We start from the raw sequence: 144,179 nt of genomic DNA on the forward strand, positions 1-144,179 counted from the left end.
TCCAGCTTGACCTGACCAGCATCTCCAGATGGGACTGACATGACTGTTCCCTAGTAACCGTGGCCTGCTTTTTCCTGCACCATTTCCCATAAGGCCATAGATAATCACTATCACTGAAGTGATGTGAGATATCAGCAATGTGTCTGATGTGCTTTATGCTATCATGAGATAAACCAGGTACATTCCAGCTTTGATGAATTTAGTTTTGTCCTGACTACTCTCTAAGCTCCTCCCTCTGACCCAAGTTGCAAGGCCCATGCCTTTTGTGGCTGCCTTTTACCAGGCTTCTGACGGAGCCCGCAGTCACTTGTCGAACAACACCTGAATGGAGGAATGAGGATGAAGAAAAAGAAAGGCAAAGAGACAGAGTTGGGGGAGCTCCCAGCATCCGAGCTTCTTTATTGACTTTACTGTTCTCTTTTATAGTACTTAAGAATAGAAAACATCTTACATAAGGCACATCTGGAAAGTCCCCAGGCCTTGAGACAGTCCCATGTTTTTTTTTCCCTAGTTTCGTGTCCTTGTGCTATTCTTATCACTTCCTCCTATGCCTAACTTCTTCAGAGCTGGGCAGCAAGTTCTATAATATTTCACTTAACCCTTTCATAGGAAATCCAAGTTGTCCACCTTAATATTTATAGAGCTGTTGGCTCTCCACAGGCTTCCATGCAAAGGTCTCCAGTAAAAATGACATTCTGTATAATCCTGAATCTCTGGGCCTTTTTCTTTCATTTTATAGCAGCTTTTGCTTATAAACTTCTCTTCTTTACACCCATTTTCCCCAGCATAACTAGTGACTATTTATTGCACCAAAGTTTATAGAACACATACAGGAAGAGCCAGGTGGATCTGAGATACCATCTTGTCCAACATGCCCCGCAACAGCTCAACAGCTAGGTTCAGAAGGGCCTTGACTCTTGACCACAAGGAGGTTGATGTCTACACATCATCAGGTCCCTTCGCCTTTTGTTTGAATTGGGTTTTGTCCCCACTCCCAGATCACCTTCCTTTCTTCCAACACAGCATTTGAAGTTTCATTGGGATTTTCTTGATCCCTCTTGGCACGTTGGCCCCCAAAAGTAAGGGCACCTTGCTTTGTGCTCGACTTCTGCAGTCATCATCAGCACAGCCATCACTGTTATTGTCACCACTGCTACTACCACCATGGACTCCATCACTACGATCGGTGGAAGTCACTGTCTGATGGCCATAAGGGAGAGTGGACAATGGAAGGACAGGGCTAGAGAATGCGAGAGATAGGCTTTCCTATTGCTAAGACCTCAGATCATGGGGATGTTCTGTAGGGTAGCCACTTATTTCCTCTCTCATATTTAGTGGTTTGAACACTGGCTTCCTCTCATTTTCAACTTTTCGGTTTTTCTGACCATCTCCATTGTTTATTCCTATACTTGCCTCTGTGTAGTTCCCCATGTTTGCTTTAGCCCAAAATAAACTATTTCCTCTCATTTCCTACACTTACCATTCTCTTCTTGTCAGTTGTTTTAGGCTCTGGTTCCTGCCTTCTCTTTGACCCACTTGCTGTTTGCTTTAATGCCTCCTTTGCAGTGTTCAGCCATGAAAAAAAATGAAGTCGTTAACCCTCGGTTCATGCCCTTCACCTCACCCTCTTTCCCCTCTAATAAAACGCCTCTTTTTGTCCATGTCTGTGTGTCGCACACCCTCCCTGACCTGGGTGCTGCTGCGAAGAAGAAGTCACTCATTTGAGTCTGACTTCAAATGCTCACAGGCCTGGTCCAGGTGCTCCAGTATGCTCTCCAGCTCCTGAGCCTGCTCCCGAAGTGCATCCCCCAGCACTGACTTTTCCCCCTCCTGCTGGTGTGCAGAGCTTTGCACAAGGTTGTACAAGTCTAACCCCAAGAAGACAGCTCCCGTGGCTGTACAAAATATCTTGGTTTCTCTGCTTATTGCCATAGCAGTGTGTCCAAAGGTTGACTGTACTACCCCTGTACCACCTTGGACCATGATATTCTCCATCTTTATGGCCACTTTGACCTTTTTTATTAACTCAAGGTCACTGTTGGCCAGCTTGATAGCACTGATATTCTTTCCAATGCCTTTCAGGAATTGGTTCCAGTTTTCAGTTGGGGAAAACACTTTGGGTGGGAAGCGACCCACAGACTCTGTAAACCTTGTCAGTTTTTCCACAATGGCTGACATCAAATCTCTGGCTTCCTCTTGATCTGGTGATGTGTGTGAATGTTCCACCGGGATAGAGGACAAATCAACTACATTGTTTCTGGCTGGTGTCTTGTCACCTGGTCCGGGGGGTGCTGGATGGCCCCTTGCTGTGAAGGACACTAGAACTAGGTCAAGGAGGGTCAAGATATCAGAGGCTGTGCCACTGGGGATGCCCAGCACAGTAGTGAGAATGTACTTCCAGTGCACCTTGTTAGCTTGGCCTGCAAGGGCACGGAGCTTTCTTATGTCCTCCAAGAGCTCAGTTTTCAGTTGAGGAAACAAGTCCAGAAACCTCTCTCCAGCCTGCCGGCCTTCTTGCTGCCTCTCTTCGTCCACCTTGTCCATGTCATCTGTAAGCCCCTTCAGAGCTTCACGGAGCGCGTCAGCTTCATCCCTGTAACAGCAAAGTTCACACGATTAAGAAACGGAATTCCTTTATGTGTAAAATGGGTTCCAGACTTGCATGTTTGCCCAATCACAGAGCTTTTAACTATTAATCCCATAAAAAATGATTGTACATACGAGTGTACAGAATTTTCCCTTCAATGCTGAACATGTTTTGGACATCTCAAGTGCTCTGTGGTCCCTATTCAATAAGAGGGCAATGAGTAAAAGTCATCAGAAGATGCTCTTTAGTGGGAAGCATTTGAGAAAGATGCTTCCTCACTCAAGTCCATGCCGGGACTACCAAGATATTTGCAGAGTGGGTGTTCTGAAGGTGGAAAAAGAGAAGTGGGACTCGTGAGACCTAAATTCATGGCACATTAGTGTAGAGTGAAGGATTAGTCTTATCCAAAATGTGTTCTGTTTGGCCTCAGCTACCGGAAATTGACCTTTTACTAGGATATGACCTGTAAGCCTCTGAACAGTCCTCCCTTCTAGGAATGTCTTTGTTTGCCTGCAGATTTTGGCTATAGTAGCACACGAGTTCAGCATCTCTAATCCAAAAATCCTAAATTTGAACTGTACCAAAGTGATTTGTTTGATCTCGGATAAGATGTCACAAGTGGAAAGTTCCACACCTGACCTCATGAGATGGGTCACAGTGAAAAAACCATGCTAAAAATATTGTATAGTGTTACCTTTACAGAATGTGTATAAGTTATAAAGAAACATACATGAATTTACTGTTTGAACTTGGATATCATCCCCATGATGTTACACTATGTATCTACAAATATCTGAAAATCAGAAAAAAATTCAGAACTCAAAAAGATTTGTGGTCCCAAGTATTGCCCATGAAGGATACTCAACATTAACAAAGTGGTGTGTGATGGGGCTTTAGGAGAATTTTGCACATCCAGATTAATGGGACAGAAAAGGCACTGACCTCTGGTGTGGGAGGGAGACCCCAGATCACCAGTGAAGGTAGTATGTGATCCAGCCCCCAAAGAACTTCCAGGTCACAGGCTTGAGTTAAAAAGAACTCTTTCCTTGACCATAATGTACTTAAGCTCTTCTGAACATTTTCTCAACTGGGCATCAACCTTGGCCTTCCAGGTCTGTCTTGTATCTTGTGGACCTGAATTACCCATTCTTAGAACAAATCCTTCCAAGTTGGGATAGTGAGAACCTCCACAATGATACCTGAGCAGGTGTCCACCACCAACCTCTGATGTATTCATCCCTGACGTGCTTCAGGAAGAGTCTCATTAAGTCACCATCACAAATTCCCCTAATCCTCATGTTCTTGTTAATAATTTGCTCTCTACTGCCCCATACTCTGCTTGTTGGCTGTTACGCTCCAGCTGTCCTTACTGTGTCCAGAATTGTTCCCCGTCCCCCTTTCCAGCTTAGCAGTGCTGAATGATGTCTTCCTCACTGCTCTGACATGTATCAGAATAAGAATCTTTCAAAGGGTGATCCCCCTGCTTGACAATTCCTGGTGTGAATGGCCACACATAACTAATGCAATGCACTGTGTCCTGAGAGGAATGGATGCTTTATTTTGCAACCCTTCTAAACTCACTTCTATGCATTTCTTCCTTTGACAGATTTGAAGCTGTGTTTTTTCCCTGGAATAAAACATAACTGTGTAATGAGCATCTTCAGTAAGCTCAGAGTCCCCATAGTAAACTAGAAAATGTGGATTTGGTTTTGGGAATTCCTGGGGTTTGCAATTAGTGTCAAAAGTAAAGGTAGAATGTGGGTGTTGGGGTGTATACATGCAATCCTAGCACTCTCTGAGGCTGAGACAGGAGAATCACAAGTTCAAGTCCAGCCTGGGAACTTAGTGACTTAGTGAGACCCTGCCTTAAAATAAAATATTAAAACGGTTTAATGTAGCTCAGTGCAAAAGCCCTAGGTTCAATCTCTAGTACTACAGGTAGTAAGAACAAACAAACAAACAAACAAACATATACACAAAAAACAAGATAGTCTTTGATCTGCATCTCAGTCTTTGCTTGGTTTGATACTGGGCACTTAAAATGTAAGTAATAAATCTTCAGAGCCAGAAAGAAGCTAAAAAGTTGTTATCTGCTCTCTTCCAATGCTCAATGCTCTTTGTCCTTTCAGGTGGAAGGTCAGTGCTGCCCCAGTTGCAGGGAAGCAGGAGACCTGGCTGTTAGACTCGGCTCCACCCTGACTCCCCTCCCCTCACCTCGCTGTCTCCTGACCCACACCACACGGCACCCAACTTTCAGGGTCTTACTCCTATGTCAGCCCTCTAAGGACACCATAGTTGGAGACAGCGTCACCTGTGTGCAGCCAAGGCCACGTGCAAAGTCTCACGAGACACTGAGACCCAGCTATCAGAAATCACTAAGCCTGTGAAGACCTTAATTTGAATAAGACATGACGGGACATATTTTCTTCTGCAGTAAGGACTTTTGAGGTCCTCAGACTCTCTCACATTACACAAAATAGGCAGCCTGCTCTCCCGACACTGGAAGTTGTCACTAAGGTATACTGCCTGCCTATGGATCACAGGCTACTCTATGTTGGCAAGGGTCCCCCTGGGCAGCTGAGAACTGTCCAGAGCCCAGTAGGGTATGGACCAAACAAGTAAACCCTCAGTGACCGTCAGGGATGGATGATGAAAAGAGGGAGGAAATGGTTTCTCCTACTGACATGTCCTCTGTCGAGCCCATGACCTTCCTATGCTTTGCACCTTTAGCCCTTCCTTTGCTTCATTCTGCTCCCAGCCTTCTGGCCTCAACTCTCCTGTTCCCATGGGACACATGATGATCCAAGTCTCCAAGGCACAAGCCTGGAGTCCTGGGGCTAGCAGGGACAGCCAGGGTGTCACCCAGCTCTGTGCAACCTCACTCTGGTCTCTCTGCCTCCTAGGCAACAAAGAGCCTGTTGTGTTTGTACAGTTTCTCAGATGGGGAGAAAAATGGCCCAAGGAAGAATTCCTGGAACATAAGTTGGTCTTGTCTAGATTTTTCTGACTTGTTCAAAAGCAAGTCCTTCTGGCTCCCTTCTCCAAAGAGGAGACCCTAGTCCCTGTTCTCTTACCACCTGGTCTTTTAAAAATTAACTTCCCAGACCGGGGATTTAGCTCAGTGGTTCCGCCGCTTGCTTCGCAAGCTCAAGGTCTTGAGTTCGATCCCTGGTACCAAAAAAAAAAAAAAATTAACTTCTCCTGAGTACCTAATGTGTGTCAGTTGTATGCTGAGCATTTTATTTGCATTATCTTATTTTTCTCACAATTAAACTGAAGGAAGAAACTAAGGCAAAAAGTGGTAAAGTAACTGCAAAGTTCACATAATGAGCAGATGGCAGAAGTGACCCTTCTTCATGGGGTCACCATGTCCCTTTGACCTAAGGCCATTCACTGCCAGGGAATGACATGGATAAAACATCCCACAGGGATTGTTGGGAAAAAGCACCCTCAAGGTCAACCACAGAAAATTGCCTGGAGGAGGATTTTCTGTACTGAGAAAGGCAGCCGAGCCCTGGGTGGCATCGTTGGGATGTCCTAAGGTTGTAACCTGGGCAATCCTGCCTCTGCCAAGACCGTCTCCCAGGCTTCATCTTCAGTTACCAGTAGCTGCAGATCTTCTCTGCTCATTATGTCCTGGAGACACTCAACAACAGCCTCAATGAAGCTGTTTTCTAGTTGGGAGAAAAAGAGGAAAAAGTTAGAATACAGTGATAATGGCTGGAGTACGCCGTGATTAAACGTTCACCTTCCTGAGCAGCTGTCGCATGGAAACTTTTGATAGAATCTCCAGTGTTATGGACTGAATTGTGTCTGTCACATGCATAAGTTAGAGGCCTAACCCCAGTCACTGTGCTTGGAAATAGGGCCAATAAGGAAGACAGATAAGCAAAGCCACTTGAGGGCTTTTGTTCAAGCCACCAACCTGTGATGTTCAGTAGCAGCACCAGATAACGAATTCACCAAGAATTGCCTTGGGGGTTTTTGTTATTATTTTGTGGTGGTGGGAATAAAAGCTAGGGCTCTATACGTACCTGGGTAGTGCTCTACCCTTGAGCCACATTCTCAGCCCTTTTTATTTTATTTTGAGACAGGGTCTTGCTACACTGCCCAGATTGGCCTTGCTTCCTGAGTGGCTGACATTACAGGTGTGCATCATTGTGGCCAGAAGTACTACTGTGCTTTCCTGAGAAACTGTTGAAAACCAGTTGATTTTTTTTTGTAAACTGCACAGAGCTTTCAGACAGTGACAGTGCCAATGATGGCTTCCATCTCCCAAGAACTTATTGTGAGTCAAGTACTGTGTACCAGCATCTTCAAAATGTGACTTTCCTCCCATCAGTGGGTTCTGAAATTAGTTTAGGTCAAGAGTGGCACTGTAAAAAAGAAATATAACTGACAATATCAGAGTGTGTTGGACATAGAATGGTTGTGCATTGTTTTGTGAATTATTTTAAGTTCATACCCAGGGTGATCAATATATATTGTGAATTTTAAAATTTTTAAAACTTTTTACAATACAAGACATATTGCCATTAGCCCCTCTCAGAAGACTCCCTCTCACTTCAAACACACTTCCCATTGTTCTTGACACTTTCTGAAGCATTTCTGGAAATCCTCCTTTGTCAGTGTCTAAATGGAATGTGATTAAAATATGGTTAATGCTGCTGCTGAGTGCCATCCAATGGAAAGGCAGGCTTGTAAAATCATTACCATGTGTCCTCTTCTACCTTATTCACCAGATCTGGGGCCACGCCACTCCTGCTTCTTCTCAAAGTCAAAATGATGGTGAAAGTTAAATGGTTTGAATCCATTTAGGACATCAAGGAAGACAGGACAGCACAATTGAATCCATTCGTGTAAGATGACTTCCAGAATAGCTTCAAAAAGTGGCAAGAATGATGGGTGATAGGAGAAATGTGTTTGAAGCAAGGGGGAGTATTATGAAGAGGATTAATTGTAATGTGTTTTTCACCGTAATAAATTTCTTGCAAATTTTAAAATTCACTGTACTTTTATCACATTTCCTATATTTCATATGTATCTAATAATTATCTATAAATTATATGACATAGATTGCCTAGAAATTCCAAAATTTAATCTTTTAAAATATTAAAAATATTTTTCAATTTCTATTTTTAATGGACACAAATAATTTCATATATTTATGGGGTACAGTGTGGTATTTCAAGGAAACTGGCACCTCATCACCTTAAGCAGTGCTCATTTCCTTTGGGTTGAGAAAACTCAAAATCCTCTCTAATAGTTACTTTTAAATATACAGTAAATATAATTTTCAATCTTTCATAGAGGGAACACAGAACAAACATGGAATATTACAAGTCAATGCTAGTAGTCAAATCCATTTCTGATTTGACAGCGAAACAAATAGGTATTCAAATTAAATGAGACAAATAGAGACAAGGCTGTAAACAGCCTCAGGCCAGTAAAGAGGCCAGGGTTACTGCCCTGTTGATTACCATGGAAGTGTGAAGTTTACATGGACCTGGAGTCTATGGAATTGCAGATAAAGGATTGGGGACCAGAACAAATTTATGTGTGTACTTGAACACGATATAAAATGTATTTCCATAGGAAGAAAAGGGGCAAAGGGGAAGGGGAAGTGAGAAGGGTAGGGGAAAGGAAAGAAGGGAATGGAATTAATATGAGAAAATGAAAAAAATGGAAACAAAATCTTTGTAAATAGGGAGGGATGGAGGGGTTGAAGGGAGGGCAGGGGAAGGGGGAAAAAATAAGAACCAAGAGAGACTATGTAAAGGTGCAAATTTCCAATGATGAATGTCATTATATTGTATACCTAAAATGTACCAATAAAATTAATTTTTTAAAAATGTATTTCCTACTCTGTAAAAACAAGAGAACCATTATTCTCTTTTCAAAGAAGAGAGACTCATACAGGAAAAATGTCTCCTCAAAGTCATCAAGCAGAAAGCTCAGGAACTGAATCCAAGGCTAACTTGTCAACATTTCTTGGACACTACAGTTAATTCCCATGTTTAAAAAGTGCCTATCTCGATGTGGTGTCACCGGCCTGTAGGCCCAGCTCTAGGGGAATGAGGCAGGAGGATTGCTTGAGCCTAGGAGTTTGAGATCAGCCTGGGCAACATCAGCTTGACTCCAACTTAGAATTTCTCCCATCAAACCCCAAACTAAAAGTGACTTCTGCATGGTATGCTATAATACACCTGAGGTTTCTTAAATTGAAAAATAATGGTTTAAACTCCATTTTACTGACAGCATCTGTCATGGAAGTCGACCTGCCTGATAATTACAGAGGTTCTAAGACTGGCAGTGGAGAGGATCCTCCTTGGCAGGTGGTGAGGGGGCAGCTGGACCCTCTGCACTGATCCCTTTCATTGCTATGAGTGGCAGAGGCCGGCTGCCCAGGGCCACCACTGACTCCAGTTACTACACAAAGAAAAATTTATCACAAGAAATACAACCCCAGCCCTGTTTCTAAATCCCAGGCCTGCTGGGAGCTCCTGGCTTCCAGTCTTCCTAGCTCCATTATTCTTCACCCCAACCTTACTCTCCAGGGCTGGTGAAGAATTGAGTAATGGACTTGGTTCCGAGGCACCTGAGCATGGGTGAAGGAAACAGGACTGAAAAGGGTGTTGATTTGGGGGAGGGTTGTTTTCATTACAGTTTCTGATATTTCTTTTCCTTGTGTCAGTCACACCTGGGAGGCAGGTGCCCGCCACTGGCAGCCAGACCAAGGCCCCAGACACAGCTTTAGAAGTGTGGGGAGGAGGGGGGTCTTACAGGGTACAAGGAAGACGGAGACCCACACTCTAGATGACCTGCTGGGTGATGGGCGCTGGCCTAGCCATGTGTGCTCCTTACAACTGATCCTCACAAAACCTTGGGAGACATTGTTCTCATGTGATAGGTGAAGTAAGGGCTCCAGGTCACATATATGGCAAATGTCACACTGGGTTCCAATGCAGTAGGACTGGGTCACTTTTGCTGCTGAGTCACTCAGAGAAGTTGGGACCCCACAGGGCAGGAGCTGAGGGGACACTTCGTGGGAAGTGTTGCAGGGTCAGTGACTAGCAAGGGACAGGTGACAGGCAAGAGGAGTCTCCAGGCTCTGTCACATCCCCTCCTTGCCCTTCTGCCTCTTGTCCCCTTTTCCTCTCCCTCTCTCCCCTCCCCTCCTGTCCTCTTCCCTCAGGGCTGTCTTCACTAAATGCAGCGCAGGGAGGATGTGGGCACCTGGACTCTGCCCCCAGGAAAAGGTCCCGAAGGGAGGAGCCACAGACCTCCGAGAGTGGAGATCCATGGGTTCTCCTTTGGTCTCCCCTCTCCATCCTTGTCTCCTTCACAAGCTACCTTGGCTTCAGAGGAGCCACCTCAGCGCCAGTTCATGAGCAGGAACCAGCCAGAGAAGTAGAGCAAATACCTGTGAATGGTGCGCAGGCCATGGTGATGGCAATGTTGTCTCTGAGAGGTTTTCCTTAGAGCTTGCCAGGGTGTCCTGGCTGGAGGAGAGAAGGAAAGAGATTATGGAGTAGACTAGGGACAGCTGGGGCAACAGTGATCAGCAGCTAGAGGTCAGGTCTTCTATGTATCTCTCTGGGATGCAGACTTACCAGTGGACGTCACTGAGCAAGTTCTCCGTCCACCAGGCTCTGTGGTTGTTATTTAGAGAAAGGCCATCATCCAGCTGCCTCTGCCCTCACCTCACCAAGGCACAGTCCTCAGGTCCTGTGAGGGAACAGGGAGGAGATTTTGGGATGAGGACACAGCCATATAGAAATGATAGAATTCATACACAGAGGAGGAGATGGCAAGGAATGTTCTGGTGAGTGACTGGGGCTGGAAACGTTTGAGTTCATAGTGATAAAGGCTAGTGTTTCTTGAGGGTCTGTCTTGTGCACCCTCCTTACACACCTCATTCATGGCCCCATGGAGCCAGCATCTTTGTGGCTCCCATTTTAAAGCAGAGGGAAGCACCCTGAAGGTCAGGGAACACATGTGCATTTTCACAGGAGTTCTGGGGCCAGGACTTGACCTCAAATCTTTCTCATGCAAATCCCATGTTTCTGAAGACTATGCTCTCTACTCTTTTAAGTACTCAAAAGTCCTTGCTTGTGTATATGTTTTTTGTCAGTGACCCTCTCCTTCCAAAACCAGGCCTGGTACCCTCTGTCCAAGTCCCTGTATTGGTAAATTTTCATGTGTCCTCTCCCACGATCACCAAAGCCTGCACCATTTTGTTTCTGCAGATTGTTCATCCTATTAGAGTCTGGAGACTTGCCAGAACCTGGCTTGCTTTCCTGTCTCCCCCTAACTGTTGGACCTAAGGTTGTTTCCATTCATCTATATAGATAATAATGCACAAACATTCTCCTTGGATAGAACCTTGACTGCATTTGAAATTATTTCCTTCAGAAATGTGTAGAAATAGCATGAGAGGGTCAGATGTTATTAAATTTAAACCTGGGCCATATATGATACTTTCAGTCTTGTCAGCTACCAGAAGTCTTTTCTTTGAAAAACAAGCCTGCATTTAAATGGAATTTCTTCAATTTCTTGTCACTATCTTGCCTTTGGAGAGGAGGTAGGAAAACTAATGTGGATGTTGGTGGGTCATGATTTAGGAAGACATAAAGGCATTTATTAATTATTTCTGCTACTACTCAAAAACATTACTAAAGATCCTTCCACATGTGATCATAGCTAATAATAATAGTGACTGAGTTGGTGGGTCTCACTCCACACCAGTAATTGCTCAGTCTTTATAAATGATGACACACTATTCTTCCAGTGAACGTTCAAGGGTCCACCAGTCATGTCTTTGTTTACAGGTGAGTAAATGGAAAGACAGGTGTGAAGCAGCTTGTTCCCAATCAGAAATCTAGTAGTGATGAAGGCTGGGTCCCACTCAGGAATCCACACAGTGCTTCTCCTCACTCTACTATCTGTGAAAAGTGGAATGAGCTCAACAGTAGATCCAAGACTTTAGTGGATGTTTGGGAGACAGAAGTGGATGAAGAGGTGATAACTGAATAAAGCACAGTTCAGTGAGCTGCTATGTAGAGAAATTCAGAGCAGGCTCATGGCCAAGAAGAATGGTCTGGAAGGCAAATCATGAGAGAGGGAGAGATGAAAAGGAAGTCAGTAGAAACCATCAGGTCCTTCTTCACACAGAGTTTATAGCAGCCTGTGTTCTACCCCAGAAGGACAAAAAAATCAGGGAGTGCGGACTGAACTGAATGTCCCCAGCAAAATGTACCTTGGTGTTCAGACATTTATGGAGTCACCATTCAATCCTCCTACAAGGATGCCTAGTCCCCTCTTGAAAATGAATGGGCAGTCTGGAGTCAGATGAATGAAGAAGACATCAACGTAGAAACATGGCCAAAAGAAGCAAATAAAACATGTGTATTGGTTACTTTCCTCATTGCTGAGACAAAATATGCAGCACCCAAATTTAAAAGAGGAAAGGTTAATTTTAGTAGAGGTTTCAGTCCATAGTCTGCTGCCTCCAAGGCAGGGTGGCATGGCAGAGAGGCATCACAGAGAAGAAAAAGTGCATGGCAAGCCAGCAAGATACAGCAAAGCAGCAAGCAGCAGCAGCAGCCTGCCTCTCCGTTTTATCCCTTCCAAGCTACCTGCTTTTGCAGTGGTACCTACCCAAACCCAAGGTGGGTCTTTCCATTACCCACATTTAGACCAAAGCTAAACAAATCAATGGACTAATTTAATAATAACACACCCTTAATCTCCAGATCACACTCTTAATCCCAGCATCACACACCATAGATCCAGCCACCTCCGGAAAGCCCCACCTATGACCACATGAGGCTTTGGGAGGACATCTAGATACAAGCCATAGCAGCATCATTCCAGAAGGAAAACATTTTGAAACCAAAAAATGACTTTTTTAAAAACCTGAACTCATGTCTTTAGAGAAGTTTAAAGATAATTTTATTCATTAAATGAATACAAGAGGCACTGAAATGGAAACATTATGGAACAAAAAGGTCTTCAGAATTAAAAAGTGATTGACAAAGTAAACAACGCTAGAAAGAGATGGGGAAACAAAAGGAAAATCTCTAGAGAATAGTACAAAAATGAAAAATCTGGAGCTGAATGCGGAATCATGTATTTATCATACAAGTGTATCATAGAACATTATTGGGAAAAAACTGCACAGAAAAAAAAGCAAGAAAAATTGTGTGATGGACATGTTTCTGTGTGTCTGTGTACATGCTTGTGTGTGTGTGTGTGTGTGTGTGTGTGTTGTGTGTGCACTGGAAGGGTTGGATAACTGAGAGAAAAAGAGTGTCCAGGAAAAAGGAAAACCAACCCAGAGAGAAGAGAATATATAGGTCACGGTGTGCGTGTTCCAGGCCCAAAACTCAGCCACTCCAGAGCAGAACAAGGGAAAATCAGTAGGGAAAGGAGACTTAATGTAACACCTCACGTGATTCATATTTCAGAAGAAATAGAGCAAAGACAGAAAGTGAAGAGTGCCTGGTGGAGCACAAGCGGAAGGGGTGAGTGAGGGAGTCAGGCAGAATCCCCAGGAAAACTAAGGCTCTGCAAGAAAGCATGTGCAGGCATACCACACAGGCAGCTTTCCGGGAGGCCATATTTACGTGATCCTAACAGGGGAAATACCTGTGTTTGATTATTAACTTCGGGACAAAACAGACCATTGAAATCCTAGAAACAAACATACTCGTTATGATGGTCAGTGAAAAGTGAAAGATCAATGGAAGGGGTCAAGAGGTGAGGCACTGAAGGATGGAGAGGAGGATTAAATCGTCTTTTCACAAAGAGAGGAATCAAGGAACTCTGACTATTGTTGAGGAGGGCATAGGAAGTAAAAGTGTAAGAAAGTAATGATTTAGAGTCATTAGTAGATGCTGAGAAAATATAAAATAAGTCAAATCTTTATCCCACTACAGAGTAAATAAACGATATTTAGATTTCAAAATAGAAAAAACAATGGAAAAACTAATATTGATTCTCCATCTACATTTTCTAGGTACAGTCCAATGGTTTTGGAGGGACTCACTTTCAGTTCGCACCACAATCCTGTTAGAAAAGCACGATTATCAACTCTGTTTCTCAGATGAAGATACTGACGCTCAGAAAGTCATTTACCCAAAGTTAAGAATTTAAATCAATCATTTCCAGACACACACTCTCACACCACTCCATCTCCTAGAATACGAATACTATTCACAACCCCCCTCCCGGAAAAGATGTCTGACAGGGAGGGTGATTTCATGTGTGATGAGGAGGACTGTGACCTGGAATACGCTGAAGACAGTAACTCTGAGAGAAATGTGGATTTGGAAAATCAGTACTATCATCCCAAAGGACTAAAAGAAGATGACCCGAAAGCAGCTTTAAGCAGCTTTCAAAAGGTTTTGGAACATGAAGGTGAAAAAGGAGAATGGGGATTTAAAGCACTAAAACAAATGATTAAAGTTAATTTCAAGTTGACAAACGTTCCAGAAATGATGAATAGCTATAAACAACTTTTGACCTATATTTGGAGTGCAGTCACGAGAAATTATTCTAAAAAACCCATTAATTCTATTCTTGATTATATCGCCTGTTCTAAACAGATGGGTTTACTGCAGGAATTCTATGAAGCCACACTGGAAGCATTGAAAGATGTGAAGCATGATAGGCTGTGGTTTAAGACAAACACAATGCTTGGAAAATTATATTTAGAATGAGAGGAATGACCTGAAGATGACCTGAAAAAAGGTACACAGTTATTAGAAATATATGCCTTGGAAATTCAAATATACACAGCACAGAAAAAGAACAAAAAGGCTGAAAGCACTCTATGGACAGTCGTTTGACATCAAGTCCGCCATCCCGCACCCGCTGATCACGGGGTCATCAGAGACTATGGTGGGAAGATGCACTGGAGAGAAGGTGAATTTGAAAAGGCACACACGGGGTTTTTTTGAAGCCTTGAAGACTTATGATGAATCAGGAAGTCCAAGGCAAACTACTTGCTTAAAATACTTGGTCTTAGCAAACATGCTAATGAAATCGGGGATAACTCCATTTGACTCACAGGAGGCTAAGCCATACAAAAATGATCCAGAAATTCCAACAATGACAGATCAGCAAGTGCCTATCAGAATAATGACATCACCAAATTCGAAACGAGTCTGAAAACAAATCACAGCAACACCGTGCATGGTCCTTTCATAAGAGAACACACTGAAGAGCTTTTACACATCAGAACACAAGTGCTCATAAGTTAATTAAGCCTTCCACAAGAGTACATATTCCTTTGATTTCTAAGGAGTTAAGCATGGATGAGCTGATGTGGAAAGCTTGCTGGTGCAGTGCATATTGGATAACACGATCCACGGCCGAACTGATCAAGTCAGCCAGCTCCTCGCACTGGATCCTCGGAGGCGAGGCGATGCATGGTATTCTGCACTAGATAAGTGGACCAACCAGCTGACAGCTCTCAACCAGGCTGTCGTCAGCAAACTGGCCTGATGGAGAGCAAGCTCGGACAGACCTGCTTACGTGCAGAGACGTAACCCTTAAAGAACTGGGGATTGCAAGACGACTGTCCGTTGATGTGTCCTGAAAATGATTGGAGTTATGGAAGAAGTGCTTTTTTGATCAACTGGTTTGTGTTTTGCTGCTGCATTTATCCCAAGAAAAACAGCTTTAATCTCCAGAAGAAAACCAAAACACCACGGGATTTATGCTGTATCAACATCTTGCTGCAAACATACAACATCATAGTAATTTGTCATGGGCAACATGAGAGAAGATTTTGTCATGATTTTAAATATACTGACATGCTACTGTTGGTTAAACTTAAACGTGTTTTACCTCCAGAAATCCTCTCACAAATAGCCTGCGATAACTGGAAATGCATACCCTTTTGAACACTTCTTTTTCTCATGTATAAATAAAAATGTTTGCTGCATTTTGCAAAATGTCAATTCTCCAGAAATGCGTCCATATATTTCTGTACCTGCAGTGTAGTAAAAGTTTAGATGAAACCCCATACACCCCAGAAATTGTAAAAAAAAACACAAAAGAATATCACAGATATTGTATCTGCCTTAGTAACACACACACGCACTCACACACTGACTTACTTTCTGAAGAAAAAGGTAAAAAAATGAAAGTAACAGCTTTTCCTTCGGTCAAGTGTGAGCAAAGCCCTTCCTACTAACTGATTTTCCCCAAGTATAAGTACTTGATACTTTGATATTTCTTTTTGATTTTAAGAAAACAGGTGTCATTTTTTAGTAGTCAGTGACTGGAATCACAGTAAAGCTCTACTTTTTGGTGCCAGCACTTGGAAGATGATAGAAGGAGTTTGAACAACTGTGGGGAAAGAATTAGGATGACTCCTGATGTGACAAATGTCAGTTTATGAGAAACTTTACTGGTTGCTAAATCCCAGCTCTCTAAGAATAAAGCAGGGATGCTCACTGTTACGGCATCATCTATATGTCTTCTCAAAGCCTCGTGGGCTCTAGGTGGGGCTGTTAAGAGGTGCTGGATCTGGGGTGTGTGCTATTGGGAGTAAGGGGGAGTGGTACTTGATTAGTTCACTGATTGGTTTATCATAGTTCTGGGTGTGGATAATGCAAAGGTCCACTCTGAGTGTTAGTGCCACCAACCAAAATACTTGTAGCCTGGATGGGAAATAAGGAAAATGAGGCTCGATGCTTCGCTGTGTTCTGCCTGCCCTTCCATGGACAGTTTCTCCTCTGTGATGTCCTCTGCCATCCTGCCCTGCCTTAGGAGGGCCAGCTGACCACAGAGTGAAACTCAAACTGTGAGCTGAAATGCATCTTTCCTCCTTTAACTTCTGGGTGTCAGGTGTTTTGTCTCAGCAATGAGAAAAGTAACTAAGAGAATGAGATATACTGGTAAAATGGAAAAATCAGAATGAGATCTCACATTGAAAAGATCTATTTTCTAGAAGCTCTTTGTCCCTTGCAGACAGACATAGGGACATAGTCTCCACTCAAAGAAACCAGGACTCCTCAGCCCGTGATATCTACTGCTCTGGAAAAGCAAGTTTGCTTTCCATGATGTGTGGAGCAGTGCTCAAAGAGGAAGCTGTGAGTCCTAAAACCTTCAGTAGTAAGAGAGTAATTGAGAAGGATCAGTGTGATCATGTTTAATAGGGCTACGTGGAGTCTCTGAGACATGAGTTCAGCATAATATTCAAAAGAGAATGATTGAAATAACATATATAGAAGAGCTAAAAGTAGTTGTAGTTGTAATGTGAAGAAGAGTTAGTACAGTATCCAAGGTCAACCGGCACTCAGTTTTAATAAGAAGTGAGTCTATGGGTGTTTTCTCTTCTAATTATTCATATATCTGTCTGTGAGTGTTGAGAAAGAGCAAGGGAAGCCCTAGGCATAAAGCTGGGCTGGACGCTCAGCCAGGCTGTGTTACTCTACCATTGGACATTAATACTCTCAGGGAATATCAAGTTCGGACACCATTGCCCTGAGACCATGATACAATGACACAGAGCAAGAGCACTTCGCAATTGCACCTATGCACAGACAAACCCACGTCTCGGGGCCAGCCACACAGTACCAAGCTCCCTCAGCTGTGGTGTAAATGTGCCTCTAAATAGCTTAGGTTAGAATCTTAATCCCCAAATCCCTATGCTGCCGGAATTTGGAGGGGGCCTTTGGGAGGTAATTAGAATTAGATGAGGCCATAAGAGTGAGGTCCTCATGGTTGGACACACGCATTCATAAGAGAGAGATCTCAACTGAATCTTGCTTGCTCTGTCTCACTGCGTGACACCCCACACATTACGACAAAGCAAATATCTCTTCAGCAGATGCTGAAGCGACACCAACACCATCCCCTCCCTTAGACTTCCCACTTTCCAAAACCGTGAACTAAATAAACCTCTATTCTCTATAAATGAACCGGTGTCAGGTAGTTTCCTACTGCCAAAGAAACAGAATGAGACACTGTGTTGGCTATACAGAAAGGCTGCTGTTACCTTTGACCCAGTATAGTTTATCCACATTGCGGCCCTCGAGGTAGCAATGGTTCCTACAATGTCCCTTTCTGTTCCCGGCAACAGCAGCTCTCGCCATTCCTGGGCAGATCCATCTCCAAGTGCTCATATTTGTTCTCTGTTCTTACTTCAACAGCAGAGTGGCTCCCCTGGCCCAATGTTTGTCCATCCAGTGCAAAAATCACTGGTTCCCTGCTCTTCTTCCATACTGCCTCTTGTAGCAGACATGAGACAAATAGGTGTCTTGTTCCTGAGGCATCCTGCAGCTCATAGTCGTCACAGAGGCTAAACCTAAGCAAGCTTCAAGGTTTACTTAGTCTTTGTTGACATAAGAAACACTCAATGGGGGAATGACAGAGTTGGAAAATATGTTGTCTGCTTCCCACTTTTCCTACAGATAGCACCTGTGCTGTGCGGATTAAGATGAAAATGGTGGCCCAGGTTACTTGTAAAGGACAGGAAGACCACTTTTGTTGAATACAACGACTCTTCCTTTGGGTACACAGATATCCAATGGCTGACTGGACAGCACTGCCAATGGACATGTTCACCTGGGAAACATTTTGTCCTGAACCACAATCCAGAGTGAATTTTACCTCGACTTGCTTAGTCTGACTTCTTCTACTTTTAGGCTGAGGATTCCTAGCAGCTGTTCTACCAGGAAACATCAGACCATGAAGTACAGCAAAAGTGGCTGTACCTGAGATCTCCGTATTCCCAGAAAGAACAGGGAAGTTCATTTCCTTCACTAGCCTGTCTTTTCCATCATTATTTCTGTCCTCTGTGACTCTCTGCCCTCATGTCATTCAGAAGTTGATTTGCAAACAAGCTCCCATTTACCCATTCATTACTTGGCCCTGAATAAAACCTTTCCACCTCCCCAACGTTGCTCTCTCCGGCATTGGTTCTCCCACGGGATGAGCTTCCAGATGAGGGTTCAGTAAAAGTGGCTGTGTGACCCTGTTCTAACCCACAAGACTCGAGGGCAAGGCTCTGAGCAGCTTCTGGGGAAACTTAGATGGAGACAGGACAGTTTTATGACAGGACAGCTGGCTGCTCTTTCCTCTCTTCTTGCTTCAAATGTGGACTGACTCGGGATAACACGGGGTTTGGAGGTCATGAGACCTGGGGAACATGAGCCAAATCAGAGAACCAGAAAGATGGGAAGACAGAAAGAGCAGGATCTTGAGGGACTCCACATATTTGGAAATAGCTTACATCCTGCTTCTCATCTTTCCTTGTCACTTTTGGCCTTGCTCGGATCCTCATCTGAGGCTTAGTTATTTGCTTATGAAGGAAATGCTCGCTGCTGCCTGCCTGCTACACAGGGAGTCCTTATGGGATGAGTTTGCCTGCAGCTTAATTCCCAGAAAGGTGGTTGGTGGGGAGAGAAAGGAGATACTGGGAGGAAACCCAGGTGGCACCTGCCCAGCCCTTATTCTGGACACCTGCACAGAGCACATAAGGACTCTTTCTTTCCCTTTCACCTGTGGCCTGAGCTCTCCCCAGGAAGCAGAGAAAAGATGCTGAGCAGAGATTCTCTCCCTGTCCATGGCTGCAGGGCAACCTCCTTGGCCAGGGACAGAGGGAGTTAAGACAGCAGGCCACTTCTGAAGAAGCTTTACAGACCTGCCAGGGTCAGGTTCAAGTTGCTGAATCTAGAACCAAAACCTTCCTTTCTGCTCCAGCTCCTCCTGACTCACCTCTTCTTTCACACCATGCACCTTGATGCCAGGCACCTTCCATGACCATGATCTCCATTCCCAGGCCCCAGGGCTTTGCTGGGGCTGTGCCCTCACCTGGGATGTGTTCCCCACTCTCCCCTCCATGTTAAGCCCGGCTCACAGACCACCGTCCTCTCTGCTGGCTGCCCGAAGGCCTCCCTGGCTTCCTTAGAAGGTGGTGAACTCCTTGGTACTTGTATCCGTGTCATCTTCTGTGGGCAGCTGTCTCCCCAAGAGACTACACCCACCCAGCAGGGGCTCTGTTGTCATCTCTGCAACAGCCTCTATAAGTCTCAAAGAACCAATGTATGTACCCTCTGCCCTAATGCCACAGGCTGGCCCAAACGTGGGGTGTGAGAGGTATTCCCTGGACACAGGATCCTCCAGCCACTGAGCACGTCACGCAGGTTCACTTTTCCTAGCAGCTGAGTAAGTCTATTAATGTTTCTTCTTTGCCTCCATGGTCAGTTCCTTCTGGCAGAGAACTGATAAGACTATGGCTCACATTGCATGCAAATTACCTGGCTACTTTCAAGTAAACTTGACAGTGCTAGAAGACTTCTGAGAATTTCCACTTATTTATTTATAGCTCTTTCCTTAAGTGTAAATACATTTATATGAGGACAAAGAAAAAGTGAAAAGCTTAGGACCCAGCTACAGTGTGAAGAGAGGCAGGACCTGAGTGTGAACTTCTAAAGCCCCTTCCCCAGGTGACACCCAGGTCCAGATGTCAGGCTCAGCTCCTCGCCTTACTCTCCTGCTTCCTAATGCTGCCAGGGACTCTTGCGGGGAAGGGGTAGGGGTCCTTTGCTTAATACCCAGAAAGGCGAGCTAATACAAACAGATTCAGCTTAAAACTAGTGGTTTGCATAACCACAAAATAAGCAGCAGCATCCTTCACTGGCCATCTGTAAGCTCACAGTCCCTTCTCGGTTATGCAGTTATTGAAGATTCTAGAGTTTCTGAAGATGATCATCATTTTCCATCTAACTGCGAAATGTGCCCTGGGTGTGACCCAGCAACTCAGCCCAGGTCTTACCCTAGCACTAGAGCAAAGTGTGCAAAGGTGTGAGGATTGTGTACAGAATGGCTTTACTTTTAACGTCAAAAAGGGGGAAATAACTAACTCTCTAAGCAGAGAGGGTATATAGCAGAGTTCATTAACAGAAGGGAGTCTGATATAAGCCTTAAGTGGATGGGAAAGAGGAGAAGCACCTCATAAGAAAAGACCTTTGGAGTCCTAAAGATACAGCCTGAAGCAAAAGAGAAATGAGGGAGTCCCCAACTTACCAAGGATTCTTCTCCTGGCTGCGTTTGAACACAATCCAGCTCTCCTGAGCTGTGTGGATCCAGTCACCAGCTGTGGACTAAACAATGTGCAGAGGCGTCCTCCGGGCAGATAGAGGCCGGCACCTGATAGAGAAACTGAAATTCACAGCTTCTGAGCAGCTCATCTTCACTCACCCCAAGCACTCTGCCTGCTGGGCACCACCCTCACCCCACCCTGCTTGTTTACTTAGTGAGAGGATCCAGCTGAGCCCCGGGTTCCAGGTCCTTCTAGGCCCAGCCTACCTCAGCTGGTATTATTTGTGGTCTTCCAAAAGAAAGGCCCTCTACAGGTTGCTCCATGTGTCTCTTGGCATGGAACTGAGCCCCCTCCCACCAGCAGCATCAGCACAGGCTTCATTTTTGTTGTACTGCTGTTGTGGGATGTCATGTCCACACAGCTTCTAGATATGGGCTTCCATGGGTTCTTCTGCCAGGAGCACTTGCCTCACCACCTGGAGCTGACCTGCATGGCTTCCCCTGAGACCCCCTCTGACATCCCCCCAGCAAAGTTCATTGTCTGCTGATCTCCTCCCATGGTACCTTCAGGCAAGGGTCAATGCCCTGGCTTTGCCATGGCTTCATGGCTAAAATTATTTAGCTGAAATGTTGTGGGACTTCTGTATTCCTTTAGGCTCTGTGTCAGCCTGGACCAATCTCCATGGAGCCTTATGGACACCTGTCACCCTAGCATTTGAGGGAGGGACAGCAGGTGAAGCCACAGGAACCACTCACCACACTTTAGAAAAGCAACTGCTTGTTCTTCCCCTGATTCAGTCACTAATGGGACATGTACAGGCTCCAAGGAAGAGTCAGTGTGTTCAGCAGAAACAGCCCTAAACTCCCTGAAATGTAACTTAGGAAGCTCTTATCATCATAGTCCACATGGCAGAGGTGTTATCTGTAGCAAAGCTGTAGAGACTAATACTGTACACCACCCAGCTGCACAACCTTCAGTATTAGTGATTTTTAAGTCAAGTAAGGCAACTTGAAGTTACATTTATATAGCTATTTCATCAGTAACAATTTGACATTCCTGGCCACTCTTCCTTGCTTGAGCTTAAGTTTTGTGATTTTTTGGTAACTTCTCTTACCTCTAATCCATCCATATTCTACCAGTATGACTCTAGCTTGAAAGCCTCACAAAACCAAGGTAAAATGGAGAACCTGTTACATATCCTTGGGACATACAATTCTGTTACCACGTGGATCCCCAGGTCACAGTGCACAATGCATCAGAACTTCAGAGACTGTTTGAACCCAGTCCTATGATGGATCATCCAGATTCAACATGAGGGGAAAGTAGGGGTCTCTCCCCTCTAGGGATGGGAACAGACAGCATCTCATCAAGAGTTCTTAAAGACTTGGCATTTAAGAAAGCTCAGCAAGTAATATCACAAGAAGTAATTTCCAGGATGCTTGTAGCTTCAGAGTTGGAGACTTTCCAAAAATCTTTGCTCCAGAAACAATTTTCACTCACAGGGAGGGCCATTGTAATGCAATGGGAAAGCAGCCCTGCACTGCTTCAGAATGGCTCCTGGGAACAACACCATCAGCTGTGGAAGGCAGAGGGGTCAGCAGTATAGGAAGCCACATTCCCTCTACTTGGTCCTGGAGTGGTGAGCTTGGCTCACACACACTGCACACTCTGACTTTAATGCTTTGGAACAGGAACCCACTCATTGTTTCCTGTTTCTTGGGAGTAACATGGGAAGAGGGAAGTATCTTCAAGCTGAGATGTTTGGGGTTTTTTGTTTTTTTGATACCGGGATCGAACTTGGGACCTTGTGCTTGCGAGGCAGGCGCCTGAACCACTGAGCTAAATCCCCGGCCCTAAGCTGAGATGTGATATGGGGCCTTCAGAAGTCATTGGAATGCCCAGCAAAACAAACCTCATAGGGTTGCCAAGCTCAGGGGAGGTTGGAGGGAATTGCATTCAATGTCAACAGAAGCTGCTAATCTCACAGGAAGGGGAAGAGGCAATCACAGGTCCTAGCTACTGGTAACCCACTTGCCTTATCCCAAGGACAATACTATTTGTCTTTCCACAGATGGGAAATTCAGCCCGAAGTAACAAGTGGAAACTTCAGGAAGATTTAGGCCTAAATATACTGATGAAAAGACGAATTCATAATCTTAGTATTTCTCTGTTGAAATCTCGACAAAAAGATATGCAGTTTCGTGGGTATATGAAGTGTAAGAGTATTTGGCATATTTTTCATAGTACAAAGTAAGTTCCAACTTAAAATATGTATTTGATAATTTATACACAAGAGTTTAAATTGAAATGCTCTGTGCTAAGTACTAAGGATATTGCACATAAGCTCTAGCCAGAAAGAGAAAGCTGTCTTCATTTTGGTAGATCCCAAAAGAGGAAGGTTGTGGAATGGCACTAGGGGTTGTACAAGGGACTGTGAGATCCAGCTCTGTAAATGCATTAGAGGGCACTACCAGCCTCTCCTCACCCCACCCCCAGCAGATGGAAAAAGGAGAATCTTGTCTGAGTCAGAGGCATTCAATATATAGACAGTTGCAATTTTTATATTGTCCTGGTGGGTATTTTCCATTCCTAATATATGGTGAACTTTCTTTGTCTCTTCTGAAAACTTTTGTCTTGAAATATTTTTTGTTGGATGTGAGTATAGATATTCTTCTCTCCTTTGGAATCCTTTCTCAGCATATCATTTTTCATCCTGTCCCTTTCAATCTGTGTATGCCTTTGCTGGTGAAGTGTATTTCTTTCAGGCAGCCAATAGTAGGGTCTTATTTTCAAATGCAATGAGGTAATGCATTTTAATTAGAGAATTGAGACCATTTAACTTCTGGGTTAGTACTGAAAACTTATCCCAATTCCTGTTCCTTTGATTTTTTCAATGTATGCTTTTTATTTCATTTTGTTTTGCTTATCTGGTCAAGAAAGAATTATTTTACCATGCTTTTGTGGTTGTATTTATCTTCTGTGTATAGGATTCTTTTAAATATCCTCTGCAATTCTTGTATAGTGATCATGGATTTTTTTCGTTACGCCAATCTTGAAAGGTTTTGATTTCTCATTTGGTTCTAAAGATAACTTTTCTGGAAATAGGTTTCTAAGTTGCTAGCTATATTCTTTTAGTGCATAAAATGCATCCCACCATGTTCTCTTTGGATTCAGGATATTGCTTCAAAATTTGCAGCCATTCTGAAGGGAGTAATTCTATAATTGTGTTGGCATTTGTCTTGCAGTTTTCAGCAGTCTTTCCTTGTTCTCTACTCATGTCATTTTGACTATAATATGATAGAGGGAAGCTCTTTCCTGGTTATGCCTGTTTGTGTTCTAAATGCCTCAGTTTTCTCTACATGTGGGAAATATTTCACCAGGTTCACTGAATAGATTTTTGATGTGTTATATGCATAACTCAGTGTTCTTCTGTATGCCAAAAACTCATACATTTGTCTTAAACTGTGCCCCAAATTCTTTGATGTTTTATTTATAATTTCTTATTTTTTCTTTCATTACTATCTGAAAGTGACAACTTTGTCTCCAAGCTGTTAGATTCTGCCTTCCTTACTAGCCTACTGACTGGGAAAACTTTCCCTATGAATTTTTGATTTGGCTTGTTGACTTTTTCATTTCCCAGATGTCTATTTGGTTCTCCTTCAAATCTCTGTCCATTTATTGTTTTGCTCTTTCATATCCACCATTGTCTTTCTTAATGTTTCAGATGTTTGTGTTTGCTTTTAAGTCACTCATCAGTTCCTAAGTCAATCTTTTGAATTCTCTTTTCCAGTGCTACATCCATTTCATTATCTTTATTTTCAGTTCATGGGGAGTTATGGATCTCTGGAGGAATCATGTTGCCCTGTACTTTCTTATGTTTCTGTGACAATTTGTGTTGATTGTGTGAATGTTATGTGCCTAAAGAGTCAACCATTGAATTTGAGAACACTTCTTGGTGGTTCATGGAGGCATGACCTTGCATGTTATGTCTGCCTCCTCACTGTTTTCTCTCTGAATTTTTCCCTGCCCTGCAAGACACATACACAGCAAGCATCTTCACTGAGATGTCACTGTAAGTTTCCCCTAGACTCATGCAAGGGCTTGTAGAATACCATTTGTTTCACATTGCCCAGTCCATGCCTTTGTCACTGTGCCGGATTCACCATTAGAAATACAGAGTTGGTTAAGCACTTTCTTCCAAATACAGGAAATACCTTGAAGAAATTCTCCTATGTAAATGTTTTCAAAAAACACAAAGTGAAAAAACAAAAAAGACTCCAAACAGTCAGTAGATTGAAACAATGCACATGGCCATACACTGCTCCTGTTGAATGTTGACAGCCAATGGCCCAATTAGTCTACTTCTATACATATCTTAAGAAAATAATCCCAAATATAGGCAGGATTTTTTTTTTTTTACCTGAGAAGAATGGTTAGTATACCATTATTTGCTTAAAAAATTAGAAACAACCTAAGATCCACTAGATAGGGCAGAACAGCAAGGGGGCCTGGACTGCCCAGAGCAGATCCAAGTACAGGACCTTGGCAGGCCTCCAAGCCCACAAGGGATGCAGGATCTTGCAGAAGCAAAGAGGTACAGGCTTTGGAAGCCATGGTATGGGAGCACAGGAAATTTACTAAGACAGGAACTTGTGTACAGGGTAAAAGGCATTGATTTTCAATGAGAAGAGTCATTTACCATGATTGTATATACATTAGCAAATATTTTCTAAAGTAAAGGACTAAAATATAATCATCCAAAACATGAGTTTGGATCACAAAGAGTTTGGTTCAATTTCTGGCCCAAGCACCTCTGTGACCAAGTGGCCATGCTACCTGATGTTTCTGATGGTTTCTTGTGCTTTACGATGGGAGCCACACAGGCAAGCAGCGGAATGTTCGTGATCACCTAATGAGGTGTATGTAAGCATCCTTCCATCACAGACCCGCAGTAAACACTAGCCATCAGCATTCATGAACACAAATGTTCCCAGCCCCATGAAATCAGTAGAACATTCCTTCCCACTGCCCTGTGCAGGGATTCTATTGTTTCCACTGACACAGTCCTCATAGCATTCCTCTCCCTGTGCCTCACAGAACAGGAGGGCTCTGCCTTGGCTGGATTGGTGGAAGAGGAAGCTTCAGCTGGATGACTCCTTTCATTAAATAACAGCCTTAGAGGCTGAGAGACAGAGAACACTCTGGGTGAAGCCTCTTTGAGCCTTTGGTGCTGCCAAGAGGGAACCACGTAAGATCAGAACCCTGGTGATGCTCACTGTTACCCTAGCTGCTGCCTTTCAGTCGCAGTTTGTCTCTTCTTTCACTCCTGTTGGCATGGCCAGGGGGTTACAAGCAAAAATCGCTCAGAGTCCACAGTACTGGAGCCAAGCCTTCTCCAGGAATGGTGCTTTCTCTTTTCTGAGCAGGTCCTGCCAGAAGCCTGAGGTGGCACTGCCCAAAAACCAAGGAGTTGTGAGCAGAGAAGGGGAACTCCAAGGAGGACAAATGGGATCTCCTGACCTCGGGCCTGGGCTTCTGCTTTTTCTCATTATGGCCATGGTCTCACACCTTTCCCTGGTACTCTTTTCTTCTCTTCATTCCCACCTTAACTCCTGCCCAGGTCCTCAGATGAGGACAGAACAGACTCCAAGAAGTGAAAGTCAAGAAAGAAAGACAGAGGGAGGGAAAGGAAGGACTGGGATCAGAGGTGGCAGTGACCTAGAGGATCATCTTGTCTGCAACTTGTCCCCTGCTCATGGACCTCAGTCTGACCTCTGCCGCCTCCAGTCTAGGTGACCTGGAGCCCCGAGATCACTTCACCTATCACATAGAACATGTCTCCCATTGTGTAGAAAGGAGCAGGTGTAACATGTGGCTGTGGCCAGGCCAGAGCCTGGCACACAGTCGGTCCTCCCTGAGTGTGGGTCTCTTCCCTACCTGGGCCCTCTTAGTTCCAAGTGGACTCTTCCCCCTCCCTAAGCTGAGGCTGTGAACGGGCACCAGCCCTGCACTCCCAGTGCCGTGCACCTGCTCACCGTGTATGGCTGACACAGGCAGGGACTGACCCCAGTTATCTCAAGGAAAAAAAATGTCTGACTGGCAAACAAAAATGAAACCGCCCTCCCAGCAATATCAGTGTTGTAAGTAGGAACCATCACTGCAGGGATTTCCAGCGACATCCATTCCCCTTAACCCTTACTCAGTGTTAGTTTTCCCTCTGTCTTGTTTTCTCCCCTTCACTCAGTTATCTTGGACCAAGTCCTTTCCTCAATTCTTCACCGTTCTCAGTTGTGTTCTCAGGAGTTGTGATGAAGAACAAAAGGGTTAGGATAGAGCTTCCCACGGGCCTGGGGTCCTTGAGCCTCTGGCTGGTGCATTCCTGGGGATAAACTTATTGTTGTCTATCAAAGGGACTGGCCTGAGGGCAGAGGTGACACTGGGATCCAGGTCCCTAAGACATGGAGAGACCACAGGCATGTTAGCTGAGGTTCCCGCTGCACCATCCTCAGCAGCATGAAGAATTCCCTCCACTGCCAGGCCTAGACCCTCCATCATTAGCAGGAGGAATCCTCTGTGCAAAATAGATTTACTCAATAGTCTGTGGCTGTAAAAACATTTGAGGACTTCCCAGGTACATTATACAGAAGAATATTTTAAATTCCCCAAATTTTTATTATGTTTTTCTTTTTTTCATTTTATTTTGTATGAGTTGTTTTCTTGTGTGTGTGTTGTTGCTACTGTTTTTGTCTTATGTTAGGGTCTTCTATTGTGGCTCAGTCTGGTCTAAGGCTACTGAGATCCACTGATCCTCTCACCTTACCTCCCACTCGCTGGGAATACAGGCATGAGCACTTACATTTATTGTGGAGAGCGGTGTTAGCCATAGAGACTCCATTTTAACCTTACCCTCCATTATAAAGAGCAAGGAGACTATGTTATGAGGAACCGTGTTCTTGCCAAGTCAGATGTTTATTATGATGAACGTTCTGTAACCCCGAGAAACAAAGAAGCCCATGAGGGTGGGGAATTTCCAAAGAACTAGAGAACAGGGAAGCAGGTGTCTCTGGATAAGGGTCATGATTAATGACCAAACTCACCAAGTGTATAAAAGAAAGGTGAAAAATAAACTTGGGTGCTCGGTCTCTGGGAGCCCTCCCGACTCTATCTCTTTGTCTTTATTTTTCTTCATCCTCACTCCCCCATTCAGGTACTGTTCGACAGGTGATGGCGGGCTCCGTCATGGGTGGCGCCCGAACAGGTACATGAATACGGGGGAATCAAGTGAAGGACACCGCGGATCGTGAGCTCGGATAAGTAAATTAAGGGCGGTGAATACACTCGGGAGTAACAAGATGGGAATTGGTAATAGCCGGCTGCTTTTTGTACATATGCTTAAAAATATGCTTCTGTCTCGTGGAGCAAAGGTAGGGCATCAACAATTATGTAATTTTTTAGAATCTGTAGAAAAAGTTTGTCCTTGGTTCCCTGAAGAAAGCACAGTAGATTTAGAAGTATGGAATAAGGTGGGAAAGCGACTTCAGGACTATTACGATGGTCGTGGACCCACTAAAGTCCCTATCGATGCTTTTAGTTTATGGGCTTTAATTAGAGATAGTTTGGATCCTCGGCATGAGAGAGAGAGAGGGTTGAAGGACCCTCCTCAAGTCCTTCCTCAGAGGAGCCTGACAAGGCTGGTGTTCCTGAGCTTGTCCCTCCGTCTCCTATAGAAAGTGAAACTGAGCCATCTGCTCCGCCAGTGTATGCTGACGCAGAGCCTGCATTAAGGAAGGGTCTTCTTCCAGATGAGGGTCCCTTAGATCCGGGAGATGCTGATGATTTGGAAGAAGAGGCTGCTAGATATAACAATGAGGACTGGCCCTCCCTCCCTATCGTAGCCGTGGCCAGGAAAACCGGAAAATCCAGCCAACCAGCAAATGAGGACGTGACCGAAAAGATTACTAGGTTAGAAAAGACATTGGAGTTTCTTTGCCAGCAGTGGCAGACAGGCTTAAAGGTGGAAGAGGAGGGCCAGAAGGCTCAGGGCGAGGGAGGAATAGTTCCTAGTATAATTGCTGGTCTTGATCCCCCACCGGTTGCAGCTCCAAGATTAATAATAAAGAAAACTGACCCTCTTATAGCCATGATCAAACATCCCCCAGGACCCAGACCTTTGTCTGTCAATTCTCGGTCTCTGTTGCCACTGCAAACTGCCCTGCAACATGCAGTTGACAGAGGGGAAGATACCCAGGGCTAATAATAATTATAGGTTTATGGTAAAAAATTTAAAAAGGGGGGGACAACTTCAAAATGCTCTTTTTATATTTACAGGTATAAAAGCACTTTTGTTCCTTCTGATTCTAATCTCAAGAGATCTCTGTTAATTGACTATTCCAAAGGTTTTGTCCAGTCATACAATTATAAATCTAATAATCATAAAGAGGATATTATAATTCAATTTGGCCAAATATATTTGAGTGCACTCTAATTTTATAAATTGTCTTTTATGTTTGTCTGTTGTCTGTACAGTTGAGCTCAATTTTTTTTCCTTTTTCTTCTTTTTCTCTTTTCCTTTTCACCTTTCAAAGAAAAAAAAAAAAGATATTCACCTATTGTTAAATTGGCTTACAGATAAATGTTATTAAATTAAAGGCATGCCCTCCTTCCCAGGTTGCTAATTGGTCAAAGTTTCACTGAGATTTATTTTATAAAACTAGTGTGTATTGTTACCTACATACAATAATCATATTACATTAAACAGTTGTAAAATAAAAAGATATATATATATATATTCATATTATTTGTTCGTCAAAGTAAATAGAGACTATGGGGACTCCCTTTGATGAATAAAGAAGTGGCCACCCAGAAAATAATTATTCTGGTCTTAATTCACTAAAGGGACCCCCTAGTAAATTTCATAATCTTGTGGGAGACAGACTACAATAAACATTGTCTCAATATGTTATTATAAATTGGTTATATTGGTTATCCTTAAAGTTTAAATTCTAAATATGTTACTGATGGGTCTTCCAATGGTATTACAGCATATGTTATTCAGGAAAGCCACAGATTGTTCATACAGCCCCCGCCTCCGCTCAGATTGTTGAGCTTTGTGCCGTCGCTACGGTGTTTGAACTTTTGGCCCATTATTCTTTCAATTTGTATACAGATAGTCATTATATTGTTAAAGCTTTACAGGTGCTTGAAACAGTTGCTTATATTGATGCTGCCAATAATCAAATACAGGAGCTCTTTGCTCAAATACAATGGTGCATACACGCCCGGACCTGTCCTTGTTATGTGGGTCACATTAGGGCTCATTCTGGACTTCCCGGACCCCTGGCGAAGGGAAATGATCTTGCAGATCAGGCTACATGGCTGGTAGCTTTCAGTCAATTAGAATTAGCTCAGCAGCCTCACTCTCTACATCATCAAAATAGCCAAAGCTTAAGAAAACAATTCCATATAACTCGAGAAGCTGCTCGACAAGTAGTTAAGCAATGTTCTGCCTGTCCTACACACCATTCTGTCCCTCATTATGGGGTAAATCCCCGTGGCCTTAAACCTAATCAGCTATGGCAAATGGATATTACCCATATTGCTGAATTTGGAAAACAAATACATACATGTAAGTATTGATACCTTTTCAGGATTTATTGTGGCCACTGCACAAACTGGAGAAGCTACAAAACATGCAATAGCCCATTGCTTAAAATGCTCTGCCACAATTGGAGTCCCTACCATTCTTAAAACTGACAATGGCACAGGATATACTAGTAAAGCTTTTCAAATCTTTTGCAGACAGATGGGTATCACCCATAAAACAGGTATTCCTTATAACCCACAAGGCCAAGGGATTGTGGAAAGAGCCCATGGTGCTCTAAAAAAATCAATTGCACAAAATAAAAAAGGGGGAGTTATACCCTTTATCCCCACAAAATTATTTACATCATGCTCTCTTCACCTTGAACTTTCTGATTGTGGATGCTCATGGAATGACTGCAGCAGAACGGCTGTGGCATCCTAAAACTAAATCATCATATGCTCAAGTGAGGTGGAAAGATCCCCTCACGGGTGTATGGAATGGCCCCGACCCGGTATTAATATGGGGACGAGGGCATGTTTGTGTTTTTCCACAGGACGCTGAAGGTGCCAGGTGGCCGCCTGAAAGATTGGTCCATTTCGCGGGGAATTCTCCTGCCCCTCAGGATGATTCTGACAACTGTCCTGCTGATGAATCTAATGATGATGCTTAATGGGGAAGTTTATTGGACTTATGTACCTGATCCACCTGTGGCAGCCCCTGACAAGAACGAGGTTCGATCGTTCAACTATACGGGATCACTGGAGTCCATCTACATCTACCTGTGAGTATGGAGACCACTGCAATGCTCCAATAAGACTATTCCATGAAAGAGACGTGTGGCGGATGCCCCTGTGAGATATAATATTACTGGACTTGATACTTATGTTTTGGACTGGTCTAAATCTCAGGATTATGCCTCTACCCAGATGTATAATTCTCTCTTTCCTAGTCCCCCATAGTTAAGTGCAATGGCACTCTCTATAGGGTTATGGTGGAGTGACAAAGGATATGCTCAAACATATATTTGGAAATTGGCTGCAGCCTTAGATGAGGCTAAGGCCCAATCTGAAAATTCTTATCATCCCAAAAGAAATGTCATTGCATGTGTAATGCGCTCTTATATATTGCTTGTAGAAAATATTAGTCTTCAGATAGGTAATGATTATTATGATGTAATTTGCTTTAATTGTCAAATAAGTAATTGTGTCACCCGGACAGAAAATCAGGTGATGGTTTTGCAAATGTGTCCTTAGATTTAGTACAGCTTCATAAGGATATTATAGATCTCCAAAATGCAGAACCCCTAAAATTTGATGCAGCCCAGGCTGCACAGGATTTTATTGAACAAATTAGAAAAGTTCTGCCATCTACATCTGCATTTACACGGTAACTCATTTCTATAGTAATCATTGGAGGAGGGCTACTTCTTAGATGCATGATCTTTCCAGTGCTACTACAGATGTTTATGCATTCTTTGATGAGGATGGCTGGAAGTATTCATGATCCACAATTACATGCTACACCACCTAAGCCTAAGGTGTTATCCCCTGCAGAGGCTGGTAGTCAATGACGGGTAAGAGGAGTACAGAAAATCACCAACCTAAGACAGAGCGAGAATACCGTGACATTCTTGACTCGATGACGGGTAAGGGATTTCTTTATATTCCTCGCCTAAGACAGGCACAGTCTATCTGCGTGATCAAGGGACCTTGATCATAATATATAAAACAGGGGGAGATGTGGAGAGCAGTGTTAGCCATAGAGACTCCATTTTAATCTTACCCTCCATTATAAAGAGCAAGGAGACTATGTTATGAGGAACCGCGTTCTTGCCAAGTCAGATGTTTATTATGATGAACGTTCTGTAACCCCGAGAAACAAAGAAGCCCATGAGGGTGGGGAATTTCCAAAGAACTAGAGAACAGGGAAGCAGGTGTCTCTGGATAAGGGTCATGATTAATGACCAAACTCACCAAATGTATAAAAGAAAGGTGAAAAGTAAACTTGGGTGCTCGGTCTCTGGGAGCCCTCCCGACTCTATCTCTTTGTCTTTATTTTTCTTCATCCTCACTCCCCCATTCAGGTACTGTTCGACAGGTGATGGTGGGCTCCGTCATCATAATATCTCAGAGGCATTTGCCTAAGATGTAACAGCCCCCAATGGAATGATGAGGATGGACTGTAGTGTTCAACCTCACTCACAGAAACTTCTGAGCCAGTCAGAGAAACCCCACAGCATTCCACTTAAATGAGCTATTGCCATGTTGTAAATCAAAGATGTGGGCATTGAGTCTCCTCTTAAGGTACCACAGAAGCAGACCAGAGGGCAGTGGACTCTGCTGGTGGTCATGCTGAGGGATCTCAGAGGAAGCCATGTGTGAGATTTCCAGGTGGTGAAGCAGGTGATCATGCCAGAAGAACCTTCATAAGCTACTGTCTAGAAGTGGTGTAGATATGACATCCTAACAAGAGCAGAACAAGCATACAAGCTGATGCTGATGGGGGACATGGGTGAGGCAGGTGTGCTGGGACAGGGGGGCCCAAGAGAGAGGGTGTTCACCTCCATGCCCTAGTGATGAATGGAGTACTGTGTGGAGGGTCCCACACTCCATGTGGCAGGGATTTCTTCTTGAAGACCACAGGTGATCCCCCAGCTGAGGTGGGCTAGCCAAAGTAGGACCTGGAATGAGAGATAGGAGGTGGCTCTGTTCAGTGGGTAAACAAGGAGGGTGCGGTGAGGTTAGCACTTAGCCAGCTGTGTTTGGGGTGTGTGATCATGAGCTGTTCATAATTAATGACATTCTGTTTTTCTTTTTGGGGTATCAGAATATATCCAGCCTCTGGAGGACACCTCTGGTCATTACTTGGCCTACACTTGTGACTGGGTTGACAGAGCTCAAGACAGTTGGGTCGAGTCCAAACACAGCCAGGGAAAATTTCTTGGTAAGTTGGGAACTTCCCATCCCTAACCCTCACAGGCTGTCTGTCAGTGCAGGATTATTGTCTCTACTTGAAAGATGAGCTCTGAGAAGCTGGGGCACCATTCCTCGGTCAACTGGCATGGAGGTGGATTTGTACCCAAGGCTATGTCTGCTCCACTCCTCTGTGCCCTTAACAGAAGTGGCTGGGAACCACTCAGAGGGACTCACAAAGCTTTTCCAGGCAGTTGCCAAGTTGCTTTCTACAAGCCAGGAGATGCTGAGAGAAGGTAGATGTTTGTGTGGCCACCATTTTGAAAAATTTGAACAAACCAACAGAAGTGTAGGAAGGCTAGGGTCCCAGAAGTCACCTGTCTTTGTGACCTATTCACTCTGAGGCTGGCTCTAGGATGCTGCTGCTGAGGGCCCATGGGCAAGTTTTTCTCTTGAGTGCAAGGAGCCAGGGATTGCCTTCCCCACCCTGTGTCTGAGCATCTACTCTGTCAGGCCCTGTGGAGAAACTGAGGCCCTAAGAGGGGACTGATTTATCTAAGGTTCCAGGATGCAACTGGGAAGATATTTGGCAGGTCAGTGTATCCCGGCCTTCACTTGTGCATCAGCTCAGCCCGTGGGGAAAGGAAGAAGAGGCAGATGCTGTCCTGCTTATGAGGATGAAATGGTGTCCATACTCGGAGCCTCAGAGGGGGAAATTACAGAATGGTGCCCAAGGACGGACTCAGTGTTGTGATTGTACAGTCCTAGGCCACACTGTGAGTTCTTCAGGTGAACCTCTGTGTTTATGGAAGCTGAGACAATCCTAGCAACTCTTCTCTTTTAAAATCCTATGATTTGGTTCAATCCCAGAGTCAGAGGACCACTTCTGGCTGCCACTCTGCCCGCCAAGAACTGTGTGACTCTGGGCAATTTATTTTCCCTCCCTAGGCCTCTGTTCTCTCACCTGATAGATGGAGAAAGGATTTCCAGCCTTTCTGACCCCCCAGCAGGCTGCTCCCCACCCCTAGGGTGAAGGTGTATGAGGAGAGGGGACAGCAGACATTGTGACCACAGAGGCTACAGGGAAAGCAGGGAACAGGAAGCCTCTGCTGGCTTTTTATGTCAGATGACGATCTATGGACTGGAGCATGGATTGAGCTGCCAGATGCCAGAATTACTATTTTGGTAAAAGTTGTGTTGAATTTCATTTTAAATGGTGCCAAGAAGGTTTAAAAAATCCTTGCATATGGCAACACACTGTCACGCACAGACACACACACACACACACACACACACACACACACTTGCTGTTCAGGCTCAGCTCCATGGAGATAGTGATTTCAGCCTCTGTCTTTAGACCTCCAAGAGCATTTTAGTTTATGCTGCTTCTCTCTCTGTCCCAATCCATTTAAGCATGGCACAAGATCTCTTCTATTTTTGGACTCTGCTTTCTATTGCCTTATGGTTGGACAGGTAGTTATTGCCCTCCATTTTGGTAGTAAAAGCAAAGCCAATCTGCATACCATGTTCACACCCTTACAAACATTTTCCCTTGCACATTTGAATTTCTGTTGTTTGTTACAGAAAGACCTGGGCAGAGTAAAGGGCTGCACCTGAGCCATATTTCATATTTCGGCAGAAAAAGATCCATGGAACCTTCCATAACCCCATGGAGGGGAAGGTGGGGAAGACATTCCAGGAAAGCCCTGGGGTCTTGGAATGTAGATCATGGGCATGAACAGGGACTTGATTCAAGGTGAACGGGATGAAGGGGAGGTGAGTGGGCTAGAGAAGCTACAGCAGGGAGTAGGGCCTGGGTTCTGGATTCAGGGGCTTGAACTTGACCTGCTTAGGCCATTAATGGCTCCTTAAGAGGAGATTATCTTAACACCTTCTTTCCTGGGTAAGCTTGGTGTCTGCAGCCACTGGCAGGGAGAATCACTGCTCAGCATCTATTCTCCGCTCCCTGGGGAGAGCTGAGGCCACAACTGATTGGGAAGAGATTATATCCTCTGTGCAGGTGTTCAAGGGAAAGGCTGGGCAGGTGCCACCTAGGCTTCCTGCTAACATCTCCCTTCTCTTCCCACCAATCTCCTTTCGGGGGTCGAGCAGCCAGTAGGCTCATCCTAGGAAGACTCACTGTGTACCAGTCAGGCAGAAGGGAGCACTTCCTACATGAGCAAATGGCTGAGACAAGGGTCAGAGGGAGATGAAGAGAGACAAGGAAGGAGGAGACCCAAAGGGCAGACTACTTAAAAATGTGTGGAGTTCGTCAAGACCCTGGTCTTTCTGCCTCCCCACCCTTCTGGTCTGATTTGGCTCATGATCCTCATGTCTCATTATGTCAAAGCATTGTGTATCATTTTAAGCAGGAGGAGGGCAGAAGGGGCAGCCTGCTCTCCTGTCTTCTTCCTCACTTTTCTTTTTTTTTCTTCCTGAAATTCTTTTATTGGTACATTTTAGGTATACAATACTTGTACATTTGTCATTGGGTGCTTGTACCTGTATATGATGTATCTTGGTTCTTATTTTTTCCCCATTCCCTGATCCTCCCTTCACCCCCTCTGCCCTTCCCTATTTACATACTTCGTTTTCATTTTTTTTTCTTTCTCATAATTTTTCCTTTCCCTTCTTCCCTTTCCCTATCTCCTCCCATTACCCCTACCCCTTTGGACCTTTTCCTATTTCAAAGTATCAGTTATTAGTTATTAATCCTTTTAATCCTTATTTACACTCTCAGTTTCTCACACTAGAGAAACTATTTGGTATTTACACATGTGTGTCCTATTTATTTCACTTGAGAGTATGGCCTCAATATGCATCAATTTAGCTATAAATGACTCTAGTTTCTCATTCTTTATGGCTGAGTAGTATTCCATTTTATAAAAAAACCTCACATCTTCTTTATCCAGTTTCCACTTGATGGGCACTTGGGCTGTTTCCAAGCGTTAGCTATTACAAACTGTGCTTCTATAAACATGGATACATATATATATATATATATATATATCTGTGGTATGATTCTTTTAATTCTTTTGGGAAAATATCCAGCAGGGGAATAGCTGGGTCAAATGGGACCTCCAGCCCTAGTTCTTTGAGATATCTCCATACTGATTTCCATAGTGGTTGCACCAGTCTGCACTCTCAGCAAAAATGGAGAAGGTTCCTTTCTCCCCACACCCCTGCCAGCATTTGTTATTGGTTGATTTCTTGAGAGTAGCCATTCTTTCTGGGGTGAGGTGGAATCTCAGTGTTGTTTTCATCTGCATTTCTCTAATGACCAGTGATGTTGAACATTTTTTCATGTTTATTTGCTGCTTTTACTTCTTTGTCTGAGAAATGTCTGTTCATTCCAGATGCCCATTTTTGAATTGGGTCTTTGAATTTGGGGGGTCTGATTTTTTTCAGTTCTTTATATATTCTAGATAGTAGCCCTTTGTCTGAGTTACAGCTGCTAAAAATTTTTTCCCACATTGTAGGTCGTCTGTTAGCTCTGTTGGTGGTTTCTCTTTCAGTGAAGCTTTTTAATAAGATGAAATCCCAATTGACTCTTTCTGCTAGTTCCCGTGCTATTGAGGTTTTGTTCATAAAGTCTTTTCCTATGCCAATATCTTCAAGAGTTCTACCTAAATTATCTTCCAGCAAGTTTAGTGTTTCTGTCTTAATATTTAGATCTTTAATCCACTTTGATCTTAGTTTAGTGCATAGTGATAGATATGGGTCTAGTTTTAATCTCTGACAGGTTGAAATCCAGTTTTTCCAACACCATTTATTAAATAGGTTATCTTTCCTCCAATGAGGGTGGTTGGCTCCTCTGTCAAAGATGAGGTGGCTGAGTATGTCTGAAGTTGTTTCTGCATCTTCTAATCTATTCCACTGATCCTTGGGTCTGTTTCTTTTGCCAGTACCATGGTGTTTTTATCACAGTAGCTTTGTAGTATAGATTCAGGTTGGGTATTGTGATACTCCCAGCCATGTCTCTGTTGCCCAGAATTGTTTTTGCTATTCTAGGTCTCTTCTGGTTCCAAATAAATGTTTGGATTGTTTTCTCTAGTTCTGTGAAGTATATTGTTGGAATTTCAATCAGCATTGCATTAAATATATATAGCAGTTTAGGAAGTATGGCCATTTTCACTATATTGATTCTTCCTACCCAGGAACAATGGATGTCTTTCCATTTTCTTATATCCTCCTCGATCTCCTGTTTCAGGGTGCTGTAGTTTTCAATGTGGAGGTCTTTTGCTTCCTTTGTTAGATTGACTCCTAGATATTTCATTTTTGGGGGTGCTATTGTAAAAGGAATTGTTTCTCAAATTTCTCTCTCAGTGAGTCTGCTATTTGTGTATAAGAAGGCTATTGTTTTTTGAGTGTTGACCTTATATCCAGCTACTCTACTGAATCTGTCAATTAAGTCTAGAAGTGTTTTGGTAGAGTTTTTTGGGTCTTCTATGTAAAGTATCATATCAACAGCAAATAATGACAGTTTAACTTCTTCCTTTCCTATCTTTATTCCTTTTATTTCTTTCTCTTTTCTAATTGCTGTGGCTAATGTTTCCAGAACTATATTGAACAGGAGTGGTGATAGTGGGCATGCTTGTCTTGTTCCTGAGTTTAGCTTGAAAGTTTTCAGTTTTTGATCATTTAGTATGATGTTGGCTGTTGGTTTTTCATAGATAGCCTTAATCAGGTTGAGATAAAGACCTTCTGTTCCAATTTTCTGTAGCATTTTTATCATGAATGGATGTTGGATTTTGTCGAATGCCTTTTCTGCATCTATTGAGATGATCATATGGTTTTCATCCTTGACTCTGTTAATATAGTGTATTACATTTATTGATTTGCAAATGTTGAACCATCCTTGCATCCCTGCGATAAATCCGACTTGGTCAGGGTGTATGATCTTCTTGATGACCCTCTGTATTCTGTTTGTCACTATCTTGGTGAGGATTTTTGCATCTATGTTTATTAGGGAGATTGGTCTGTAGTTCTCTTTTAGGGTTGGGTCTTTCCCTGGTTTTGGAATCAAAGTAACACTTGCTTCCAGGAATGAGTTTGGAAGCCTTGCTTCCCTTTCAATTTCCTTGATGAGTTTAAAGAGTAATGGCATTAGTTCTTCTTTAAATGTCTTGTACAATTCAGCAGTGAAGCCATCAGGACCTGGGCTTTTCTTTGTTGGTAAATATTTTATTATATTTTCAATTTCACTCATTGTAATTGGGGTGTTTAGAATTTCTATATCTTCTTCATTTAACTTTGGCAATTCATATGTATCTAGGAATCTGTCCATTTCTTCTGTGTTTTCCATTTTATTAGAGTACAGGTTCTCGAAGTATACATTTATTTACATTTATCATTGGGTACTTGTAACTGTACACGATGTATCTTGGTTCTTATTTTTTCCCCATTACCTATGCACCTTTCACCCCCTCCACCCTTCCCTATTTACAAAGACTTTGTTTCCATTTTCTCCTTACATTCCCCATTTTTCTTCAGAAGCTGCTCCAAGTTTTGGCTTTGTGTGTTGTTGGTTTCACCAGAATCACACAGTCCCTGTGTTACTGCACCCACATCTGGAAGCTCATCCCATGGCAGAACCAGTGTCTGAGAGAGGAATGTTAGGGAGGAAGAAAGATTTTATTCAGTGGCCAATTAATGGAGAAGAGGGAGCTTTGATGGTAAATCAACTTCTGAATGGCATGAGAGGCAGAGAGTCACAGATAGATAAAGACCAGAAATAATGAGGAAAAAACATGGGTAAATATTCTCTTTCTGAACATATATAGAGACGCTTTAGGAACTCATGTGCACGCACTTTTTCTTATTTTGTATTCTGATGTTTCTAGGTGGCTGCTAGATGTCCTCAGCCTGAAGAAGAAATCAGGCTAAGAAAGCCTTGTGTAATTAACCCTGGATTTTAATTCAGGACAAAATGTTTCCCAAATGATCAACTTGTCTATATGTAGTCCTGAGTTGAATCTAAGCCAAAGGATAAATCAGTAAAAGAAACAGACTCAGTATCAGGGCAGAGATGTCAAGCAGTTTTGTCTTGTTTCAGTAAACCACTGAATATCTGTAGGCTTAGAGAAAAAGCCAGTACTTACAATACAAGAAGTCTGCAAGTCCCTCACAAGTAACCTGGGCAACCACTGTTTTCTTAACCCATGCAGTAGAGGTGTTATCTGCAGGGAAGCCAGTGGGAAGCTGACACTGCATCCCCCACCTCTGTGACTCAATCAAGTTACTGGTTTTTCTATCAACAAAGAACAACCAAAGCTTCGGGTTTGTTTAGGTTTATCCTTGATAACAAATGTTAGCTGCAAGTCAACCCAGGTGCCAGGTATGTACCTGTATGTCTCCTGCCCACTACAAGAGGCAGTGAAGGAGGATGGAGTGGAATGTCGCCTTTTATGTCTGGTATCTGGGTCCATAGGACCCACTGTGCAGTTGAGATAAGGACGGAGGGCAAATGTCAGCACCTGGAGGTGGATCTGCACAGGAATGGCCAGAGCTGCTGTTGCCTAGAGGAGAAAGGGCCAGTGGGGAGCCATCGCCATCTTGAGGTCAGAATGAAGATAAAGCTACACTTGGTCAAAGGTAACAATCATGCTGTGTAGCCAACACTATCTCAGAATGTTTCTTTGGCTGCTAGAAATTTATGAGGAACACAGGTTAATTTATGGAGAACAGAGGTTTATTTAGTTCATGGCTATGGAAGCTGTGGAGTCTAAGTGCATGGCATCAGTGTGGCTTCAGCTACTTGCTTTATCAAAAGCTGTCCAGGGGCATCACATGCTGAGATGGAGCAACCAGGAGTCAGTTGTGGTCTCTCCTCTTGTGAATCCATGAGTCCAACCAAGAGGACCCCACTCTCATGGCCTCATCTAATTCTAATTAGCTCCCAAAGGCCCCCTCCAAATACCAGCAACATCGGGATTTGGGGACTAAGATTCTAAGGCAAGCTATTTAGAGGTACATTCACACCACAGCTGAGGGGCCTTGGTACTTTGTGAGTGGCCCAGAGACCTGGGTCTGTCTGTGCTTAGATAAAATTGGGAAGTGGCCTTGCCCTGTGCCATTTTCTCGGGGTCTCAGGGCAACCTTGCCTGAGTCGATATTCTCTGAGATTATTGCTATCCAATCATAGAGTGACAGCCTGGCTTAGAGTCCAGGCCAGCTTGCCCATGTCTAGGGCTGCTGTTGTTCTTTCTCAACACTCACAGACAGATGCATAAATCATCAGAAGAGAAAATGCCTATAGATCACCTTCTTATTAAAATCCAGTACCTACTGACATTCTCTACTGTACAAACTATTCTTATTATCACTACCGTTTTTAACCTTTTTGGATCTCTTGTCTGTATTCATTTGTTCAACTCTTCTCTTTTTAGTGTCATATTGATCTTGTGGCTCAAACACTCATCGTGGCCTGATTAAATATAATCAGACTGAGCCTTATCAATTACTACCATTCTACTGAAGTAGTTAGGGCTGATTCACAGCTGCCTATTTGAACACTGCTGCACACACCCTGGACAACAAACTTGCTCTCTGGAACAGCAGGTATCACAGGCCCAGGAATCTCAGTTCCTTCCAATGGAGAATATGCCCAGAGATCACTATGTGAGGAACAATTAACTTCTAGAAAACAGATCTGCCCGTAGGGAGAATTTACTCTGATCTTACAGTTTAGCAGCAGGCTATGTCCCCAGCCCTGCTTTAGTCTTACAGAGCTCAGATTCATCAACCAGTTTAGCAGGTTTCTCCTAAACTGACATTTGTCACATCAGGACTCAGGCTCCATTCTTCCTAGCATTTGTTCAAACTCCTTTTGTTATCCTTAATGTGTATCAAAAAGAATGCTTTATTGTGGTTCAAGTCATTCACTCCTAAAAAGTAGCATCTAATTTCTTAGAATGAGAAAAAAATGGAAGTAGAATGTGCATGTCATTAAGGAAAATCAATTACTACGGAGGACTCTGCTCATACCTGTCTCAAGGAAAAGCAGCTTCTTTTTACATTGGCCTTTTCTTTAGAAAATAAGTAGTGCATGCAGGTGTGTGTGTGGCTTTGCCTCAGCAACCATTCTTGGCCATGGGCCTGCTCTCCTCTTCTCTACACGGCAGCTCCTGCGCTCTACATGACTCAGTTATCCCTTCTCCATCCAGTTCTGTCTTCCAAACATTCGCTGAAGTCTTGGATCTGCCATTGGCCTCCTTCCACATCTCACTGGCACCAGGGTGAGGAGAGCTACTGTGGGTTCCTGAGTGGGACCCAGTCTTCATCACTACTAGATTTCTGACCCAGAATGAGTCCTTAAACATCTGTCTTTCATTTCACTCATCTGTAAAGAAAGACATGAATGCTGGACCCTTGAAAGTTCATTGGAAAAATACTGTGTTATTATTCCTAAAGTCTGAGAGCACATACTGAGGGGGAGTGAGACTCACCAAGGTCAGTCACTGTTTCACATCTATAGGGGCATGGACCAGCATTGTTTGAATCTATGTCGGAGTAATGGATAAACGCCTTTATGTATTCACAAATAAGAACTGCACATAATTTACATTTGTTTTCCTCAGACTCTCCCAAGGTAAGAGAATCACAAGAACTTAAGGAAACCCTCTTTATATAAAAACTTTAATTTTTTAAAAAGAAGTGCCTAACAACTGGCCAGACTGAAAGAAAGACAGTGTTATATACTGCACATATATAAATGTTGATATCTTCTGACACAGATGTTCTACCTCCAGAAATACCTTAGGGAAATAATCTCAAATGCAGGCTAGGTCTTACACTAGGGCATATTCATGCGCTGTCATCTACATAAATGAATAGAAAGAACCTAAGTTTCAGTAGTTAGGGGAGGACAGCAGAAGACACTAGGCAGCCCAAGCAGGGCCAGGGTCTGGCAGGACTCCAGTTCCTCCTGGGTTGAATGATCCACAGAAGCAAAGAGGAGCTTGCTTTAGTAATCATGAGAAGGGACACAAGAACATTTATGAAGAGAGGGACTTGGATAGAGTCAAAGTGCAAGGGTCATTGACAATCAACACATATATGAGTAAGTATTCTGTGAACTTAGGAGAGTAGAGCAGAGTCAGCAGAAACATGAGATTTGGATGAAAAAGATTTGGGTTCAAGCCTGGTCCCAGCACTCCTGAGGGTGGGCATTTTACCTGATGTTCAGGGTGGCTCCTTCTGCTTGGAAATGTCAGGCACAAGGCACACTCACACCATGGAGTATATGATCACGCAGAGAGGGGTGTGTAAGGAACCTGTAAGGAACCACAGACACTCAACACTAGACACTGTTGTTAGTGAACACAAATGTTGCCAGACCCTTCCTGCCCACCTGCTCCTCTGTGTATGGATTTAATGGTTCCTACGTGGCTGAGTCTTCATCCCATTGTCTCCCCTCTGGACACTTACAGCGCACAAACCCTCTGCCTTGGCTGAGGTGAAGGCAGATGAAGCTGGAACAGGATGACTGCATTTCTTCAAATAGCCTTCACAGGGCCCACTGGACAAGAACACACTTGGTGAAGTCCATTTGGGTCATTCTGCACTGAGAGGGCAGCGTGGAAGACCTGGCCCCTGGCTTCTGATTGTTATTGCCCTCGCTGTCCCTGTTCTACTCCATAATTTGTTTCCTTCTTTCTTCCAGCCTGGACACCCTGTAAGCCATAGGAAAAACCTCTCGGAGACAACATTGTCATCACCATGGCCAGCGCAGGTTCCACAGGTATTTACTCTTCTTTGGTTATTTCTTACACATGAAATAGAACTGAGGTGGCTCTTTTGAGGCCAAGGAAGCTTGCAGATGAGTCAGGGATGGGCAGGGGGCCCAGGAATCTCCCTGTGGAGTCTGTGGACCATCCCTTTTGGACCCTCTCCTTAAGGGCAGAGTCTAGGCCCTCCCATCCTCCCTGCCCTACCTGTTAGTCAAGGCTTCTGTTGGGGTGAAGCTGCTCCAAAGAGTAGAGGACAGGTAGGGAGAGAAGGGGGAGAAAGGTGCACAAGAGGCAGTGATATAAGAAAGGGAGGTGACAGGGAACTGGGATAGCCTCTTGCCTGTCACTTGGGCTCTGGTCCTGACTGACCCTGGGGCGCTACCAATAGAGAGACCACTTCCTCCAATTCCTTCCCTGTGGGGACTCAATAGTCCTGAGTGACTCAGAAGGAAGACGGACCCAGTATGCTACTGAGCCGGACCCCTGTGTGAACTTTGCCGACTCCTTCTCTGTGACATGGAGCTCCTCACTGCACCTGTCAAGTGAGAACAATATCTCCCATGGCTTTCTGAAGATCATCTGTACCTTTCCATGTGGGTGAGACCTGACCAGTGCCTTCACCTCCTGGGTCTTCTGTGGGTGTAGTTCTTTCCCCTCACTGGAAATCTGTTAGTTCCAGGTGAATCTTCTGCCTCCTCATCCTCAACTCACCCTGAAGCTGTGTGAGGACACCTGGGCTGCACTGCCAGTGATGGCACCTGCTTCCCGGGTGTGACTTCCTCAGGCAGGGAAGAACTCCTACTATCTCAAGGGAAAGAAAAATTGGAAACTGAAACAAAAACAAAACAACACCCCCAATCAACACTTCCTTCCTTCAGTCTATTCCTGAATTCTTCATCAGCCCTGGAGAGCAAATTGTGCTGTCAGTAGTCAGGGTGAAGAATAAAGGAGCGAGGGAGGGTTGGAAGCCAGGGGCTCCCCACAGGCCTGGCATCTTGAGGCAGAGCTGTGGTTCTTTCATTGCTTGACATAAACTTGCCTTTGTTTAGTAAATGTGCCAGCCTGGGTCCTGGGTGCCCTGAGCCACCAGGCCTCTGAGACTTATAGAGATCAAAGGGATCAGCGCAGAGAGTCCAGCTGCCCCTTCACCAGCCACCTGGAAGTTCGTCTTAGAGTCTCTGTGATTAGCAGGAGTCCTCTTCCATCACAACTTCCTTCAACAGTGTGGACTTTAAAGCCCTCATGTATATTGTAACATAAAATACAGAAATCACTTGTAGTTTTGAGGTTTAAGGAGATTTTAAAATCTGGGGTCAAGCAATTGTTGTGGAAGTTGGTCTCACTCTTCTGGGCTCACTCAGTCCTCCTTCCTCACCCAGTCAGTGCTGGGACTACACCCATGTGCCACCACCTCTAGCTAGGGATTTTTAAAACATGGGGCTTGAACCCAATCCCAACATACTGGTAGTGAGTTAGTTTGGATTCAGATCCTAAGCTCTCTGCTTCCTGGATGTGGCCAGTCATCCCTCCTCTTTCAGTTTCACTTTCTTCTTTGAAAAGATAACAATGACTCTCTTGTGTTCACATAGTAGGAAATATACTCTATATCATGTCCTAGTCCACACAGGAATTCATGTTGGCTCCCAGTCCCTTATCTGCAATTCCATACCCCCTACCTCCATAGAAACTGCAGTTTTGGGGTATTCAGGGCAGAAACTCTGCCCTCTCTGCTGGCCTGAGATTATTTACAACCTTACTCCATTTATGTCATTTAATGTGAATATCCATTTGCTTCACTCTCAAAAGAACAATGGGGCTGACTACCAGGATTGGTAAGTAATACACTGTATTTGATTTGTACAAATCTTTATAAAAGATTAAAAATTTTATTAATGGTGTATTTCAAAAGAGCTATTAAGATAATCTTTAATTTTATCAACCCAAAGAAAATGATAAAAATTTGAGGGGATGAAGTACCAGTTCCCTTGAAAAATCACCCTGTACCTCATACATTAGTTAAAAATATTTTCAAAATGTGAAAAGAGGTTAAAAATTCTGAATTTCTAAACATATCTTGGATAATAAGGACATATATAATGACATATGTATAATGACATATATATATATTTTATAACGCTGCTCTTGATCTAAACAAACTTCAGAACCCACCGATGGGTTCAATTCACATTTTGAGACAATGGCACCATGGTTAACTCGTAATACATTCTTGGGAGATGAAAACAACTTTCTCAATTGGGAGATGAACAGTTTACTTTCTGACAGTTCTATGCAGAAAACAATTTGTGTTTTTAAAAAATCCATTTCTCCAGACCATCATGGGCTCTCCCAGTGGGAAGGCAGCGCTGGCGCCCGACGCCCCTGGTTGTGGGCCCCGGCCACTGGCACCGGACCTGGTGGCCTTTGGACGATGCAGAAGGGCTGTACGTGGCGGCCGAGCGTGTCCGCTGTGCGTATCGCCCTCCGGCTGCTGACTTGCGCCAAGTGCGTCCGTCCAGAGCGGCCATTTCCTCTACTTCGACGGTGCGACCCGGAGAGGTTTATTGACAAGAAGGAAAGGTTAAACCGACTTAAGAGCAAGCGAGAAGAATTTCAAAAGGATATTTAAAGCTATGGAAGGAAAATGGATAACAGATTAATTGAGATGGAAAAATAATGTCCTGCAAGATGAGGATTGAACAACTGAAACAAACAATATGTAAAGGAAACGAAGAAATGAAGAAAAATTCAGAAGGTCTTCTCCAAACCAAGGAAAAGAACCAGAAGCTTTATAGTCGAGCACAATGGCATCGAGAGAAAAAAGAGAAGAGTCAGAGGCACAATCGAAAACTTGGTGACCTGGTAGAAAAAGAAACTCTTGACAAGAAGTCATTACGAGCATCTTGCAGACCTTCGGTGAGCCCACATTCTAGAGCTCACCTCTGTCATCTTTCCAATCGAGGAAGTAAAGACCAGGGTGAGAAACCCTGCAGATGGGTCTTCAGAGAGCGACGATGTACCTCTCGGGGCAGTGGGTCTGTGATGACCACAATGCGGACACCAGCATCGGCATCACGGGGCCCTGGATGAGCCTGCTGAACGCTGGGGACCACTCTGCCGACTACAGCTGGGTGGAAGAGGAGAAAACAATGCAGGCCGGGCCTGACATGGAGCGTAATAGCCCCGCCCACGCCATCAGTGCTGCGCTGTGCTACGCCGCTCGGCTGGTCAACGTTTTGTCTCACACGCTCGATGTCAATCTTTCTAAAAAGCTGTGCAACAGTGAATTTTGTGGCGAAAATCTCAGCAAACAGAAGTTTAGTCGAGCAGTCAAGAAACTGAACGCAAATATCCTTCACCCTTGTTTTTCTCAGCATGTAAATTTGGATCAGTCACAACCACTGCACACCGTCGGGAATCTCATGTACCTGGTCAGCTCAAGCTCAGGGCACCTGAGCAGGGCAGGATCCTTTGAAGTGTGAGCAGACCTTGAGGAGTCCATGGAATTTGTAGATCCTGGAGTCGCTGGAGAATCGATGAGAGTGGAGATGAGCACATCAGCGATGAGGAAACTGACTGGGAGAACCTGCCAAGCAAACCCTCGGTTTTGGGACATCCCTTCCCAGCCTGTGGAAATCTCCCAGAGCCAGAGCTCCCAGGTGTCCCCAGCTATCTCAAGCAACAGTGCGGGGGGATGATCTCCTCTGCTGCAGCCTCAGTGGCCTCCTGGTTCAAAGCTTACACTGGACACCATTAAAGCTTACGCATGGACTGAACACATACCAAGTCTGCAGCAAGAAAGCTCTCCCTAGTAAAATTTGTTTGATTAGTTAAGGTAGTGCTTGGAGACAAAAAAGATTGTTTATTTTCAGCAGGGAGACAAGCAGTTTGTTTTTTGTTAGTTTGTTTGTTTTTTAGTATGGGGATTGAACTCAGGACCTTGCTCTTGCAAGGCAGGCACTGGAACCACTGAGCTAAATCCCCAGCAAGACAAGCGGCTTTGCTTGCCAGGTGGCCTATGATTGTGACCCACGTGCTGATGGTAATAGAACAAAGGGTGTGGAGAGCCATCTGCCCACACCAGCACTGGTGGGAGAAGGGCCTGCGTGTGGCCAGTTCCATGAAGGAAGACATGCTCTGGACTCTTCTGGGTCCCAGGTGCCATAGACCCAGGTCAGTGTCGTCTTTGTGATGCTGACACTAAGTTCTAGAGGTTGGATGAATCACAGGAAGTGATTCTTAACGACTTGGAAAACAGTAACTGTTTTTCTGCCATCTTTTTTTTTTTTTTTTTTGTAGAAAAGCAGCCGGCAATTTGAAAATTTTCATTTATTTTGTCTTTAGAATATTATGCTTGGGAGGGGGTAGTTTTTGTTGTGCCAAGCGAGCCGATAAATCACCAAACACTGGGACCAATGACAAAGTTAAACTGAAAGGAGCTTATTCACACGCATGGACTCCACTCCCTAAGCGAAGTGAAGTCCTGAACCCTAGAACAGCACAGTTTACATAGGATATTATAGCAGCTTTGCTTTTATAGATGTTATTTTAAGAAGACAAGTTCAAGGGGAGGTTAGCATGTTTTTGACTAGTTGCAAAAATATTTTTCACAGCTCAGCCGATTAGGGCACTTTACAGTGGAGGGAGGGCACCAGGCACTATCTCCTTCCAAGAAGCGATGAAGCAAGTTTACAGAAGCAGAACAAACAGTTACGAATACATCTATTTTATAAGGGAGGTGTATGAGGAGAGTTCATCTACAGGCCAAGATGGCGTTTTGTAAGATGGCATTTTGTGGGTACATCCTGGTCTCTGAGGGCAAGGAATAGTTTCAAACTCATTTTATTTGTGCTGCTCTGTTGTAACTCATCATGTTTCTGTGTTCCTCTCCAACTCCCCCCCCCCCCACACACAGAAGCTACGGTCTGTTTATCTGTAGGACACACACCCATGAGCGGAAGTCCTGGCTGCAATAATGTCCCAGAGATGTTGGCTGAACACCAACAGACTGGCTTACACTGCTGAAATATTTTTGGTTTCATTATTTTGCACTGTATCTATTCTGTGAATACTTTCAAGTAATGCATTTCAACCACTGTTTTTTCTACATTTTTTGCTGCTCATTAAAATCTTTCATGTAGGTGTGAGAACAATATGTAAACAGTAAGCTTTTTTTTAAAATTAAAAGCCATAGAACTTGTCATGTTTTCCATTTTAAAATGATTTATTGAAACAAGATAATATGAATAAAAACCCACAGCCACCAAATAGGCTGCTTTAGTCTTATGAAAGACATTTTTGTAATGGAATACAACTAACAAAAGTTTTGCACATCTGTAAATTAAGGGTGAAAAACAATATGTCACATCGGGTACAGGGGCAGGATTCACACAAGGTCTCAGGTATGATTTGGAAAGTGTATTCATTGTTGTGCTGGTAAAGAGAACTGCAGTATTCCTCGTGTTGCAGGAATTTGTCTTTGCTTTGCGACTTCCAATCCAGTTTTGAGTCACACAAATGTTTTCTAACTTTTATTGTATTATTGCAATGAATCTTTGAACAGTGAAAAAAAATTCATGTCTCAGGAAATCACCATACTATTTCCATGCCTGGTAAAACACAGCTGTGATCTATCAGACTTAGTCAGGAGGCTGAGGCAGGAGCTGCTCAAGTTCAAGACTAGCCTGGACAATGTAGCAAGACACTACCTCAAAATAAAGTAACAAAAGACTAAGGATGTGGCTCAGTGATAGAACAATACCTTGGCATGTATGGGGCTCTGTCTTCCATTCCCAATACCACAAGAACAAAAACAAAGAAGCCACAGCACCTCCTTGGTGAATAGCTCTCTGAGGCTGCCAGCACAAGTTCGTGGCTTAAGCAGAGCCCTCACTTAGCATGCATTATGCTACATGTTCGTTGGCTGTGTCTCCAAACACAGTAATTGGAGGTTAGAGCTCTACCATGTGAATGTAGGGAACACAGTTCCATTTATAACACTATGAAAAGTATCCATGTGACTCCAACTCAGAAAGATGGACCTCTAACCAGCATGCACTCCATGCCATTCACACGGCACCACACTGTCTTCTAACCTTGTTCTTTTTTCTCCTCTATCTAGAAAATGAAAGCTTCATCCAGGATGTCCTTGAGTGTTTCTGGTACACAGTGAGCAGAGAGGATCTGCAGCATCTGGTGACTGAAGATGAAGCCTGGGAGATGGTCCGGGCAGAGGCAGGATTGGGCAGGTCAGCTCCATGGGGCTCCACAACAGTGCCACCCAGGTCCCTGCAGGGCTGGTGTTCTTAGTGTAGAAAACCCTCCTGGGGGCAGTGTGCTGTGGTTAGGGCTGAGGGCGTTTTGCTCAACACTCCCTGCAGGATGGTTCCTCCCTGTCATTCCCTGGCAGTGAATGGGCTCAGGTTGAGGGGAGGTGCTGCCCACAGAGGACAGGATGCCATTGGCCATCTGTTAGTTAGGGGCCCTGTGCAAGGTCCTTCACTACTTTCTGCCTTTACTTTTTCATCCATTGAGTTTTATTGTGAAAAAATAAGACAATACATAGAATGTGCTCAGTATATGACTGACTCACATTTGTTGCTCAGAGGAAGTTATTTAAAAATCAGAAGGGAAGAGACTAGGACCAGGAGTCTCCTCTCCCTTGGAGATGAGACAAGTCAGAGCAATCTAGACCTGATCAGCACATCTAGACTTGCTTTCCTAAGGATGCTTCCTTGGGCCAGGTTTCTCCCCACCTGAGGAACTGCAGAAACACAGCAGGATCCGCCTGCAGCCCAGAAAGCACTAAGGATGGAGTGAAGATGAACAGAGCTGGTGTGAGGCTGGCTGTCCTGCCAGTTCCGGGAATCCACACTTGTCCCTTGCACAGTCAGGCTGTGCTGTGTTCAATGGGAACAGCGTGGTTGGGGTCCCAAGCCAGGCAGAGTAAGGTAAGGAAGGACTAAAGCCCAAAGCTCAGTGAGGCTGCGGACCCAGCAGAGGACACGTGAGCATGGAGGGAGCCTTTCCTCCCTCTCCACCGGGATCCATCCCCGAGGTGCATAGAGAGTGGTGAGTGGGTTTCAGCTGCCACTGGGGATGCTTCTCTATCGAGAGGACCCCTCACCAAGAGGTGGGAGGGAGGCCTTAGTGATGACCTCTGAAGTGAGGACAGTTGGCTGCCAGTTGTGTGTCGTTGAGAGAGTCTGAGGACACTCCAAGTTTCTGTTACAGAGGAAGATATGTCCTATCCTAACTTGCAAATTCAGGACTTGGCAGGCTTAGGGACTTCTGATAGCTGGGTCTCAGTGCCTTGTGAGCCTTTGCACATGGCCTTGGTTGCACACAGGTGAAGTTGTCTCCGACTAAGGTGTCTTTAGAGGGCTGACATACAATAAGGCCCTGAAAGTTTGGGTGCCAAGTGTGGGTCAGGAGGCAGCAAGGTATGGGAAGTCAGGGTGCAGCAGGTCTATCACCCAGGTCTTCTGCTTCCCCTCAATTGAGGCAGCAGCCTGACCCACTGACCTTCCACTTGGAAGGGAAAAGAGCGTCAGGCATTGGAAGAAAGTAGGCAACAGGGAAAACAATCTTTTAGGTTCCCTCTGACGCTGAGGATTTATTATTCACATTCTAAGCTCCTGGCATTATCCAAACTCCAATGTCTCAGGCACAGACCAAAGACCATCTTGTTTTTGTTTTTTTTTTGGTACCGAGGATGGAACTCAGGTCCTTCCGCTTGTGAGGCAGGCGCCAGAACCACTGAGCTAAATCCCCAGCCCCATCCTTTTTTTTTTTAATTTGGCATTTGTGGGGATTGCACCCATGGCCTTCACTCTGAAATGCCTTTCTACCCTTTATTATTTGAAGAGAAAGTCTTCCTAAGTAGCTAAGTTATCCAGGCTGGGCTTGAACTTCTGATCTCTCTGCCTCCAAGTTGCAGAGTATGCAATTACAAGAATGCACCCCAACACCCAGATTTTACCTTTATTTTTGACACTATCTTCACCTCCCAGTCAAAGTCCAGGAATTTCTGAAACCTAACTCAGGTTTTCAAATTTACCAGGAGAACTTACAGAGCTCAATGAAGATGCTTATTACACAGCTATAGGCTATTACAGGGAAAGGACACGGCTTCAAATCCAACAAAGGAAGAGCTGCATAGGACTGAGCTTAGAGGGCTTGGACAATGAAGCGTCCATTCTTCTCAGGACACAGTGCACTATATTAGTTATGTGTGACAGTTCACATCAGGAATTGCCAAGCAGAAAGCTCACCCTGGGAAAGATTCCTTATTCTACTACAAGTCACAGTAGTGAGGAAGACATCATTCAGTACCGTACCACTGGGAAGAGGGTTGGGGAACAACTGTGGACAGTAAAGACAGCTGGGATTAAGAGCCAAGAAGCAGGCTAACTGTTAACAGGAACATCAGGACTACCCTTAGTTTTGTGATGGTGACTTAATGGGACTCTTCCTGAAGCAGGTCAGGGACAAATACATCAGAAGTCAGGGATGGGCACCTGGTCCGGTATCACAGTGGTAGGTTCTCACTGTCCTGACTTGGAAGGATTTGTTCTAAGCCTGGGCAATGCAAGTCCTGGAGACCCAAGATGGCCCTGGAAGGCCAATGTCAATGGCCAGGTGAGAGGATGTTCAGAAGAGCTTACGTACATTGTCGACAAGGAAGGAGTTCTTTTCAACTCCATCATCAGTGTCTGGGGTACTTTGGAGGCTGAATCACAGTCTGCCCTCATGGCTGACCTGGGGTCTCCCTCCCACACCAGAGCTCAGTGATTTTAGTGTCCACTTCCTGTGAATTTGAGAAATGTTCCCAAGTAGTCATCATTCATCACACTGGTAATAGCGAGCGTCCTTTGTGGGAAACACTTGGGACCACAGACGTATTAAGTTCTGGATTTTTTCCTGATATTTAAGTATTTGTACTTTAATAATGTAATATCACAGGGATGAGACCTAAGTCTAAATAATAAATTCATATATGTTTTTCTATATTTTATACACATACAGAGAAGGTAATACTTTTCAGTATTTTTAGCATGCCTGTATTTTCGCTGTGACCCATTCCACAAGCACATGTTGGAACTTTTACTTTTGACATCATATCAGAGATCAAAGGGTTAGGATCTTTGGATTAGGGATGCTGAACTTGTGTGGTACTGTGCCCAAAGTCCCCAGGCAAACAGAGATATTGCTAGAAGGGAGGACTTTCAGGGGCTTACAGATCACATCCTGGTAGCAGATTGCCTCCCAGCAGCTGGGGGAAAGGGAAGGCTTCTTTTCGGATAGGATTCATTCTTCACTGCACTGATATGCTCTGAACTAAGTTCCTGCCCAGGCCCACTTCTCTTTATTCCCTAAAGAATTTCCACTCCGCAAATACTAGGTAGTCACAGCATGGACTTGAGTGAGCAAATACCTTCCAGTGGAGATCATCTTGAAATGACTTTTACTCATTGCCCCATTATTGAGTAAGGACCAGAGAGCATTCAAAAGGTCCAAAATATGGTCACCATTGAAGAAAAAAGTCTCATACACCTGTACAACTCTTTCCATTGGATTTATAATTAAAATATCTGTGGTTGGCACTGGATCCAGCTTTAGCAACCATTTTTAGATAAATGAAATATCTGTCTTAATCCATTGAACTTTACCATTACAGGGCTGAGGCTGACGAGTTACATGAGGCTCTGAAGGGGCTTGCAGCTGACATGCCAGAGGTGGACAAAAAGAAGCAGCAAGAAGACCAGCAGGCTAGGAAGAGGTTTATGGAGTTGTTTCCTCAGCTTGAAACAAAGTTTAAACACGATGTAAGAAAGCTCTGAAACCTTGCAGACCAGGCTGACAAGCTACGCAAGGACTGTACCATCACCAATGTGGTGGCCAGCTCCACCAGCACTGCCTCTGGTGTCATGTCCCTCCTTGGCCTGGCTCTGGCATCCTTCACAGCAGATGCCAGTCTGGTGCTCACTGGAGCAGGGGCCGCAATTGGAGTAGCAAGTGGTGTGACAACTGTTTCCTCTACTGCGGTAGAGCAAAGCAACACATCATCACTTCAGGAAGAAGCACAAAGTTTGATTTCAGCTATCATGCAAAACCTGAAAATGTTTGTAGAAGATGTGGGTCATTTCATACCCAAAGTTTTTTCCTCAAGTGAAAACTGGGAGCAATTTCTGAAAGATACTGGGATGTCCATACATATTATCAATACACCCACGGGTGACCATGAGTTAATAGACATGATCACAGTGTTCTGAAGGCTACAGAATTTAAGTATTCCAGGCAGTAAGAAGCTGATAAGTAGTGGAATTTCTTTACTTGGGCTGAGGTTGATGAAGAGAGTCTTTGCAGGCCTTAGTAGGGCAATGACAAGAGGAGTCAAGATATTGGGTACAGCTGCTGGAGCTATCAGCGTCGGGTTCGAGATTTACAGCCTTGTTCAAGACTCAGCACACTTGCAGGAAGGGGCCAAGTCAGAACTGGGTGAAGAACTGTGGAAGGAGACTAAGGAACTGGAGAGCATATTGAAGTACCTCAACCAGACCTATCAGGATTTGCAGCTAGGGTCAGATCCTTAGCTGCCTCTCCAGAGTAGCACCAACAACAGGGAAGATGAGCTAGAAGAAAGCAGAAAGCAAGTGTGTTAAAGGGAAGGCAGGAAGCAGAGTCTGAAATAAGGGACAAGACAGAATGAGTGAATGAGGGGAATGGGAGGCAACAGTTTACTTTGGACTCGTGAATACACTGGGGCTCTGAATGGAAACAATGAAGGAAACGGGACTGGGAAAGGTCAGAAAAAATAAGGAGTTGAAAATGGGAGGAAGCCAGAATTTGAACTATTGAAAGATAAGAGAAAGAAGAGAGGCTACAGTAGAGAGCTCCACTGTCCATAGTGTGAGGTCCCAGCAGCAATAAAGCCCATCCATGCTGTTCTCTAGCCCTGTCGCTCATTGTCACAGTGAGAGAGTGAGCTCAGGGTGATGACAGAGATGGTGGTGGTGGTGGCAGTGGTTGGGGTGGTGGTGGTATAGCGGTAATGGTGGTAATGACATCAGAGAGGGGGAAGCCCTTGGCAAGTTATCCTACCTCCAAGGGGCCAGGATGCACTGAGGGATCGATGAAATTCCAGTGAAACTCCGAATGTTGTGTGGGAAGCGGTGATTGATCTGGGGGAAAGAAGTGAAACTACATTCAAGGAACAGGTTAAGGGACCTGGTGATTGTACAGATCAACCAGCTTGTGGTCAAGAGTCACAGCTCTGCTCAGGCTATTTGTTCATCTGTTGTCTGATCATGCTGATATCTCAGATCTATCTGGTTCTTCCTGTCTTTTGTTCTACAAAATACAGTTCAACAAGTATTAACCAAATACGAACTGATTGTTGTGAGAAATTTGGGTGTAAAAAATGCCAACTATCATAGCCTGAAATTGTCATGACACCAAAAAAAAAAAAAAAACAAAACAAAAACAAGGCCAAAAGATCCAGGATTACACAGAGAGTAATTTTTATTAGGGAGCTATGGATCAAAGTCTGGTAAAGGGCATCCAGAAGACAAATTAGTCCTGCAACTTGGGTCAGAGGGAGGGGCTTAGATAGAGGTCAGAACACTGACCTCATCCAAGCTGGGATGTACCTGGTTTATCTCAAGATGACATCTAACAGGTCAGGTACTTTCCTGGGACTGATAGTGGCAGGTACTGGTAGACTCTCATACCATGCCAATGGTTATGATTCTGTACAGTATGCTGGGAAACTGTGGAGATAAAAGGAGGCCATGGTAACTCAGGTACAATCATGTCAGTTACTTCTCAAGATGGCTGTGGTTAGGTCAAGTTGGTTCCCAACATGACACCCTGAGCCTTTGTTGTGCTGACTGACTGGTTTATCTGACACTAGATGCCTGACTTCCCTTCCTCATGAACTTTCTCCCAGGATGTCAGGGAGCAAGTTACCCTCTGCCTTCCTGCCTACCCACTGGGCTCTCTCCTTTCCAGCCAGTCATTTCCTTCAGAATGTGGTAGTCACCACATTCTGAAGGAATGCAGCCTCACTGGACCCCGAGGTGAAACACATTGTGTCTGACTGGGGCTGAGCACAGGTGTGTTCCCCAACCAGCAGCTGGGATCTAGAGCTAAGAAGCAGCATGTGAGCTGGATTAAGATAAAAAGGGCCTGCATGCAGTTCGATAGAGACTGAGTATGACAGGGACCGTGAACTAAGCATCTGTGCCTTGCCATGGCCTTCTGCCTGCTGTTCCTCCCTTGGAGCCTGCTGACCATGTACTGAATCTCTTGAAACTATGGGATAAATGAAATTCCTCCTCTTTTATGCTGTATGTTTTGGGTATTGTATCCAAAGAATGGGAAAGTTAATACTAAAAATTGTTAACAAGAATGGAGTCATCAATGTGACAGTACCTGACTATGTGGTTCAGAAGCCCTTGGAAGTGATTTTTTGGAGGGGGAAGAAGATTGAAAAGATTTGGTGAAATAGGCTATGGAAGCCTTAGAATTCTGTAACAAGAATATGATTGGTGGTTCTGGTAAGAATGGAATGCTAAAAAGAAAAAAAATGGAAAGCTGCCAAGCATCTAGACAGTAAAGGCCAGTTTCATGAGGTTTAATATGGGAACAAGGACTAGAAACCATGTGTGATGCAATCTGGAAAAATGTTTGTATACATTTTACTTATGTCTGAGACTTTGGGGAGAATGGAATTAAGGACAATGGAACAATGAATCTGCAGAGGAAATTTCAAGACAGCTCAATATTCAGGTGTGCATACTGCTATTGCTTTTATCAGATTTAGAATGAAAATTGTGGGGAATTGGTGTAACAGAAGAAACCATGTTGAAAGCTGAGGGTGAAGGAGGTGTGGTTGCTAAAGAAATTAGTGGGATTAAAGAGAAATTAAGTACTTTGTACAGGGAGAAAGATGCCTTGAGGGGACCTCAGAAATCAGCAAGACCCCACCCATTACAATCTCAAAGGTGTCAAACTGTAAACCACTCACCTGAGAAGAGAGCCACTGTGACCCTCTTCTAGAAAGTCTACTGACAGAATTGGGTCTCCAGTACTCATTTCACTGCAGTCATCCATTGAGCCCTCAAAGGCTGCTGATCTCGTGTTTCATGAGGGCCTGACTACTGCCCATGGTAGTGGCAGAGCTTGTCCTCATCCACATGTCACTGGTTTTACTGTCCTGCAGAATGTAATAATTATGTTGTCAGGGAGGCTTCTACCAAGATTTCAAGGGAAGGATTGGAAGCCCAAGCAAGTGCCCGTGAGAGCCTGACAGACAAATGTGTGAAGCTCTGGGAATAAAGTGAAATGAACAATGGAAACTTCAGAAATGTGTAGATGTCAAGAATGTGGACTATCTGCCAAAGAAAGCAGGAGGCCATATGTGGTGCCAGCCCAAGGGAGAGGCCCAATGGGCTACAACTGACAGGTCAAGAGAGGCCATCCAAGGCCCTGAGAATTCACATTTTACCACTATGTGCCATTGATGTGGAAGTTTAGGACTTTGTGATCACCTTTGCCTTGCTTTACTGTGATTCTTTTCTATTCCTTATTCTTCTCTTCTGGAATTAAGATACTTAACCTGCGCCTCTGTACCTTGGGTTTGTGTAACTTGATTTTGAGATTTTCAGAGGTTGACAGCTAAAAGTTTGCCTTGAGTCTCAGAGGAGACAAGGACTTTGGCTTCTGAAAAATGCTGGAACTGTTGAGACATTGGAGAAGGGACTACTGTGATTTTGGTGGTACAGAAGATAGTTGTAACATGTCAGAATTATGACCTTGTGTTTATTTTGGGATTAAGTGTGGTTTAGAGAGATAGACCAGGGTGGGAAGTTGCCAAGGGATGGAAATTATTGTTTAATCTTGACTGTGGCCACTTGACTTACTTGAGTGTCATCTGACACATTGGTGGAGTACACTTCTGGATGTATCTGAGTGGGTCATGGATACAGTATGTGAGAACTACTCTGATATTGCAGCCCTTCGTCTCTGGTGCTTCTCCCATGCTCTGTTTCCCAGACATCATGAACTAAGAAGTTTTGGCACTTCTGCCATTCTGTTCTTGCCTTGGGGCCTGCTGACCATGTACTGCATCTTCTGAACTTGTGAGCCAAATTGAATCTCTTCTCTTTGAAGTTGTGGATGTTATTGTGCCCTCAAAATAGGAAAGCTGACTAATAATATTTCTCTACTGACATTTGTGCCTATGTTGGGATGAATATCTGTTACATTTTATGTAAGGGTCTTCATAGTGTACAGACTCCCCAGTACCACTTAGAGAAACAGAAACAAATTGCAGTGTCTCTGATACAACAAAAACATAGCAGAAGAGAAAATACAGTAAAAGAGTACTAAGGTCAACAAGTATGCTACCAATAACAATAGAAAATAATGTTGAGGAAGGGGATCTGGGAGGAGTTGGAGAAAGGAAAGAAGGGAAAGGAAAAAATATGAGAAAAGGAAAAAATGGAAACAAAGTCTTTGTAAATAGGGAGGGGTGGAGGGGTTGAAGGGAAGGCAGGGGAATGGGGAAAAAATAAGAACCAAGATATATCAGGTAAAGGTACAAATTCCCAATGATGAATGTCATCATATTGTATACCTAAAATGTACCAATAAACTTAATGAATTTTTAAAAAAGAAAATAAAGTTGAAAAACTGTGAACTAAAAGTTTACATATTAATACTGGAAAATGTAACAATAGTATACCCAACATATAACAAAAAATAGAAGAGTCAAGCAAAGAAAAAAAGGAAGAAGGAAAAAAATTTTTAAATTACAGAAAGATGAGAAAATGGAGGAGGAAAAAAGATTAAAATCCAATTAAAAATTTTTATAAATAAATAAAATTAGGTAAAAATAGGCAAAAATATAAAATCAAACCTAATGTAAACACACAGAAAAAAGAAAAAAGAATGAAAAATAACAACTCTAAAATATGTCTTCATGCTGAGCTGGTTCTATTAGAAAAGTTTCTTTCCAGAACCTCTGGTATTGGATTTTATCTGATATTGTCAACTGTACTCTGTCTCATTGTACTTTTTTTTTTTTACAATTTAATATCCAATTTAATTTTTTAAAAACTTAATGAAAAACATAACAGAATCAAAACATTTAAAATAAGTACACTCACTACCCAGTCCAGTTAATTCATTTAAGTCATACCAACCATAGAATATGAAAAATAAATTCAGAAGTATAATTACTTTAAAATACACTACTTCCACTTTTGTCAGTATTTTACATTTATGTGTATATTCTGTAGTGGAAGCAGAATTTCTCTCTAAAAATCTTGAGGTGCATAATAGAGCCACGGGCAATATCTAACATATAAAACTGTAGTACAGGCCTTTCAGATTTGGCATTTCACTTGTACAATACAATGGCCAAAGTACATAATTGTACAGTGTTTAGACATTCTAGTAAGAACCATTATTTTCTTAGATGTAGAATGGTCAATACATATTCTACGAGGGCCAGTGAGGTTAGTAATTCCACAGGGTAAGTCCTGACATAATTTTAATTGTACAATAACACAAACAACTTTGTTAAGGCCATGCTTTCTTTGCTGATTAATGGACAAAAGGCAATGTAATGTATTTTCAAGTATTCTCTTAAAAGTCTGTGCTCATGAAAATCATGAAAAGTTGCAAAGACTATTAAATCACTGAAAGTTTAAATATATCTTACACAATCTTGTTTGTACAAAAATACAAGTTAAATATGAACATAAACCAATCATGATAATTTTATACAAATCTGTTTTATATGATCTTTAGTTATATATGAAAGTTTCTTGGTTCTGTTACTTGTGAAAAGATCAATACCAGATTGAGTTACTATCTATGGGCAAAGGGCCCTAAAAAGCTTACTTTAGCACTAATTTTCGTCAATGGTTATGTATTGCCTAATTTGAGATCACCTAAACACTGGAAAAAAAAGAAAAAGAGGGCAGTTATATTCATTCATAAACCAACAAATAGTTTGGCTGTAATGTATCATAAAACACAAAGAAAGCCCACACAGCTGTACAATACACATTATGTACTACATACTCTCACTCGGGTGCACTTATGCGCACGCACGCATTCACAGGGCAAAGCCTAATGAGGCACTGCTTCCAGTTCTATATTCAGGCGCTCCTTCCATTCTTGAAGACAGTATGGAGAAGATTCTGACCATATTCCTCAAGGTCTCCTTCTCCTTCCTCAAGTGTAACAAAATTCCCTGCTGGTGTCCTATGTAATGATAACCAGCCCTTTTTGAACTTTTTGTTGGGATCGGCAACTGGGTCCTTGAAGACATTAATCCCCAGGCCATTGCTGACAATATAGCTGCACTTGAAGGAACAATTCAGGAGATCTCTGGTGAACTTCTGTAGCAAAGCTCCACCAGAGCCAAAGGCAACATTTTCAATGCTCCACTTTTTTGTTTTCGGCCTTCTACAATCTCTTGTAGGGTTTTAATATCTACTCCATCCCCTTAAATAACTCTAAGATAAGGTGGCAGCAACTTGTAGCCTTTTGAGTTCTCAGTAACAGGAAATTTCTTACCTAAAATATCTAAAGCGTTTAATACAGTATCAAGAGGATTTCCAGAACCAGGTCTGATTATTAGTGGTGCCTCAGTACTTCTTGACAATATTAAATGTCTTAGATCTTTACCCCATATTTTCTCACTTGCATTATAAATATCATAGCTATCACTGACCACAGATACAGGCACTAATGAAAACTGTTTTACTATATGTTCAAAAGCATCTTTTTCATGGTCTTTCCCTCAATCTGTTATCATACTGTGTTCTGCTGCTGGAACAGAATAGCCTGAAACAGGATCTTTTGTGCCATAGTATTTTTTAATTAGAGCAATTCCTGCTACTGTATCTGTTCTTTTGAAGTCAACCAAATGAGCAGATCCCCATATGCCAGCAGTCTTTTGGGAAGAGACTCCTCTGTAGCCAAAATCGTGTAACTTGTATTCCAGACCATCTAAGTTACCAGAAATTTCTAACAAATATTTGGCCGATATTTTCTTCTGCTCTCTAGAATTTGTGGCCACTGTGATTGGATACCAGGATTGAACAATAGTCTCAATCCAATTTGTAATCCAGTAGCACTCTGGATCAGTGTTTTCCACTGTGAAGAGAACATTTCCTCTGAGAATGACAGAGCCCAGAGGAATGGCCTTTATTTCTATAGGGAGATGCCCACTGTATTTCTCAAGAATGCACTTCCATCCCTTTTCATTAAAGACATCATCCTGGAAATGTTCTTTGTACACCTCTTTGGCTTCCTGGATTTTCTCTTTGGTCACCACATTACTTTGGAGTTTTCACTCTTCTTTTCACAGCATTCAAAGTAGGAATAAACTTTGCTTGTGTTGGATGGATATTGTTTTTTAAAAATAATTTTATTGGTACATTTAAGGTATACAATATAATGACATTCATCTTTGGAAATTTGCACCTTTACATAATCCATCTTGGTTCTTATTTTTTCCCCTTCCCCTGCCCTCCCTTCAACCCCTCCACCCCTCCCTATCTATAAAGACTTTGTTTCCATTTTTTGCCTTTCTCATATTAATTCCATCCCCTTCTTTCTTTTCCCCTACCCCTCCCAATTCCCCCTCCCTTGTGGTCCTTTTCTTCCTATTTCACATTATCCGTTATATCTTTTTGTCCTTATTTACACTTTCAGTTTCTCTCACTAGAGAAACTATTCAGTGTTTACACATGTGTCTCCTATTTATTTCACTTAAGAGTATCACCTCAATGTGCATCCATTTAGCTATAAATATCTCTAGTTTCTCATTCTTTATGGCTAATACTCCATTTTATTTTTTGAAAAACCCCACATTTTCTTTATCCAGTCTCCAGTTGATGGGCAATTGGGTTGCTTCCAAGTTTTAGCTATCACGAATTGTGCTGCTATGAACATGGGTACACATATATCGCTGTAGTATGATTCTTTTAATTATTTGGGGAAGATACCCAGCAGGGGAATAGCTGGGTTAAATGGGACTTCCAGTCCTAGTTCTTTGAGGTATCTCCACACTGATTTCCACAGTGGTTGCACCAGTCTACACTCCCACCAGCAGTGAAGCAGGGTTCCTCTTTCCCCACAGCCCCACAAGCATTTGTTATTGGTTGGTTTCTTGATAGCAGCCATTCTTTCTGTAATGAGGTGGAATCTCAGCATTGTTTTCATCTGAATCTCTCAAATGACTAGTAATGTTGAACATTTTTTCATATGTTTATTTGCTATTTCTACTTCTTTGTCTGAGAAATGTCTGTTCATTTCAGGTGCCCATTTTTGGATTGGGTCTTTAAATTTGGGAGGTCTGATTTTTTTAAGTTCTTTATAGATTTGAGATAATAGACCTTTGTCTGAGGGACTGCTGGTGAAAATTTTTTCCCACATGGTGGGTTGTCTCTTCATGCTGTTGGTAGTTTCTCTTGCTGTGCAGAAGCTTTTTAGTAAGAAGAGATCCCACTTGTTGATTGTTTGTGCTAGTTCACGGGCAACTGAGGTTTTGTTCATAAAATCTTTTCCACGCCAATGACTTCAAGAGTTCTACCTAACCTCTCTTCCAGACAGTTTAGTGTTTCTGTTTTAATATTTAGCTCTTTAATCCATTTCTATTTTAGTTTAGTGCATGGTGAGAGATATAGGTCTAGTTTTAATCTTTGGCTAGTTGAAACCCAGTTTTTCCAGCACCATTTATTAAAGAGGCTATCTTTCCTCTAGCGAGGGTGTTTGGCTCCTTTGTCAAAGATGAGGTGGCTGAGTGTGTCTGGAATTGTTACTGCATCTTCTAATCTGTTCCACTGGTCCTCAGGTCTGTTTCTTTTCCAGTACCATGCTGTTTTTATCACAGTAGCTTCATAGTATAGTTTCAAGTTGGAGATTGTGATAACCCCTACACAAAAAACAGACTCACTGAGAGAGAAATAGGGCAATCAATTCCTTTCACAATACCATTCAAAAAACTGAAATACCTAGGAATCAACCTAACCAAAAAAAAAAAAAAAATCAAAGACCTCTACTCTGAAAACTATAGCACTCTGAAAAAAAAAATTGAAGAGGATATCAAAAATGGAAAGACATCCCTTGCTCCTGGGTAGGACGAAACAACATAGTGAAAATGGCCATACTTCCCAAGCTGCTATATAGATTCAATGCAATTCCAGTTGAAATCACAGCAGCATACTTCACAGACCTGGATAAAACAATCCAAAAGTTCATTTGGAACAAGAAGAGATCTAGAATGGGTGGATATTGTTTATTGTCAGTAACCTTGTAGGAGCAGTTGGTGGCCAGGAGGATGTTGAACTCACTGCGTGCCACAGGGTTCCCCAGTGAGGCTGAGAGGAAGGAGAAAAATGGGCTTCACTGCTCTCCATTGCTTAAGTCACTGCTAGGTCTGAGGAGGAGGGAGAGGGGGAAATGGAGCTGGGGAGGGGCCAGGGAGCTCATTGTACTTTAGAATGCAGAGGATCTCTCCCCGCCCCCTTTGCTTTCCTTCAGCATACCTGGAGCCAATGCTGTCCCAAATAAGCACCCGAATCATTCCAGAAGCCCCACTGTCTGGCCACTGGAGAGTGTAACTAATGTCCAGGCAGATTTGTATCTCTGTATGTGTTTGAGACTGGACGCAAAGAGGGGACTGGCTTATATGCTACAGGGGGCCACTTAGGGGAAACAAGCCACCTGCTACCCAATATCACAACACTTTAAGATTCCACCCTCAGAAAACCCCTTTAAGATTCTCTCCATCAGAAAGTGGAGGTCTCTCACTGTCCAAAACATAGGGGAGTGCTTCCAAACACACATCCTCCGGGGATCCAATTTGCCATTGTGCAACCTTCTCAGTAGGTCTGCAACGGACTCCTCCCTTCTCTGGGACAATCACTCGTGGTCATCTTACACCACATCAAAGATGCAGTGTGTTTCCAGGATTTTTGAAATGCACTCCTTCCATGACTTATGATCCACAGAATTGTTCAAAAGATAAGCACTCCATCTCAAAATAGTCTTGGTCAGAGTCCTATTAAGTATCTTGATAGTGCTTCAATGGGTATCATCTCCAAAGTTAGCCTACCTTGCAAAAGTTACTCTCCCTTGCATACGGAGTCCTTATTAGACTAAATCTCCACATTGTATAAAATGCTTGCCATGGGGCTAGGACTCTCAATCTGCTATTTAATACTGGGGATTGCAGACCTTTCTGGCCTTATCTTATGCTTGAGGAGACATGTCCCCCCTTCCTCTGCCTTTAAAACAAGTAGCACAGCAGCATCTCCTAAGTAACTCTCACATTTCCCCTCTCATTCTTCCCACACATCTTTTTCAGAGATGTTCCAGAAAGGGGCTGTACTGCTACAGTTGTCCCTTGGGCCTACAGATGTCTGATATGTGACTGGAAAGGGTTGAAATGCTTAAAATCTCTGACCCTTATGGTGTCTGTCTCATTTGTTGCCTTAATCTTTAGGTCAGATTCTACCCATATCTACTTGTGAACATGTAGATCATTTGGGAAAGATTTGGTACAGAGCTATAATCCAGAGTTAATTTCCACAAGGCTTGCTTAGCATTTGAAGGTTAAGATTGCCTAGCACCCCTCATGGCAGGAAATGTCAGACCATGAAGTAAGAAAAATGGTTGCACCTCATTTCCTGGAAGATCTCTGTCTATTTCTAGGAAGAACAGGATATTCCTCTTCTTTATTAGTCTGTCTGTCTTCCTCATGATTCCAATCCTGTATCTGTGATTCCACACATCTCAATCATTCAGTGGTTGATTTGCCTGCAAAGCTCCTATTTCTCCATTGCAGGCAACTGAATCAAATATTTTCTCCTCCCCAGAACTCAATTGTCAGGTTTTGGTGATTCAGTACAATGAGCACCCAGATGTGGGTTCAGAAAGACAGTGCCTGTGAAACCCTGTTCTAATCAACAAGAAACAGGGCAAATCTCTGAGCTGCTCCTAGCAGACTTGTTGTTAGAAGGGTCAGGTCTGACAGGACAGGAGGCTGCCCTTTCCACCCTCTTCCTGCTTTGAATGCTACATGACCCTGGGGATTACACTGTATTTTGGGACTCTGAGACATGAGATCATGAGCCAACTCAGAGAGCTTGAGGGAGGGCAGACAGAAAGAGCAGGGACTTTTGTCACTCTGCACATGTATAAGTAGCCTGCTCCCTGGCTCTCTTCCTTGCTTGTCACACTTGGCCTTGGTCCCACTCTTGTCTCAGACTTCAGCCAGGTGCTGACACGGGGTAGTGCTGCCTCCTGTCTGACTGGCCACTGTGGCTGAGCCTGAGGCTGCTCGAGTCCTAGAAAGGCTGTTGGTGAGAGGAAAAGAGAGGGGTTGGGAGGAAGCCTAGATGGCACCTTCGCAGCCCTGCCCCTGGCCCCTGAATGACCAAGATAAGGAGTCATCCTTTCCCTATCAGCTGTGGGCTGAGCCATCTACCAGAAGCAGAGCAGACACCATGAGCACTCTCCTGTCTGCGGGGCACTTGGCTTGGGCAGGAATGTAAGATGTTAAGACATCCTCCTCCTGAGGGTTCAAGGGAAAAGGAACACTTTTGTATGGTGGGTGGAAAGGTAAACTGGTGTGACCACCATGGAAATCAATATGAAGTTTTCTCAAAACTGAAAAATGAAGAATTCCATTTGACCAAGTTACTGCCCTTCTAGTTAACCTCCTGAGAGAGTTAAAATCACCATCTTACAGTGATATGTGCATAACCATACTTACAGGAACACAATTCTTAATAGCTAAACCTTGGGAGCAGCCTGTATGTCCACAAACCAATGAGTGGATAAAGACAATGTGGTATTTCCACAGAATAGCGTACACCATGTCATAATGAAGGATAAATTTTAGTCATCTGTAGGAAAATGGCTGTAGCTTGAGACCATAATGTTAATTGAAATAACTAAGATGCACAAGCTTATAACTCACATGGTTCCATTTTGAGAATCACCAGTTATAAATAAAGAGCAAAACAAAGGCTAGATAGTAGGAAGTAGGGAGATAGAACTTTCTCAAATGGAAGGGAATCAAGAGATGCAGGGAGTAGGGACAGGGGAGAGGGACAGCGGACGAAAAGGGAATTAAGATGCACTATGCACCATCTACACAGAGGGAGTGTAAAAATTATGTACTGCAAATGGATGCAATAAAAAATGAAGTAAAACAAGATTTTTGAAATGTCACAATTAAACAGAAGTGCTTTGGTCATTGTCTGTTTCCCAGCTCCTTAGGGGGAGTTCAGTGAACCCCTCGGTCCTCTTTACACCCTGCCCCCACGTGGACCTAGCGGCCATGGCACACCCTGCTCCTCCTGACACCCCCTGTAGAGGGTGGGTGTTTGGCATTGTATCTGCCCCATCTGGATTAAAGGTGTCCACTTTTCCCCGCGTGGAATTACTCTGTTTCTCCAACTCAATCCATGTGCTTCCCCTCGATATCTCAGTATTAGACTCCCAGCTTTTCAGGGACAGCAACTGCAAAACCTGTTTGTATCAAGTCTCACCCCTCCCTGGTCCTGTGAGAAACGCTTTCCTTGGTATAGGCCATTAGATTTCTTCTTAACTGACAGGTTTGTAATAATCCAACTGAGATTCTTTTTATTTCCTTGAGGATGACAGGGACAGCACAGGTGCTGAGATGGGACATCCTCCCCGACTGTTCACTGAAGCAGCACAATGCTCCTGAGAGCCACAGCTCAGTGGGTGAAGCTGGCACAACGAACTGACCAGACCCCCATTGCCACTGTGTGCTAGGGCAGGGCGCCCTCAGGACCCCATGGCCAGATTTCTGAGAAGTCACCCTCAGCATGCTTTGTTTTGGAGGAAAGATGACATCCAAGAAGACAGAGAGGAGAGCTGGGCAGGATGATGTATCTCTGTCCAGCGATCCTCAGCTCACCCCGCTAGGAGCCCTGTGTGGCTTGCTCTCCTTGACACATCGGATCTGCTGCAGCGCCCAGTTTGGATCTGTGTGTAACGGAGAAAGGGTGGTGAAGAGGAAACAAGAATCCCAGCTCTGCAGCTCCATAGTGTCCACTCGCCTCACTTAAGAAGCCCAAACAGGGCCGGGGATTTTGTTCAGTGGTTTCACCGCCTGCTGTGCAAGCGCAAGGACCTGAGTTCGATCCCTGGTACCAAAAAAAAAAACAAAAAAAAAGAAGCCCGAATAGCAATAGAGCCTGCTTGGAGTGGAGGCTGAGGGGCAGTGTACAGAATACAGCAGTCTCTTTTCACCTGCATTGGACTCCACCTGGCTTCAGTCACGGCTACTGCAGCCACACTGTGTGAGCCCCTGTGTCCCCATGTGCTCACTGGGACCCAGATCCTGGCCTGGGGCTGAGCACCCTCTCAGCAAAGATTTGCTCCAGTGCATGGAAGGTTCTGGGTACAGATTGGAATAAAGACCATTGACAGTGAAAGTTGTTATGGGAGGATGTGTACTAATTCTTGCCATTTTGTTGTTTTCCTAATGTTTCTTTCCTGTTGTCTGTTTCTTTCCTTGTCTAGAGCTTATCAAATTATTCCTCTTCTGTTGGTAAGATTCCTTCAAGTATTTTCTGCCGTGCTGGTTTATGTGTCAGAAATTGTTTTAATTTCTACTTATTAGGAGAGGCTTTACTCCTTGGGTTTGGAAAAATGACTTTACCAGCTGTAATAATCTAGATAGGCATGTATATACTTTCAGTTTCATACTTTTGAAATACACGGTGTGTGCCATTTTGAGTGTTAGGGTTTCTACAGACAAGTGTGCAGTTATTCTGACGGGTTTGCCTCCATAAGTCTCTTGCTGTTTCACTCTTGCAGCTTTGCCTATTATTTCTCTCTTCTGTATTCTCAACATTTTAATTATAATGTGACACAGGAAGTTCTATCTTTTCTGGTCATTACTGGAGTTCTGAATGCCTTCTACACCTGGATGTTCACATCATTCCCAAGATTTGGCAAGTTTCCGGAGATCATTTTTACTGAATAGATTTCAAGCCATTAGTCTGACTCTTTGGGCCATCTTCTATGCCAAGAATTTGTAAGTTTGTGGTTTTTAAACATATCTCAGGGTTCTTGGTAGTTCAGTTCATATTTTCCTTTCCTAATAACGACTTCAGTGTGGTGACTCCTTAATCTTATCTCCCCAGCCAGAAATTCTGTTTAATGTTGACTCTGTGAGTTTTTGAGACATTCCACTAAACTGTTCTTTGATTTATTGCACTTTTCATTCCCACAGTATCTTTGGTTCTTCTTCAGAATCTCTATATATTTGTGGAATTGCTTCTTCACATCCTGCATTATTCTCCTTAATTCATTCAGCTTTCTTTTTGTAGCTTTAATTATTTTAAAACTCAGCCTTTGGAATTCTTTGCAGAACTTACATTTCAAGGGCAACGGGCACCCCTGAGGCTGGGGATGGGAAATGTAGACTGCTACAAACGCCAGTGAAGGTTGCCTGGGCATTTGTTGTTTTGGGTACCGGGGAAGGAACTCAGGACCTTGTGCTTTCCAGCAGGCAGTGGCACCACTGAGCTAAATTCCCGGCCCCTCCTGGGCCTTTGTGTTGGAAGCATTGCTTTGTTGAGTGGTCTCCTCAGGATGCTTTACAAGATTTGAGGGGTCTCCCAGCCTTCTTGCTCTCAAGCTTCCTTGGAGGTAGCACATAACACTGGGGAGGAGAAAGCTCCCTAGGGACTTAGGAAAAGCTTTCCAGGAAGAAGGTGTCAGGTGAGAAGCAGCTGAGCTGATTGCTGTCAGTCTGTCAGTGAACACCCTATGCCTGCTGCTGCAGCTGGGTGTTTACCTGTGCTGTCCCCTCCCCTGGAAACACCTGATTCTGGGTCCTGGAACAAGCAGTGTCATCCAATGTCAATCCTGGAAATGCAGATCGGGGACAAGGAACAAAAGTTTATTTATGTGTACGCTAAAGATGATGCAAAGCAGGATTCCCATTCTCATTGTATACACAGAGAGAAATGATACTTTTGCATTGGAGAAATTGGGGCTCAGACAGGAACAGCGACTGACAGATGGCAGTAAGCAGAAAGCTTGGGGGTGGAATTCAAGATTAACTGGCATCCCGGTTTTGACCTTACTGTGAAGACATACGCCTTTTGAAGACATATATTTTTGAAATACCCCCATGAATGGAAGTGCTCATGCCTGTATTCCCAGCGAGTGGGAGGTAAGGTGGGAGGATCAATGGGTCCCAGGAGTCTTAGACCAGACTGAGCCACAACAGAAGACCCTGACTTGCTAAGAAAACAAAAGAACAAAAACAGCAGCAACAACACACACAAAAGAACAACTCATGCAAAATAAAATGAAAGAAAGGAAAACATAATAGAAATTTGTGAGATTTGATAATTCTTCTCCATAATGTAACTGGGACGACTAAAATACTTTTTACAACCATACAATATTGAGTAAATCGATTTTGTGCACAGGATTCCTCCTGCTAGCGATGCAGGGTCTAAGCCTGGCAGCGGAGGGATTTCTTCACCCCGGTGAGGATGGTGCACCTACCCTCTGTTCACATCCCTGAGGTCTGTCCATGTCTTAGGGCACCTGGCTCCCCAGTGTCACCTCTGCCCTCACGCCAGTCCATTGGTTTAGCAGCAGTAGGTTTATCCCTAGGAATGCACCAGCCAGAGTCTCAAGGATCCCAGGCCTGCTGAAGGTCTTTGCTAATTCCTTTGCTCTTCACCATGACGCCACACAGCACAATGTGTTCTGAAAAGCTGGCGAAGAATTAAGGAGTGGACTTGGTCCAAAGCACCTGAGTGAAGGGGAGAAAACAAGACTGAAGGAAAACTAACACTGAGTAAGGGTCAAGGGGAATGGATGTCGCTGGAAATCCCTGCAGTGATGGTTCCTACTTACAACACTGATATTGCTGGGAGGGCGGTTTCATTTCTGTTTGCCAGTCAGACATTTTTTTTCCTTGAGATAACTGGGGTCAGTCCCTGCCTGTGTCAGCCATACACGGTGAGCAGGTGCACGGCACTGGGAGTGCAGGGCTGGTGCCCGTTCACAGCCTCAGCTTAGGGAGGGGGAAGAGTCCACTTGGAACTAAGAGGGCCCAGGTAGGGAAGAGACCCACACTCAGGGAGGACCGACTGTGTGCCAGGCTCTGGCCTGGCCACAGCCACATGTTACACGTGCTCCTTTCTACACCACGGGAGACATTGTTCTGTGTGACGGGGGGGTGATCTAAGGGGCTCCAGGTCACCCAGATCGGAGGTGACCAAAGTCAGACTAGGCTCCAGTTTCGTGGCACTCAGGATGACTTCTCCTGACAGGCCGCTGAGAGAAGGTGGGTGCCCACAGAACAGGACCAGGAAGGAGCAAGCCTCCTCTTGGGTAGCACCCTTGTCTCAGACTCGAGCAGGAGACAAGTTGCAGACCAGATGATCCGCTAGGTCACTGTCACCTCTGATCCCAGCCCTTCCATCTCCTCCCTCTGTCCTTCCCGGTGTGACTTCCATATCTTGGAGTCTGTTCTGTCCTCCTCTGAGGACCTGGGGAGAAGTAATGGGGGAATGAGGAGAGGACTGGGGAGGGGTGGGAGACCATGGACAGCAGGAGAAAACCCACAAGCCCAGGCCCGAGGCCAGGAGATCCCACTTGGCATCTTGGAGTTCCCCTTCTCTGCTCACGACTCCTTGGTGTTTGGGCGGTGCCACCTCAGGCTTCTGGCAGGAGCTGCCCAGAACAGAGAAAGCACAAGCTCCGGGGCAGGGCTTGGCTCCAGCACTGTGGACTCTCAGAGAGTTTGCTTATAACTCCACGGCCTTGCAGGCTGCAGGGGAGGAAGAGACAGCTTGTGATGGAAGGGCAGCCAGCTGGGTGGCAGTGAGCAGCAGCAGGGTCCTTTCTCCTGCGGCTCTTCCAACACAGTCATAGGAGTTTCACTGCAATTTCATTGAACCCTCAGGGCATCCCGACTCCATGGAGGTTGGCAACTGGCCATGGGCTTCACCCTGGCTGCTGTCATCGCCGCCAGGACCCCTGCACCACCATCACTGCCACCACCACCACCACGCACCGTCACCGTCATCACCCTGAACTCACTCTCTCGCGGCGACGATGAGAGACAGGGCTAGAGAACAGCAGAGGTGGGCTTGCTCATTGCTGGGACCTCACACTCCTGGCAGTGGAGCTCTCTACTCTAGCCTCTCTTTTTCCTCTTACATTTCAATAGTTCAAATTCCGGCTTCTTCCCATTGTCAATTCTTTACTTTTCCTGACCTTCCTTATTCCTCCTGCAACTATTTTTTTCCATTCAGTCTCCCAGGGCATCCATCATTCCAATAGAAACTATTTCCTCCTGCAGGAGATGGTATCAAAAACCTTGGCCATGAGTCTGGATCTCCTGCAAGCCAGTATGATGTCCACAAAATAGAAAAGAGGGAATAAAGACACAGAGACAGAGGCTGGGGAGGAGCAGGGTCTTGGGCTGATCGAAGCTGCTCTGGGGAGCAAAGACAAAGAACCCCAAGGACATCCAGGTTTTATTCATTACACGCATGGAGAGGAGGCAAGATGGGCAGGCCTTGCCACACCTATTGATAACAAGTCTCAAGCGGGCAGGACTGTAGAATGAGGGCACCAGAATATCTTTGCTGAAGAGAAGAGATGGTTAATTCAGAGGAGGGGAATTCAGTTGGAGTCGGCTGATCTTGGCTGGAAGAGAACACTGCCAAGCCACGCTACTTCCAATGTAACACAGCTGAATTAAGGAGGGGCAAGAATCTTGTGCCACTGTAGCCTGCTATTACTGGGCAGAAGTGTCTGCTGCATCCTCCCATTCCCCACATCCACTCATTCTGTCTTGTCTTTCATGTCAGCCTCTGCTTCCTGCCTTCCCTTTAACCTACTCGCTATGTGCTTTCATCCCTCCCTTGCTGTGTTCAACCGCAAAAACTCCAAACCCCTTAACATGCAGGCTCCTCTCTTCCTTCTAATGAAACGCTCCTATTTGTCCATCTCTTTCTCTAGAGCGTCTTCCCTGACCTTGGTGATACTCTGGAGAGCCAGGCACTAATTTGACGCTGAGTACAAGACCTGATAGGTCTGCTGGAGGTGCTCCAATATGGTCTCCAGTTCCTTAGCCTGCTTCTGCAGTTCTTCACCCAAATCTGACTTTGCCCCTTTATGCAAGTGCTTCGAGTCTTCAACAAGGTTGTAAATGTCTAACCCAAAGCCTACGACCCCAGTACCCACACCAACTATCTTGGTTCCTCTTGTAATTGCCCTAGCAAGGCTTCCAATGCATGGCCGCATCAGCTTTGCACCTCCCTGCATCATTTCGTTTCCTATACTTAGGCTCGTTGTGATTAGGCTTATTAACGCACGGTCACCCATGGCCAGCTTGATAGCACGTATGCTCTTCCCCATGTCTTTCAAGAATTCCTTCCAGTTTTCACTTGAGGAAACAACTCTGGGTGCAAAATGACCCACCCTTTCTGTAAACCTTGTCAGGTTTTTCACCGTTGCTGAAATCAAACTTTGTGCTTCTTTTTGAACTGATGATGCTTTGCTGTGGTCTATCGCAGTAGAGGCGATACCAGTAACTCCACTTGCTACTCCCAGAACCGTTCCTGCTCCAGTGAGCGCCAGACTGGTCCCTAGTGTGAAAGGTGCCAGAGCCAGGCCAACCCAGAACATGATACCAGAGGCAGTGCCGGTGGAGCTGGCCACCACATTGGTGATGGTGCAGTCCTTGTGCAACTTACTAATCCGGCCTGCAAGGTCACGGAGCTTTCCTATGACCTCCATAAGCTCCATTTTCAGCTGAGGAAACAAGGCCAAAAGCTTCTTCCTAGCCTGCTGGTCTTCTTGCTGCCTCTCTCTGGCTGTCTTGGCCATGTCATCTGCGAGCACCTTCAGAGATTCACGTAATGCATCAGCCTCAGCCCTGCAATGGTGAAGTTCAATGGATTAGGACAGGTATTTTGGGTAGCTGTACAATGAGTTCTCCAGTGTGATCTTCTGCCAAACACAGAGCTTTTACCTATAAATCCAATGGAAAACAATTGTACAGATATACAGAATTTTTCCTTCAATAATGACCATGTTTTCGACATCTAAAGTGCTCTGTGGTCCTTATCCAATAAGGAGGCAATGAGTAAAAGTCATCTGAAGATGGTCTTTACTGAAGGGCACTTGATAAAGATCCTTGCTCACTCAGATGCATGCCATAGCTACCAACTATTTGGAGACTGGAAATTGTGTAGGAGGAAACAGAGAAGTGGGCCTGGGCAGGAACTTAGCTCAGACCACATCAGTGCAGTGAGGAATGAATCCCACCTGAAAAGAAGCCTTCTCTTTCCCCCAGCTGCTGGGAGGGGATCTGTAAGTCCCTGAACAGACCTCCCTTCTAGGAATGTCTCTGTTTGCCTGGGGCCTTTGGCCACAGTACCACACAAGTTCAGCACCCCAATCCAAAGATTCTAACTTTGACCTTTGGCAAAAAGATCCTTTGATCTCTGATCTGAGGTCACAAGGAAAAGTGGCAACATGTGCTTCTGCAATGGGTCACAGTGAAAACACAGGCCTGTTAAAAAGACTGTAGAATATTACCTTCTCCATATGTACATAAAATGTAAAGAGTCATACATGAGTTGACTATTTAGAGGAGAATCTCATGCCCATGATTGTAAAACTACAAATATTTAAATATCAGGAAAACATCCAGAGCTGAAAACATCTGTGTTCCCAAGTGTTTCTCCTGAAGCATGCTCATTATTAGCAATGAGATGAATGATGGCGACTTGGGAACATTTCTGAAACCCAGAGGAATTGGACACTAAAAGCACAGACATGTGGTGTGTGACAGAGTCAGCTGTGAGGGCAGACTGTGATCCAGCCCCCGGAGGACCGCCATAGCCTGAGGGTAGGGTTGAAAAGAACTCTTTCCTTGTCCACAATGCACTTAAGCTTTTCTGAACATCCTCTCACCTGGCCATTGGCCTTGGCCTCCCGGGTCCGTCTTGTGTCTCCCGGCCCTGCATTGCCCAGGCTTAGAACAAATCCTCCCAAGCCAGGAGAGTGAGAAGCCAGCACCCTGATACCTGACCAGGTGCCCATCCCGACCTCTGATGTATGTGTCCCGTTAAGACACCATCACAAATTCCTCCAGTACTTATGTTCCTGTTAATCATGAGCCTGCTTGTTTGCTGATACTCCCCAGCTGCCTTTACTGTCCAGATTTGATCCCCGTCCCTCTCTCCAGTGCAACAGTCCTGAATGATGGCTTCCTCACTACTGTGACTTGTAGCAGAATAAGGAACCTTTCCCAGGGCAACCCCCTGCTTGGCGATTCCTGATGTGAACTGTCACACATAAGTACTACAGTGCACTGTGTCCTGAGAGGAATAGATGCTGCATTTTCCAACCCCTCTAAACTCAGTCCCATGCAGCTCTTCCTTTGTCAGATTTGAAGCCTTGTGCTTTCCCCATGATAAACTGTGGCTGTGTAATAAGCAACTTGAGTGAGCTCTGTAAGTTCTCCCAGTAAATTAGAAAACCTGGATGGTTACATAAATTCCAGGAAGATAGTCTCAAAAATAAAGATAGAGTCTGGGTGTTGAGGTGCATTCCTGTAACACTCTGGGAGGCTGAGACAGGAAGATCAAAAGTTCAAGCCCAGCCTGGACTGATTAGCTACTTAGCAAATATTTCTCTTAAAATAATACAGGATAAAAACGGCATTTCGGAGTGAAGGCCATGAGTTCAATTCCAAGGAAAGCCAGGTTAAAAAAAACAACAACAAGGATGGTCTTTGGTCTGTGTCTGAGGCGTTGCAGTTTGCTTCATGCTGGGCACTTTGAATGCACATAATGTATCCTCAGAGCCAGAGGGAACCTAAAAGATGGTTTTTCCTGTTGCCTACTTTCTTCCAATGCCTGCTGCCCTTTGCCCTTCCAAGTGGAAGGTCAGGGGGTCTGGCTGCTGCCCTCGTGGCTGCCAAGCAGGAGACCTGGCGGTTACACTTGGCTCCACCCTGACTCCCCTCCCCTCCCCTCGCTGTCTCCTGACCCACACCACACGGCACCCAACTTTCAGGGTCTTCCTCCTGTGTCAGCCCTCTAAGGACACCTGAGTTGGAGACAGCGTCACTGTGTGCAGCCAAGGCCACGTGCAAAGTCTCACGAGACACCGAGCTCCTGCTATCATCCAGCAGAAAGCAAGGCAAGTCCTGAATTGGCACAAGGTAGGACAGGATGCACCTTCCTCCGCGGTAGAAACTTGGAGTGTCCTCAGACTCCCTCAAATGGCACACAGCTGGCAGCGACTGTCCTCACCTCAGAGGTCATCACTGATGCCCCATGCATACCGCTTGGTGAGGGCTCCTCTCTGCAGAGCAGGGTCCCCAGTGGCAGCTGAAACCCGCTCACCACTCTCTATGCACCTCGGGGATGGATCCCGGTGGAGAGGGAGGAAAGGCTCCCTCCATGCTCACGTGTCCTCTGCTGGGTCCGCAGCCTCACTGTGCTTTGGGCTTTAGTCCTTCCTTACCTTACTCTGCCTGGCTTGGGACCCCAACCACGCTGTTCCCATTGAACACAGCACAGCCTGACTGTGCAAGGGACAAGTGTGGATTCCCGGAACTGGCAGGACAGCCAGCCTCACACCAGCTCTGTTCATCTTCACTCCATCCTTAGTGCTTTCTGGGCTGCAGGCGGATCCTGCTGTGTTTCTGCAGTTCCTCGGGTGGGGAGAAACCTGGCCCAAGGAAGCATCCTTAGGAAAGCAAGTCTAGATGTGCTGATCAGGTCTAGATTGCTCTGACTTGTCTCATCTCCAAGGGAGAGGAGACTCCTGGTCCTAGTCTCTTCCCTTCTGATTTTTAAATAACTTCCTCTGAGCAACAAATGTGAGTCAGTCATATACTGAGCACATTCTATGTATTGTCTTATTTTTTCACAATAAAACTCAATGGATGAAAAAGTAAAGGCAGAAAGTAGTGAAGGACCTTGCACAGGGCCCCTAACTAACAGATGGCCAATGGCATCCTGTCCTCTGTGGGCAGCACCTCCCCTCAACCTGAGCCCATTCACTGCCAGGGAATGACAGGGAGGAACCATCCTGCAGGGAGTGTTGAGCAAAACGTCCTCAGCCCTAACCACAGCACACTGCCCCCAGGAGGGTTTTCTGCCCTGAGGAAGCCAGCCCAGCAGCGGCCTGGGTGGCACTGTGGAGCCCCATGGAGCTGACCTGCCCAATCCTGCCTCTGCCCGGACCATCTCCCAGGCTTCATCTTCAGTCACCAGACGCTGCAGATCCTCTCTGCTCACTGTGTGCCGGAAACAGTCAATGACATCCTTGATGAATCTGTGGTTCCCTAGATGGCAGACAAAAAAGAGAAAGCTTAAAACTCCAACAATACTGCCTTGGTGGGCTGATTATCTGAGATTGACATTGCGCACTGGTGGCTTAAGTGAAGACTGATTTAGCATGAACTGTATGATTGCTTGCTGGCCCTGTCCCCAAACACAGTGACTGGAGGTTAGGGCTCTAACATGTGAACGTGGGGGGAAGAGAATGTTGGAGACTCACACTACTGATTAGAACTGTCATGCGAGGAGGATGGCTGCTGCTGACTTTGGGAGCCAGAAGCCTGGCAGTAGAGGGGATTCTTCAGGTGGGTGGTGAAGGGGGAGCTAAATGCCCATTTCTGATCCTCCTGGTCTTGTGAGAAGGACTTAGCTGCCTTTCTTAAAGCACTGACTTCCCTGGGCCTGCAGGTGACCAGTGGGAAAGCACAGCAGGGTGAGCACCTGGCATCTCTGCCTCCAGTTCGCATCTGCCTCCTTTGCTCTGAGTCTTCTCTCCTGTATCCGCTTGGATCAGCATCTTCTCAGGACAGGAAACAATGCACCAGGAAATAGCAACTTTCTTACCTCTTCAGAAAAACACCTGCCTGACCAGTGCTGAGACAGTCAGTGCGCACCAGGCCACTGTTCCACAGACCCTGTGACTGTGCACACTGCTGCCCCCTGTCTGTGTCATCTCAGAGCACAGGTCGGTGCCTCTAAATTAGGACTGAGGCAGCTGCTGCCCTGTCCTCCCACTGCAGCTGTACTGACTAAAGTGCCTTTCTGCTTTTCACCTTTACTTTTGCCATCTGGTAATTGAGGGCGTGGCCAGACATGACTGCTGGCCCCAGAGTCGGGCATCTGGCCTAGGATTCCAGGAGCCATCACTTCTGTCTCAGGGAGCACAAAGCCTCAGCAGTACCTCTGCCCCGAGGCTGCCCATTTAGTGAACAAGACAGAGTTTGTTTGGAAGAGTCCACCAGCCCCAGCCCTGCCTCAGGATCCCAGGACAGCTGAGAGCTCCTGCCTTCCAATATTCCCTTCCTCCCCGACTGAGCAGCAAGACCACCGAGAGCAGGATTTGCTCTCCAGGACTGGTGAAGATTGAGAAGAGCCTTTGTTTCAAGGCACCTGGGTGAGGGGTAGAAAAAAAGAATGAAGGAGCATGTTGCTGACTGAGGATAGGTGTTTTCCTTTTACTTTCAGACATTTCTTTCCTTCCTTCCATTCTTCCTTTCCTTTCTTTTCTACCTTTTTACCTTCCTTCCTTCCTTCCTTTCTCTTTCCTTCCTTCTTTGTTTTACGTGTAGTATTGAGGTTAAAGCACAGGAGTGCTTGGCCACTGAGCTGCATCTCCAGCATTTTTATTTATTTCTTCTTACTTTGAGATGGGCTGGTTAAGTTGCACGGGGGGGACTCAAACTTCCAGTCCCCCTGCCTGAGCCTCTCTAAATTCTGGGATTACAGCTGCGGGCCACCCTGCCACTCTCAGACTTTTATTTTCAATGAGATCCTCACAAGAACTCCCTGCCTGAGGCAGTCCCACCTGGTGAGCACCATGCATCTCACCTGCGGTGCAGGCCAGGTGCCCACACACAGGTCCAGGGAGGGAGCAGAGAGAGGGAAAGTTTCCACCTGGAGCTAACCAGGTTCAAGTCGGGGAGAGACCCCCACACAGGGAGGATGTACCTGTGAGGGAACTGGCCTGGAGATGGCCACACGTTATACTGGGTCCTCACAACACTATAGGAGACATTGTTGGCATGTGATAGGCAAGGGGAGCCAAGGGATCCAGGTCTGATATGTAGTGGGAAGGTGATAAATGTCACACAAGGGTCCAGTTCAGGGCCACAATAGGCCATTCTGCCGGCCCAGCCATTCGGAGTGGCACCTGAGGCTCTGGCTAGGAGGCAGAGTGGGGAGGAAGTGAGGACCTGGGCCCTGAGGAGAGGCCCAGAGAGTAATCTTCCCAGAGCCAGGTCAGGGAGATCTGTCCATCTCTCCTGGGCTCCCTCCTCTATCGCTGACTACTGTGCAGGAAGACTCAGCCCTGGAGCACAAACCCATGAGCCAAGAAGAGGTTCCAGTACCTCGGGAGGATTTGTTGCCCATGGTGTCTGCAGAGGGGTCTCCGAGAAGTCCTGACAGCTCACAAGGCCTCCAGGCTGGAGGAGAGAAGGAAACAAGTGATGGACTGGAGTCGGAGCCTGCTGGAGACGCAGTGAACACCCATGTGTACCCACCCGCCACCCGGGGATGGCAGCAGAGGCCACCAAGGACCTCAGCCACACTGTTCTCTGTCCCCTCAGCTGTGTGGCTGCTCGTTAAAGAAAAGGAAATCACCTGGCTCAAGCTTCCACTTCGCAGGGCAGAGGCCTCCTGTTCTGTGAGGGTACAGGGACAAGGCAGCGGGATGAGGACACAGCCAGGTAGAAATAATAAGAGCCATGCAGTGTGATCGGGGGATGGAAATTCTGCCCACTACTTGGTTGTGGGCCCATTTATGTTCACTGATGATAATGGCCAGTGTTTGTTTAGGGTCTGGGGCAGTCGGACTCCTTACGTGTCCCCTCCTAAGTGTACTCCAGGGGATAAGCACATCTGAGCTGACATGTTGAAGCCAAGTGAACCCCAGTGAAGGCCGGGTAGCATGACTGAGTTCACAGAGGTGCTGGGGCAAGGGCTTGGGTCCAAATCCTATTTTTCCTATGACTATGCTCTGTTCTCTTAAATACACAGAAATATTCACTGATGTTTGTAGATTCATTGTCCACGACTCTCGTTCAGCCCAAATCCACGACCTGTCCCCTGCCCCCTGCCCCCTGCCTTGGTAAGCTGACTGGTGCTCCCTGTGGTGTGCAAACCCTGAACTCTTCTTGCTGCTCTATCATCCTTCACCCCAGCAGAGCTTGGAGCCCTGCGAGGCCCTGGCCCTGCTGGTGGCTGCCCAGTGCCCTCTGCGTCCTGCCCAAACTATTGGATCTTAGGTTGTTTCTCCTTCTTGATGGCATTCATCCTCACATGTAATTTGGCTTCTATTATGCACCCTAGCTTTGTGACCAACTGTGCTGCTATCATACAGCATGAAGGTCCTCACCAGATGGCACAGCACATACCGAAGCCATGCTCTTAGAACCCCCAGCTTCCAGATTTGTGGGTTAGCTTCCAGCCCTTATGAATTATCTTCCCTGAAGTAGTTTGTTATGGCCACAGAAATGGACCGTGTGCTGACTGCAAAGGATGTCTGTCACTTCTTTACCAAGAACAGCTTTCTCCTTATTCCCTGTGCGCCTCCCTCCACAGACAGGTGTACTGGGATGCCCATGAACAGAATTGGCCCTCACTTTCTGCAACTCCCAATCCGGACCCTCCTCACAGCACTCGACCAGAGCCTCCATCCTGCAATGGGTTCTGGGTAGCGCCCCCTTTCCGAGGTCAGCGGCTCCCCACCACATGCCTTCTCCCTCACTGATGTGACAGGCGCCAACTGTCCCATGGCCATGGAGTGTCCCTGATGCCTTCCCTAGGCGGGCATGGATATTTCCCAGTGAGAGAGAATAAGTACAGGCAGGTGTGAGGTGTCCCTGTCAGGCCCACCAAGGTGGGCACAGCTCCCAGCAGGTCCTGTTCTCTCACCAGGCCACAGCACCTCTCCTCATGTCCAGGCATCCCATCTCCGAATGCCGGCCTCTGCTTTCTGATATTGTCTCAGTAGCACAGTAGCTCCCGTGTCCCTTGACCCCTGCCCTCCCAGTGCAAAAGGCTCTTCTCTCCCCTGGCCCTGGCTGCCTCTTCTTGCCTCAGTCACAGGACATCCACTTGTTTGGTACCTGGGGCATCTGCCCGCCAGCCCTGACTATTTATCTCACTGTTTCCCAATATGACACAAGGACAAATCTGCAAAGGGCAAGTGGGGGCTTAGTACTAAAGGCTCACTGTGACAGGAGAACTGGCTGCCCCATCTTTTTCTTGGCTCAAATCCTAGATGGCCCCAGACAGAGCACAGCATTTGGACTATGAGACTGAAATATCAAGAGACTAAGAGGATGGGCAGGCAGAAAGAACAGTTTTAGATGACGCCACACATTTGTGAATGAGTGTGCACCCTGGGTTCATTCTTCCTGGTCACTTAGGGCCTTGTTCTTGTGGGGATGTGGACAGTGTTCCCTCACCCGTACTGGGGCTCATTCTGGCTGAACCTGCTGGCTGCTCAGTTCCCAGAAAGGCTGCTGGTGAGAGGAAAAGGAAAGTGCTGGTAGCAATTCTCCATTGCATCAGGTTGGCCCTGCTCCTAGCTGTTCCCGGGCAGAGAGCCATCTGTTCCCTAGGAGCAGTGGAGTCAGCTCTCCACAGGAAGCAGAGCAGAAATTGTAGCGCTTTCTCTTTCCCTGTGGCTGCAGTGCCTGACTCTTGAGCAGAGAAAGAGGATTAATGCTGCTTGTTCTTCCTCAGTAATGCTTACTGAGGGAGGAGGATCGAGTTCAAGCCCCTGAACTGAACACCCAGGCACTCCTGCCTGCTGAAGCTCCTCCTTCCTCCCCTCCCCTGGCCACCCTTGCTCCTTGGTTCCAGACCCTCTCCTGGATCATGGTCAGCGCACCTGGACCCAGGCCATTGCTGGGGCCACACCCTCTCCTGGAAGCTTTCCCAGCCTCCTCCTCTATGCTAGGCCCAGCCCCTTTGCCTCCTCCTCCTCCCTGCTGGCTGCCTCCAGCCCCCCTAAGCTCCCCTGGAGTGAAGAGGAGACTCCCGGCTCCTGTCCATGTCATGCTGCTGTGGGCAGCTGTCTCCCGGAGGACTCAGTGCGTCCCAGCAGGGTCCTGTGGTCTTCTCTGCTGTGGCCCCATTGGGGCACCAGGACCGACCCGCCTGGCCTCCACCCTCCTTGGCCAGCCTCTGCAACACAGGGTGTGAGAGGCAGTTGCTGGACACGGGCCTCCCAGCCTCTGAGGACCCAGCCCAGCTTCAGCTCCTTCCCAGCCGCCTGAGGAGTTCCATTGGCTTTTCCTGTCTGTCTCCATGATCTGTCTCTTTCTTGCAGACAACAAACAGGAATCTGGCTCAGCTTTCACACAAGTTATCTCACTGATGTCCAGTACTTTTGACAACTGTGGGATATATTTGAAAGTTTTCATGAACTTCTTCGTGTCTTCTTGCTTCAGCATTCATATTTTAAAATGAGGAGAAATAAAGAGATAATTCCAAAATCATGGGGCCCTATCTGAAGAGGGGCCCAGGGTTCCAAACCCCTTCCAAGGTGACAGCCAGGGCCAGATCTCAAGCTCTGCTCCCCTCCACTCATGGCTCTCTACGGAAGCCAGGGAATTTCAGCAGAAAGGAGAATTTTTGAACTTCCCTGGCTGCTCCTCTGCAGGCCCACCTAGGGAATTACGGTTCATTTACAGAGAGATAGTTGTAAACTCAGATTCAACAGCCTTAAAACAATCAGGGTGTACACGTATTTTACTCCTGTGGGCACACTCCCGCTTTGCAATCCATGTGGGTGTAAGGGTTCCAGAGTTCAGGAAGATGGTCAGCAATTCCCATGCAACACTGAAATGTGCCCCAGCTGTAGCCTGTCGGCTCGGCCAAGGTTTCCCCACCCAGACTACGGAGTGATAATGTGCAGGAAAAGTGTGCAAAGGAGAGAAGGTGGTTTTCTGATGGAGTTTAACAAAAAAAGGAGGAAAACACTGAGCGTCAAACTCCACTGGGGCAGAGAGTAGAGTCCACTGATACTGGGGAATCCTGTGCTGTCCCTAAACAGCATGGGAAGGAGGGAGAAGTGGCTTGTAAGCAAACACTCTTGGAGCTGCATATGTCAGACTGAGAACAACAGGTGCCAGGTGTGTGTGTGTGTGTGTGTGTCTGTGTGTGTGTTTGTCTGTGTGTTGGCTTCTGTGAGGTTAAATTTCACCTGGTTGCCAATATTTTAAATGCAAGTTTTTCCATTTTGACACCAAATAGCCAGCAATGCTACCAAGGGCAGCCAGGCCCACACTCTCCCACTGAGCATCACCTGCTGAGAAGCCAGCGCAGGTCTCTCTTGGCCCCACTTTCCTGCAGCCCCTGTGGCCTCTGGCGTCACAATCCCTGCTGCCCCGCTTCCACTGCCTGGGGAGGCCCCACCCAAGAGGTGGGAAGCAGCTGGCTGAGGGCTCAGCAAGGCAGAGAACTCTAACTGCTTTTCCAGGGAGGAAAAGCAGAGGCTCAGGAGGGGAAGTGACCTCCCAGTGTCACACAGCTCTTGGTGGGCACAGTGGAGGCCGACACTGGCCTCTGCCCCCGGGATTGAAGCACACATTTTCACTCATCCAAACTTTCTTCTTCTTGCCTGCTGGCCCAGGCCCAGAGGTCTGCCCTGTCTCATCCACAGTGGGGCCTTGCACTGTAGGGCTCCAAAGGCCGGGTGTGCTGGGACACCGTTCAGTGACCTCCCGCATCGCGCCCCAAATCTCTGCCCATTTCTCCTCCCACACAAAGCACAGCCTTGGCCTTTTCCTTCTGCCCCTCATGCTGACAGAGCACTGGGTGTCAGCCAGTGGGTACGAGCTGGCTGGCTACATGTTCAGCCTCCCTCCCCAACCCTGGGAAGTAAGTCCGCCTGCTGCCAAGGCTCAGTTTCCCCTCAGGGCCCAGAACTGAGTAGGTGCTCAGATGCAGGGTGGGAAGGACAAGCTCTGGGCTCCTCGCATCTCCAGAGAATCTCTGCCCCTTCAGGCCTCAGGAGCAGCCCCTGGGGCCATCCTCAGGTCCCCTGCTCTCCTCCACCACCTTCAGTTCCTTAAAATTTCCCAGAGAGGTAGCCAACCCCATCCACCCTCCCTGCATCACATGCCCTCATCTCTAGCACCCTGGCACCTAAGCTGAGCTGCAGGGACCTTTGGCACCCATCTGAGCAGCCCCCCCCCCCACACCTCTGTTTAGGGCACAGTGGGAGGGATTCGGTGAGACACAAACCTGGGTGTAAATCCAGGCTCTGCTTCAGTGTGTGCCCTGGGGTCTATTCATAATGTCTCTGAGCTCTCCTGCAAAATGGGGACCATAGCCCTTCTCTGACAAAGTGGTTGTGAGGCTGAGGATATGGAGGAGCCCACAACTTACCGAGGAATCCTCCTGTAGCTAAATCCTCCCGTTTAGATCGGACCCAGCGGATCCAGCTGCTCTTTGCTGTGTGAATCCAGTCAAGGCAAGCAGGAATGAGCAGAGGCTTCCTCCAGGCAGAGACTCCCCTACACTCAAAGTGAAACTGAAAGGGACCTTCTGAGGTGTTTATGACCCTCCCTGTTGCACACTCAGAGACAGAATCTCAGCCCCCATATTCCAGATCATTCTCAGTCAAGGTCACCTCAGGTATAGGATCACCATGGATTTCATGAAAAATGATCGATCACCAACCAAGTCTGAGACACTCTGCACATTACTCCTGATACCTAGGTTTTGAAACTAAACACTCAGCACCCATGTCCCCCATCTGCACCATGGGCTCTCTCATGCCCTGCACGTGTACTGCATGCATGTTGTGCAGGTGTCATGGAGCCTCGTGTCCACGCAGCTTGTAGGCATTAGCTTCACTAGGGTCTTCTGCCAGAACCAGCGCCTTCACCACCTGGAGCTGTCATGCACAGCTTCCGCTGAGATCCCTCCACAACTAGCAGCCTGACCACTGGCCACTGCACCCTCCCCTGCTCCCATGGCAACAAGGGGAGGAGCAAAGCCCCATGGGTTTGCTGCCATCTCAGTTCAGCTAGACATGTCTGTCTACCCGGGTTGTTGCTGGGGAGGCTTTTGGCCAAATCTTAGGTCCACACAGTTTTTGCCCAGTGAGAAGATGATTCTAACTCATCAGAAAGGAGCCCTCACTCTGCATCAGAAGGGGCCCAGGGGGCAACACTGGCGCCTATGAAAGGTGGATGAGTCAGCACCCAAGACACCCAGGGAGCAGAGCCCCCACCCTGGCCTTGAAAAAGTAGGCTTGACTTAGACACGCTGGACACGCTCTCCTGGGCTCCCTGGAATGGGATTCCCTTCTGTTCTCCTCCCTTTCCTAGGGAATATGGAGGGGAAAAGCATCTTCCAACTGACCATTCCCCTGGGGGCCTCTCAGGAGTGCAGAGTGGAGAGCAGAGATGGCACTCTGAACAGCAAAGCACATAGCAGGGGACAAGACATGGTATTGCTGGAGGGCACCCCCAGGTGACCTCATAGAAAGTTCAGCAGAAAGATGCTTGTTCCAGTCACTTCTAGCCAGGACATAACCCTCATCCTGAGGATGATCCTGTTTGTCTTTCCTCACACTGGAAAATCAACCCTGAGAAGCAAGTGTCAACCTCAGGAAGGTTTACAACTAAGCAAACAGTGACAAATGAAACTCATAATGTTAATATTCCAGGAGTCAAATTAGATTTTGGTTTAAAATTGATAACTGAATGTTTTGTTTGCGTGCATGAGTTTGAGTTGAAAGGCTCTTTGCTAAGTCCCAAGAATGTTGGCAATAAATTTAAGGCAGAGATAGAAAGCAGCCTCAGGTTTGAAAAATCTGAAAGAGGAGTGGTAATGAGAGACAATTAGGGGCAGAGTGGAGCTGTGAGAGCCACCCCTCCAGCCAAGTCTGGAGCTCACGCCAAGGAGCCTGAGCCCTCACCCCAGCCCAAACTCACCAGTCAAAGACCAAGGGGGCTGGTGTCTGGCATCACCACTGTGACAAAATATGGCCTTAAAAAACAGTACCTTGCTGCTATACAAAACAATATAAAAGTCCATTTAAAATGTATGATACTCACACATTGTATACATGTATCAAATTAGGAATTTGTACTCAATAAAAGTGTATAAACAGTAAAAAAAATACAATACATAAATTCCACTATGCATAATGAATTTAAAGCAGAAGTTTGAAGAGATATTTGCACACCTATGTTCATGGCAACATGATTGACAAAATGTGGAGCTACCCAGGTGTCCGTGGATGGATGGATGGATGATAGGTGGATGGATGGATGGATGGATGGGAAAGGAAAATGTAGCAGACACATTAGACAGAATATTATTCAGCCTTAAAGAGTTAAGGAGACAATGACTCAAGCTATAATTCTGCTAAGTGAAAATAAGCCAGACTCAAAAGGACAAATACTATATGGTGCCACTCTTATTCAATTCTTAGGGTAGTGAAATTCACAGAGACACAGAGTATTATGGTGGCTGCCAGGTGCTAGTGAGACAAAACAGGAAGTTATCACTTCAGGACACAGAGTAAATCTTAGCATCTTTTGCTAAGATGTAAATTATTCTAGGGACATTAGTGGTGATGGCTGGGCAACAGTGTGAATGAAATTAACACAGCTGAACCATACATTTAAATGGCAAAGATGAGCTGGGCATGGTGGCACATGCCCATAATCCCACCACTCAGGGAGGCTGAAGCGGAGGACTGCAAGATTACCTCCTCCAGTCCAGGTGTTTCCTTGCTATTAAACGTAGTTCCTTCTCTATTCTACTGTTCTCCTGCTCGGACTCCAAGTTCTCCTGCAGCCCCAGCTCTGAGCAGCAACCTAGAGTGAACAGCACATGTGGTTGATTTTGATTTGCTTTGCTGTTACCCTAATACCTCTAGTACCGTGGTAGTGAATCTATGGTGCCTGTGCAGCAGCCAGCTGTTTGTCTTCATTGAAAGCTCTAAGGGGTTCACCATCACTGCTGTAGTAGAATCATGTCAAAATAACTCAGGTCACCTGGGAGACTACATTTTGGAAACATCTGGAGCAGGTTGTGTCACAAACAGACTTCTTTTCTTTTTTTTTCCCTGTGGTACCAGGGATCGAACTCAGCACATCCTCCTCATCGAGGACTCTTGGATCTGATTTGGGGGAGTTTGGAGGTTTTGAAGAGCGTTTTTGCCTTCTTTCTTCAGGTTTCTATTTTGTGTGTGAGTTCTGAGTATTGAAGATCAAATAGAATGAAAGGGCTTCGTTGTTATTATAAAGATCCCTTTAGTTAGTCTGGGGTCCAACGATGTGATCTTGGCTTGATTTGCCAAGTGGTGTTGCTTACCACTTTGACCTCCTCCGTTTTGGATTATAACCAGTCACTCTGTTGCAAGGAGAAAATTCATATAGGTTATATAACAGTGTTAACAGATCTCACCATATATCAATTCATATTTAAACTTGCTTTGGCAATTTCACACTTTTATCAATGCCCCTTTAAGACTAGAATCCTGCTTCTAGCCATTAGACTGGGATGTGAACCAAGAGAAGAATGACAGGGGGAGGGGCAAAGGGAGTAAGAAAAAGAAAGAAGAGAAATATCAATATTTGAAAGCCAGACAAGAGGTCAGACTCTGTGGGAATTATTTTACAGCTGTAGTAAAGGGCTAGTGTCGAGATGGGTTGAAAGAATATATGTGTGAGTAGACAGAGCTACACAGAAGGAAAGAAAGTGTAATTAGAGGTTGAAGAAAGCTGTGAGGTCATTGGAATCTGTTAATATGTTGTTGTGAGTTCCCGTTTGGATCCTCTGTGGACAGTGTTTGGAAAGGATTATCCTGAGATGACCACAGAAAGTACTACTAAAGCTAAAGTAGTGGTTAATTCTTATTCTCTTTTGCACGTATACAGGCACCTCTTAAATGCAGCCAGATGAAACATGGAGAGGAAAAGAGGGACAGTAAGGGTTGAAGACAAAGAAGAAGAGAGAAGCAAAAGGAACTGGGAGAATAAAAAGAGAAAGAAAAGGAAAAATAAGGCCAAAGTAGAATTTTAAAACTAAAAAATAATTAAAATGAATCAAAACCCAAAACAACCCCAGTGAAACAAACAAGCAAACAAACATAATCCCTCTTATAGGTGCAATAGCACAAAACCAAAGTATGCTCACAGCTCCCTTTGTGCTTCAGTTTGAGTTCCCTTGCAGGCTTCCGAGTCTGTTGGCCCACTCCCACCCTCATTGTCCCCTTAATTGCTTGATTGAAAGCAGGGAGACCTGGGATCCAAATTGCTCTCCGGGTCCACCTACTGGCCGCAAGCTGTGCATTGACTATGGTTTACTACAGGCCATCTTCCATCTGTCAACCCACTGCTGAAGTGCTGGCAGCCACCCTGAGGAAGCCCAGGCCTCTCCCAAGAAGGCCTGTGTGCTCCAGCCTGGAAGTGGCCCAGGTTCCCTTTGAAACATACCTGACACTGGAGTTTGGCCCGCTGAGTTTCTCTTCATTTGCCCTCCTGCATCTGGCTTTCTCTATGGCCTCTCTTCTGGGTACCTATGTTTGTCATGAGCACATTTCAAAGGCTTCGTCCCTTGCTGTCACACCCTATCTGATCATGATGATCTCATTCTAACAATATTAACTCTATGTCATAGGAGATCATTCCATATTCTAGTGTCTTCTTCAATTTTTTTCTACAACGTTCTATAATTTTCACTATAGAAGTCCTTCTCCTTAGTTCAGTTGATCCCAAAGTATGTTTTGTTTTCTTTTTAAAGCTGTTGTGAATAGAATCATTTTCTTCCATTGATTCTCAGTTCATGGTTGATACATAGAAAAATTATTCATTTGGAAATGTCTACTTCATATGCTGCTACTTTGCTGAATTTTTACCATTTCTAATGAACTTTCAGAAGAGTGTTTCTGGTTTTCTATGTATAGGATTCTATCATCTTCAGAAGCTTTCCCCCAGAGAAAGTCTGTTTCTGCAGACTGTGAACCTGGCTTGTGACTGCCTTTGGTAAATCAAATGCAGCAAAGTGGCCAGGTGTCAAGTCCAAGCGGCCTTATGTACTTCTACTCTATCTAGAAACATTGCCCACAGTCATGTGAACAAGCCTGACTGGGGAGGTGACTGGGGATGAGACATCATGAGGCCCAGAGTAGTCAGCCCATGTTCCCAGGGCAAAGCCTCAGAGCCGTGAAAGTACTTACCCTGATGAGCAGAAGCATCTACAGAACTTATAGATGTGTGCAATTTAAAGGGTTAGTTTACATCACTACACCTTAAGATGGTTTCTTTTACAGAAAACATCTAACTGATTTGGGTTTTCTAAACTCACAAGATTCTAGAGGAGACAGTGACAAGCATGGATGGATGATAACAGCAGAGCAGAGATGAGAACAGCGGGGAAAATCTCAGTATGCATGGAAGGCTTCTCAGTGTCGTCCTTGGTCTTACTGCCAGTGAATCTTTGAAAATTCATGTTGGTTAGGAGCTTTCATAGTGCAAAACTTTTATAATGTCACTACAATGTCGGCAACTGCTGTTCTACCTCAGGTCTCAAGCGGTAGGGTTCCACTTTCTTGTTTTAGGACTCTGTATACACTGTGTACTATGAAAGGGAGACACACAGAAGAAATTAGATAAGGTGAGGGCTGAACTACTAGTCTTGGGGTGCTGCTGTTGGATGAGCCCACATATTGAGAAGTCATTGAAAACATCCTATTAATTTTTTTTTTTTTTTGGGGGGTACCGGGGATTGAACTCTGGTCCTTGAGCCTGCGGAACAGGGGGTGGAACCACTGAGCTAAATCCCCGGCAGTCCTATTAATATTTGTTTTTGAATTAAATTGTATGGATTTAAGAAATTATTACTTAATATGTCACTATTGTTTCCAAACAACTGAAAGGTGGAAAATGAAAACGCATAATTTAGATCTTGTTAACAATTAATCTTGGCTTGGCCTGGGCTCTCCCTGAGGAGCCCTCCATTGCAGTCTGGGAGAGCAGCAGGGCCCAAGGCCTGAGCTCCAGCCCCAAGATCCCTCCATCTCCATCCAGGAGACCTGCTCTGTGCAGGGCCTGAGCCCCTCCGAGAGGAGCCCACCATCCCTACCAGGAGAGCAGCTTTGCCAGAGGCCTGAGCCTGGCAGGGAGCCTGCTACCTCTGGGGCCTAGACCTCCAGTGACAGAGAGCAGAAAGGGCATCATTCTGAGCCCAGGAAGATGGCTAGGCGGTGAGCAGCAGAGAGAGAGCCTCTCTTAGGCTTGTTGAGAATTGAAGCCCACTGAGAGTGCGAAGAGAATCACTCCAATAAAGAGTCAGCGGAGGAGGACAGTGGCGAGAAAATACATTCAAGTTTGGCTTCATGATACAGCTATGACCTGGAAACAACAAGAAAAACAGCACTCTTCACTCTGACTACTATCTGCTTTGGGGAATATAGAGCCCTTGACTGCAGTGAGTCTGGATGTATGCTCCAGACCAGTAGCATCAGTATGACTTGAGAACCTGTTAGAAAGGAAAAGATAGAGCCTCACTTCAGACCTACTGAGTCAGAACCTCTGGAGTTGGGACCCAGAGTCACCTGCAGATGCTTCTAATACTCCTAAAATTTAAGATCTTTTGCATTGTTTGATGTTTATTAAATGTTTTATTTAAAGATTTTTAACATGAAAAAGAAGGTACACAAATACACATTACATTATGATGACCAAGGCAGTATTCTACATGACAAAAATCAAAATAAAACAAATTTATAAAGTAAATGTCCCAGCACTGAACAAGATGCTTGAAATTAATCCAGGCTTCATATGCATAAAATGATCTGACCACAGGCTTATCCAAAATAAATTATTTCCGAGAACACCAAAATGCCAACCATTCTGTCTGTAAACTGCCTTATTCCTGGTGAATGTTTTGAAAGACCTACTATATAATATGAAAAGAACTAGCATGACACTTAAAGATGGCAAAAAAAGAATATAGTTAAAAACATATTTGTAGTGCAGTTCTGCATAAAATATGCAAGTCAGTCTTACTACTTAAAAATCTATACTTTAAATTAAAAACAAAAGGGTTGGGGAATTAGCTAAGTGGTTCCGGTGCCTGCCTCGCAAGCGCAAGGTCCCCAGTTCGATCCCCAGTACCAAAAATTAAAAATTAAAAAATTAAAAAACAACATATTTCTTATATGTTACAATTCTCTATAATTTTATGCTGTGGATAATGCTTTTTGCTGAAAAACAAGTTCCAGGCGTTAAGAGAAATATATATGGCTCACAAATGAATAAGCAAATGTCTATGAACATTTTCCTTTATGTTTTTATTACTTTCAAACTTGAAAATTGAAGAAAAGGTAATAAATCTAAAAGCTTTGGAAAACTTACATTTCTAATGAAATGAAGTACCTCAAAAAAGATAAAAAGGTAATTTATTAAATGCCCACAAATTTTAAATCATTCTAAATTTAAAACTAGTGTACCTAAAATTCAATTTTGCTCAGATGGTATCATTATAACCTATTTAGAAAATGATGGTTACTTTTCAAGTCTTTTGTATAAAAATAGGACTAGCACAGGAATGCTATAGATCTGGTAACTCTTTAAATAATAAATTACTGACCAGTAATTTTGATAAAAATATTTTGAAGAACTTTGCCCCTGAAATGAATTCTACTATGTATTTCATGTGTTATCCTACTAAATAGAAAAACTTAACTAAGGAGATAGAACTATAATATATATGTGTTTTCTGCAGATTAATTGAAAAGTGTTACAATTTTTTGGATTCCCTGAAGACTACATAAACTGGGGTCCAAAAGGTATAGGTAATATGGTTTGAGATCAACAAGCATAGGTAAGACATTCTACTTAAAAGACAAATTATTTTCCTGTATAGTACGTAACTAGAAAAAGTATTATACTTTCTGTCTCCACTCAACAAATGGAATGTTTTCATTTATCAATAAAAACATTCAATATTCCCTATTATAGACTGTGAGAATCAAGTATTAATCTAAATATTACTACAAAAAATAAATTAAAATTAGCTTCTAGACACTTATGAAATGGTTCATTGAATCCAGGCTGGTAACCAGTTTTTCCAAGCATTAAATAGTAATAAGCAGAATGCACAGTTGACAAATGAGGATCAGACCCACTCTTCTTCATACATTGAAAGACAGCTGATATACTCCAAACCTGCAAACTCGCGTCCTTCCATTTTGCTCACAATGTCATTATCATCTGGGGTGAGCTGGACAGGTTCCTCAGTAAACTGAGAATCCAAGTTGTCCAACCCGAATCCCTCAGACATATTTGGTTTGAAGGGAGGCACTACTTGCTTTCTCTCCATCATGTCCCAGTCGACATTTTGAAAGAATGGATGCTCCTGAACATCAGCAAAGCCCCTCTGAGGATGGCAACCCAATCGTTCCTTTGGGTCCCTGCTCAGAAAACTCTTCAGCACACTTGCAGCTTCTACAGACGGACACCGAGGTATGTGAATTTCTCTTTCCAAAATGACTTGATAGAGATTATTGTTTGAGTTTCGGTCAGGGTTATCAGAGCTCATCAAGATGAAAAGGAGACTCTCCAATCAACATCTCATACATCAGCACTCCAAGAGTCCACCAGTCCACACTGAAACCATAATCTTCCCCCCTTACAATTTCTGGAGCCAGGTAATTAGGAGTGCCACAGAAAGTGCTGGTCACATCTCCGGGCTGTAAGCCTTCCTTACATAGGCAATAGTCGGTGAGTCTCATGTGCCCTTCTGAGTCCAGTAGAATATTGTCCAATTTCAAATTTCTATACAGTATCCCTTGCTGATGAACACAGTTGAAGGCTAAACTGATTTCTGCAGAGTAAAACCTGGCATGTTCTTCAGGAAGGATTCTTTGTTGCTGCAGATGAAACATCAGATCTCCACCATTTACATAGTCTAGAACAAAAAACAGTCTGCTTTCTGTCTGGAAGCAAGAATGCCGTCCTACAAGAAAAGGATGATTAGTGGCCTGCTGTAAAACGTGCTTTTCTGTCTGTACCCGATCAGAGTTGACAAGCTCTTTTTTCACTGCTTTCATTGCAAACACACGACCTGATTTTTTCAGTTGGACTAACAGTACTTTCCCATAACTCCCTCTGCCTATCACACGAAGCAAATCAAACTCCTGAAGACCTAAACTAGGTGAAGCTTTGCCACTTTCCCTGTTGTTCCCTCCCTCATTCTCTTCATCAACTTGTTCTAAAGCCTCATGAGTTGAAGGTTCTGTGGGGTCGCTGTCTGTGCAGGGTCTGAAGCCATGGATGATGGATCGACTGGCATCAGGGCGTCTGATGGTAAAGAATGCTGCCCACATTCAACTGTGAGGAGTGTGTGGCACTTCTTGTGAACCGAGAGTTTACATTTGGTGCACTTATACACCTGGTGGCCAAGTCCCCCTACACGGTCTGTGCAGACAGCACAGTGAGCCTGCCTGCTGAAGCGTTTGGCTTGAAAAGTGTGGTCATTAGCACAATACAGCTTTCTCCAGTGGCCTGCAGCTCTGTGGTGGATGGATTTCTCTTCTCCGGGACAAGGCATTTTAGGATGTTCTGGTATACAAGGCGATACATGAACTGAGAGTTCATTTTGAGAACATGCGTTTTTTAGTCCAGAAAGCCTAAAGGCCTCTTCTAACTCCACCTGAGGTGACACAGTGTGTGAGTCTCCTTCCTCCTCTACCCAGTCTGTGGTGAAAAGGTGTTTATTGTCCGAACACCACATATCTCGATCTTTATCACAAAGGCCCTCAAGGGAGATGGAATTCTCAAAAGATGTTGTCAAGATGCCTCTTCCCAAAATCAGGGCCGATCGGGTAGAGGTGTGGGTCATGGAGGTGTCCAGGAAGAAGGGACCATAGACGGGTTGGCTGCCCAGGAAAACGGGCAGGAAGGGCTCAGAGAATGAGTGCGGCCTGACTTCCTGCAGGGACCACACTGGCCTGAACTCTGCAAGGCTCTCTGTGAAGTTGTTTCCAATAGGGCCAGCCAGGCCTGGCTGGATGTACACCGGGCTTCTCAGTGTCTCTCGGGGGCCGCTGGCTGTGACTTCAGTCTCCCCCACTGCACTTTGACTCTCTAGGTTTTTTGTGCCCGGGCCTGGGGAGACCTGCCCAGAGCTACGGGGTGTTTCTGGGCCTGGTGATAGTTCCCCTGGGCTCTTTCCAGTTTCTGTGCCTTTGGTATTTGGGCTTAGGGAGACTTCACAGAGTACCTTGATTTTGACAGGTCCCTGGTGGTCACTCCCCTGGAGACCGTCCCTGGGGTGTCTGTGACAGGCGTGTGGCTGCTGCAGTGTGGCCTGCGGCCCCTGGATGGAGTCAGCCGTCTTCTCAATCTTTCCCAGATACTTTCTCTGCCTGGGGTCCTGAGGCTGCGGCCTCGCGAAGTGGAGAAGCAGCTCAGCAGGTTCGCTGTGGACCGTCTCCGGCCAGGTGAGCTTGGAGACGGTTGGTACTAGATTGTGACGCCCCTTAGAAGGGTTCCAAGTTCTGTTTGAAGATGTTGCCAAGGAAGTGAGGTCACGTCTTGGGGTTCCACAACCGAAGTTCCCCCTGTGATGTGAAAATCCTATGGCCCATCTTTTTCTTCATACTAAATAAATCAGTGCCTATTTATTTATTTACTTTTTTAAAAAAGCATGGGGCTGATCACCACAAGGTCAGTTAGCCTTAGATTAGAAGTTTGAGACTTTCAGGGCCATCTCCGACCTCCGGGAAGGGAGAAGGCCTGGAGGTGGTGTTGGTCACCAGCACCCACAGTTAGGGCTCAGTAATGAAACGTCTATAAATACCCTAAAAGACAGAGTTCGGGGAGCATCCAACTGGCCACACGTCCATGCGCTGGGAACACCGTGCGCTCTGCCTTCACAGGAAAGGGGCATCACACACGGACCCTCCCCTCTCTGACCTCAACCTGTGATGCTTCATCTGGCTGTTCACATGTCCCCTTCATAATAAGGAAAAGAGAAGCGATGCTTCCGTGGGAACTACAATTTGAAGAAGTAATAGAATATTCCAGAATTAAAGTCATACCTTGAAGACCATGGTGCACAGCAAAATCCAAAAATAAGCTACACCCACACTCAGCATTGTAAATGAAAAACAGATTATGGTAAAAGAAAAAAAGAAATGCAATGCAGGTACAAAGTCTCTCTGTGCATATTTGCATACAACAATTTCTGGGATAATCTTTTTTTTGCAAAACTCCAACAATTGCATATTTCTCATGCCATTTTAATCACCCAGATGTCAAAATTGCAAGTGTATTGTTTTAGATGTAGCAATAATACCTATGCCCTATTTCTTGAGGTAAGTTATTATAGAAGAGAAACCTCCATATGCAAAATGTGGTTATTTAGTGTTCTCCTATGTAAAATCCCGACATGATCGGACCAAGTTTTCTGCTGGTTCTGTTCACACAGTCATTAAATGACCCTGATTCCTCCCACCCTGTGTCTTCACAATTGCCCAGGGCAAGAATTCTTCACCATGTTCATGCCACAGACCTCTTTGGCACTTCATTCAAGCATATCGACTCTCTGAATAACGGTGTATAAGTGAAAGGAAACCACTAAACTGGATCACGATTACCAAAATAGTTTCCTGAATTGTGATACTATAATGAATACACTTCAGGAAAACACAGTGGCCCATGCCTATAATCCTAGCACTCTAGGAGGCTGAGGCAGGAAGACTGCTAGTACAGTCCCAGCCTGGGCAATTTAGTGAGAACTTGTCTCAAAATAAAAGAAGTTTAAAAAGGGCTGGGAATGTAGCTCAGTGTGAAGGCCCTGGGTTCAGTCCCCAGTATAGTGGAGATAAAAACAAACTTCTTAATTCATTAAACAGTACCATCTAACAATGGATCTAAAAACTTTCAAATTTTGAAGAAGGACTGAGCATAAATGTTGTTTTACACAATGATGTCATGCACATTGGTACATGCCTGGAGTCCTACCATTCTGGGAGGCTGAGGAAGCAGGACTGCAAGTTCACGTGCTGCCTGGCCAACTTGACAAGCCCTTGTCTCAAAAATAAAAATAATGAATGAAGGCTAAAAATGTCATTTCTGAAAATGTTTGAGCTGAAATTAATTTTGCATATCAATACAGAAAACAATAGAATTGATAATATCTTCCACTTAGCTGAATTTGCTTTGTTCTCCCACAATCAAGACAGTATCTTCTCTATTAAAAATATTATGGCCTTGGGCTAGAAATGTAGTTCAGTGGTAAAGTGCATGCTTAGCATGTGTGAAGCTCTGAGTTCAATCCCCAGCACTAAGTACACAAAATATTATACTGTAAGAACAATATTGTACAGAGGCAGCCACCTGGTTACACACTACAAAGACACAGAGGACACCGGACCACCAGACCATGGTACTGAGTCCCGCTGCTCCCAGCCCAGAGGAAAGGGCTTTTGGGCCACCTTCTGTCCCGCCACTCCTGGCCCAGAGGAAGGGGCTTCCGGGCCACCATCCCTCCCACTGCTCCCAGCCCACAGGAAAGGACTTTTGGGCCACCATCCCTACTGCTGCTCCTGGCCCCTGTCCCATCTCTCCCAGCTCAGAGGAGGTAATCCGTGCAGGTGCCAACAGCACCCTCCCCCAGTTGAAATGAGAAAACACATAAATAAGTCTCAAAACCAGACTTCCAGATCACCTACAGAAACCCCAAAGGGAAATGAGATGGAATACTCTGATTCTCAAGCACCTGGACCCACTGAACTGGCAATAAAAGGGGATCTGGAAAAAATGAAATCAGAAATAATTTCTCAGATAACAGGAGAAATTGTGCCCCTAGTGCAAGACATGATTAATAAATCTAGAGAGGAGCTCAGGAACATGATGGAATCCCAACATAGGAAACAAATGGAATCCATAAAACAGATGCAAATAGATTTCCAGGACATGAAAAACTCCATTGACAGTCTACACAGCAGAATGAGCCAATGTGAGGACAGAATTTCAGATATAGAAGATAAGATTGCAATTAGTGACCAGGAAAAGAAAAATTACTTCAAAATTATAAGGGAACATGAGAAATCAATCCAGCAGCTGCTAGACAATGCAAAGAAGAATAACATAAGACTGATTGGAGTCAATGAAGAAACAAGAGAGAGTGCAGATGACATAAAAAATCTCTTCACAGAAATAATGGCAGAAAACTTCCCAAGCAGGGGAAAAGAGCTTGACATACAGATAAGTGAGGCATATAGGACTCCAAATAGCCTTGATCAAAAAAAACTACACATAGGCATATAATTGTTAAGATTCCAGAAACACAACAGAAGAACAAAGTTCTCCAAGCAGTTAGAGAAAAGAAACAAATCACATACAAAGGAAAGCCCATCAGAATCACAACAGACTTCTCAACACAAACCATCAAGGCAAGAAGAGCTTGGAGTGACATATTCCAAGCCCTAAAAGAAAACAGCCCCCAACCCAGACTGATGTACCCTGCAAAACTATCTTTCAAAATTGATGGAGAAATAAGATACTTTCATGACAAAGAGCACCTTAGGAACTTCATGAATACCAAACCAGCACTCCAAAGAATTTTACACAATATACTAGGAACAGACATTGAGGATCACAACCCCAGGAAGCAAAGCAGAATGAACCCATCTGGCATGACAAGAAATTACAGGGGGAGAGCCCAACAAAAAGAAAAAGTCATGGCAATGACAAGTCAATAAGTTTCAGTCATAACCATCAATGTTAATGGTCTCAATTCACCAATCAAAAGAAATAGACTGGCAGAATGGGCCAAGAAGCAAAATCCAATAATATGCTGCATACAAGAAACACACTTAATTCAAAAGGAAACTCATAGACTGAAAGTTAAAGGGTGGAAAACAATATTCCATGTGACGGGAACCCCCCAAAAAGCAGGAGTAGCTCTCCTCTTTGCAGATCAAGTAGATTTCAAACCAACACTGATTAAGAGAGATGAAGAAGGACACTACATCCTTGTAAAGGGAACAATCCAAGAGGAAGAGATGACAATAATAAATATCTATGCACCAAACACTAGTGTGCCCAATCATATAAAACAAATACTAATGGACATGAAAAGTCATATATGCACTAATACAATTGTAGTGGGGGACCTCAACACCCCACTGTCACAAATAGATAGATCAACTAGACTAAAAATAAGTAATGAAATACTAGAACTCAATTGAACTCTTGAACCAATGAACTTAACAGATGTTTACAGAGTCTTCCACCCCACAAAATCAGAATACACATTCTTCGCAGATGCACATGGGTCATTGTCCAAAATAGACCACATACTCACACATAGAACATGTTTAAGTAAGTGCAAAGGAATTGAAGTTATCCCCTGTATATTATCAGACCATAGTGTGATGAAATTGGAGATCCATAGCAAAAGAAACTGGAAAAATTTCATAAACATGTGGAAATTGAACAACACACTTCTGAATAACCAATGGGTCATAGAGGAAATTAAAGAAGAAATCAGACAGTTCCTTCAATTAAATGACAATGACAATACAACATATCAGAATCTATGGGACACAATGAAAGCAGTCTTATGAGGGAAATTCATAGCAGTGAATATGCATATTAGGAAAACAGAACGAGCCCAATTAAACAACCTGATGCTGAACCTCAAGCTTCTAGAAAAAGAAGAGCAGGGCAACCCCAGAGCTCATACAAGGGAGGAAATTATAAAGATCAGAGGAGAAATCAATGAAATGGAGACTAAGAGAATGATACAAAAAATCAATGAAGCCAAGAGTTGGTTCTTCGAAAGAATCAACAAAATTGACAAACCCTTAGCCAACCTTATCAGAAAAAGGAAAGAAAAGGCCCAAATCCATGCACTTAGGAATGAAAAGGGTGAAATTACAACAGACCCAGCAGAAATCCAGAGGATCATCAATACCTACTTCCAGAACCTATACGCCAATAAGATGGACAACACAGAAGAAATGGACAGATTCCTAGATATATGTGAATTACCAAAGTTGAATGAAGAAGACCTAAAAATTCTGAACAATCCAATATCAACCAATGAAATTGAAAACGTAATTAAAAACTTATCATCTAAGAAAAGCCTGGGCCCTGATGGTGCTTCAGTGCTGAATTCTACAAGACATTTAGAGAGGAACTACTGCCACTACTGTTTAAACTCTTCAATGAAATTGAAAGGGAAGCAATACTCCCAAATTCATTCCTGGAAGCAAGCATCACCTTGATCCCCAAAGCAGAGAAAGACCCAACTGGAAAGGAGAACTACAGGCCAATCTCACTAATGAACATAGATGCAAAAATCCTTAAGATACTGGCAAACAGAATGTAGAAGATCATCAAGAAGATCATACACCCTGATCAAATGGGATTCATCCCAGGGATGCAGGGATGGTTCAATGTATACAAATCAATCAATGTAATACACTATATCAATAGAGCCAAGGACAAAAACCATATGATTATCTCTATAGATACAGAAAAAGCATTTGACAAAATCCAACATGCATTTATGTTAAAAACTCTCCAAAAATTGGAATAGATGGTCTCTACCTCAAACTGATAGAAGCTATCTATGAAAAACCAACAGCCAATATCATACTAAATGGTCAAAAACTGAAATCCTTCACACTCAAATCAGGAACAAGACAAGGATGTCCACTATCACCACTCTTGTTCAATATAGTTCTGGAAACATTAGCCATGGCAATTAGACAAGAGAAAGAAATAAAAGGAATAAAGATAGTAAATGAAGAAGTCAAGTTGTCATTCTTTGCAGATGACATGATACTCTATATAGAAGACCCCAGGAACTCCACCAAAAGTCTTCTAGACTTAATAACTAAATTCAGTCAAGTAGCTGGTTACAAGATCAACACACAAAAATCAATAGCTTTCCTCTACACCAATGACAGACTCACTGAGAGAGAAATAGGGCAAATAATTCCTTTCACAATACCATCCAAAAAACTGAAGTACCTAGGAATAAACCTAATGAAAGAAATCAAAGACCTCTTCTCTGAAAACTATGGCACTCTGAAAAGAGAGATTGAAGATGATATCAAAAAATGGACAGAGATCCCGTGCTCCTGGGTAGGGAGACTTAATATAGTGAAAATGGCCATACTTCCAAAGCTGCTATATAGATTTAATGCAATTCCAATTGAGATCCCAGCAGCATACTTCATGGACCTTGAGAAAACAATCCAAAAATTCATTTGGAACAAGAAGAGACCCAGAATAGCAAAAGCAATTCTAGGTAACAGAGACATGGCAGGGGGTATCACAATCCCCAACCTGCAACTCTACTACAAAGCTACTGTGATAAAAACAGCATGTTACTGACAAAGAAACAGACCTGAGGACCAGTGGAACAGATTAGAAGATGCAGAAACAATGCCAGATACACTCAGCCATCTCATCTTCGATAAAGGAGCCAAACACCCTCACTGGAGGAAAGATAGCCTCTTTAATAAATGGTGCTGGAAAATTTGGGCTTCAACTTGCCAAAGATTAAAACTAGACCTATATCTCTTGCCATGCACTAAACTAAAATCGAAATGGATTAAAGATCTAAATATTAAAATAGAAACTCTGAACCAGTTGGAACAGAGGTTAGGTAGAACCCTTGAAGACATTGGTGTAGGAAAAGATTTTATGAACAAAACCTCAGTTTCCCATGAACTAGCACAATCAACAAGTTGGATCTCTTCTTATTAAAAGGCTTCTGCACAGCAAGAGAAACCACCAGCAGTGTGAAGAGACAACCCGCAATGTGGGAAAAAAATCTTCACCTGCTCTTCCTCAGACAAAGGTCTACTATCTCGAATCTATAAAGAACTTAAAAAGATCAGACCTCCCAAATTTAAAGACCCAATCTGAAAATGGGCATCTGAAATGAGCAGACATTTCTCAGACAAAGAAGTAGAAATAGCAAATAAATACATGAAAAAATGTTCAACATCACTGGTCATTTGAGAGATGCAAATGAAAACAACGCTGAGATTCCACTTCACTCCAGAAAGAATGGCTGCTATCATGAAATCAACCAATAACAAATGCTGGTGGGACTGTGGGGAAAGAGGAACCCTGCTCCACTGCTGGTGGGAGTGTAGACTGGTGCAAGCACTGTGGAAATCAGTATGGAGATACCTCCAAGAACTAGGACTGGAAGTCCCATTTGACCCTGCTATTCCCCTGCTGGGTATCTTCCCCGAAGAATTAAAAGAATCATACCACAGTGATATATGTGTGCCCATGTTCATAGCAGCACAGTTTGTGATAGCTAAAACTTGGAAACAGCCCAAATGCCCATCAACTGGAGACTGGATAAAGAAAATGTGGTTTTTTTTATAAAATGGAGTACTACTCAGCCATAAGAAATGAGAAATTAGAGACATTTATAGCTAAGTGGATGCACATTGAGGCAATACTCTTAAGTGAAATAAATAGGACACACATGTATAAATACCGAATAGTTTCTCTGGTGTGAGAAACTGAAAGTGTAAATAAGGACTAAATGTATAATTGGTAATGTGAAATAGGAAGAAAAGGGGCAAAGGGGAAGGAAGGGGGAGGGCTAGGGGAAAGGATAGAAGGGAATGGGATTAATATGAGAAAATGGAAAAATAGGAACAAAATCTTTGTAAATAGGGAGGAATGGAGGGGTTGGAGGGAGGCCTGGGTAAGGGTGAAAACTAAGAACCAAGAGAGACTATGTAAAGGTGCAAACTTCCAATGATGAATGTCATTATATTGTATACCTAAAATGTACCAATGATTAGAATGAATAATTGATAATGCAAAGTAGGAAGAAAAGGTCCAAAGGGGTAGGGGTAGTGGGAGGGGCAGGGGGAAGGAAAGAAGGGAAAGGAAAAATGCTGAGAAATGGAAAAAATGGAAATAAAGTCTTTGTAAATAGGGAAAGGTGAAGGGGGTGAAGGGAGGGCTAGGAATGGGGAAAAAATAAGAACCAAGATGCATTATGTAAAGGTACAATTCCCAATGAGAAATGTAATTGTGTTGTATACCTACAATGTACCAATAAAAGAATTTAATAAAGTACAAAAAAAAAAAAGACCTTCATGTTAGAAACCAAACACACTCTTCAAAATGGTCTGGCAGTTTACACTTCAGTTTTCATAAAAAAAAAAAAAAAAAAAAAAAGAACAATATTGTACAATATATATTACCTGATTTCAAGGCTCATTATAAAGCTACATAAACAAAGAAACTGTGTAATTGATATATGTGTGTACACCTATACATGTATGTAAATATATGTATGTAAATAAATACCTATATATGTATTTAAATATATATACAATATATATGCTATCTATAGTATATTTCATATAAGTAGCACATGGATCTAAAACAGAATAGCAAAGCAGAAACAGAACTAATTATTTACCCAACTGATTTCTGGCAGAGATACCAAGGTATTTCAATGGATTTTACTGAAAGAATTGGATTTTCAGAGGGGAAGAAAATGAACTTTAATCTTTAATTCACATTACATAAAACTTGACTGGAGATGGGCCACAAAAGTAAATGTTAAAAGTTTTAAAAGTTTAGGAGACATAAGAGAAAATCTTTGTGACATGGGGATACATGAAGATTTCTTAGACGGGATATAAAAATCATGAACCAGAGAAGAAAAAAAGAAAAATAAATAGGATGAAACTTTTACTCTGAAAATAAAATAGGATAAAACTTTTGCTCTGAAAATAAAATTAAGAAAATGAAAGGCAAAAAACAACCTGAAAGAAAATATTTGCAGTACATATATCTGACAAAACCTTTATATCCAAAACACGTATGACTCAATAGTACCACAGGGATTAGAGACAGTAACTTGGTTTGAAGGGAGCTCAAATTATTCATAAGTATTACAAACTTAATCTTAAAATCAACACAGTCAAATGGGGCTATTTATGTTGGAGGCAGCTATGTAACTAACTGGAAGTTCTTCTGATTAGCTACCAGAATTGCCCATTAGCTAATAGAATTGCCTATTTAGCAATCATTAAATCAGAATGCTTATTTAAAAAGTAACCAAAATGTGAACACTGAAGAATATATCTGTATTACTAAAACTTAATAGTATCTGTAACAATTGTTTAGAACTTAAGCCAACAAAAGAATTTTTCAGGAAGGAGTAGGTTCTCATTGCCATCACTTAGAATTAATGGCTTACAATGTTAATAAAAATCAAACTTTTAGTAGATTTGTGTGCTGTCTCAAAATTCTCGATGGCCAATATGTCTGCTTAGTGCCAGCTGGCAGGGAAAAGCGTTCCCACTTTGCACACCACTGACCCTCACCCCTGGGTGGGCTCCTCCACGCTGACCCCAGGCTTGGCCCTGTGACTTGCTTTGCCCTCTGTGACAGCCTTGAGACCAGCATCTGAGGAAACCTGAGCTCATCCACTACATGTTATAGTCATGGGACCCAACCAACTCCAGTATAAGCCCCTAGAAAAGTGAATTCTTAGACGATCTAGCCTCACTCAACTACCACATCACTTCAGTTGCATAAAGTGGCTCCAGACTAGATCAATAAAAGAATCTCTTGATTGAGTGTAGCCCAAATGGCCCAGATCCATGGAATTCTGTGCAAATAAAAATAAATCTTGCTTTAAGTCACTTAGCTTTTAATTTGATATTTATACAACAATAAATAATTAATATACCATGGTATGAATTTTGGCTTTTATTCTAAGTGACATGGGAAAAGATTAGAAGATTGTGAAAGAAAAGAAGAAAGAAGGTTGTGAGCCAAGAAGTGACATGCTCTGACCTTTCACAAGCATTATTCTTGTTGCCATGTTGGGAAAAATAAACAGCAAAGGGAAAACATAGGGGGTAATGAAATATTAGGTAGATAAGAGATGCTGGTAAAATTAGACCATTTAAAAAGCAGCAGGCAGATAATGAGAAATTATCAGAATCTACATTCCAAATTTGCCAGAAAGTTCTGTTGATACATTGAATGTGAGTATGAAAAAAAGAGGAAATTAAGAATGACTCAAAGATTTTTTTTACCCAAGCAACTACAAAATGAATAATATAAAGAAAACACCAAAATACTAGAAAATTAGAACCCCAAAATAAAAGACCCAGTCAAAAATTAGGCAAATGAAATGCATAGATACTTCTTGGAACATGAAGTACAAGTGGTGAATAAGTACATGCAAAAATGTTCAGTATCTTTGCCATTAGAGAAATGTCCTGTGATTCCACTTCACTCCAGAAAATCTAGCTACCGCCATGAACTTAAGTAACAAGAAATGCTGGCATGGTTGGAGTGAAAAAGAACCCTTCTATGTTATTGGTAAGAATGTAAAATAGTACAACAACTGCAGCAATCAGTTTTCAAAAACTAAAAAATAGAAATATTGTTTGACACAGGTCTACCTGTGTATGTACCTCCAGGTATGTACCCCAAATAGTTAGACATCATAATAAATTGATATACACATACCCATGTTTATAGCAGCAGAACTCAAAGTAGCTAAATCTCAGAGACAGTCTATATGTTCATCCATAGATGAATGGATAAACAAAATGTGGTATATATACACAATGTAGTACTAGTCAGCCCTAAAGCAGGACAAATTTAAGTCATTTGTAGGAAAAATAGGTGCACCTTGAGGCCATAATGCTAAACAAAATAGATACTAGGTTCAATTATTTCATGGTTTCTTTTATTTGAGAAACACAAAGTGTAAATACTTTAAAAATCAAAATAAATGATAGATAATAAAAAATGGGTAGACATTTTGCAGATGAGAAAGAGATCTGGAGACAGAGTGATGAAAAGGAAAGGGAAGGGGAATTAGAAAGGACTAAGATGTGATATGCATATGTACCAATATCCGACATTGAATGTATTCACTATGTATCACAAACACACTAATAAAAAGTAAATAAATAAAAAAAGAAAAGAAAGAAAATAGATCACTGGATGAGGTGGTGGTGTCGGATGGTACTGTGTCTAGTGATTCCAGACTCCTTCTGCTCTGCCCAAAGAGCTGGTGGGGTCAACCGGTGAGCAGGTAAACACAACTTTTATTTAGAGTAAAGGAAGAAAAGGGGGAAGTAAAGAAAAGAGAAGAAAGTCAGAAAGGGAAAGAGTGCAGAAAGAGCAAGAAGAGAAACATCCCACAAGCAGGACAGGCCACTGAAGGAACAGGAGGACATCAGGGCAGCAAGACTGCAGCCGCAGGGAAGGCAATGCTGTCTTTTATACCGGCTCAGATCTGGCCCACTGGAAGTTGCTCTGTCCATGAGGCTGTGATGAGGGGTCACAGCATGTTGATCACCTTCCTTTTCGGCTCACATTACATCCTGGATCCTGTTGTTAGTCAACCTGCCACGCCCTAATCTCCTGCCTCAGTGGGAAAGTGTAAAAATAACAAGTTGAGAGAAAGGACAGTAACACCAGGAACTTTGTTTGTGACTATTGACTTTAAAACACCCATAGGCATCTAGTCTATAGGAAAACAATTCAGACTGATACCAAGTCTGAAGGCTGGAGAACCTAGGACTCTGGTGTGTGAGGGCAGGAGAAGATCAATGTTTGGTGTAATAAGTGTGCGTGAATTGGCCTCATCTCTGCCTTTATATTCTATCCTGGCCCTTGATGGATTGGAAGGTGCCTGCCCATGTTGGTGAGGGCGATTCCCCTTTACTCAGCCTATTGACTCAGGTACTAAATCTCTTCCAGAAATACCTTGCAGACATATCCAGAAATAATATTTACCTGCTATTTAGGTTTCCCTTAACCCTGTCAAACTGACATAAAATTAACCATCACAGCACTGGTTGAAGAATTTGCTTTACATGAGGAAAAAGTTCCTACTCCTGAAACAAGTACTGTAGTAAACAAAGAAGGAAGCCAACTGTAGGCAAGTTTGTGGGTACACTTGCAAAAAATGGAGGGAGTGTCGATCTCATGGCTTCTATTTCCACTTTGATGTAGGAGGAAGGCATCTGTCAAGATGAGGGGGTGAAGTGTTTGGAGGCTGGGGAGAGTGGAGAAATCGAAAGACCAGCAAAGAGAGAGAAAAAGGGGGAGGGGGAGGGGGGGGTGGGGAGAGAGAGAGAGAGAGAGAGAGAGAGAGAGAGAGAACACTGACTAGGAAAATTAGAGGGTTTACAGCCCATGTTGACTTTCCAGGTAGAGTTAGAGACCATGAATGTTAAGGCACCAATCTATATAATTGATGGTATTTCTCTAGCAGATATTTAACAGTTCAGATGTTGGTACAGTATCAAGAAGGCAGATAGATAATAGACCTGTTAGACCAGAATAGGCAAATCTTTCCTACACTGAGCCAGATAGTTTAGAATTTGCAGCCCATATATAGTCTCTGTCACAGTGATTGAACTGTCTTTGAAGTGTAATAGCAGCCATAGATAATATGTAAATAAATGAGTATTGCTGTATTACAGTAAAAGTTTATTTAGGGGCATTGAAATTTGAAATTAATACAATATTCATATTTCACAAAGTATTATACCTTGTTTTGATTTTTCCCAACATTTTAACAATATAAAAGCAATTTTTAGCTTGTGGGCTGCACAAAAATAGGCACCAGGTAGATTTGGTCGGTGGATCTCTGCACTGGCTTACGTGGCTTATGAGGAAAATGTGTACCTTTGGGGTGGAACCATTCCAGGACTCTAAGAAAAGCTTGAGTTCATTTCCCTCTGTGGCCTTTGCAGAGTATTCTTGTGCTGTACAAAACCAGTGCCTGTGTTTGTCATAGGTGTCACAGAGTTGAGGACGGACTGTCAGAGAATGTGACAACAGGAAACAACGCATGGAAAGTGAAGATAGTGGCACAGATGGGACAGCAATGTGTTTCTGCAGTATAATCTGGGTGTGGGTGGAAAGGAAACTGGAAAGGAGTTGATAATCATCCTGGCAAGGGGAGTGGTCAAGGGCCATTAAATATGGCTGTGTTCAAGGAATTGTTGCAATAGGAGTGACTGAGGGAAGAGAAGAGTTGAAAGAGGAAAGTCCTAAAGTGCTGTGTTCAGATTTAAGGTCTCAGAGTGAAAGAATTCTGGGTAATAACAAGAAATGATGTGCAGCTTATTCACTGTCAAAGTCTTTGATGAGAAAAGGGAATGACTTGGTTGCCGATAAGTGACAGTAGCCAAAAGATCAGATGTTGATGTACTGTAGCTGATGACACGAACCCTAAAAGAACAAGGAGGGTGAACATGCAATGATCTGGAAATGGTTCAGGGACAAAGGGAAGATCTATCAGTTGCTCTTAACAGTTAGCTGGCATTTGTTGTCTTTGGGAATTTCCCTTTCAAAAATTAGCTCTCAACTTTTCATTCTACACCCCCAAGGACTTAGGTCCTTTCAAACCCTTTCCTTTCTTCCCAAAGAACTGGTCTGGTAAGGAAAAAGTAGTGAAAAATTTCAGGAGAAAAAGGTAAGTCTATGCATAAGGTATCAAGTGTTGCCGTACTATATTCATGTATTTCAACTGCCTACTGGAATCTCCAGTTTAAATATCCGAGGTTCTCTCCCCCCCACACACAAGTTTGAGAACTGAACCCTGGGCCTTTGCACTAAGCTACATCCTGAATCCCTTTTTTATTTTTTGATTTTGAGAAAGAGTGTCTCAAGTTGCTAAATTGCCCAGGGTGGGCTTAAACTTGCAACCTGCATGATCGGCTTCCCAGAGTGCTGAGATTGTAGGCCTGCATCGTCCAGCCTGGCTGAGTGTATCAGAGTTTCTCAAGCTCAATATTTCCAAAATAGAACTTCATTTCCTCCTTTGACACTCTCTGCCATGTCCCCCTCTGTAAACTTCTGCTTTGTATGTGCTCTTTCTCAGTAAAGAACATCACCAGCTCACACCCTCTACTATGTTCCTTTCATAGTTTTCCTTAATCCACTTGTTATGGTCTATATCTAGATGTCCCCCAAAGGCCCAAATACAGGTAGGCCTTTGGGGAGGTGATTGGATCATGGGAATGTGATACTCACTAGTGGATTAGGCAATTGATGGATTTATAGCTAAATGTCATTTGGGATGTGAAGCGGGGTTGGAGAAGGTGGGTCACTGGGTCCATGGCCTAGAAGAATCTATCTCCTTCCCTCTTCCTTAGGGGCAGAGAGGAACTATGAGAGCCACCCCTCCAGGCAAGTCTGGCACTCATGCCAAGGGTCCTGACCCCTCACCCCAGCCCAAACTCACCAGTCAAAGACTAAGGGGACTGGTGTCTGGCATCACCATTGTGCCAAAATATGGCCTTAAAAAAACAGCACCTAGCTGCTATAGAAAAGGATATAAAAGTTTATTTAAAACATATGTCACAGAAATTCCACTGTGAATAATTCAGTTAAAGCAGGAAGGTGAAGAGATATTTATACACCTATGTTCGTGGCAACATGATTCACTATAGACAAAAGGTGGAACTGCCCAGGTGTCCGTGGGTGGATGGGTGGATGGATGGGTGATAGGTGGATGGATGAATGGATGGGAAAGGAAAATGTAGCAGATACACAGGACAGAATATTATTCATCCTTAAAGAGTTAAGGAGACAATGACACAAGCTATAATTATGCTAAGTGCAAATAAACCACACTCACCGGGAAAAATCCTCTATGGTGCCACTCTTTGCAATTCTTAGGGTCATGAAACTTACAGAGACACAGAGTAATGTGGGGCTGCCAGGTCCTGGGGAGAGATAATGGCCAGTTATCACTTAAGGATGCAGAGTTTGACTTTTGCTAAGATGTAAAGTATTCTGGGGATGTTAATGGTGGTTGGGCAACAATGTTAATGAAATTAACATGGCTGAAGCGTACACTTAAAATGCAAAGTTGAGCTGGGCAGAGTGGCACATGCCCATAATCCCACCACTTGTGGAGGCTGAAGCAGGAAGATTACAAGTTTGAGCACAACCTGGGCAACTTAGCAACTTTGCTGGACCCTATCTCAAAATAAAGATAAATAAGGACTAGGAATGTAGCTCAATGTGAAGGCCTATTCAACGTCTAATACCACAAAATAAAAAGCTAATTTGGTATGTTTTATGCTTTGTGTTTTTACTCAGTTAAGAATTGCTATTTTTGTTTGTTTTGTTTCTCTTCTTGTTTTTATTTTGCATTGCAGTATTGGGGCTTAATACAAGGCATAGCACATGCTTGGAAAGTACACTAAGACGAGGCTGAATCCTCAGCCTTTTTATTTTATTTCCAGTTGGGGTCTCACTAAGTTGCTCTGAGTGACTTTGAACATATCATCCTCTTCCCTCAACTTCCCAAACAGCTGAAGTTACAAGTGTGTGACACCAGGCCCAGTTAAACAATAGTTTTTATAAAGCGTTACTATCAAGACAAGGTGAGAAGGAGCCATGCTCCTCCCTAGACCCTGGGATCACTGACCAATGAGATCTGACTGTCATCACTTCTGGTGACTAGCAAGAGGACCCCTGTTACTGACATAAATACCTCACCTCTAGCGTCAAAGATACCCCAAAAGGGAAACTAACACCACACAGAAGGAATGTCACCCAAGCTTTGGCCTTGACCTCAGCCGCAGCTCCGCATTGGTGAACTGAGGAGAGATCAAGTACAGCAGAGCTCCACTATGCAGACCACTGACCTTCTGGTGTGCATAACATGTCACACAGGCTGTACATCCTCCTCTAGTTCAGGTGTTTACTCGCTATTAAACATAGTTCCTTTTCCATTCTATTGTTCTCATGTTCTGACTCCAAGTCTTCCTGCAGCCTCAGCTCTCAGCAGCAACCTAGAGTGAACAGCACATATGATTGATTTTAATTTGCTTTCCTGTTACCCTAATACCTCTAGTACTGTGGTGGCGAATCTGTGGTGCATATGCAGCAGCCAGCTGTTTGTTTTCATTGAAAGCTCTAAGAGGTTCACCATAACTGCTGTAGTAGAATCATATCAGAATAACTCAGGTAACCTGGGAGATTACATTTTGGAAACATCTGGGCCAGGTTGTCTCACAAACAGACTTCTTAGCACACCAGTTCCCTTGATGTGCCATTCTGTTTTTCCAGACAAGAGAACTCTTAATTAGCCTATAAAAAGTTCTGACTATTCTTATTTATAGTTACAAACTATTAGAAGATTACTGTAATTTGACTTGGCCAAATACATCTGAGTACATTTTGATTTATAAACAGTTATCTTATGAGTGCTTGTCTGTAAGTCTGTTCATTCTGTAGCCAGTTACAGTATTTATAGCTATTTTGTTTGAGCTCAACAATTTTTTCTTCTTTTTTGGCTTTTTAGATTTTTAAAATATTTGTCTATAATTTAAATTAGTTTATAGGTAAATGTCCTCAGAGTTAAAGACATGCTTCCACCCAGGTTGCCAGCTGATCAAAATGACGTCAAGACTGGTTTTACAAACACAATACATATTGTCTGTGTACAATAACTTGGGAGTCCTTCATTGGTCAAGAATAATGTGTTAATTGTTATGATCTGGTTCTCATAGGTCATCTGAAAAATTTGTTAAGATAATTGAATGGGGATTCCTTAGGCTTGGGAAAATGCTGGACAGGGCTCCCCTGTGAATAAAGGAGCAGCTTCCTAAAAGCATCTTATTCCAGTCTTTGTACTAAGGGGGAACCCAGTAATTTTCGTAGCCTTATGGGAAACATACCCCAATAAACATTGCTAAACATATTATTATAATATGTTTATATTGTTTACCATCGAAGATTAACTTTTCTGTGGATAAAATAATAAGATTTTCTTATTAAAAGATGCTCTGAGTACAAAACTAAATTAAAAGACAAAGGTTTCCATATAGATGTAACATTCATTATTGCTGATTTCACAGTATACTAAATATATTCATGCCTTCTGGGAGTACAGGTTTTCTGAGATGTATAGCTACACTTATTCATGATGATAACCTATTCTTGTAGGCTAGTTTTCTTTTTAGTTGAGTCCTTGTCTGGTTTTGAAATCAAGGTAAAGCCAGCATCCAAAATGAGTTTGAAAGTACTTCTTCCCTCTCAATTTCCTTAAATAGTTTGAGGAGTAATGATGTTAGATCTTCCCTGAAGTTCTTGTAAAATTCAACAGTCAATCCATCAGGACATAAGTTTTCCATAGTTGATAGAATTTTTTAAATTACTGCTTCAATTTAATTGCATGCTATTAGACTGTTTGCAGTTTTTAATTTTACTTGGTTCACTATTGGCAGTTAATATGTCCACTAATCCATCCATTCTTCTGGATTCTCCAATTTATTAGAGTAAAATTATTCAAAGTAATTTTTAATAATCTTCTAAATCCCCAGCCCTGTCTATTCTTTTAAAGAAGCACCTCTTCAATTCATTGATTTTTTTTGTATTGTTTTTAAGTCTTAATATAACTAGTTTCTGCTCTAGTCTTTATAATTTCCTTCCTTGTACCACCTTTGGATTTGAGTTGTTCTTGTTTTTCTTGGACCATGAGGTGCATTAGGTGTTTTATATTGGTTTTCTCTGTTTCTCTAATGTGAGCATTCACAGCTATAGTTTTCCCTCTCAAGACTGCCTTTATTGTATCTTACAGGTTCTGGTGTATTCTATTGGCATTATCTACTAGCTGCTTTCCAGATTTTGCATTTATTCTTGTTTCTCAACAGGTTTATTATGATGGGCCCAGGTGAAATTTTCATACTGATTCTGTTTGGGGTTTGCAGAATTAATGGATCCATACATTTGTCTCTTTCACCAAATTTGGGGACTTTTCAGCTACTATTTCTTTGAAAACTTTATTCTAGTCTATCTTCACTTCTACTAAAATTCCAATTTTCCATTTACCCTCAAAAATTATGTAACTTTTAAAATTTGAGGTGGAGGGGAGTACCAGGGATCAAACTCAGGTCCTTGAACTTGCGAGGCAGGCAGCAGAACCACTGAGCTAAATCCCCGGCCCCATACCCTCAGAAATTATGACATTTTTCCATAGGTCCCTGAGATAGTTTATTTTTAAACTTTTCTTAGTATTTCTTCACATTGGATACTTTCTAAAAGGCTTTTAAATTTGCACATCTTCTATCACTCCATTCTGATATTAAGCACAACCATTTAATTTTTGTATTTCATATACTGTATAATTCAGACTTAAATTTTTCTTTTGCTTTTTTTTCTATTTTCTGTTCTCTCCTGAGATTTCTATAATTTCTTTCAAGCATATTTTCCTCACCCAATTTAGCATAGTTAAAACAACTGCTTTTACATTTTCACGTGTTAGTTCCAACATCTGGATCATTCAGGGTTGGTCTTGTAGTCTCTCGTCTTTCCTTTGACAATGGTTGAATTTTCCATCTTCTTTCTATATCAAGTAAATTTTACGGTAGCCTGAAATTATAAACGGTATAGCTAAGAGACTATGAATTGTATTATATTACCCTAGTGATTGGTTTTTCTTTTAGCAGGCAAATTATTTGACTAGCATTAAATAGAAAACTCTGTCCTATCTGTAATGGGAAGCAGCTAAGCTCTCATTTCTGGCTGCTGTTAGTCAGCTTCATGCCTGTGTGATTCAAGGTCAGGCAGACACTGGGTCAACATTAAACACAGACTTTAGAGTTTCCCCTCTTTGGCTTCTCCTTTAACACTTTCCCCTCCGCTTCCTGCAGTCCTGATTGCCCTGGGCTCTGGATTTACTTGGCTGTCCTGCTACTGCAGCTGCCCTCAACAAAAAAGCTGAAATGATGGAGAACTCACTCTATGCACATCATTTCCTGTATGCTTTAACCGCTCTCAAAATCTTCCTCTCTCTTGTTCATTCTCCCAAGTCCAGATGCAGTTGTTCTGTATTTTGTCTGGAGTGCGAGCTTGTCATCTTCAGGGGAGTCAGAAGCACACTCGAACTTGTTCCTTCACTAACTTGCTGTGTGATCTTGAGCAATCCACTCTCCCTGTCTCTGCTTCAGTTTCTCTGCCTATGCAACAAGATGATACAGTAATTCTGTCCTCTTTAAAAGAAGTGCATTGCAAACTGTAGTGTGCTCTTCTTGTATACTGCTCATCTGTCCTTTGTCCTTTCTCCAGACCAGTAGGGGTCCAGGATGCACCCTGGACATTTACCCGTGCGACAAAACCCTTGCAAGGAAGGAAGCTGAGACTGGGTGTCTGTGTTCCAGCCTCCCTCCCCTTACCTTAACAAGGGGACAGTTAAGGTCCCCAACTTGGGAGTCAGACCCAGATGCTTCCTTCTCTCCCTACATCCAGCCTGAGTTGTCCTGCAGATGGCTCTCTGTAAACTCCACCTGGAGTTGACGTGTGAGTGAAATACAAAACAGCTTTTGGAGATCTCAGTGCAAAGCTGGTCATAGCTCCCATGGCCACTAACAGCGTTTGGGGTTCACTTCCCTTCCTCAGCCCCTCTGAGTTGCTGCAGTCCTCGCCACCCCCTGGGTTGCCCCTGTTCCTAGAGAGGATGTGTCACTGTTGCATCTGGGGGACGAACACCACTGCTCTGCTGTTAAAGCGGCCACTAGGATGGTAACTCATCTCCAGTGATAAATCAGAGGGACAAAGTTTAACAAAAGTAAGACACTTTATTTGTAAAGAGGAAAAGGAAGGGGGATAAAGGAAAAGATAAATAGCGATTCTGATAAGAAAGAATCAGGGTGGGGGCTCCAGAAAGATGAAGGACCCCATGGATCCTTTGTTCTCAGCCCTCAGCGGGTGGCAAGTGACTCTTTCTCCTCCACCGGGAACTTGCCATAACTGGATTGGTTTCGGGGCACCTGTGCCTAACGTCATTTCTTCCAGTCGTTTATGTGCAGCTTCTTTTTGTTTGTTTGTTTACTTGTCCTCAACGTACCTTTTAAGGCCTTATCTTTGGGGTGGGCTGCTAGTTGGCAAGGGGGTGCCTTATTCTTGACTAGCTTAGAGTTAGTAAGGGGGTGTTGGATGTCTATTGTATTCTATAATGACCCTGGAGTGAGTAACATAGTGACTCTAGAGTGAATACTCATGTATATAAGTGTGTATGTTAGTGCACAGGTGGGAGTACACACTGCCTTAAAGTTAGTCCCCCCCACACACTTTGCTCCCCTATATTCTACTGCAGGTGGGGCGGCTTATCATTTGGGCACCTGCCTTTCTCTCCGTATCCTGCCTGTCAGTTCTTTTTCTGGTCTCTTGGTGCAAGTCCCAAGACTATTTGGTATCTTTATCTGTTTTTGTCTTTGTTTTTCTCTCTACCCCGTCTCTGAGTTGCTTCCCAGGCGAATTTCTCTAGTAAAGTTTGTTTTTAACTTCTTCTAGTCAGGATTAGCTAGAAGACCTAAGAAGGTCCCTACTTTATTGTGTCATCCCTGTCCCTACATCGCCAGGCAGAGCAAAGCTGTTATTCAGATACCCATACTTAGAGATGGGTCTGCAGCGGGATTTGAGGTCAGGGTGCAGGAGGGGAAGCAGAGGTGTGCCCAGAATGGAGGAGGAAGGGGGACGCACAGCGTGCCTATGTGACATATGAGACCCCAGCGGGCCCCCAGCAGGGCAGGAGGCTGTATGATGCCTATTCTGCTGGACTTGGACCTCACTCTGTGCTGGCCAGCCCTGGAGTGGGAGTGGGGTTGAGGGTGGAGCCTGGCTGATACTCTGTGTGGTTTCAGTTTCACTTTCCGGGCATCTTGTACCCTACAGGGGAGTCTGGCTATAAATCAGTGATATGTGTCCCCCTGCTGGTGATGAGTGGTAATGACACCCAGATCTCATCCCAGTAGGCAGGCTGTGGAATATCTGGCTTCCTTCCACCTTACCCTCAAAATAGCACTTTATAGACATTATAGCCAGGCAGGCACAGTGGCATATACCTGTAACCCCAGCATGTCTGGAGGATAAAGCACGAGGGTTGCAAGTTCAAGATCAGCCTGAGCAGTGGCCTTTTCTCAAAAAAAAAAATTAAAAGAAACAGAAATGTAGGTCAGTGGTTAGAGGGTTTACATAGCACGTACAATACCCTGGGCTCAAGCCCACATGCAGAAAAAAAAATCTTTTAATCTTAGTAAATATATATACAACATAAAACTTACCACCTTAGTCATTTTCAGTGTACAGTTCAGCAGCTTTAATTGAATTCACATTGTTACCCAACCATCAACATCATCATCCCCAGAACCTTTTCATCCTGCAAAATTGAAACTCTCAACCCCTCAAGTAATAACTCCCCATTCCTGATCCCCAGCCCCTAGCGGCCACCGCTCTGCTGCCTGTCGGCATGAATTTTCTTGCTGTAAGGATCTCATGTGAATGGCATCAAACAGCTTTTCTCATTTTGCATCTGGCTTATTTCACTGAGCATAATGTCCTCAAGGTTCATCCATGCAGTGGCATGGCCAAGACTCCCTTCCTCTTTAAGGCTGAATAATACTCCACTGTCTGTACAAGTTACATTTTTCTTGTTCATTGATCCATCAATGGACACCTTTTGTCTATTGCAAACAGTGCTTTATGCAAATATCTGCTTCTGTCTCTCCTTTCGATTCTTTTGAGTATAGACCCAGAATTGGAATTGCTAGATCATATGGTAATGCTATATGTGGATGGTAAGCTGCAGAGTTTTTTCCATACAGGTACAATTTTGATGACACAATTGGAGATGCCAGGCAAGAGTCTCCTTGTTCTCCTGACTGCTGGAAGCAGGATGAGTGGAGGTTGGTGGAGCCCCTTGGCACAAGCTGTAGAGCTGCTTGGTGGGTGAGGACTCTTATAGCACCCCCTACTCTCAAGTGTCTCTTTTTACACCACTCCCTCCCCAATTTGGGTATCTACTGAACTTGAAGCTGCTTCCATTCTCAGGATAAAAGCTCCTTTGTTACTTGGCATCCTTATTACTTAGTAAGCTCATTAATAAGCATTTAATTATCATTTAAAAATCATGAGTGTATTAAACTCATGCATGTAAATTAATCAATTGCCTAATCTAAATTGGAACCTCCAGGGGCTGATCAGACCCTCAGATATCTGGGGGGGCGGGGGGACAGGGGATAAAGAGAAAATAGAGACAATATTCAAGGTAGAAGGGGACTGGGAGGATCCTGTCTCTAGTGGACAGACTCGATGATCTCCATGGGTGACCTGCTTTTAGTAGCTAGCAAGAAGTGCAGGGGGAGGGATCGTGTACTTTTCCCAGAACAGCTACTGCAGTAAGAATGGGGCAATAAAAAAATGAAGAACAAATTAATCCTCACAAAGGGAACAAGTTAATGGGGATTAAGTCCTTCCACATATCTGGATTCTTGTATTTTTTTGCATTGTCCTCAGCAGATGCTATCTTGCATTAGGATCACTGCGATTATGAGCTTCCCCCCACACAGCTAGGAAACATGTATCTCCCTATTCCTAAAGCAAGTCACACTGGTCTCAAGACTTCAGGACCTAAGTCACCTAGCCTAGTCCACAACAGTTCCTCACATAGCTTGATCCCCAACAGGAATCTGCTCTGTTCACTCTGTAAATTTGTGAAATTGTCTTGAATATTATACATGCACTGCATTTGTCTTGACTTCACCACAGAAACATTAAGGCTATGTACTCAGGCCTGATATTTCCTATCATAGGAAAAACAAATCAAATTATACTGTGGATGAGTCTGGTGGCCTGGATTTAAGTATCTGAGACCAGCAGCTGCCCTTTTGACTTCCCATGAGGTCATCGGGCCTGTCTGCATGTAATGCAATTTCCTCCTCACTGCCCCCTGCTTTGCAGTCCTAGGCGGTTGGTTTCTGCTCACCACTCTGATGATTTCAATGGCCCCAAGTCACATGTGAAGTTGAAAGATCCCTCTTCCCTCCCATGGTTCCTAAAGAAAAAGAGAATAGGTTGGGTCCCTGTTCTGGAGCACCCAAGGCAGAGTGTTCAATTTGCCTGGGCTAAGCCCACCTCTCCAGTGCCCAGGGATGGGGATGGTGTCCAGGTGCCTTGGTGTTGACCGCTCCACCTTCCATAGGTGTCACTGGCATTGTGTGCATGATGCCTCTGGGACACTGTAAGGGCCACCACTTTCCAACAGGACTAGGATCACCTTTTGGTGAAAACTGTTTCTGAACCAAAGATTTTGATCAAGTCCACAACTCTTGGAGACAATCTTGTCAGGTAAAGCTGCTCTGTAGCAGAGCTTTAGCTATCTGATAAGACCATTATCTGCTTCAGTCTTTCCTTCCCCTCTGAGTTGAGTTGGCAGATCCATCCTGGATGCACCACCCTAAGACTCTGTTCTACAAATCTGTGAACTTTATGAGCTCTGATTAGGGGATCCACATCCCAGCAGGTCACAGCTCCTATGGATCTTTAACAGTTTCTGCATCTAATAAAGGTTTGGCTGTCAAATGAAAGTCACGCTAGTAAAACATGAAAAAGCTAGGAGGGAGGTTACAGGATAAAATGACAAAAAATAGCTGTTAGCAAGTGTCAAACTGTTACCAAGGTAAAACCCAAATAAACGGTCTAGTTTCACTTGGTCTCAGGTGATTTAAAAAATAGCTTTGTATCGCTTCTTGGCCTTTTGGCTAAGATCAAGTATAAAAATAACTTTGTGGGGCGGGGGCCTTAGCTCAGTGGCACCTCACCTGCCTTGCAAGCGCAAGATCCTGAGTTCAATCCCCAGTACAAAAAAAAAATTGTGATATCATGAAGTTGGGCAATGCATTATTAGTCTCCCACCAGCATTACTGTAAATAACACCTCTGTTGTGTTATGATGATAACGACTTCCTGAGTTAATTTTAGGGCCTTGAAGGCCATTTCTGCTGAAAACACTGACCTTTCCTTTAGCCTGCTGTCCAATGAATGACTGGAATGGAATGGAGAGGTTTGGGATCCCTGCCTCCATTTGATGCTTTAACCTTTTAGTCAGATATTGCTCAGCTCTGCAAGTAGACAGGTGGGTCATTTGAGAGACGTTTTGTCCAGAACTATAATCCAGTTCTGGCTTGACCTACACCTCTCTAGTCTCTTTCATCCTAGGGGAAAGACACCTACCAAGTGCCATAGCAGGAAATACCAGGCCAGAAATGGAGTGAAGGGTTGGCCACTGAGTTCCTGGAAAACCTCTCTCTGTTCCTGGAAAGAACACGAATGCTCCTCCTCTATATTTGCCTGTCTCTTTCTCTCTCATTATTCCTACCTATATCTGTGACTCCCTGAAACTCCTGAGCTTAAGTTGATTTGTGGGCCATTCTCCTTCTTCTCTATTCCTTGGCCACTGAATGAAATCTTTCTTCCTCCACCAATTCATCTTTAGGGCACTGGATTTCCTGGGCAGCGAGCATCAAGGCCTGGATTCTGTAACATGTTTAAAGGTCAACCTCAGATTGAATCTTGGTTCCTCCCCTGAGTTGGGGGATTAAAGACACCCCCTCCTCTTTGCCTCTGCTTCCTCACTAGCAAACGATATCACTTATCCAGAAATACGTCCTATTAGTAGGTATCTGTTAAAAAGGGAAAATTTAGATCATTAAGGAATGATTCTAGAACGCCAATCAAATAGAAAGGTGAGGTCATGGCAAACTGTAGTATGTGGTCCCCATGTAGTCATCTGCAGTCCTTCCTTCAAAAGGTGGGTGGGAGGCATCCCTGAAGCCCATGGACATTTGCCCAGAATGAAAAGTCACCAATGGAAGGATCAGGTTGGGCCCCTGGTCCATTCCTGCACACGGTCTTTTCTGAGACAGAAAGACGGTGACAAAGCTGTGGGCTTTTTCTCCTCCCACAGGTGCCATGGAAGCAGAGGAAGGGGCAGTGCACTCTGCCATTGGGTGCTGGAGGGACCTCAGAGAAGCTGAGCATGGCAGCCCTAGGTGGGGGAGCAGAGGATCGCACTGAAGGAAATGTCTAGGAGCCATGTGGACAGGACATACCACAAGTGTGGCAGTACAAGTGTCCAGTGAGTGTACAGGGCACGAAGGAGCCTGTGCTGATGCTGCTGGGAGACACAGTAAGGAAGGCGTACTGGGGGCAGAGGACGAGGAAGGAGGAGCTCAGGTACAAACCCATGAAGGCGTGGAGACAAATCTCTGAAGGGTCCCACACTCTTTCAGTGGTGGATCGTTCTTCCAAAGACCATACCAATCCCACAACCACATGGGCTGTGCAGAGAAGGACCTGGGATGTGGGTCTGAGCTGACTCCTCTCCATGGGTCACCAAGGAGGGTGGGGTGAGGGTGACACCCAGCAGGCAGTGTGTTTGGGATGTTGACCCTGAGCTGCTCAGATGTTGTGACTCTCAGTTTCCCTATCAGGAACCTGGCTCTTTTCTCCCAGAGGAAGCCCCTGGTCATTACTCAGCCCACAAAAGGTGACTGGATCCACACAGCTCAAGACAGCTGGGTCAAATTCAAACACAGACAGGTAAGTTGAGGACTCCTCCTTCTGATCCTCACAATACCTGTTGGAGAAGAATTGTTGTCCCCATTTTATACATGAGTTCAGAGAGGTAAGGAACCAGCCCCAGTCACAGAGTTAAGCAGCGTCACAGCCTGGATCTGCACCCAGGTTTGTGTCTGACTACTTCCTTCTTCCTATTCCCTGAACAGAGAGAGGGTGGGACAATACAGAGGGCCACACAAAGCCTCCCCAGGCTCAGCTCCGATGCCAGGCTGCCTGAGACATGGCCAGGTGGCCCCAGGAGAACTGTGCGTTAGGATGAGCACAGGGCTGGACACAGAGCCCATATGTCCGTTTGGCTGGCCACCCCAAAGCTGTCCCCAGGGTGTTTCACTGGGGAATGAAGTGTTTCTTTGGAGATAAAAAAGAGCCCAGAAGTTGCCTCACACACTCCAAGCACCTTCTCTGTGCCAGACCCTAGGGGAAGCTGAGGCCCTCGGAGCAGACTGACAAACATCCCCAGGGATTCCGGGAAGGAAGCCGAGCAGGCAGATGGCAGCCCTTCACCCATGGCCCGCACCTGGCCTCTGCTCAGCCCCTAAGGGAGCAAAGAAGAAGGCAGTGGCTGTGCCGTGTTGTGGGTTCGAAAATTGTCCACACATGGGGACTGGCAGGGGCAGGTTCCAGAACATTATGCTCAGCACCATGCTGGCTTTGTAATTCAGAGATCTCAGGCTAGGATGAGAACAGGCCAGGGAGGACCTCTGTCCTTGCAGAAGCAGAGACAAATCTAGAAACTTTGGGGTGATTAAAATCTCACTCTTGTGTTTCAGTCCCAAAGTCAAAGGCCAGTGTGGCCTCCCTTCTGCCCACCAAATCCTGCATGACACAGGCAAGTCACTTCCTCTCTCTGAGTCTCAGGTTTTCCTCCTGCTAGATGGAGTTAGGTTTCCCTGCCCAGCTGATCTAAGCAAGCTGCTCCCCACTCCTGGGACTGGGCGAATGCGGTGCAATGGGAAAGGGGACAACAGGCATTTCTACCCAGGGAGGCCACTGGGACCATGGGAAATCAGGGGACAGGAAGCCTGTGCTGGCTTCTTAGGCCCAGGTGATACCCTACAGGGAGGGTATGGGCCCAGCTGCCACATCCCAGACGTACTGAGTATTTAGCATAAAAGGGGTGAAAATTTGTATTTGAAATGAACAACCAAGCAAAATTTAAACCTCACGTAAACAGCACCACACTCGTGTATGCTCAGGCTTGCCACTCAGACTTAAATCTGCGCAGCCGAGTGTTTGCAGCCCAGTCTTACAGGCCTCCAAGGGTCTCTCCTTATGTTTTGTTTCTTCCCCTTCTGGTTCTTTTTAATGCTGGCATAGGAATTCTGATTTTCCTACCCACTCCCTTATGGTTAGACAGTTAGTTATTTCCCTCCTTTTTGGTGTTAAAAGGAAAGCTACTGTGACGATCACCCTCACACTTGTTCACACTTTTTGACCTTGCACACCCTTACTTTGCTGTCTGTGCAATGGAGTTCTGGGGTTAGGTGCTTGGCCATACCTGGGGAACATTTCAAAGGTGGATGGGAATTGCTGATCATCCTTCAAAGCTTTGGAACCGTTTACCTCTCTATCAGTTGCAAAGAGGAAGCATGTCCGCAGCTAGCCAGAGTGGACAGTACTGGTTGTGTTAAGATTGTTCAATCTGCTAATTTAAAAATATATCTCTTTGAATGAGCTTGCTTCTCCTAATCATGAAGCTGCACAGGAGCGGCTGGTGCAGTAAGGAAATGACCTGTACACGTTTCACCTGGAAAACTGCTGGAAGTGTTAGTGAGCAGGAGGAGGGTTAGGCTGGCGTGGGGCTGGGCCTCACCTGAAGGAGGGGGCTTTGGGAGACTGTGCTCAAGGACTGCTGTTATTCAGACTCTAACTGGGCCCCGTGCTCTTCAAAACTTTCATTTTCTTATTCCTCTTTCTCATTACGTAAAGAGGGTGGAAGAAATCAATAGAAACTCAAAAATATGAAAAACTGTCAAAAGTACATGAAGTCAGGGTGGCAATTTGTGTGAAATCTGAGCCATAGTTCTATTTGTCCTCTGCCAGGAAAATCTGTTCATGGAGACAGAAAAGACAAACAAATAGATTTACTCAGCTGGGAGGGAAGTGAAATCCGGGCTGTGTCCTCAAAGGCAGGAGGCTCCTCTGTCCTATCTGTGCCTCTCATACCCTGGTTAGAGCTGGGCCAGAGGGCAGAGGCCACTAGATTGGGCCTAAGTCTCCTATGGGGCTGCAGCAGAAATACTGAGACGGCCACAAAAACATAACACAGAGAGAAGTCGCCAGAAGAGTTGCATGTTCCAGGGAAGAGCAGCCAGCAGAGAGGATGCGGCCTGTGAGCTGGCCTCTCGTGGAGAGGAAGGTGAGGAAGGCATCCGGGGAGGGTGGAGCCCCAGCTGTGGCCTGGGACCTGAGGGTACAGTTCATGGTAAAGGACAGTTCCTGGAACCAGGAGGGATGGGGGTAGGCAGAGAGGAGGAAGGAGGAGCTGTAGCAAGCAGGAGGGCCTCGGTACTGGGTTCAGGGGCTTGAAATTGATCCTGGAAGATTATTTAAGATTTCTCAGGAGGAAGATGCTGTCTTAACTACTTCTTTCCATGCCCAAGGAAGATGACCTGCAGCCAGTAGGAAGGAGAGGCTGAACTAGAACCTCTGCTCTGCTGCCCATGGAGACCTGAGACCACATCTGACAGGGAAGAGAGGGTTCCTTGTATGGGCCATACAGGTGGCCAGGAGCAGGGCTAGCCAAGCTCCATTTTGGTTTCCTCCCAACACCTCCCTCTCCTCCCACCAGCAGTCTTTTCAGGAACTGAGCAGTCAGCAACTTAGCCAGGACAACTGGCTCATTGCGTCCCAGTCAGGCAGGAGGGAGCACTGCCAACGTCAGCACCCCGCTGATGCCCCACAAGGGTTAGAGGGAGGCCAAGAGTGACATGAAAGGTGAGACTCAAGGTACGGACTCATTGACAAATGTGTGGGGTCACCCAAGCCCCGGCTCCTTCTGCCTGCCCTCTGGCTTCCGGGTTTGGTTCATGGTCCTCATGGCTCATGATCTCAAAATGCTGCCCAGCCTCCAGGGTCATGTAGCATTTGAAGGAGGAAGGAGACAGAAGGGGCACCCAGCTGTCCTGTCATGCCTGTCCTTTCTAGCAACAAAGCACTGTAGAGCCCTTCAGTCACCTTTCCCTGTGTCTCACTGGTAACACAGTCATTATTACCGAACCCAGGTCTGGAAGCGCAACCCACAGAAAGCCTGAGAGAGGGCTGTTAGGGGGAAAGAAGACTTCACTGATAAATTTACCAAGCCAGGGACCTGGACACAGAGTACAAGACATGATTTGAGATGAGAAGAGTCACTGACATGTGAGTAAATATTTTTGTGTATTTAAGAGGGTAGTCATAGTCATCAGAAACACGAGAGTTGAGTCAGAAAGACTTGTGTTCAAGCCGTGGCCCAGCACTACTTGTGAAAACTTGCGTATGTTACCTGACCTTCATGCAGTTTCCTCTGCTTTAAGATGGGAACCATGGAGTGTGTGTGATAATTTAACGAGGTGCATGCTCATGACAGACCCTCAATAAGTACATGCTACTCATACACAGATGTTCCCAGCCCCAGGTACTCGCCAGAACATTCCTTCCCATCTGTTCTTCTATGTGGGATTTAATTATTTCTATATAGCTGTATTTTCACCACATTATCTTCTCCCTGGACCTCTGCCTGCCCAGGGTGATGGCAGAGGGAGCTGGAGCAGGATGAATGCCTTCCTTTAAATATCAGCCCCAGAGCCAAGGGGATGGAGCACACTCTGGGTGAAATCCATTTGGGCCAATGCTGCCACCTCGGAGGGGAGCTACAGGACACAGAGCTCCTCGCTGGCCCTGGCTGTGCCCCCGTCAGCGCCCCTTCTATCCCACGATTTGTTTTTTCCTCCCCCACCATGGGCTGAAAACCCCAGAGAGTTGTAAGGAAAACCTCTCAGAGACACCGCTGCTGTCAGGGCACATGCATCCTCCCCAGGTACTACGCTTCCTCTTTGCCAGTTCTTGCTTGCATACTAGACCTGAGGTGGCTCCACTAAAGCCAAGTTATCCTGTCGATGAGGAAGGAGAGCCCCGAGAGGGACCCATGGGGCTTCCCATCCTTGCCTTCTCCTCAGGGCCTAGGTGCTCACTTCCTCCCTGCCCTGCCTCCTAGCCAGGCCCTCAGGTGGGCACAGGACAGCCTGGGAAAGTCGAGCTCAAAAGGGGAGGAGACAGTAGTGGGGGAGTGAGGCCTCACCCAATGATATTATTACCTTAACCAAGGACTGGATCCAATTCCTGAAAGTCATTAAGAAGAACCCTGGTGCCGTCGAGGTGGCCCAAAGCAACCCTTACTCAGTACCCACTGTCAAGCACCTCATGGCCACTGGGACAATCTCACTCCAAAGTGGTAAGCAGGGGCAGAAAGCCCTAGAGGCACTGCTCTGGAAATGACAAAAGGAGCCACGTCACAGGTCCAACCACCACTTATCTTCCTTCTGATGGATGTGTACAGCCTTGTGGAAGACTCAAGACATTTACATGATGGGGGAAAGGTGGAGTGGGCTGACAAGCTGCAGCAGCAGGCTCAGGAGCCGCAGAGGAAGTTGAAGGAGCTTATTTGGATCCAGGCGAGATTGCAGTCGGGCTTACCTCAGCAAGCCCATTCCACAAGAGGGCAAGGGAGATGTGCTGGACAAAGGCATGGACAAATGGAGGCAGGTGACTAGGGCGCAAAGAGGGTGAGACCAAGTCTGTAGAAGTGGGTGTTAAGGAGTTTCGTGTTTCTATCTCTGAGAACAACCAAGAAGCTGGAGCCTGAAATAAGGGACAAAAGGAGGCCAGAGAGTGTGGGCAATGAGAGGAAAGAGCCCATTTTGGACTAAAGAATACATGAGGGACCTGGATAGAGACAGGTGCAAGAACAAGCATTGGGAAGGTCAGAAAACCCGAACAGCTAAGCATGGGAGGAGCCAGAGTTAGAACTGTTGTAATATGGAGGAAAAACAAGGGTTCCACTTCCCACCCTCCCATCGTCTCATGTCCCAGCAAAACCAGTCTCTCCCTGGTGGTCTCTAACCCTGCCTTTTCAGTCTCACTTCACCCTCGTCTCAGTCAGACAGTGACTTCCTGAATGCTGATCGTGGTAATAGTAGAGGTGAAGGCAGAGTATGTGGAGTGTTTGGCAAGTGACCAGCCCTCTGTGGGGTCAAGGTGTTCTCAAGGACCAGTGAGATTCCAGATCCAGTGCTGGAACAGCGGTTGACTTGGGGGAAACAAAGTGGTATCAGGTATAAAGAATGGGTCAAAAAGCGATAGAGTGTAGAGATCAACCAGGTGAGGGTCAAAAGGTATGGCCTAGCTGAACCTCAGTTTCCTCAAATGTTGGAGAAGAGGGTGTTGGCAAGATGATATCTCAGATCTATCTTGCTCTTCTGCCTTGTGTTCTATAAACTTTTGTCCAATAAATATTAACTGCTTATTCTGTGAAAACTGAATACAAATGGAGGGGGTGAAGGGAGGGCAGGGGAATGGGGGAAAAATAAGAACCAAGATACCTCATGTAAAGATACAAGATCCCAATGGTGAATGTAACTGTATTTTATACCTAAAATGTACCAATAAACTTAATGGGGGAAAAAAAAGAAAACTGAATACAAAATAACAAACTTCCATAGGCATAAGGTGCCATGAGACCAAATAAAGAGAGAGAGAGAGAGAGAGAGAGAGAGAGAGAGAGAGAGAGATCCAGGATTGCACAATGTGTAGTCTTTAATGGGGACCTATGGAAAGAATCATGGTCAAGGGCAACTGTCTGATCAGTGGATCCCCACAACTTGTGTCAGGTTATAGGGATTATATAGTAATCAAGATACTGGGTGAATTCACCCAAAGTACAATGTACCTGGCTTTATCTCAAGACAATATCAAGGAATTGGGCATCTTCCTGGCTTACACATCACCAGGATCTGGTAGTGCAGTTCCATATGTCACTCTCTTGGCTATGTTTGTCTATGATATGGTGGGAAACTATAAAGGAAGAGAGAGCCAGGGTTATTCAGGGGCAATCATGTCAATCACATCTCAAATGCTGTGATCCAGTCCAGCTGGATACTCACACTGACAAGTGATCCTTCATTTTGCTGACTGAGTGGCTCACCTAGGCACCAGATGACAGACTTCCCTTCCTCTGAAACTTTCTCCCAGGGTGTCAGGGAGCAAGTCCTCCACTACCTTCCTGCTCACACACAGGGCTCCTGCTCTCCCAGCCAGTCCTTTCCCTCTGATTCCAGCCCCTGCAGCCTCACTGGACACCCAGGTGAAGTTCGTCATGTCTGGCTGGGGCTGGGCACAGGTGCGTTCCCCATTCAGCAGCCAGAGCCAGGACTCACAGGAGTACATGGAGTGGATGAGGATCAGAAGGGCCTGTGTGCAGGTGGGTGAGAGAGCCAGCAGGAGAGGGACAGAGAGCACAGCTAGACAGCAGACATCTCATCCAGATTTCCCTCGTGTTTCACCTCGACTCCTGCAAGAGTTCCCAAAATGCTCTTCTTTGTGGAACTACCCTATGTATTCTCCGCATTGGCCCAGGTTGGCCCTTAACATTATAGATTTGATCAAGGCCCTGCTTCCAGCCCTCTGGTGTCTTCCCATCACTCTTAGCACTAAAGCCCCAAGACTTTTTGCAACATACAGGGACCTATCAAAACCTGTGGCAGGCCAGGGATTTAGCTCAGTGGTTCTGCCACCTGCCTCGCAAGCGCAAGGTCCAAAGTTCCATCCCTCGGACCAAAAAAAAAAAACCAAAAACAAAAAAATGAAACAACAAAAAAAAACCTGTGATGCCCACAGGCAGGACCAGAGGCAAAGCTTACACACAGAGTTCATCTACAAACTGATTCTGGAAGCAGGTCTGAGGGACTGGGGGAGTGACGAAAGGAAGAAAGAAAGAAAGAGAGAGGATGCACTTTTGAATTGTTCACCATGAGTGATCAAACCTGCCAGGCCCTTCTGAGGAATCTGCACAGAATGCCCTCAGTATCCTCCTCCTCACGGAAGGAGGGAGGAAGCTCCTATTCCACATGAACTTGCCCCAGAGGGCACTGATTCTCCACGTTTCCTTTGGCACATGTGAGTCCTATGACGAACTCCAGAGTAAGAGCCAGAGTCACTGATGTGAGTCTCCTGTCACTCCTGAGGTGCCCCAGTGCCCTGTAGGTCCTTTTGTGTACACAATCCTCCAGAAGACTTTTCTCAATCACTCTGAACTTCCAACTGCCAATGTGTCCCTGAGGCCTTCATTGATTCTTCCATTTCCTCCTGAAGATGTCAGCAGAGCCACATCCACCCACGTCCCTCATCACCTGAATAATGTGATTCACTTCTTGTCAGTTCTCATTGATGAATGCTTGGGTGATTCAAGTTCCTTCATAGATTTCGCTGGATGCCTCCTGTCTGCTCTGCCATGAACTATTTCTCCTCTGTGATGCCCCTCTGCCAAGCCACACTACCTTGGAACCAGCCGACTATGGACCGAAACCTCTACAAACTTTTTACATGTGGCACCCATAAAAGATGAGGCTGAGCACACGAAAAGCTTCTCAGCAATCCAATCCAATCCAGTCACAGATTTCACTTGGTGCTGGGTATTTCATCCACTGAGCCATGGATTGTTCAGTAATCCATCCACCCTTTACCCCGAGCCCTGAGGATCGAAAGTCCACTGTGCCACTGATGCAATTCCACTGTGATGCTTGTGTTAGTTGAGATTCTTTTGGCTACAAGCCACAGAAATGGAGTCTGACTCACATAAACGAAACAGAGGCTCTTTTGAAAGGAAATAGGAGCCATGAAGAGGATTTTTAAAAGAAAAAAATCTATACAAACAACAGACAACAAGAACTGGAATAGGTCCAACATCAGGAACTCACAGTCCTCCTCGGAGGGTTGTGCATCACATGGTTAGGTCCAAAAACCTTGAGTCTCTGTGTCTCTGATTAAGGTTTCAAATTCTTAGGAGATGGAATAGCTTCAAGTTGGATGACTGTACTCTTGCACCAATCAGTCCAGGAAATTAGAGAGACGGTTGATAGAGACGCAAACCCTGGGGTGGGGAAGTATCAGTCCAGCAGTCTCCTAAATCCGTGCCAAGGACAGTGAAGTATACCAGATATACATGCGCATCCTTCTCATGCCAACAAAAATGATTCTCCTTAATGTTTTCTTTAAAATTTGGAAGGAGACAAGGGATGTTCTTTCTCAAGGTGTCTAGAAGTGAAAAACAGTTTATGACTTGGCTTCTCCCCTGAGTTTCTGGATGAAAGCCATACTTTCTCCCCTTCCCTCAGTTTCCTCAAACTCAAATCAGATCACTTATCCCATATACATGTGCAATTATTTTGTCTATTTAAACTAGAAGAGATTGAGCTCATTAGAGAATGATTATAGAAATCCAATCAAGTGAAGAAGTGAATGCATTGCAAACTGCAGTGTCTGGTTCCTGTGTGGTCACCCACTGCCCTTCCCTCAAAAGTTGGGTGAAGGGTGACCACAAGGTCCCTTGGACATTTGCCCAAGATAAAATATTCCCAGTAGAAGGGTAAGGGCTGTGGTTCAGCCCTAACCTTTGTGATCCTGAGCTGCTGTGTGTTGTAATCCTGAACTGCTCAGAAATTGTGACTTTCAGTTTCCCTATCATGTGCCTGGATCCATCTGCTGGAGGACAACACTGGTTCTTACTCAGCCCACAGCTGGTGACTGGATCCACACTGCTCAGGACAGTCTGAGGATCCCTCAGCAAGTTGGGGACTCCGCCATATCCTCATCCTCACAACATCTCGGTCAGACAAAGATTTTGCTCTCCATTTTATAAATGAGCCCAGAGAGCTGTGGTGCACGGGCAGCAGCAGGGCCTGAATCTGCAGGTCTGTGCCTGCTCCCCTCCTCCTATAACTTAAACAGAAGAAAAGATAAAAGCACACAGATGGATCACAAATCTGCCCAGGCTCGGCCCAGGCTGCATGAGACATGGCAAAGGGACCCCTAGGGAGGGTGGCTGGGGCAGTGGCAACCCCTTGGGAAATTTGAAGAAACCAAAGGCAGGAGGAGGGCAGGAGACCCAGAGCCCACCTGTCCTAATGACCTGGCCACCCTGAGGCTGGGCTGTTCTGGAAGCCTTGTGTGAGTAGTGTTTCTTTTGAGATACAAAGAGCTCAGAGGTTGTCTCACTCACCCTGTCTCTGAGGACCTGCCCTGTGCCAGTTCCTGTGGGGAAACTGAGGATCTGAGAGGAGACTAGCCAGGCTCCAGGGAAGGGACAGAGTGGGTAGATGGCAGGTCTGCACAGCCTGGCCCTCTGCTCAGCCCCCGAGGGGGGAATGAAGAAGGCAGAGGCGATGCCATGTGTCGGGGTGGAAATGGTGCCCAGACGTGGAGACTCCAGTGGGAGATTGCAGATGCTGTCCCCAGCACCACCCTAAGATCACAGCAACACTGTGGACAGAGTATCAGGGTAAGGTCTGTGTTCACGGAAGCAGAGACACACCTTGAAACTTTTGAATTTTAAAATTCCTTTTTATGTTTCAATCTGGAGTCAGAGGACCAGGGTTGGCTCCATTCTGCCCACCGAGAGTTGTGTGACACTGTCACTTCCCTCTCTGAGCCCCTCTGCTTTTTCTCCTGAGAAGACAGAGTTAGGGTCCCCTGCCCTGCTGAGCCCCTAGCTGGCTGCCGCCCATGTTTGCAGTGAGGTGCGTGCAGTGCAGTGAGAGAGGGGACAGCAAGCATTGTGACCCCAGAGGCCATGGGGGTCACGTGAAAAGAGGGAGGTCGGGAAGCATCTTCTGGCTTCTCAGTTCCAGATAATGCTCTGCAGGGAGAGTGAGGACACAGCTGTCACATCCCAGAAATAAGAAGCATTTCGTGTAAAAGTGGTAAAAATTACATTTTAAGTGTTGACGAGGAGGTAAAATTTAAACCTCACATGCACCAGAGCACACACTCATGACACTCCCAAGGCGCTGGTCAGACTGAGATCTGTGTGGCCAGATGTTTGCAACGCCTATCTTACAGGCTCCAAGGGTGTTTCATTGCATACTGCTTCCTGTTCTGTTCAAGAGTGGCTGGGGATTCCCTTGCAGGAGTAGATAACACTATCTACTCCTGTGGTTGGACAGTTATTTCTCTCCCTTGTGTTTTCTCTTTGCATTGTTGTTGGGGGGTTTTGGCTTTGGCTTTTGTGTTCTGTTTATTAGTTTTTCTTGGTTGGTTGGTTGCCTTTTTGAGCAAAGGTCTTGCTTTGTAGCCCAGGGTGGCCTTGAACTCCTCATCCTCCTGTTTCAACCTCCCAAATGCTAGGGTCACAGGCACTTGCCACTATGCCCAACTAAGTTTCTCTCCTTTTTAGTGTTAAAAACAAAGCTGCTCTGGACACTAACCTCCTCCACTTGCACATTTTTACTCTGCTGCCTGTGGGCTAGAGCCCTGGGCTAAGTATCTAGGCCACATCTGGGGCACATTTCAAAGTTAGGTAGGAAATGCTGATTATCTTCCAAAACTCTGGAGCCTTTTACACTCCATCTTTGTCCTCTTTCCCATCATATAAAATATTAAGGCTAGAGGAGGAGATGCAGGGAAATAGATGGAAACTTTTAAAAATCTGGTAGAACCACAAGAGTACATGAAATCAGTAATGTACTTTGTGTGAAATCTGAGACAAAGTCCTACTTGTTCTCCACCAGAAATAGCTGATCACGGAGACAGAGAAGAAAAGCAAATGGAATTATTCAGCTGGGAGTAAAGCTGAACCTGGGCTGCATCCTCAGAGGCTGGGGGCCCTGTTTCTAGTGAATGCCCCCCCCACTGGGTTTAAGGTAGGCTGGCTGGAGGGTAGAAGTCACCCTGGTTGGTACTAGGTGCCCCAATGGGAATGGAGCTGAGACAACAACAGGACCCTGCTGGGATGGCCAATCTCCCCAGGAGACAGGTGCCCATGGAAGCTTGACATGGACACTACCCAGAAGGGCTCCACATTCCAGCGGAGCAGGGAAGTTCTTGGAGCAGCCAGCAAGCAGGAGGTAGCATGTGACCTGCGCCTTACATGGAGGGGAAGGTAGGGAAGGAATCCAGGGAAGGGTACAACCCCAGAAAAGGCCTTGGGTCGGGGGTGCAGATCATGATCTAGGCAGGGGTCTGGAGCCATGTGTATGAGGGACATGAAGAGATGAGGAAGGGGGAGCTGCAGCAGGCAGGAGCATCTGGTTACTGGGTTCAGGGGCTTGAGCTAGACCCCAGCAGGATTTCTTCGAGGGGAGTACATTGCCTTAACCCTTTCTTTCCTTGCCCAAGGAGGAGGTCCTGCAGCCACTGAGAGGGAGAGGCTTTTCTGAGCATCTCCCCTCTGCTGACTGTAGAGAGCTGAGCCCACTGCTGATAGGGAAAGGACGGCTCCCTATCTCAACTGTGCAGGTGGCCAGGGGCAGAGCCAGGCAGGTGACACCTGGGATTCCTCCCAACACCTCCCTTCACCTCCTACCAACAACCTTTCCAGGAATTGAGCAGCCGGCAAGCTCAGCCACAGTGATGGCTCTGTGTATCCTATTCAGTCAGGAGGGAGCTCTGTGCACATCAGCACATGGCTAAGGCCCAGGCGAGGGTCGGAGTGAGGCCAAGAGTGACACGGAAGGATGAGGCCCAGGGTGCAGATTTGACTATGTGCAGAGTCGCCCAAATCCCTGCTCCTTCTGCCTGTGCACTCTTGCTCTCTGGTTTGGCTCACGAACCTCATGTCTTGTGGCCTCAAAATTCTGCTTGAATCCAGGGAAAAGCAGCATTCAAACCAGGAAGGAGGTAGAAAGGGCAGCCAGGTCTCCTGTCACAACTGTCCCTTACAGCAACAAGCCCCTCAGCAGCCCCTGAGCTCACTTCCCCTTGTGTCTTATTGGTCAGTACTGAGTCACATAGTCACTGTGTTACCAGGCCCAGGTCTGGAACCTCAAGCCACAAAAAACCAGAGCCTAGGAGAGGAGTGTTGGGGAGCAAAAAAGGCTTCTATAAGTTACACAAAAAAATGGAGAAACAAGAGCTCGCTTACATGTCAGCTTTTTTTAATCCCAGGATGTTCAGGAAGTCACAGATATAAGGTAGGAATAACGAGGCAGAGAGACAGACCATTCAAGCTATTTCAGGGAAGAGGTAGAGATCTTGCAGGAACTCTGGAGATGCTTCTTTTCACTCCTTTCATGGTCTTGTATTTCTGCTCATGTTGGCTAGTGGAGATCTTTATCCATGAAGAGGGAGGAAAGAGGCAAATCTAGGTCGAGTTAACCCTGGAATACAGTTCTGGATCAGACATTTTTCAAATGATCCACATGTTTACATGCAGAGCTGAGCAGCACCTGACTCAAAAGTTAAGGCAGGGGCCGGGGATTTAGCTCAGTAGTGCTGCCGCCTGCCTGGCAAGCACAAGGTCCTGAGTTCGATCCCTGGTACCAAAAGAAAAAAGAAAAAGTTAAGGCAGCACACGGAGGGTAGACACGATGTGGGGGCAGATACCACACAGCTTCCTCTCTTTCCAGTCCCCTACCTGACACCTGCAGGCTCAAGCAGAAGCAGACTTCAAGTCTGAAATGTAGCCCAGGCAGCCTTTACCTTCTTAACCCACAAGGCAGAGGTGTTACCTAGAGAAAACCACCAGGAAATTAGCAATGCATTGCCCATTTGGGGAGCCCCAAAATTAGTAACTTTTTTATATGAATTCAAAGTTTTTAATTGAAGCAGCTGCAAGTACTTTAACCAGTTATTAAACATATTAAAAGGCAGATGAACAGACAAGAAAACATGTAGAACATATAAAATAATTGCATTAAATTAGAGTGCATTCAAATGCCTTGGTCATGTTGAATTGTAATACAGTAATCACTTTTTTAGTTTTAGATTTATTACTATATATAATAGATCAGTGATTAGAATTTTCCCTAGGGATTATCAGTTAGCACTTCTTTTTTCTTATATAAGTCACAACAGTATTTCCTTTAATTCTTTAAGCTATTCTTGGTACCTTTTTTCCTGTTAGTTAACACTATAGCTTTACAAACAATGACAGTCAGAAGGGGGAACGAGAGAAGAGCTGTAGATTGCTAGATGGGATCTTTGTTTATTTTCCCTCCTCATTATAAAACCAAGATTGAGGTCTTTTCTTTTTACTCTTTCACTTACATTTAGAGGAACATAGAGAAAAATCAACTTTTTATAATCTTCCATCTTAAATTGGTCCCAAGTTCACAAAACATAAACTAAAGGTGAAGTTTTTGAGGGGCAGATTGAATTACCCAAAATCATTTAAAATGTACTACATATCTATAAGATCTTCCTTGTGTACTTTGATGCAGAGAGGAAACAAAAAGAGAAAAGACAGGGTCTTTTCAGGGTCCGATTTCCCAAACAGACGCCCACCCTGTTTCCCAAGGTGAAACGGCCACTTGATGCACATAATGTAGTGTTTTCCAGTCTGATCATTTTTCCACATTCACTTTTGAGTCTCGTGGGAAAGTTATTCAGCATTAAGAAGTGGTTGGATGAGTGATCAATGTTAGCAGCAACTGTACTCAAGAAAAGACAGAAGGGAATAGAGGTTATCTGCAACAAACTATAGGGGAAAATAAGAAACACAAACCCACAATAGTATCAACATGCATTATTAGGCCAAGGTCAAAGTTAAACCAACCCATGAAGATTACTTCTAAGCTGAGAATACACACAGAAAAAGATGATTTTATTGAGACTCATAGCCATCGTATAATGGGAGACTTACAGTCCACAGTGTGGCAGCTCTTAGTGGTATAGCAAGATCAGGCCAAGAAGAATCAAGAACGCACCTGGAGATTGGAGGCAAGTGTACAGCTTTATTATGCCAGCGGTCTGATCGGGGATTTCTACTCAAAGCGGTCAGCCCTGAGCTGGCAGTGAACAGGGTTTATATAGATCAAGGAAAGAGGGGTGAGGATACAGAAGCAAAGCACTTAACATCAGTTCATTGGCTGAGGAAGTTACATTCAGTTTACATGATTGGATAGTAAAGTACATAGGAGTTCAACTCATTTGCATATGGTGGGAAAGTAGGGATTACATCATCTTAAGGATACAGACACTTACTGAGAACAAAGGACAATGAAGGAGGACATGCCCGGGTAGCCTCAGACATGTGTAAGGTGGCGGGGTATGAGCTGAGAGTGGCTCTTTGTCAGTTAGGTCAGCTAGCTGCAGGAAAAACTTTTTGCTCAGAGGTCATTTTTCTGGCTCAATAGTAGTAAGGTCCATCAGTGCCAAATCCATAAACTGTGGCAGGGTGTCCAAGAATACCAGCTGGTTGGCCAAAGCCATCCATTCCAAGGCTGTCAGGAAATAAATGCTGTCCAGCTACATCTCAGATCTGAAGGTGATAGTCATCGAAGAAATCTTATGGCTCCTCCAGTGGCAATTAAATCACCCGAGCTGTAGAAAAGATCAAGTCTTTTGAGAATATCTCCTTCATGGATCTATGGCGCAATTCGATCATTGCCATACAAGTGCTGTTCACTCTCCTCCATCTGATGACTCTCTACATCTCCATCCACTGAGAGTTATGCCAGCAAAACTTTTTGCTTTGAATTTTCTTAGCCCATTCTTTATCATATTCTGCTGTAATATCAAGTGCACTATCACAGATCTTTCAGATTTCATTATTTTTATCATGCACCAGATCCATGAGTTATGCTGAAGCCTGTGTTTCCTTGATTATGACATCTCTCATGCTTGGTAGAAAACCATTTGGTAGAAGACATAAATTATCTAATACACAAATTCATCATCTTTTGTTGAGCATTTAGCAATTCAATAAAGGCAGGAATTATTCCAGATTTAGCTAGCAATGTCGCACAAGAGTCATCCATGGATACAGTTCCAGTCATTATAACCACTTCTAAAACAAGGTCATCTTCTGCAGCACCTGGTTTTAGTTTATCCTTGAAGTATGGAACTGACTTGTACTCCTTAACAACCAGTTCCCGGTACAAATCTGGAATGGTCAGATTTGCCAGAGTTCCCAAACATTTGATCACAAAATTCTCCTCTTCATCATTGGAGATCCAGGCTGCAAGGTCCCCAACATAATCAATAAACAAATCTTTAGTTGGGCCATCATCGGGCTGAGAAATGTTTCCAATCATTTTCATCACCAATGGATCCTTGAGTGTCAGAGCCCTTTTCAAGAGCATCTTCAGCCCATCTCCTTCACAGATCAGCTCAACATTCCTCTTGTTAGCAGCAAGATTAATGGAGAGAGAAATGAGCTCCAAATCAGTTAATTAATCTGAACATTCAAAGAGCATTTTCATTACCTGTGGGATACAGTCACTGTATGCAAATGGTGATTTAAAACGATCACCCATGCTTATGTGGTAAAGCACAAATACTGCTATTTGCTTATAGTTTTCATTGCCTAGGAGTGCAGTAAGTTTTGGAAGAACTCGTACCGTCTTATTCCTCCATCCTGTGTCAAAGGAGAGGTTTAGTAAAGGCCAGAGAGGAATTCAGAAAATCTTCATGTTCACAGGGTATCAGTTGTATCAGTTTTTCAACACTATTTCCACCATATCATTTCTATTCTCCGGAATATGCTGCATTTCTTTAAGAATGTTACAGCTAGAATAAGCAGCTGAAAACTGCCCTGACCAAGAATCTTCACCAACATCCCTCACCTTTAGTTATTCCTCACCTTCAGTTCTGCCCGGGTATCCTCAGCCAGATTCCGAAGCAAATAAAGAGCAACTTGCAATAGTTGTTCTTGTTTTTCCCCGTGCCTGTGGTATTTTGGGGACATGTTTTCATAACTCTTTTTGAAAGTTTAGTTTTCAAGGTCTTCATCAACAGCCTTCTTCCTCTTAGAAAGTTCTTCTTGCCAAAGCTCATGTCTTTTTAACCCCTGATCAGTGATGTTAACACACAGAGCTCCGAAATATGCCTTGGGATCTAACAAGGACCACTTTGCTGCATCATAACATGGCAGAGGGCAGCACCTGGTGAGATAAAGCAAGTATGATTCAGTTCAGGTTCTTCTTCCCATAAGTCCCTCAGTGCTGTCTTGAGGGCCCAGGCCCCATGATCTCATCTAATCCTCATTATTTCCCAGGGCCCCCAACTCCAAGTGCCATCAATATATGGAACTTAGGAGACACATTCAAACCACAGCAGGGGGACCAGGGATTTAGCACAGTGGTTCCAGCGCCTGCCTCAAAAGCACAAGGTCCCGAGTTTGATCCCTGGTACCAAAAAAAAAAAAAAAAAAATCATAGCCGGGGAGTGTTTGGTATTTTGTGCATGGCAGAGTCCTTACTTTTGTCTGTGCTAGATAAAATTGGAAAGTGGCCTTGCTCTGGGTCATTGTGTCATGGTCTCAGGGCAACCTTGTCTGGGGTTGATGTTCTGTGAGATTATTTTTGTCCATTAAAAGAATAATGTGGTTTCACTTAAAGTCCAGGTCAGGGCTGCTCTTTCTCTTTCCTGAAACTTACAAACAGGCACAAAAATAGAAGAAAAAATACTTACATAAATATTAGGATTCACCATCATATCAAAATCAATTGCCAATTCTCATTATAATGTAATCTTTTTTTTTTTTTTTTGTACCAGGGATCAAACTCAGGGCCTTGCTCTTGCGCAGCAGGCGGTGAAACCACTGAGCTAAATATCCGTGGCCGATTCTCATTATAATAACACTTCTTCTTGACATTGCATCTACATTTTTTAGCCTTTAGCAGTGCCTTTTTCTCTGATCTTTATCTCAGCTTTTCCCTTTTAGTACTACAGTGAGTTCTTGACCCATTGACTCAGCCTGGCCCATTTAAATTTGGCCATGTTGACCATTAGCAATTACTGTTATTCTACTAAGTCCTTACTAGTGGGTGCATCTTTGAGACTGCTCCACATGTCTCCAAAATTATCCTTGTTATCTCAAGTAGTAGATATCACAAGCCTAGGAATCCTGGTTCCTTGGAGTGTAGAATAAATCCATGGGTTCACTTGTGAGTGGCAAGGTGCTGCTAGAAAGTAATCTGAGTTTAGTCTGACTATTCCAGTTCTGCAGGTTGTGTGACTATGCCTGTTCTATTCTTAGAGAGCTTAGATTTATCAATCTAAGGTGTCTCCTGGGCTAACATTCATGTCAGGCTGATTTCTTATTGGCTCCTCCTCAAACTCCCTCTATCATCTTTAAACTGCTGGCAGCAGAAAACAAAGCTGTGTTGTGATTAGCAGTCACTAACTAGTAATGGGTAATTTCTGCTTTCTTAATATTAAAGAAAAGAAAGAAACCATAAAGTGTATATGATTAAGAAAAAAGAACTAGTATGAAGAGATGCTCACCCTTTTCCTTTGCAAAACAACTGCTTTTCATTTTTTTCTTATTCTTCAGAAAGTATCATAAGTCCGTTTCTGTGTGTGTGTGTGTGTGTGTGTGTGTGTGTGTGTGTTGAGGATAGGTCATATCTTTCTTTTGGTACCAGGGATCGAACTTGGGACTTTGCAAAGCAGGCGGCGGAACCTGTGAACTAAATCCCCGTCCCTAGGTCATATCTTTTACGAGTATTCTTACACTGAGTGTTAGAATATACCCAGTGTAATACTGTTAAAATGTATGCTCTAGAAATAGGATAAATTCTTAATTTTTGGTAAATTAGTTAACTTTTCTGAGTTTCAGTGCCTTCATTTGAAAAGGGAGCCAAGCCAGGGATTTCGCTCAGTGGTTCTGCTGCCTGCCCCACAAGCGCAAGGACCCAAGTTCGATCCCTGGTACCAAAACAAATTTTTTTTTAAAAAATGAAAAGGGCCCCAAGTAATAACAGTACTTTTTTCTAACAGGGCTATCATGAGAATTAAAAATAAGTCAGTGCCTACAAAGGACTCAGAATGCTGCTGGTACAATACAGATGAGCAATAAATACTAGCTCTCACAATTTTCTTTTTCTTGACTTTAAAATTTAGACATTTGTTTACTTTCTATTTCAATATGTAAGGATTTCACTTATTTTTACACTTTACCTACTCTCCTTCCCCACCAGCTTCTACTACCCTTAAATCACTAGTTTAATATGCTTTATTAGAAACTTTGTAGCTGCAAACAACTTCCATACACTTTTACTTATGCTCTCAAGGGTATCCCTCTTTCTTGATCACTGGCTTTGTGAAAATAGGATATAAATCTCCCCTCTTGTCCTGTTAGTGATTCATCTCCTAACTGCTATCACTGTACTTTATTTATTTATTGTACCAGGGATAGAACTCGGGACCTTGTGCTTTCGAGTCAGGCGGCAGAACCACTGAGCTAAATCCCTGGCCCCGCAAGCACAAGGACCCAAGTTCGATCCCCGGTACCAAAAAAATATATCACTGTACTTTAACTTTCACACTAATTGGTAACAAATGTATTTAGTTTCCATATTTAAATATTCAATTTTGTTCTAATAGATAGAAATTAAATGAGTACATTTTCACTTTTGTAATGCTTTCAATATTTCTTGTCAGAGAGCTAATTTGTGTAATACAGTTGCACAGCATCTTAGATGTTTCTGGAGTTTCTAATTGTCTGTTCCCCACACTTGCAGCATTTGTCTTCATCATTTCCTCACTTTCTTTCAGACTGTGAGTCACATGAGGCATTATTTCAGTTCTCTGTGCCTGCAGGACCCCTCCCTTGTTTTGTTCTGGACCAGTTATTCTCTGTGTCTAATGCCTTTTACCCCCTTTGGTTTTGACCTCCAAGTGCAACTGTGAGACCCGCAGAAGGCCAGTTCCACCAGCTCAAAGTGGGAGTAGTGGCTTCTAAGTTTATTCTCATATTCTCTGGATATCAGTAGCACTTTGAAATAGAAAATGAGACTGGAGGACAGTTACCCCTTGTATTTAACAGGGTGAGTATTGGGAGTCGGTGTCATATCTACAGGTAATGGCTTCTAATCTTAGAGTAGTGCTTATGTTGTCTGCTGAAAGTCATACTCCTGAGCAGTGTTAACAAGTGACAGTTACCAAGTTTTACAAAGGAATACAAAATAAACATAATAAGAGCAAAACAAATCTAGTGAGCATAAAATCCTGAATTAAGAAACATATTAATAAGTCTAGTTTTGTCGGAAAGTTGTACCTAAGACTACTTGTCAAAGTTCCTTTAAGCAGGATGTACTTGTTTAAAGATGTACTTTTTGGGTGACTTTTAGTTATTGGAATGGTATTGCCAGGAATGCACAGTTTAGGCATAGCTAATTATTAAAATTCAACTAGGAACACATAAAGATAAACTGAAAAAGTATATCATTGAAACAATTACTTAGGAGGACACCAGAAAGTAAGGTGTTCTCCCAAGCTTTGCATTTTGGAAAACTTGTACAGAAGGGCGATAAAGAAGAACTGAAATGTGGTGTGTACATGTACCAGTTCCCTACAATGAATGTAATCATTATGTACTGCAAACATGTACTAATAAAAGTCAAAACTTTTTTTAATTTTAAAAATTAAACAAAGAAAAACCATCCCTGAAGGGGGAAAAGAATAAGCATCAAGTTGAGAACAAGAGAGAAAGAAAGAAAGAAAGAAAGAAAGAAAGAGAGAGAGAGAGAAAGAAAGAAAGAAAGAAAGAAAGAAAGAAAGAAAGAAAGAAAGAAAAAGAAAGAAAGAAAGAAAGAAAGAAAGAAAGAAAGAAAGAAAGAAAGAAAGAAAGAAAGAGAAAGAGCAAGCTTGTGTTCTTGGGGAACATCAATGGAATAATTAGCACCACAGGTACACAGAAGTCCTTTGCATATTTACTTAGCTTTTACTTTTGAGGCAAAAGTTAGACTCCTTTAACAGGCCTACAAAGGGCAGCACTGACAAGAATGAGAGGACAGATTTTAGAGTTTAGGGAACACTGTTAATGATAAGTGGACTTATGACCTCATATACAAATGCATCTCCTTTTATAGTACAAAATGCTTACTTAGTTGAAGCCAATGGGTATAGACCAGTGGTGACGAACCAATGGCACATGTATGTGCTGCAGCAGGCTGTTCGTTATCACTGGAAGCTCTAACAGGTTCGCCATCACTAGTGTAGACTATGTTTTAAATGGCAGAGTTGTCCAAATGGTCAGGTGTTTCCCCTCTTGAAGGGTAATGAATATAAGTAACAGAAATGCCAAAAGTTTCACTGACCACTTTATAAATTTAAGGTTCAATTGCAATCTATACTGTATAAAAGAGAGTGCTCATTGGTTGCCTTGAACATGTTAAACTTATGTACTTTTAATTTTATAAACTTTGCACATTTAGACAAAGCTCAGATTCTCATAGCATAATTAGTCCTCAAGTGTACACACATGTCTGCCTAGTCATAGATATATAGGATGTTAAATATAGTATGATAACCTAAAATAATAACCAAAGTTGTGATCATTTTTAAAACTTTAAAACAAACAGATGTTTAAATAAATCTTAACTTTCTTAAGACTTACCTTCTCCCAAGTAATTAAAAATTGTTATCTTTTAAAAAATCAAAATAAATAGAAAATTTTAAACTTTTAAATAAAAATTTTTATCTTTTCTAAAGTTTAATGTGTTTTAATAGCAAACTTACAGGAACAGCACAACAAGACAGGTAACGTTAAAAACACCTGTTAGCACGTAAGACAACTCAGTTAGAAAAGTATTAGTGACTGGATGGAATCTACTGTATGATAAAAATACTACAAACACCATTTAGTTTGCCTGTAATAAGAAATTTACTTGTTTTTTTTTAAAAAAAATCCAAATGCTAGCTCTGTCCAGAAAAATTTAGCAGGTTTATTTATCGTTCTAAAGTTGAACTGCTGAAACATTTTGACTTGCATTAATGCTTTACATCCCGCATTAATGTTAAAAATTCACACACAAATGAAAATGGAAAAACTACCAGTATCTGATTTCTGTCCCCTACTTTCCACTCGCAATCATGTACCTAGACCTTTTGAACTCATACGGAAAAAAAAAAATCTAACATTCGGAACTACCAATAACAGGAAGAGGAGAAAAAAGATTTTTTGAGACTGAAATGTTTCCCACTATAGTGGACTCTTAAGCACATTCTCCACATGTGAGGCGTGCTAGTTGGGTATCTTCAGGCATAATTGTTACAAGTTCAGCAGGAATGGCACACAGGTTGGTATCTTCAAATAGGCCAACCAGAGAGGCCTCACTTGCCTCCTGCAAAACACCGACAGCTGAGCTCTGGAAGTGCAGATCTGTTTAGAAGTCCTGAGCAATTTCTCACACCAGACGCTGGAAAGGGAGTTTGTGAATCAGAAGTTCAGTGGATTTCTGATAACGTCTAATTTCCCGTAGTGCCGAAGTCCAAGGCCTGTAACCATGAAGTTTCTTCAACCCTCCAGTAGAAGGCTCACTCTTAGGAGCGGCTTTTATAGCCAATTGTTTCCTGGACGCTTTGCTACCGGTGGATTTGCCGGCAGTCTGCTTTGTAAGAGCCATGGTACAAGGACCTCCTTACCCTCTTCTGCTGGAGCTCAGCAGCGAGAGGCGGTGCTGGCGTTGAAGAGCTGCAGGAGCACAGCAGCGGCGGCAACAAACTTTTACAAACCTGTTTAGCATTCTGAAAATCTTTCTTTAGCATACACAATTATTTCTCATACAAAAGCATTTTCCCTTTTATCCTTCCTTACCAAAAATATCCCTATACCTATAACCTTCTATATATCTCTCTATCTCTTACTTACTGGCCTATTTCTGCCTTATTTTTTCCTTAATTTTACACTTTAAACAACCCTTACAAATTTTTTTAAATTATAACAAAATACCATCCTTCTCCACAGTTTCCCTAGGATTGCTTGAGATAACAGAGCTCTTAGCAATCTTATGTAACTGTTTTCTACAGTAAAGGCAGCAGAGAAATAAATCAGATAAAAAGCCTATGTGCAGAAACAAAAGAAAAAAAGTAAGATCAGAGGTTAAAGATCTGTCTTTGAGAGGCTAACAGAAGATTTGAGGTTTTATAGCAAAGGGGAACAAAGACAATTGTTGAGGATTTGCATACCCAGCAACACAGGTAATCCTGGTCAAATTGTGGTCATTTCCCATGAAGCTAGTGGTTCTTAGCTTGTACAGAAGATCCCTTTCCAACAAGGTGACTGGGCTTTCAGGCACAAAGGGGAAGCTCTGGTAAAACACCTGAGTGTCAGCTAGGCAGGGCAAGGTCGGAGCAAACTCCCCGACCCTAGGTCACCCATTTTGTCTGTGACCATGCAGGAGGAAGAGTACAAAGATTAGGTACTTGAGTTAAAACTAAATAAATGTCCCCAGTATCCAAAAGAAAATTGATATTCTTACCTGCCATATCAATAGTTATCCAAGGCGACACCCAGTTTTCCAATTGAAGCTGTGGGAGGTCCCATCAGTCTTTTGCTCTTCTGGCCATCAGGGGTCAGGCTTCTCCAGCTTGCTCTGAAGTTGGGGACATTCCTTCTTCCAGTGACCTTCTTGCCTACAGAAATTACATTGGTTTTTCCTAAGGAATCCTGAACTCCAGACTCACTAAGGTGTCACTACTTGGATGGATGTGAGGCAGCTGGGAGCTGAAGGCTGTAGCCAAGGATTCAGTCTTTTGTTTAGTTCTCTTGGCTTTCTCTGTGTCCTCTGTTTTATCCCTATTATTAAAGATACTAGAAGCTATTTAGATGAGTTGATTTAGGGAGGTCTGTGGGCCAGGTCTTTTCCTGTATGTCTGGAGCTGATTGGAAAATAAAATGCATAGCTAAGAGGACTCTATTTTATTTTCTAATTGCCTCCATCAATTGCCCCTGAAACACTGTGAGATTTTTTTCTCCTGCCCCCAGGCCACTTCTCTTATCTTAACTAACAGGCTTATTAGTATACTTTTTAATCTCCTCTATAATGCTAGTTACCATGTTTACCACACTCCCTGTCTTGGGGGCCTTCCTGATAATTCCACCTGGAATCATTTCTTGGCACTGCAACATCTTGTGCCCAGAGAACATCATGATATATGTTTCGGGCAGTCACAGAGTCTGCACAGTCTCATGCAGTGAGAATGATTCAGTGTTTTTCATCCACTGTGCAGCAGTGGGAGAGCAATATCTGAACTTCACTTAGATCAGATGAAAGCTCAGGGCAACACGTTGAATTCCTCACTAAAGCAGCTGGGGTCCTCTGAGAATTGGCCAAACATCTTTTCACCTTTGCCTAAGTCTGACGTACAGAAAGGAACCTGCACTTGGATAACGGCTCCTCCCCCATCTGCACTTCCCAGGGAGGACAGAGCCAGGGATTTAATTGGTAGGAAATTCCACTCATGCTACTAAAGGATTTGTGTTCCTCTGGAAGATGGGGATATGGGATGGAAGTAATGGAATAATGTGGCAGTGTCCCATGCAGTGCTGGAGTTCTGAGCACCTTAAACTATCGAGAATGACAGGAAGAACTGGAGGGTTCCCCATCTGCTGACCAGGAGAAGGAGAATGAGTCTGAGGGATCAGTGAAGACAATCCCTTCTAGAGAGTTCTCAATGAATTGAACAGGCTCAGAGGCCCATTCTGGAGCACTCACTGAGAGAGCAGGCCTAAATGGTGTCAGACAGAACTTCAGATCCTCTTTGAGGTTAGGAAAGGCTACACAAATCCAGTAGGTTTTCTTCAAATCTTTATCCTGGCATAGTCATAAAAGGCTGGACATAAGGAACTTTGCTCCATTAGCTTTTCTTCTTACAGAACAAATCTAGTTGCAAGATCGTGCTATAACCATAGGACCCATTTTTTGGCCACGTCTTCTGGTGATACTGAGGCCAGGCTGTAATAAAAGAAAATCGGCTTCTTTTTCTTCAACCCAGTTCCTTAAAGCAATGAGTCCTTTGGAATGCACTCTATGGTCCCATAAAATGTATGACTTTTATTAAATGAAGGAGTCTTGCAAGACATAGTGGCAAAAAGACCCTGGACCCATTCAGCCTGTGAACTTTCTTTGACCACTAAATGAAATAAGAGAGCTATGGCAGCCAAGTTCCAAAGGGAAAAGTCTTCCATTTCCCTTAATGTTTTTTTTAAAGCCTCAATGTGAAACACCTGGGATGACCCATCAGGACATCTAAGATCTCTGAAATCTGTCTGAAACATGGTGTGCTTAAAGAGGCAGGCAAATCCAAGATGTGAGAGCTGCAGTGGATCCCAGTGAGTCCAGTGAAGACAGTTACTCTTACAAAGACCACAGACCACGAAAGTAGTCAGCACACCAAATCAACAGAAAAAGAAGAGGTCAGGGATTGGGATGAGGCTAAAAAAGATGCCAGGTACAGAAGTCCCTGAAAGCAACAACTAGCATCATAAAATGGCAGACACACATAAAATGGCCTGCACATTCTAAGCATCTGGATCACATGGCTGACAAATTAGATTTCTAACCTGAGCAAGAGCAGAAGTTCACTTCCACTGACCCTGAGTGAAAAAGAAAACAAGGAGCTGGAGGTTCCCACATAAATTTCAGGGCCCACATTATCCGAGGGATGGGAGATATGGATCACAGCAGGAGGCTGGGGCGCCACAAGTTTGGTTCCTTTGTTTGTTTGCTTTCTTCACCATTCTTCGTCCAGGTACAGAGTCAAACTGAAATGCACTCTGCTGTGTCAGATAAGCAAGCTTTGGGCCTCTGGTGGTGAGTGCTGGAAATTGCCAGCCAGCCGCAGACCAGCCTCGCAAATGCTGTTCTCTGTCTTCTTTAGGGGTCATAGCCCATCAAAGAAGGCCCCGGAGTGGGGTCAACCTCTCGGACTGATGAGATTCTGGATCTGCCCTTCACCAGGACCCAGTGTCAAAAAGGATAGTTCCTGTGTTCGACTGCTGGTGCATCAGTGAACATCCAAAAAGAGGAAGGCACCAGGCATGGTGGCACACACCTGTGATCTTAGCACTCAGGAGGCTGAGGCAGGAGGACTGCTGAGAGTTTGAGGCCAGCCTGGGCTACACAGTGAGATCAAGGTCAGCCAGAAAAACATAGTAAGACCCTGTCTCAAAAAAAAAAAAAAATGAGGCAGTCATGATCATTTGCATACTGTGCTGTCCCCATCATCCTTAAATCTTAGAGAGATTATGAAAAACCCAGCAGTTAAGAATTGTAAAGGCCTATGCCTAATAATCTGGTTGCTCAGAGGATCAGGAAGGAAAAAGATTGCTTAAAATACAGATTATGAATTTGTCAGAATAAGAACACTGGGTAAGTTTGATATTGAAACATTGCAGGGAGACACACTGATTGGGCTGGAGAAATGAGGGTGTTTCCCGAGGGGAAATGTTGAGGTTCACAAGACACATGGGGCTGATGTGATGGGGGAAAAAATCCAGCTAACCCCTCCACCTGCTTGTCAGCCAGATCAGAAAAGACAGAATGCTGTATCCCAGGCTGTGGCTCAGAGCTTGGGCTACAGCCAGGGCTGGAGTCAGACCACAAGAGAAGCCACAGGAGGTGAGCCACAGATGGAGAAGGAATGAAGGCCACACAATGAGTTTATGCGGGACTGGAGGAGAATGCAGAGCCTGTGTGACATGTGGGTGATCCCACAGGGGCCCAGCAGGACAGGAGGACGGACAGTAGGGCAAGACCGCACATGATTCGTCCTCTGAGTTTGTCATCCCAGGGGTGGGACTAAAGTTTGGATGGAGCTGGGTGACTTGCTTCTTATGTAGGGTTTTGGTTTCCCTTTTGCTGCACCTTGGACATTAGAGGTGAATCTGGCTGTGAGACAGCAACCCGGGTCCTCCGGATGGCGACCAACTTCACCCGAAATGGTGACAGCTGGATCTCAGCCATCAGTGATCCCAGGGGACAGGCAGGAACATGGCTTACCTCCCACTTGTCCTCAAAATTACCCTTTACAGAAATGACTATTGTTCTCATTTGACAATCGAGGGCTTAAGGCGCAGGAAGCTTAGGGAGCTTGCGCGAGGCAGAGGTTGCATTCAAACCTAGGCTGGGCTGACTGAGTCCCTAGAGGATGCGGGTGGAAGTGGTTCCTGTGAGCTGCAGGTGGGCAGGGACAAGGGGACATCCCTCTTCTGGACACAAGGAAGATGTAAGCCTCCATGGAAAACAGAGAGCAAAGGCAAGGATTCCTCTCCCAGCCACCTGCATCAGCTCACTGAGACAAACAAGAAACCCTACAGGTTTTCTCACCAGTGCCAGTGTGTCAGACAGGCCTGCCTTTGTCCCCTGAAGGTTACAATGCACGTGTGAGCTGCGTGTGTGAGCAGCGTGTCAGAGCCAGGTGTAAATCCTCAGGAGGCTTCTGAAGGCATCCTTTGCTGTTTTGAAATGCTTTGGACCTGTGGACCCCTCCTCCATTCTCACTGACCAATTCCACAGTAAGGGGACAGAGTTCAAGGCTGGGGGCTGGACTACGTTTGAGCAGTCAGGGCAGAATGTCTGTAGTTCCTTTCAGCCATGCCTTGGAGACTAAATATGGGGTGGAGAGAGGTTCAAGCATGTTCCAGGTAGGGGGCCACATAGTGCAAAGGCTGGTGGCTGGAAGGTCAGAGAGATTTGTGGTGCCGAATATGAACAATGGCCAGCAGGGGTCAGATTGGAGATCCTTCCTACTCTGTCCCTCGCTGAATCTTCTGCCAAGGGCTGTAATGGACGCCTGCACTTTGCCAGCAGTCTCGGCAGAGTCGGAAGGTGGCGCT

At 44.3% G+C, this 144,179-nt stretch overlaps 2 protein-coding genes and 6 pseudogenes across 4 annotated transcripts; 3 read left to right on the forward strand and 5 right to left on the reverse strand.

Annotated features, from left to right (window-relative positions):
• Positions 1 to 369: 369 nt before the first annotated feature.
• LOC101705757 (apolipoprotein L3-like) lies at positions 370 to 21,491 on the reverse strand. Of its 2 annotated transcripts, XM_087213952.1 has the most exons (7): positions 21,404 to 21,491; positions 20,633 to 20,767; positions 11,847 to 11,928; positions 10,201 to 10,315; positions 10,011 to 10,089; positions 6,138 to 6,261; positions 370 to 2,593 (listed from the first exon to the last, which is right to left on the reverse strand). In XM_087213952.1, the coding sequence occupies exons 5-7, from the start codon at positions 10,030 to 10,032 to the stop codon at positions 1,714 to 1,716; spliced, it is 1,026 nt and encodes a 341-aa protein (XP_087070078.1). In that variant the 5' UTR covers positions 10,033 to 10,089; positions 10,201 to 10,315; positions 11,847 to 11,928; positions 20,633 to 20,767; positions 21,404 to 21,491; the 3' UTR covers positions 370 to 1,713. The 2 variants fall into 2 exon arrangements, with proteins under 2 accessions (XP_087070078.1, XP_004845754.1); XM_004845697.3 differs by lacking the exons at positions 11,847 to 11,928; positions 21,404 to 21,491 and having other exon boundaries at positions 20,633 to 20,803.
• Positions 13,828 to 15,097, forward strand: LOC101705371 (COP9 signalosome complex subunit 2 pseudogene; annotated as a pseudogene).
• A 6,266-nt stretch (positions 21,492 to 27,757) lies between the features above and the next one.
• LOC101725002 (apolipoprotein L3-like) lies at positions 27,758 to 53,442 on the forward strand (annotated as a pseudogene). The gene is made up of 8 exons (XR_015452315.1): positions 27,758 to 31,012; positions 31,785 to 31,876; positions 32,535 to 32,751; positions 33,058 to 33,174; positions 42,808 to 42,885; positions 43,306 to 43,416; positions 48,993 to 49,119; positions 52,551 to 53,442. The product of XR_015452315.1 is annotated as an apolipoprotein L3-like (transcript).
• LOC110349399 (beclin 1-associated autophagy-related key regulator-like) lies at positions 43,423 to 48,986 on the forward strand (annotated as a pseudogene).
• Positions 53,443 to 59,042: 5,600 nt separating the features above from the next.
• On the reverse strand, positions 59,043 to 65,978 carry LOC101725777 (nicotinamide phosphoribosyltransferase pseudogene; annotated as a pseudogene).
• Positions 65,979 to 70,431: 4,453 nt separating this feature from the next.
• On the reverse strand, positions 70,432 to 82,508 carry LOC101706968 (apolipoprotein L3-like). The gene is made up of 4 exons (XM_004845700.3): positions 82,363 to 82,508; positions 77,349 to 77,423; positions 75,158 to 75,284; positions 70,432 to 71,855 (listed from the first exon to the last, which is right to left on the reverse strand). Exons 2-4 carry the CDS (start codon positions 77,368 to 77,370, stop codon positions 70,979 to 70,981), a joined length of 1,026 nt encoding a protein of 341 aa, XP_004845757.1. The 5' UTR covers positions 77,371 to 77,423; positions 82,363 to 82,508; the 3' UTR covers positions 70,432 to 70,978.
• A 6,908-nt stretch (positions 82,509 to 89,416) lies between these two features.
• Positions 89,417 to 92,482, reverse strand: LOC147827476 (protein kinase C iota type pseudogene; annotated as a pseudogene).
• Positions 92,483 to 131,217: 38,735 nt separating this feature from the next.
• LOC101726124 (kinesin-associated protein 3-like) overlaps positions 131,218 to 144,179 on the reverse strand; it is a 20,762-nt pseudogene continuing 7,800 nt past the window's right edge.

Source organism: Heterocephalus glaber, unplaced genomic scaffold (genome assembly GCF_053883595.1).
Source record: "Heterocephalus glaber isolate CG9 unplaced genomic scaffold, H.glaber_assembly_v1.0 deba00001444, whole genome shotgun sequence".
Lineage (NCBI taxonomy): Eukaryota > Metazoa > Chordata > Mammalia > Rodentia > Bathyergidae > Heterocephalus > Heterocephalus glaber.

Coding starts and splice junctions, on each gene's coding strand:
- LOC101705757 (XM_087213952.1), bottom strand. CDS start 10,032: ATGGCCTGCGCACCATTCACAG. Junction 6,262..10,010: donor GGCCTGCGCACCATTCACAG/GTATTTGCTCTA, acceptor TCTCCCAACTAG/AAAACAGCTTCATTGAGGCT. Junction 2,594..6,137: donor GCAGAGGCAGGATTGCCCAG/GTTACAACCTTA, acceptor TTGCTGTTACAG/GGATGAAGCTGACGCGCTCC.
- LOC101706968 (XM_004845700.3), bottom strand. CDS start 77,370: ATGGGCAACAAATCCTCCCGAG. Junction 75,285..77,348: donor GGGCAACAAATCCTCCCGAG/GTACTGGAACCT, acceptor TCTGCCATCTAG/GGAACCACAGATTCATCAAG. Junction 71,856..75,157: donor GCAGAGGCAGGATTGGGCAG/GTCAGCTCCATG, acceptor TCACCATTGCAG/GGCTGAGGCTGATGCATTAC.